This window comes from Hypomesus nipponensis, chromosome 6, assembly GCF_054491055.1.
Source record: "Hypomesus nipponensis isolate SF chromosome 6, ASM5449105v1, whole genome shotgun sequence".
In the NCBI taxonomy this organism is placed as follows: Eukaryota; Metazoa; Chordata; class Actinopteri; order Osmeriformes; family Osmeridae; genus Hypomesus; species Hypomesus nipponensis.
The window spans coordinates 15,253,067-15,382,733 of record NC_140366.1 but is presented as its reverse complement, the minus strand read 5'-3'; the positions used below and the strand labels follow the sequence as shown (position 1 = coordinate 15,382,733).

At 46.5% G+C, this 129,667-nt stretch overlaps 5 protein-coding genes across 7 annotated transcripts; 1 reads left to right on the top strand and 4 right to left on the bottom strand.

The window, feature by feature from the left end:
* Positions 1-24,688: 24,688 nt before the first annotated feature.
* On the bottom strand, positions 24,689-36,656 carry papola (poly(A) polymerase alpha). Its single transcript, XM_084700090.1, has 22 exons — positions 36,479-36,656; positions 35,380-35,550; positions 35,061-35,127; positions 34,874-34,955; positions 34,647-34,756; positions 34,461-34,514; positions 34,179-34,290; positions 33,801-33,890; positions 32,741-32,879; positions 32,541-32,613; positions 32,254-32,374; positions 31,772-31,856; positions 29,757-29,810; positions 29,445-29,564; positions 29,106-29,215; positions 28,856-28,977; positions 28,541-28,680; positions 28,024-28,210; positions 27,700-27,873; positions 27,282-27,344; positions 27,134-27,184; positions 24,689-27,035 (listed from the first exon to the last, which is right to left on the bottom strand). Exons 1-22 carry the CDS (start codon positions 36,484-36,486, stop codon positions 26,940-26,942), a joined length of 2,229 nt encoding a protein of 742 aa, XP_084556216.1. The 5' UTR covers positions 36,487-36,656; the 3' UTR covers positions 24,689-26,939.
* Positions 36,657-36,862: 206 nt separating this feature from the next.
* Positions 36,863-42,058, bottom strand: LOC146287269 (adenylate kinase 7-like). 2 transcript variants are annotated; one of them, XM_084699879.1, is made up of 18 exons: positions 41,903-42,058; positions 41,635-41,808; positions 41,389-41,503; positions 41,196-41,281; positions 40,992-41,102; positions 40,820-40,903; positions 40,634-40,722; positions 40,460-40,550; positions 40,304-40,381; positions 40,036-40,185; positions 39,710-39,838; positions 39,001-39,103; positions 38,643-38,771; positions 38,484-38,552; positions 38,068-38,265; positions 37,600-37,820; positions 37,166-37,324; positions 36,863-37,036 (listed from the first exon to the last, which is right to left on the bottom strand). In XM_084699879.1, exons 1-18 carry the CDS (start codon positions 41,987-41,989, stop codon positions 37,001-37,003), a joined length of 2,109 nt encoding a protein of 702 aa, XP_084556005.1. In that variant the 5' UTR covers positions 41,990-42,058; the 3' UTR covers positions 36,863-37,000. The 2 variants fall into 2 exon arrangements, with proteins under 2 accessions (XP_084556005.1, XP_084556006.1); XM_084699880.1 differs by having other exon boundaries at positions 41,635-41,789; positions 41,903-42,031.
* Positions 42,059-43,380: 1,322 nt separating this feature from the next.
* Positions 43,381-45,875, bottom strand: chrm5b (cholinergic receptor, muscarinic 5b). The gene is made up of 2 exons (XM_084699404.1): positions 45,776-45,875; positions 43,381-45,246 (listed from the first exon to the last, which is right to left on the bottom strand). The coding sequence occupies exon 2, from the start codon at positions 45,163-45,165 to the stop codon at positions 43,597-43,599; it is 1,569 nt and encodes a 522-aa protein (XP_084555530.1). The 5' UTR covers positions 45,166-45,246; positions 45,776-45,875; the 3' UTR covers positions 43,381-43,596.
* Positions 45,483-61,524, top strand: aven (apoptosis, caspase activation inhibitor). Its single transcript, XM_084699405.1, has 6 exons — positions 45,483-45,683; positions 45,851-46,028; positions 59,477-59,547; positions 59,919-60,014; positions 60,225-60,525; positions 60,782-61,524. The coding sequence occupies exons 1-6, from the start codon at positions 45,498-45,500 to the stop codon at positions 60,904-60,906; spliced, it is 957 nt and encodes a 318-aa protein (XP_084555531.1). The 5' UTR covers positions 45,483-45,497; the 3' UTR covers positions 60,907-61,524.
* Positions 61,154-112,302, bottom strand: ryr3 (ryanodine receptor 3). Of its 2 annotated transcripts, XM_084699407.1 has the most exons (93): positions 112,123-112,302; positions 111,639-111,774; positions 110,349-110,444; positions 110,072-110,190; positions 109,026-109,159; positions 108,537-108,778; positions 107,675-107,867; positions 107,124-107,340; positions 106,799-106,903; positions 105,383-105,486; positions 104,733-104,816; positions 104,278-104,437; positions 103,958-104,102; positions 103,579-103,784; positions 103,265-103,439; positions 102,645-102,853; positions 101,937-102,100; positions 101,733-101,781; positions 101,384-101,544; positions 100,729-100,885; positions 99,729-99,815; positions 99,296-99,522; positions 98,833-99,045; positions 98,089-98,695; positions 97,761-97,961; positions 96,017-96,119; positions 95,705-95,836; positions 93,426-93,699; positions 93,133-93,247; positions 92,154-92,286; positions 90,740-90,843; positions 90,439-90,574; positions 90,138-90,321; positions 89,911-90,013; positions 89,381-89,501; positions 87,856-88,025; positions 87,243-87,463; positions 86,566-86,656; positions 86,205-86,345; positions 85,365-85,528; positions 85,068-85,146; positions 84,857-84,946; positions 84,551-84,667; positions 84,361-84,423; positions 84,122-84,197; positions 83,785-83,908; positions 83,443-83,558; positions 83,080-83,269; positions 82,467-82,516; positions 82,293-82,353; positions 81,859-82,097; positions 81,243-81,324; positions 80,933-81,063; positions 80,563-80,681; positions 80,004-80,202; positions 79,732-79,826; positions 79,503-79,648; positions 79,250-79,337; positions 79,049-79,141; positions 77,817-77,984; positions 77,542-77,601; positions 77,291-77,425; positions 77,032-77,144; positions 75,746-75,842; positions 74,295-74,407; positions 74,087-74,138; positions 73,893-73,949; positions 73,457-73,556; positions 73,129-73,208; positions 72,877-72,953; positions 72,387-72,460; positions 71,170-71,184; positions 70,243-70,323; positions 69,973-70,061; positions 69,768-69,896; positions 69,322-69,426; positions 69,064-69,145; positions 67,156-68,438; positions 67,014-67,054; positions 66,764-66,926; positions 66,389-66,475; positions 65,960-66,154; positions 65,465-65,595; positions 65,219-65,261; positions 64,980-65,107; positions 64,637-64,697; positions 64,402-64,548; positions 64,165-64,299; positions 63,662-63,818; positions 62,938-63,002; positions 62,734-62,834; positions 62,544-62,595; positions 61,154-62,353 (listed from the first exon to the last, which is right to left on the bottom strand). In XM_084699407.1, exons 1-93 carry the CDS (start codon positions 112,168-112,170, stop codon positions 62,258-62,260), a joined length of 13,101 nt encoding a protein of 4,366 aa, XP_084555533.1. In that variant the 5' UTR covers positions 112,171-112,302; the 3' UTR covers positions 61,154-62,257. The 2 variants fall into 2 exon arrangements, with proteins under 2 accessions (XP_084555533.1, XP_084555532.1); XM_084699406.1 differs by lacking the exon at positions 71,170-71,184 and having other exon boundaries at positions 112,123-112,291.
* Positions 112,303-129,667: the final 17,365 nt, after the last annotated feature.

Sequence of the window (129,667 nt, the reverse complement as noted above, 5' to 3'; positions counted from 1 at the left end):
AGCTCATCTGGTAGAAAGACAGGGGATAAAAGACATTATGCATATGAAAATGTCCTGAAAGAGGTGTGATTTATGTATGCATTAGATGCAGATTCCATTACGGCCAGTGGGCTCAAGTGAGATTTCTCCTAGAACACTGAGGCGACCTGACCACACTCACTCTCATTACCGTCCACATGGACCAGGGGAGGGAGGGAGGGAGGGAGGGAGGGAGGGAGGGAGGGAGGGAGGGAGGGAGGGAGGGAGGGAGGGAGGGAGGGAGGGAGGGAGGGAGGGAGGGAGGGAGGGAGGGAGGGAGGGAGGGAGGGAGGGAGGGACATATTTACAACCTGAACACACACCTCACCCACAGGGAAAGAGTAAATTGCAATCTGCCCTCCAAGCCCATGAACGCAGACAGACGCTCAGCACTTTCAGGAGACAGGACTAGGAGAGGAAGAGAGTCTGAGAAGTCCCGTGTGTTTGACAATCTTCCCATCTACCTGTCTCGCTGTCCTTCCACACGTTCTGTGTGTGTATGTCTGTTTACATGTCTGTGTGACGTGTGCAAGCACTTTCCTGCACACCTACGTAAATGACGCAAATGTATGCCAGTGCACGCGTGTTTCCGGTGCTTGTTTGGCTTGATAATCTCGTGTCTGGCGAGATAAGAAAAAGTGTTTTGTAAAAGAAAACATCCCCAGCAGTGCTCCCTCCCAGCTGAGCTCAGCGCTGCAGCCCTGGTGATTGGGGTCAGCCTGCAGACTCCTCTCTGGCCAGCTAATGTGATTGCATCAGAGCAATCCCCTTAAACGGCATCAGCTCTGATCTGCATAGTAATTGGCTCGTCTATCCTTGGACGTGACCTTGGGGAGGGGCTCCATCGGTGTATCCAACCGGGCAGGGGGAGCCCGAGCCGATCACACCCAAAGACCTGCACCCTGACTTGGGGAGGGCAGAGACGGAGGCCCGGCTCCTCATTTGGACAAAGAGCCAGGGGTGCCAACATCTCCTGAACTGGTGAAGGAGGTGGTGTGGATGAACTGGTGAAGGAGGTGGTGTTGATGAACTGGTGAAGGAGGTGGTGTGGATGAACTGGTGAAGGAGGTGGTGTTGATGAACTGGTGAAGGAGGTGGTGTGGATGAACTGGTGAAGGAGGTGGTGTTGATGAACTGGTGAAGGGGGTGGTGTGGATGAACTGGTGAAGGAGGTGGTGTTGATGAACTGGTGAAGGAGGTGGTGTTGATGAACTGGTGAAGGAGGTGGTGTTGATGAACTGGTGAAGGGGGTGGTGTTGATGAACTGGTGAAGGAGGTGGTGTGGATGAACTGGTGAAGGAGGTGGTGTTGATGAACTGGTGAAGGAGGTGGTGTTGATGAACTTGTCATCTGGTAGGATGTGCAGTCCATCAGTCAGATGATGAGTCAGTGATCATGTGACTTTGGTACACACGCCGCATTTGAAAGGCTTGTTATCTAAGAACGACCCTGGTTCAAACTGTTTCAGACATGCTGAGTCTGTAAAACAGTCACGGAGAGGGGTTCAGGTAAACTGGACTAAAACATGTATTTGAACCTTGGGATCTTTCAGTTGCTTCAGCCAGTGAGACAAGCTGGAAATACAATTTAAAATATTTTTTTAAGACCAGTCCTGACGAGAAACATCTAAATATATTCCTATATCTTTAATTGATCAAATCTGATAAAACAAGGTGAAGTCGTCCTGGTTGAAACAATTCCCGTTTTTCCCGTTTTCATTTTGACACCCGGTAACCTTCCTCTCTTTGTACTTCTTGCATCAGCACTATTTGTTTAAGATCTTAAAGAAAGACAAAGAAGCAGATGTATATTTTATGAATGTGTGCCTCTGGTTTATCTGCCTTTGTGGGGCTTGTGTATACAGCCGAAGTGCACTCTCAAAGAGACAACGAATGTCTTCTCCTGTCCCCTGATGTCAATGACAAGGTAAGTTGTGGCTTTGCCTGGTTTTGATATGCATTTCAAACAGGGAAACTTCACAACCGTGGAGCTAATTTGCAATTGAGATTATTTTTTTTTCTATATTATTATTATCATTCTCTCTTGCTTTGGAGGCAAAACAGAGTGTCAGGCGACTGACAAGTTTGTTTTCCTTGTAATGATTCCTGCAAACTTGAGGTCTGTTCTGTTTTGTTCCTGCGACAGTTTGACCTAGTTGGAAAGAGAGAGCGTCCTCTCTGTCTACCCCGCTCATGCATTGTTAAAGCTCTGGGCCCAGATCATGCTCGCTATAGTCTCCACGAGTCAGAGTTAATATGGCAGCAGCTAATAGAATCGACTGTTGAAGCCCAGAAAGTTTTTCCCCCCTGATTGGAACATGCCTTCCTCCATGTGTAAACAACAGTCATTTGTTTTCATTCATCTGTAGTTTACTGCCTGGATTTGAGATTCATTTTGGCCAGTGTGAATCAACCACATAAATGATGTTATTTTTTATGATCAATACCACAACGAAACAATGGCCTGACAGAAAAAGGGACTATGATCTACAATTCCCTCTTAAAGACCTCTGGGCATCTTCTACTCATGTCTTTGAGAGTCTGACATTAAACCATCAGCTATCTTGACTCCTAAATCAGGCTTCCTTTGGCCACCATGGCATTTGATTATTCATTTGACACATCAGCAATAAAATGGCCTGATGTCTGAGAGAAAGGTTTCAGAGGCATCCTCAAATGGCTGAGAGAGGAGAGAAGCCCCGAGGAGCTGACTGGAGCACACCCTGGCAGCCATATTCAAAAAACGGAGGAATGCTTTGTTAGAAGCGCGAGAGGCATCCCTTGGGCTGTCTCTGTGAATAAGCCAGAAGCACTGATGGCTTTCTCACAGTAAAGCAACCCCCCCCGCCCCCTCCCTCCCTTCTCTTCTCGTCCTCTCACTCACTCTTTCTCTCTCACTCCCCCGTTCTCTTGCTTCAGAGCGACAGAGGTATAATTGTGCCACAGGGCTTTAGGTGGCGTGACATATCTGTCACCTAGAGACATGCCACCTCTCTCTCTCTCTCTCTCCCACTCTCTCTCTCTCTCTTTCTCTTACTCGCTTTCGCCCTCCCTTTCTCTCCCACTCTCTCCCCCTCTCTCTCTCACTCTCTTTCTCTTCCTCACTCTGTTTATTTTCTCTCTCTCCTTCTCTCTCCCGAGAAGCCTTCCTTCCTGTGTGGTGTCTCAAACATTAAGGCTGTTTGTTGACTTTTTGTCAGAGCAGCGACAGTTCATAAACTTTCTCCCCTCGTAAAGTTTTGTCGATCAGGCCTGGAGTGTGTGGTGGCAGCTATATGTGTGTTCCAGCTTTGCTGGGTTAAAAATGCCATGGCCATATGAATAACCCTGTAACTGCCATGAAAGATGTCTGGTAAAGTTCAGTTCAGTTTAATTTAACTTATTTCAAGTTAGTTAAGAAATTACAAAAAGTTAAGAAAGTTAATAGTTAAGAAAAAAAAGAAAAAAACATTATTACAGACATGAATACAAAAATAACGTCAAGAAAATCTATAGCTCTGCACCCACCCAACCATCCCCTCCTCACCCCAACCATCCCCTCCTCAACCCAACCACCCCCTCCTCCACCCAACCACCCCCTCCTTCACCGTCGTTCCTTTCACTACCAAATCAAAAATTCAGCTAGCTTTGAAACATATTGAATTTGACAACTCCAAGAAAGAGTTACTGGAGGATAGCGTTTTATTTTGGGTGACCTAATTGTCTTCTCCTCCCCATGGCTGCTCCTTGTGCAGTATCTCACTCACTCCTGAAACAGCTTCATTTCCACATTCAAATTATTCATCACCACCCCGGTTTATTTCTCTTCTTTCTTCAGTTTTGATACCTTTGGTGTATCTCTGGGGGGATTCGAGAAGAGGAGAGAAAGTGCTTCTTTGTTTTTTTACAAGCTATTGTTGAAACACCTAAAGTCTCTGGTGAGCAGGAGAAGCATCTCTGATCGACAGGCTTGCCCTATTTAGAAGCAGATTAAAGAAAACACTCAGGGAGGTAGTTTTAAATGATGATTGTCTATGACAATTTAACAATTGATTAGAGAAAGATAAGTTTTAGCGGTGGGGGCTTTTTCTCTGTGTGGACTTCTTTATTTGGAGCCAAGTCTACTGAAACAAAAGAAGCAGAAAGCAAAGCCTTTCCAAGAAATTATCGGGAACACGGAACAAACTCAATGATCAAAAATATTTTTCAGTTGAATGGCACTTGAACTTAATTATTATTAAGTTGCATTCCCTCACACTAGCGTTTATTATTGCACCACATTACACAGCCCACACACTGCATGGTTTTCTATTATTCTAGTTTAGAAGCGCTTCGAGACGTCGATCCAGTCGTCATTTTGTTGTGAGACTTCAATTAATCAGACATCCGTCATCTTCCAGCAACTCCTCTACACCAGGGGAACGACAGACACGGAGGCTTAAAGAAAGGAAAACAAAGCGAAAGAACAAGCGAATGAAAAAGAAAGAGGGTTGATCGGTGTGAAGAAGTAGGGACCACCACATCAAAAGTGCGCACACAGACAGATAACAGGAAGACAGACAACTATTATTCTCCGCGTCTGTGCAGCCATCCTTGTTCATCAGTGTGTTAGTCCGCCCATGGTTGCCAGTGTGCCTGCGGTACGCCGCGCTGCCCCATGGGGACGGGCGCACACGCCCCTCCAAGGCCGCTGGCAACAGCTGCCATGCGGCAGGAGGTACCCATCGCCTGCTGATCAAATCTTGTCCGTCACATTTCCTCTAATTAACGGGCATCTGCTTCCCTCGTCTCCCCAACACGGGTACAAACTCGCTCCCTCTCGTTCCGCTGTCGTTCGTCATGACCCCTGACCCTGGGTGCGAGCCCCACGGCCACGGGAAATGAGCGGAGGATTTTTTTTTTACCGAGGAGACCCGCTGAAACGCAGTGCCAAACAATACAGGTTTTTGTGTTTCTCTGGGGACACTGCAGAAACAGCGATGATAAGGGTGAGATAAGCATTATGGCAGTGGATTCTGTTAACCGATCTTCATGCCGTTAGCTATGCCAGCAGAAACAAAGTATCTTGGGCAGAACCAATGATTCGGTCACACTAATTCAGTAGGTGTTATGGTGCCCTAAAATGGGGTCTGTATTAGAAGTAGCCTCAGTGTTGTGCAGTTCCTGTATGTGTGGTGTGTGTTGAGTGTAAATTAGCGTCCTTATGTGCTGTAGAGGAGGAAGCAGTCTCCATGTGCAGACAAGGAGGAAGGGGGAGGTGTGTAAGTGCACCTTGATTCACAACACAAGAGCACCTGAATAGACACCAGCTGGCATTGTGAAATGTGTGCTCTAATTTAAAATGCATCTCATTAAAATACCATATACCACTTTTAACATTATTGGATTTAAATAATAAAACTGCTTGTACGTGTATTTAAAAGTAGAAGTATATATATGTTTTTATTCTTTAATCCCTCTCAGGCAATGTTTCATTGCTTTTTTCAAAAATAAAAATAAAATGTCATTGATGTTTCCTGCTAATACAGTTCTCATCGACATTGTGGTTGATAGTTAACCTTGAATTGTGTGTATTGTATTAGGTGGAGGGGTCTAGATTTGAATAGATCCTTTTTTGTTTATTAGTTACTATTGTTTAAAACCCATTTCCCATTTGCTGTGAGAAATATACTTAAGAGCAGTGTTTATTCATTTGCAGAGATTGCTCCACTGCCAACGAGAGGAGACTTGATGGAAGCTCAGATTCATTAAAACTTAATTAATATGCATCATTATGTAAATGAGGGTGCAGTTAATGAGTTTTTAAAAGAAGCATTCCTTAATTAGTTCACTTTTAATGGCATCATCATTTATCTTTTTCTTCTTTGAAGCAGAATGATGTGGTAGACGCAGGCAGTCCTAAAATGCTAATCTATGTTTTATCATCGTATTTTTCTGATTTCTGTGTGATTGCGATGACATCTCGGATCTTGTCCCTAATGAGAGACGTTTACATGTTTTAATGTCAGTTATTTCAATTTAAGCAGCTGTAAAATATCTGGAGAGGGGGGAGGGTCCACAATGCCACCAAACACTGCATTTTCTCAAAATAAAACAATTAAAAGCATATTGACTACCACGCTGCAGACACAAATCCCTTGCCTCCATGTGAAGCCTTTCTTCCTGTAAAAAGTCATCAACAGATCGACTTCACAGAGACCAACAGTTTGAACGTGTTTGAAGACTTGTCAAACTGTCGGAGTGTTATCATCCTACAACACGTAGGCAATCGAAACAATGTCACTTCCTGTGAGGTATTCTTTTTTTTTTGGGGGGTGGGGGGGTGGGGGGTCCCGACAACACCAATATCCCACAGATGTTTGACTTTTTCTTTACAATCTATTGATTGTTACTGTACATCAGTCATGTATGTGTTTTCTGTTTACTTTGTCTCAATAGTAGTTCTGCTGTTCATGAGTATGTTAGGCCTATTGTATACAGCAGTATTTTAGTATTGTGGTTTTGTGTACACCATGTTAGTTGTACAAACACGTCATACATTATGCCACTGATGTAAGTTTATGAGCATGGCTGTCTGTGTGCCTATGTCTATGTGTACATGTGTTTGCATGCATGTTGGTGTGTCTGTGTGTGTGTGTGTCTGAGTATGATTGTGTGTGTGAGAGTGTGCATATGTGTGTGCATGCATGTATGTTTGTTTGTGTACGTGTGTGTGACAAAGAGAGTACATTTATATTTATTCATTTAGCAGACGCTTTTATCCAAATCGACTTCCAAGAGAGAGCTTTACAAAAAAGTGCACAGGTTTATGATCATAAACAACGAGAACATTGCAGGTAGCCAAAACATGAAGCATACATTGTGATAAGCAAATAAGTGCCAATGGGAAGAAACACAAGAGCAAGTAGATAAACAAATTACAAATTAAACAACTTGACCTGTGTGTATGCGTGCGTGTGTGTGTGAGAGAGAGAGACAGAGAGAGAGAGAGAGTGTGTGTAAGAGAGAGTGTGTGTGTGAGAGAGAGCGTGTGTGTGTGTGTGTGAGAGAGAGAGATAGAGTTTGTGTGTGTGTGTCTCTCCTGCTTTGTGGCATGTGAACTCCAGACCAGGGTCTGTATTGTGTCCATTTTCCCCCTATCGTCTCTCCTGATGAGCGTTCTGATTGGATCGTCTCAGAAGGAGGCCCTGGCATCACTCCTCAGAATACATTAGCAGGGGGCGCTACACGGCTTTTACATTAACAATAAACATGTCATGCATGACCGTGCCCTCCCAGGAGAACTGATAAGTGGATATGAACAGGCAGATGTATATTGTTGCACAACCGGGATATGAGTAGAGCTGTGAAAATATACCTCAAACAGCATAGTATCTGAGTCCGCCTATATATTGTAACTAACCTTTGATTGAAAAGTTGTAAGCAAATATTTACTTCACTGATATGTTTTGTATGCACTCTGATACAGTATCACATTTCTAGCATCCTAGCAATTTTAATTACCACAAGTTTGTAGTTTGTTTACTGTAAAAATTTATAAAGTGAGGTATACAATGGCATTTTACAGGTACTGCTATAGATGGCAAAAATATTTAAAACAACCACAAATATTGTTAATAATTATTGTAATTATAATAATAACATGAATAATTCTTGGTAAAATAATAATTATTATTATTGTTATAAAATCATAATAGTATTATTATTGTTTGTAGTACTATTAGCAATTATGTCAGTAACACAGTTGTTGCCATGACTATTATTGCGATTATCATGTCCTTCCTGCTCTGTCCCTCAGCTGAAACAGAAATTCCTCTCATTATTTAGACATGCATTCCTGTGGAATCAATTCTCATAGACACATATAAATTATTGTTTAACGAGAAGCTGTATCCCATAAATTATTCAAAACACCTGGGATTACAATACGAGATCAAATGATAGGAAAGAAAGAGCACTCTGCTGGAGGCAGACCGCACACAAGCCTTCACATCCCCGGTTTGATGTTCACCACAATCTGCTTATGCAGGAATAATTGGGGAGTAACAGTCAGTGTGAGCAGTGAGGTTCAGGCCAGCTCTTTGTAGACCATATTTAGACAGGAGTAATTGGTCGGCTGGACATGGTCACCAATGTCACCCAAGATGTACATGTTCGTCCTCTGCTGAAGGATAGTTGCCTCGTTTCAGATGCAAAACAAAGGCAGTTATTTTTTCTTTTTTTTTAGTTGTGAAATGGCATTGTTACAGACTGGATGTTTTAGCATGTCTCACTTTTGTTTGTGTCATGTCACCTGTATAACAGAAACACAAGCAGGAACAAACAATAATCTTTTGATGGCCACTTTTCTTCTCCTTGTGTTAAATCAAGGGCTGGCTAGGTAACACTGCCAAACAGAAGTATTTATTGTGGTGTTACTATACCATGATGTGCTGTAAAACACTCTCTGCTAGATAAGAGAAAATTCCCTTTGTGTGGCGTGTGACTGATGGAGAAGAGGAATTCCAATTGAGTCTTCAGTCACAAAATAAATAAAATGTATGCTGAGAGGAGAGAGCAAGCGAGAGAGACAGAGAGAATGAGAGAAAGAGAATAAAAGAGAAAGAGAGAGAGAACCAGACAGACAATGAACACAGGCCTGGATGACACTTGTGGTCTGTCCCAGGAGTTAGTGGGCTGTAGCCAGTCAGAGGGCATGTGGGAGGGTTAGAAGATGAGGGATGCAGGTGCGCTGAGGGGTGAGTGTGGTTGAGAGAGTGTGGGTGCACTGGGAAATGGGGCAACAGGGAGGGGTGGGTACAAGGCTGCTGTTGCCCCCACAGATGGTGCCAGAGCAGTTGTGTGAGGATTTGTGTGTGTGTGGATGTGTGTGTCTGTGTAGATGCGGGTGTGTGTTTTTGGATGTGTGTGTGTGTGTGTAGATATGTATGTATGTGAATGTGTGTTTGTGTGTATGCGTTTGTGTTCGTGCAGATGCGTCTCTGTGCGTGTGGATGTGCGTTTGTGCGCATGGACATGTGTTTGTGTGTGTAACTCCCCCCTCCCCCGTTCACCCATACACACACACCTCACGGAAATAGACATAAGAGTTTGAGAGAGTCAGAGACAGAGTGAGAACAGACACTAAAAGACGTCCCATGGTCTTAACTTTCCAAACAGGAAAGAACAAGAAGACTGCAGAGACTGGGTGATAAAGATAGAGCAGGAGAGAGAAGAAGTCATGGAGGAAGCGGTTAAATAGCAACAGAGAGAGAGAGAGAGAGAGAGAGAGAGAGAGAGAGAAGGAAAGAGAGAGAAGGAAAGAGAGAGAAGGAAAGAGAGTGTGAGAGAGAGAAAGTGAAAGACCGTGGGGGACTGTCCCCATTCCTCCGCCCCACGCTGAGCGCTCATCTCCCCGACCGTGCCACCTCCGATCAGGCCCACAGACACAGCCCAGCCCCCTGACAGAGCCTGGTGGTGCCTGCTAAAGGCTGGCTCCCATCTGAATACACCACGGCAGACAGAGATGGAGATGAAGAGAGAAAGCGAGAGGGAGAGAGAGAGAGAGAGAGAGAGAGAGAGAGAGAGAGAGAGAAAGGATGGATGGAAGGAAGGAAGGAAGGAAGGAAGGAAGGAAGGAAGGAAGGAAGGAAGGAAGGAAGGAAGGAAGGAAGGAAGGAAGGAAGGAAGGAAGGAAGGAAAGAAAGAAAGAAAGAAAGAAAAAAAGAAAGAAAGAAAGAAAGAAAGAGAGGGGTTGAAAAAGGGAAAGAGAGGGAAGGAGAGAGGGGATGTTTGGGCTCTCAATGGGGATGTTCTTCCCGTTCTTTTTCATTTCAATTACAAGGCCTCTTATTCCTGCAGGGCGCCGAGGTGTCATGTGATCCGCTGTGATGCAGAGAGAGAGACGCAGGGTACACACCCAGATGGTCCATTATCTGCATATTATATAGGCCCTGCTTGCATTAGCTACAGATCGAGACACTGACTCCACTGGCACTGCAGAGGTAAGAGGGAACAGTACGAAGCTACACACACGATCATACGCACACACGCCCCCTCACACGCACACACACACGCACACAGATATGGCTGTTTACAATTACATGTATATACGTATAGGCATTCACAGACACACACACACACCACACACTGCATGTGTGAGTTCACACTGCGAGCATAGAGCCAAGGTAGAGTCCAAAGGTATTCTGCCAAATTCTGATAATGAGATGCCATAGGTTCCATTTCTCATCTGTTCATGAGCTGAGGATGGTTGTTAGTCTTAAGTGTGTGTGAGTGTGTGTGTGTGTGTGTGTGTGTGTGTATGTCAAAGCATGCCCAACAGTGCCACCTAGCCTCCTGAAGCTGACAGTCACCAACTCAGTCTCTCTGTTCTCTTTCATTCACTGTCCTCTCTCCCTCTCTTCTCTGTTAGCCTCCACACTTCACCAAATACCTGACGTCATAGCATTTTGAGACAGCATCCATATTTGTCTGTGACAGTGTCCTTGTCTTACAGCCTGTCCTACAGGCATTACTATGTTGACTGGTATTTGGTTGTCCATGTTCAACATTCTACGCAAAGTTCAGTGTTCACGTTGAACGGCAAATATTCAGGAAAATTCCATGGCTGCATTTACATCGCACCTTGTCAAAGGGAGGCTACAAAATAATACCTCACTGCATGCAAGTGTGTAATTTTTCGCTGTATGAGTTGGGGCTGAGCAGGAGAGTTATTTTATGCCTGATAACTGCCAAAATAACAGCAGATAATTAGGCCCTTTAGTGCGCTGGGTGTCTCTTAACAAAGGCACCTGCGTTTCCTGTGGCGTACCCAGAGTGATTGTCATTTTTAATCTAGCGCTCCCGCAGAGACTTCCTCTACACTGGCCCAGACTGCAGGGTGCCAAAGGTAGGAACGTACGTGTGTGTGTGTGTGTGTAAGAGAGAGAAGGAGAGAAAGAGAGAAAGAGAGAAATACATAGACAGTGCTATGTGTTTACACTTTGACATCCCTTTTATGAATTTCCTCATAATTGTTGGGAGAGACTGCAGTTTGACATGGAACTCCTGACAGAGACGGATGATATCGGCCGCTGCAAAATAAATCTCATATAAACTCAAACGTCTACTGATTTGACAAAATCCCAGCGACCTAACACAGACATTGAGTGGCTAATTCATATGATGTACATGTGAAGGGCTGCAGCAGACTCCCGTAAATGAAACGATCATTTGTTTTCGACATCTTCCATCGCCCCTGACGCCAGCTCCAACCGGAGCTGCGGGGACAGTCAAACCCCCCAAATGCCTCCACACTCTCCCCCATTAAAGACAGGAACATAGAGCCAAATATGCACGCTGCAAACCTCCAGTGCAGTCATCCTCATCCTGCCCTGTGCCAGGTTAGGGAAATCATTGAAATGCCCCCTTTCCCTCCTCCCTCTCCTCCCCCCTCTCCTCTTCTCTCCTTCCTCTCCTCCCCCTCTCCCCTTACTTCTTCCCTACAGAATGAGATGCCCGTGTCTGATCGTCTGAGCCAATTTGCAGACCCATGTGGCACTCCTCCCATCAGACCTGGGCATTGTGCCTCCCTTTCCCTGGCAAAGAGGCGAGGAATTATTTTTATCCCCCCAAACGCACGGATATGCACCAATGATTTCAAATGCCTGCCGCGTACATTGTCAGGGATGATTTGGGCTGGGTGCCAAACCTATTATATTGATCTCTCTTTCTCTGTATTTCAATAGCCACAGACAATGCAGATTTACAGCAGAACATATTAGGCAAATAAAAATCATCCTCTCGCACCAAACTCACTGAGACTGATGCTGTGTGTGTGTATGTGTGTGTGTGTATGTGTGTGTGTGAGGTTGTTGTAGGAGCAGCTTGAATGCTCGCAGGCGATCACATTCTTTCACTCACTTGCATAATGACGTTCAATGTATCAGTTTTCGTGTGCCTTAGCTAATTTGTAGCTCCTTTATGTCTGCTGGTGAAGATCTAAGTGAATGTATAATTACATTCCTCCATATTCTCCTGTCATGTTCTCGGCGTCATAACAGCAGAGCCAGCTTCCTTCAGCAGCTTATTGCTTGGCATGGCGGGCCCTCTCTTTGGAGTGCTTTGCTGGCATGGTGGCGCTGGCATCGTTGAAACGATCAGACCTTCGATGTTTGCCGAGGCCGACACGGGAATATTCAAATGTTGAAACTGGCAGCGAGCGGCCTGTCAGTTAATGAGTGTGTCTATGAGAAAATGATTTGGTTGTTTCCTGAGAGGGGAATCATAGAGAATGTCTAAATGGAGACTCTCAGAGGAAACGTGGCTGTGTGCTGTGTAGGGAGGCCAGTGGCTCTCAGACACAACTCTGTCTTGTCTGCCTCTCTGCCAGGGTCATTAGGACAACATGAGAGTGCCGGGAACAACTGGGTCTGTTTGACTGCTGTTGGAGAAAGACTCACTGGAGGCTGGCCCTGGACTTGGACCGGAGGCGAGCGCCATCACACGGGACTGTAGATGATAGCCACGGTCATTTAGCAGACAGCTTTATCCTCGGTGACACAACAGGGGCAATATTAGCTTCAGTTTGGGAATCCGACCCATAATGATGGCGTTTTAAAGAAGCAGGTTTTCTGCTGCTGGTCATGTCGGTCTCTAGGGATGTTGGAGGAGGTCGTTCTCGTCCCAGAGAGCGCTACCGTCAGCGTGGGTTTACAGGAAGACCCCGCTGTGGTCTCCTGACTGGGGAGACGTCACAGAGAAGAGAGGAAAACGTGGATGGAGCTCCACAAATGACACCTGATACAACTTGTTGGTCAATGGTCGATTCATTTGGGATTTAAGTGTTGTTTTACATTTACTCCGGATGCCTACTCCATCAGGATAGAGACACAGAATGAGAGAGAGGGAGACAGAGAAGAGAAGGTGCAATCAGCACCAGGCTTTGTTGTCCATCATCTAAACTGCTCAGCTAGCCTAGCCACAACAGAAGAAAAGTCAATTTGTTGATTTCACCGAGTTACAGTCATTCAAAGTCTATTATGATCGTGTTACAATCATTAACGCAACTAATTCTAATTAGATCAACTGCACGAACCAAACACTAGACAACACCAGCGTTCATAACCGATTACAAATGGGGTTGATTGGGTCAATCAGAGCAGTCGTTGATTATCCATCCAACTCAATCTCCTCGCTGTGGGCTTGTTTACACGTCTGCTGACGTGTCTGTCTTTCTCCCGGGTCACTGTCCTGTGCTTCCTCCCTGCACACAGACATCTAAAATGGAGGGCGGCGTTGAGGTTCCAATTCAGAACTCATTTGTGGAGCTGCCGGCCCCCTGCTCGCTCCGCAGTCGCCAAGGGGACCCAGGGGAGCCCTATCACAGCTCTATATGCAAATGTCCTTGCACCTGGGCAACAGCACGGGCATGCCGGGACTGGCTGGGAGCTTATTTATGTAAATCTTACAGAGCACAACACAGAGCCAGCCACACACACAAGCACACACACACACAGACTCACATAAACAGACACGCGCAGACTCACACAGACCGACACACGCACACGCAAACTCAAACACACACACACACACCTAAGGCTATATCTAACAGCCAACACCAGCCAGCTTTCCTATCCTGAGGAAAACACGAGAGTCAGAGAAGGACTTAAGATGAGCTGGAGAAAGTAAAGTGAAAAGAAGAGAGAGGAAATAGCGGTTTGGGTGATGAGTCTACTCCTGGACTGGGTTTGTTTACATGAAGGTCATAACGCAGGTCTGAAGAGTAGTGATGCCCCACCTTGGGTGTGTGTGTGTTTATGAGTGTGTGTTAGTGTATGTGTGTGAGTTCTGCAAGGTTGGTAAATACTGGTTCAATGTTCTCCGCGTTTCGAAGGTCACAACACCAGCTTCGTACTTCATCATCAACACATACACACCTAACACATAAGACGTAGGTGTTTGTCGACTATGAGAACACCGCTGATGATAGAGTCACCAACACTGAATGTGTTAAATCTCTCCGTTGCAAACAAGAACAAAAACCAATCATCATGTCTCTCAGCTGGCCCTGCCTTCCAACTGGGCCGAAACCACTGTGAGAGATATCACACAGGAAAACACTCCCTGCCTCTCACAAAGGGTCCCATTAATGTGTAAATGTATGCAAGAAATATAAAAAAAAACTGCTTAAATTACACAGCCAAATGAGGTAGCTTCACTCCAATTGTTGGGATTATGAATAATTACACCACATTTTCAGGAACTTTTTTTTCCGCTTTCTGAAACAGTGGCTTGATGGAGTATGCCAAACAGCTACAGTTGCTTACTTTCCAGTAGGCCAGTCGGATTGCATCGCACATTCTTCTGCACAAAATAAGCCCGGAATAAACCTCAGATTTTAGCTATCTGTTCATACCAACCCTAAATTCATCCAACAGTCAAGTGAACACCCCACAATACACTGTTGTGTTGTAAACTGTGGCCTGGTGGTCTCACCCCCCACCCCCCTATCACACTCCTCTGGGACATGAAAGGCTTGAGTTTCATCACTCCATCAGCTGAGGCACATGCATCTGTGAACAGCAGTGCTGCTGCAGCAGGTAATAGCAGGGTGTTTTCACAGTAATTAGACCTAAGACTGCTGCCTGTTTAGCTGGTGGGGTCCAAAGGTAATGGGGGGCAGGAGGGGCATGGGGGGGGGGGGGTGCTTCTCGCCTTGCTCCCCCCCAGTACAGTGTCTCAGCCTGGGGGCTGACTGGCAGCTTTGATGCTGTGATCACCCAGACCCAGCTTCTCACCTCCGGTGAGAGAGGAGAGGAGGAGGGAGGAGGAGAAGGAGGAGGAGGGAGGAGAAGAACAGACGAGGAGGAGAGGAGGAGAGGAGGAGGAGAAGGAGGAGAAGGAGGAGAAGAACAGACGAGGAGGAGAGGAATAGGAGGAGGAGAACAGGCAAGGAGGAGAGGGGGAGGAGAGGAGGAGGAGGGAGGAGAAGAACAGACGAGGAGGAGAGGAGGAGGAGAAGGAGGAGAAGAACAGACAAGGAGGAGAGGAGGAGAAGAACAGACGAGGAGGAGAGGAATAGGAGGAGGAGAGGAGGAGAAGGAGGAGAAGGAGGAGAGGAACAGACAAGGAGGAGAGGAGGAGAAGGAGGAGAAGGAGGAGAAGGAGGAGAAGAACAGACAAGGAGGAGAGGAGGAGGAGAAGGAGGAGAAGGAGGAGAAGGAGGAGAAGGAGGAGAAGAACAGACAAGGAGGAGAGGAGGAGGAGAGGAGGAGAAGGAGGAGAAGAACAGACGAGGAGGAGAGGAATAGGAGGAGGAGAACAGGCAAGGATGCCAAACAGAGAAGGCGATGCCATGACTACTTGTCGTTTGATTCAGAGCGCTGGGGAACGTTGATGGGATGTAAGCTGTGTTTGGAGACGAGGAGTGAGAGGACGGTGCTGAGAGAACACTGTCTGTGGTGAAGCTGTCAACGAAAGGAAGAGGTGTCAGGTAAGGAAGGAAATGTCTGAAGGAGAGATAGAGGGTGGGAGAGAGAGAGAGAGAGAGAGAGAGAGAGAGAGAGAGAGAGAGAGAGGGAGAGAGAGAGAGAGAGAGAGAGAGAGAGAGAGAGAGAGAGAGAGAGAGAGAGAGAGAGAGAGAGAGAGAGAGAGAGGAGGCCATGTCGGCTGTTGTTATTGTCTTTGACGAGGTGCTTGACGGTCGGTGAGGGTTCAGGAGTCCTTGTGTGGCTCTAGGTGTGGTGGCGGAGAAGGTTCATTTAAATGCGGGCTCACTCAGAGTCCTGCTGGAGAGGGTCTCCGGGGAGGAGTCATGGTGGTGGTGCAGAGCCCGAACCGGCTTCTCACACCGCACAGGGTAGCGCAGTCACGTCCCCCTCTCCAGGCAAGATTGCTTTGTGGACACTTGTTATGTAGCACCATACAAATCAAAAGGGTGAACACAACTACTGTCTCTCCCGTAAGCACAGAATGTCTTGTGAAACAGAGATGGTGTCACGTTCGTAGGCTCGGGTCAGTCGCACCTTCCCTCATGGAAGATTCAAGTGGTTCTGCGCTGGTGCATATGAGCAGGCCCCAATCCACCAGATCAATACTCTGCCCAGAACAGCACTCCTTCTGACCTACAGATCACAGTCTCACATCAGAACAGTGACATTGTAAGTCGTGTCGTCTACCATCTGACAGGGGTTCCTGCAGACAGAGATGGGAAGTTATCTATTCCCACAGATGTAAAATGTAACCAAGGGCACAATCACATAAAACACCTACATTCCACAGCCAATCGCTCAGCTTTGAGAACAAATTAACACACACATGCAAAGGCAAACAGCCAGAAGAACAATGGCGGAAAATGGTAAGTGGTGTGTGTATGCTTGTGTTTGTGTCTTTGGATGTATGGGGGGGGGTGCATGTGTGTGTGTCAGCGTGTGTGTCTGTGTGTCGTTTGCAACTTACAATTCATGAATGAATGGATTCATAAGGTTATGATGTAACATTTACATTACATTTCACATTTAGTCATTTAGCAGACGCTCTTATCCAGAGCGACTAACAGTAAGTACAGGGACATTCCCACGAGGCAAGTACGGGTGAAGTGCCTTGCCCAAGGATACAACATCATTAGGCACGGCCGGGAATCGATCCAGCAACCTTCTGATTACTTGCCCGATTCCCTAACCGCTCAGCCACCTGACTTCCCTAACAGCCATGGCACACACTACATGACAACGTGCTTAAGAGGTTAGCTTTGTAATAACAAGGCTACAGCAGAGAGTGAGAGCAGAGGACAGTACAGCACAGTACTGACAGCACATTCAGGTGTGCATTTAAATGTACATTTCTTTCATTAGACGCTTTTATTCGAGGTGACATACAAAGTACAAATTGAAGATCAGAAGGGCTAACAGTTCTAACAGTATGTTGGTGGTCAAAGGCTAGAAATGGGTCTGTAGTCACCAAACACATCGCAATAGAACCACACCTCAGTTACCGGGCACGGTGAACAAAAAGGTAGGTGGACTGAATCATCTTCAAGACCATCTACCTCTCCCAGGTCCATGCCCACCAGCACGCTGCTCATTTTGGCACATCCTTTAAACACCAATCAATCTGAATTAATCACAAATGAATATCCATCTGCTTCCACTCCATCTCACTGGTAAAGTTTGTCTGAGAGAAACAAACCATGGATGTGCTGATGGGATCTGAGTGGAAACTTTTGGAGGGGAGATGGTGCTCTGCTGGGGTGGTGAAGTAGGTAGCAATTAGCGCAGTGCTAATGAACTCCCTCTCATTATGAGTGAATCAACAGGCCTGCGCTAATTACGGCTAGCAGGACAGACTGGGCACTCCCACCGCACCGGGCTTCAAGGTCCCTTCAGAGCCAGAACACACTACACAGGCTGCCAGCAGCCACAGGTGCTTCTCACACACTGCCAATGTTAAAACAGAATAGCACACACACAGACAGATACAAACACATACACACATGGAGATACACTCAGACGCACACACTCTCTCTGTCTCCCTCTCTTTCTCACTTTATCTCTACCTCTGCATCGGTTTATCAATCTATCACCAGCTAGTCCCAGATGCCCTCTTTTATTGAAATAAAATTATCACTTGCAATCCGCCGACACAGAAGTCCACAGGGGAGGGAAGTATTCAAGTGTTCAGTGTTGTTCCTGGCACATTCACCAGGACCTTGTCAGCTACAATGTCTGTTTAAATAGCTCACGCTCTTTCTGGTCCAAACGTTCCTCCAACGGCATGTTGCATGTTCAGCAGGGGTATCATCCCCTGTGCCTGAGTTTTAATTTTAACCCTGACCCTCCGCAGGTTTCAACGGTTTCCGCCCGATGTCGCTAAGTGTTTAACAACAGGCATAAAAAGAGACATGACCGTGATGCCAGCTTTAGACAGCAATGGGACATCGCACATCAAACACAGCTAAAGGGGCACTTTCTGAAAGCGGTTACTGTTTCATTGATAGAGCCGATCAGACAAAGCCTTTTTTAAGAAGTCATTGAAGCGGAGACGCACCAAAAAACGAACCACAGCTTGCTTTCCAGCTCGGCAGGAACCATACGAAGCTTGTAGGATATTCCTCCATAACTTAAGCAGAGATCAGTGACTAACACTCTTAATCCCAAGGGGGTGCTTTCTGAGCTGTAATTTAAAAATAGCGTTTTAATAACACACCACTGCTACAGTACATTAATCTCAGAATTAATTATCTTCCCCATCCCCCGCCTGTTTGCTTGAAAGAGACTCCTTGCTGTATTTCTTCTCCTTTATTTCAGTTTTTCAATGAGACAAAAACTGGGCTGGGTTTTTATTTGTTTTGTGTTTTAACCAGTCCTGTAGTAGGCCTACTAACTAGTACTGAGTCCTGTATGACACTTAGCCTACTAGTCACCCTCACACGTTCAACTCATGGCAAGCACCTTAAATCACTAAAGTATTTAATAACACCATGCATGAGACTACGTTGAACATATTGTAACAAACATCTGGTATATTAAGTAATAACTGTACATTCTTTCTGCATGTTTCATGAAACAAAATCATAATCAAATGTCACTCAAAGCAATAAAAAATCTATTCCAAAGAGTAATGAAATAGTTGAATGTGACTGGAATCCAACCCCTACAGGCACCCCAACCATCCAGAAAACAATATCAAATACTTCTAAATAAAATATGAACCTTCTCTGGTGATATAGCGTTCAATTGTCAAGGGGACGCGAGCATTTTTAAATATAAGTTAATGAAACACAAAAATCTGGTTTGTATTTAAAGGCAGAACAATTACAAGGGCGTCTGGAAGGTGTAAAGCCTCTGGCGGGAATCCCTCACTGACAGAGGATCAAGTTGAACACTGACGCTGATTAGCTGAGCTGCAGATGATGATAAAGAAGGAGAGCGCTCTCTCCGGTATCCCTGCTGACCTCCGTTGTCACGGCTGCAGAAATGACAGTGATCTCCGTGCGTCCATCTATCCACCCATACATCACTGCATGGATGTTCTCCTGCGAACAGCGGAGGAGACGTGTGTGAACTCTGTATGAGATGTTAGCTGAGCATGCCCCCAGGTCTGTGTCTCCCAGATAACCTTTAGAAGGAGGTGTAGTTCACGCCTCCCAGCCCTCGCTCTCCTGTATCTGAGGGAAGGATCTGGATGTGGTTAAATTCGCAGGCAGGGGAGACAGGCAGGCTTGGCATGCATGATTGATGTGGGGGTTTTTGTATTAGGCATCATAAGGTGTAGTGTAGGGAGGTGGGGTGAGTCTAATATTCCTGTAAGGCTTCTCTTGGCTGTGGCAAAGCTTTATGATGTGTTTTCCTGGTTCAATACTTCTGGGGTTTTGATGATGGTCCAGCTGCCCTTTTCCTGATGCGACTGTGAACATTGCTTGAGAAACAAAGAGCGGGAACTTGTTTACGTTATGTAACTGACCTCTTCTTCTTCTACAGAAGGAAATACATCAGTGATTTAGCACATTCAGTGTGTACACACAAACACACACACACACACTCCTACCAGACGGTTGCATTTCAATTAACTTTTGATTGATTTATACAAGTCTGGAGACCAAACCATGACAAAATGACATACATTTTCTTGTTTGTGACATCAGTCTGCTTAGATTCCTGTGCATTCAACATGACGTCTCATTAATTCAGTTTACAGCCAGACAAGTGATTGTCAGTAAAAGTCATTTTGTCAATCAATTTTTTCGGACTCCCTCTATTTTTCAAACGCAAAATAAGTTGCTAATTTTGTCAGTGCTCTTTCTAGACACTGCAGGTTTAATTGCTAATTGTTAACTGGGAATGAATACATTTGCATATTAATTAGTTAGTCCATTTGCATTTTTAATTTGCTGCCTTCAAAGGGGGTGAGATAAAAGGTCGCACAATTCTGAATAATTTAAATAATTTATGCTCCATTGGTGAAAAGAAGCTGAACAGAAGTGTTCAGCGAATGTTAACCCCTGAGAGCTTTTACCGAATAAAGCACTCCAAAAATTGTTTTAACAAATCTAATTAAACGGAATAAGGTCTGAACACACAACCAGCCAGAGCACTAGGAGTTAGAGTGTGTCTCTAGGAGCAGCAATACTCCGGAGTGAGGGAGTGTGGAATAGGAGGACAGCAAGACTTGCAGCCCTCCATCTTTTCCTCTCATTCTTTTTATCATTCAGATGGATCACACGGCCCTACAGGAGCACTGATGGAGTCACTACTTGCTTGAATATTAATTCTCTCTGAAGTCAAGTTGCTATTTGCTTAATGTCACATGCCATAACTCTGAATCAAAGAGAGAGCTTGTTCTGTGTTGGATCTCTGAAGGAGATTCTAGAGTCTGCACTATTTTACAGAGAGATCCAGACCAAAGCACGAGGAATCCCTGAGTCACCATCCTGTTCTGTATCATCACCACCATCATAACACAGACACACATCAGATCACCGTCAGATATGTCAACCTATCTCCTGAAGCCTTGGAAATGAAGTATTTCCTCCGATGGGCTTCAAGTAGCCTCCAAGTCTTCCAACTAAAACCCTTTATACCTCCTTTATTCTACCACTCAAGTGTCCATACAAATCTCCCATTCCATTTTGGGTACCAGGGGCTGATATTTGCTCTCCCCTAGCCATCCCCAGGTCTTCCAGGCATTGTGAGACTGTCTCCTCTCCTTTGTCCCTCCGATCTTAATTACAGGCCCAGGGCCCTGAGCACCACGGCCCATTCAAATCAGAGCACATCCAGCCTCCATTATGGGCTTCTTGGCATTCGCTCTTTGTGCCCATGCTTTTAAATTACATCCTGCCAATCGAAGTGGGCACGGGTGAGACACAACGCACGAAGTGTGAGCGATGAGGTGAGAGGGGAGGAAGAGAGAGGGGGAGAGAGAGAGAGGGCACGGTCTTCCCCCTACCCCGTCCTTATCACCAGATAACTTATGTAAAGCAGCAGATGAAATCCATGCACATTCACGTCGACTGATTGTCAGCATAAGCTTGCATTCCTTTGAAAAGTGATTGACCGTTTGAAAGGGTACAAATTAGGGGCCTGTTCCGTCTTTTCTTCTCCGGTCGCGGGGCTTATTTGCGGCAGATTCACCCAGGCCCAAAATTAAGTGAACTCAGGCAGGGCTGAATAGGAGAGCTCTGATTGAATAATTGATTTTCTTTGTGAGGCCTGTGTTTAAGAGGGATAACTAGACATCCTTTGGAGTGTAATGATTGTAATTACTGCGATGACTGGTCATGTCAAATATGACACAGGAAAGGACTGTTATTAACCTTTATTATCCACATGGAGGGAAAAAAATCGAACCCAATATCCTCTTGTCTCTCCCGCATGTGCGTTAGTTTCACCTCTCCTGAGGTTCTGCTCCCTGCATGGATGAACTCGTTCCCTGTGTTCCTCTCCTGCCCCATGAAAGATAGCTGGGTAATTGACTGTGCAATCAGAGTCAGTGGTGTGTCAATGACTCACAGCAAGCCCTGGGTAACTCAAGAAGGACACAGGCTTCACAAATTTAAGTGCGAGTTATATCCGTGGCATCAGTGGAATCTCTTTAGGGCAAAGCCTTGAACCCACGTGGGTGAGAGGCCATGGTGGGCAGAGTGGAAGAAGAGGATGACTCTGACACAGACCAGGCTGTAAACTGATCATGCTTGATGTGCCTAGATCCCTCCAGCTTTCAGCCTCTAACCCCCAGCCTCTATCCTTCAGCCCCAGCCTCTAGTCTACTGCTCAATCTCCACCCCCCAGCTCCGGTTTTCCACCTCCACCCTCTATCCTCCACTGCAGCCTTCAACGTCCATCCACCATCCCCCAGCACCATCCCCACCTCTCCACCCCCAGACAGAGCCTCGTCAGAAGACATCCAGAGTCTCGCTGCCCTCATGACGAACCTCCAGAGGCGGAGCTGCCAGAGTGCCAGCTGTGGAGACTGCCACGCTCATTTGCATATGAAGGCCTTAATTAGGCGCCATGAGCATCCATGAAGGGAGAGTGTGACCAGCGGGCGTGAGGTGGCATACGACTGGGGGTGGAGGATGTGGTTCTAGGGGATGGGGGAGGTAAAACGAGGTGTTTGGGGGTGGTATGATGGTGGCATGAGAAGAAGAAATGGAAGAAAAAAACACAGCCTTGCACATGGGGTTTGGCAGGTTACTGTACGAAATCAACAATATCAATTTGTGCATTTCAAGTCTGTGCACATTCTTGAACGTACTTATCAACTCAAGTTTTTCATTTTTAATTTTTTTTACTCTCATTATAATATTCTGCCGAGGCCCCCCACCCGTCTTACAGTAGTACGGTTCAGAACCCACCATCCTGCTATTTATGTTCCTTAATGACTTTCTAATTCCTCAACAGCAGGGTTCTGGCCCCTGTGCCAGGCAGACAGGCCGGGGTCGTGGCCTTGGCAGCGGGCCTCCCTGGGCAGCAGCTTCTGGCACAGGTGCTCCTCCATGCCACGCTTCTGGTGTCTGAAACGGGCCCCAATTAAGCCCTTTTATGCCTCTTTTATCTCAGGGACGTTTCAATAGTCTGAAGTGGTTTCCTCCACATCTCCTCATCTCCTCTCCTTTTTGTGGGGTGGAGATGATTGAAGCGGGAGCGATGAGTCTGAGGAGATTCTGATAGGGAACAAGTTGTGTTTACGTCTCAGCGCAGTCAAAGGAAATGACAAGGAGAGGAAGCCAATGCAGATCAGTGAGGCTGACTCTTGCGGTGAACCGTTTACATCCTAGCCTACAAGAGATATGAAGTCAAAAAGAGTACTTACTGTAAGTCGCTCTGGATATGAGCGTCTGCTAAATGACTAAATGTAAGTTTAAGCTAGCACTCTTCGCCACCTCCCCCCCCCCCCCCCCCCCCAAATATGACTACCAATGACTTGTGACATGAAAGTGATCAAATATAGAAAACCTCTGCCCAAAGTATCTTTGTTTCCTCTTTGCAACAAAGCATTTCCACTAACCTGTCGATCAAGATGCCTAGCTTGTCTGATAACAGCACTGGTCAGATCAAGTCATCTCAACAACACAGCATGCATCTCACCACATCCCCTCAGCTTCTCTGATCTCCCTGGGCATGTAGACAGGGCTTTCATTTCCTGGCCCACTGTCTCACATTACAGCATTTTCCCTTTGAAGGTACACCAGCATTGTCTCTGCTCTCACATGTGAAGGCTCCTGCTTTTATCACCAGTTTTTCCCCAGACGTTCTATAGAGAAGAAATTGGAGGGAGATTTCTTTTTAACTAGGACCCACAGACGTGTGTTAAGGTTGTTGACAGGCATCGTGGTGGAGGGTTAGCATTGGGTTAACTGGGGAAACTTCAGCTGTTAGACCCGACAGTTTAGCAGCCCTCACATCAGGGGAGAAACAAAGGCACTTCCTGTCAGGCACTTCCTGTCAGTGTTGACAGCACCCGAGGCTGCTGGTTGGAGCGTGAACCTCACCTAATCCCACATGACGACACTTAAGCACGAGACCTTTTAGGGCTACTGTGAGTGAGGGACATTGCACAGCCTGTCACAAAACCACTCAACGGGAAAAAAAGAAAAGCCTTAAACTACAATTCCCAGCCTGCACAGGACCATTGCTCCCCTCAGCTTTGGCACGATGCCCATTATGACTGTAGGTCGAGGCAGTAGGGGTGCAGGGGGAGGGGGGTTACAAGACCCCCTGTCACTCACGGGGACGAGCGTCACAATCTCACCGCCTCACCATCAATCTGGGCTCTAACAGCTCCACAGCAGATGGAGCCCCAGCAGGACGACAGGGGGCCATGCCCTGGGCCTCTGCCCCATACAGAGAGCCCTCTGCTGGGGTAACAGGGGCCACAGCACTGGGAGAGGCCCATGGCCCAGACTGGGTCCCCCATAGTTAAACCTCTGGATGAGGGCCTAATGTTGAGGAAGATAAATGACGGGGGTGACGCAACTGCTGAAAAGGACTGGGTGGATTATGATTGAACTTCGTTTTTTTTTGTAATCTACCTTGAACACGTGTATGAAACTGTGCAGATGATACCAGGGCAGAATCCAACAAAGTCAGACAAGTTCAATTCCCGAGCTCTATATTGCTTAGAACGTACCGATCCCACATCCTCTCTATCACAGAGGATTACAGAGTGGAAGCTTGGTCTGCAAAGCTGCCGTCTGCCGCAAACATAAAGGACCTCAAGTCAAAGTCAGAGTAGATATGAATGTAAACACCCTCTTACCATATTTAAGGGAAAAAGAGAGTGATAAACATGGTCTGGAAGGCAAAAAGGTGACTTGTCTTCCCTGAGTGAGGATCCATAATGATATTCATAAGAAGACCACCTACTGTGGCTGTTCCTTAGCAACAACATACAAGCCACGTCTTGGGAAATTTTCACCGGATTGGGGAGCAGATAGCAAAACAACCAAAACAACCTTTAACTAGGCCACATCATAAGCCCCGCTCTGGGTTCAAATCTCTAGGTGTCTCCACTGACAACCGATCCTCATAACGGGCATATGGCAGAGAACACAAGGCTTTGATAAGAATTCATAATCTGATAAATAGCAGTTTCCTTTTTCAACTCCTGAACAAGCTCAACATATATTAACTTTCTGGCACAGTTTAGAAAGGTGAAATCTCTTTTTATAACAATGAACATACAATTTATAAAAACAAAACAAAACATTTTCTTTGCAACGTAGACCTTTATTTAAGAAAAAGTACAATAACTTGCTCTTACAAATAAGCCTAAGAAAAGAAATGAAATGAAAAGTTGAAATGAAAAACATTTTGTCATTGTTGAAATGATTTTTTTACATGGAGATATACGCACCGAAGGATGACAGTGGTCTTTTATTCTGCTTCATCGTTAACATACTCCACGCGATTTACACAAACAATTGAGGCAAAGCAAGTTGTTAATAAATCAACGTAAAATATTGAAAGTGAAAATTCAGTTCACCTCTAACTTTGAAATCGGTCGAACAAAAAATAACTTTGTACTGCTAACCTACCCTAAGACTTCAACCCACTTACTATTTGTATTATTTCTTCCAATTATGATAATGTTACCAAAGCAAAAACTAAAATAAATCGCCAAATAAGGAGAATTGTGATGTTAATTGTCTTTTTTGACTCACATAGCATTGTCTTTATGCTACAATTAAACATCCATCAAGGCTAAAACTCCATCCTTATTGTCCACACAAAATTGTATAATTTGTATTAATTTTCTGTAGTTGTACAAGACAGACACTAACAGTTACTGTACAGTGCATGTATTTGAAATGAATAAAGTAACTAAAACTATCTATCCTTCCATGATAGCGTTCCTCTGCCTAGTGACCATTGACCAGAGCGTTAGAGAGAAGGTGGAGGGCTGTCTTGGTGACTTGAGGAAGCAGTTTCCTCCCTTTGACTAGACCAGAGAGCACTCTGTCCCCACAGACAGACCACTCTGTCCACCACAGACAGACCACTCTGTCCCCACAGACAGACCACTCTGTCCCCACAGACAGACCACTCTGTCCCCACAGACAGACCACTCTGTCCACCACAGACAGACCACTCTGTCCCCACAGACAGACCACTCTGTCCCCACAGACAGACCACTCTGTCCCCACAGACAGACCACTCTGTCCACCACAGACAGACCACTCTGTCCCCACAGACAGACCACTCTGTCCCCACAGACAGACCACTCTGTCCACCACAGACAGACCACTCTGTCCACCACAGACAGACCACTCTGTCCACCACAGACAGACCACTCTGTCCACCACAGACAGACCACTCTGTCCACCACAGACAGACCACTCTGTCCCCACAGACAGACCACTCTGTCCACCACAGACAGACCACTCTGTCCCCACAGACAGACCACTCTGTCCCCACAGACAGAGACCACTCTGTCCCCACAGACAGAGACCACTCTGTCCCCACAGACAGAGGATTTTTGGTCAGTTCTATACTCAACCCCTGAGCTACATCCATTCGTACTTCTGAACAGTAAATGTGTGCGAGTGTGTGTTTGGTTCCCCCCAAAACCTGAACAATCTTGCCCCCCTACACCCTGAAGGCCACAGTACTGTTAATATTGAGTACTTGGTGATTGTGACTTATCTCTCAACTGGTCCATGATCTGGGATGAAATGAACAAAACCTTTATATGAGGAAGAATAATGAGAGCCCACATAGTGGCCAACTGACAAACAGTAATTTGAAGGTAACATCAGGTTTCAGGAAACTCACCACTTAACTGTAACAAACACCTGAAGCAACTTATTTACCTTTCTTTACCACCCCCCCCCCCCTAAAAGGTAACACAGATACAACTTGCGACACCATCAATCACTTTTGACAAAGAAAGCACCACATTATCAAATAGACATTTGTCATCGTTGTCTTTTCTCTTAACAAACACGATGAGAGAGACAGAAAGAGAGGCAGAAAGAGAGGCAGAGCGAGGGAGAGGAATTGAAACAGCATATGTGTGCACCCCGAAAAAAAACAAAAAGAGAAAGCACAGACGTGCACGTGTCATGGGAGTGCGACATCAGATTTGTGCATCATCGTTTACCTGGGAAAAGCAAAGCGTTGGCTGAAGATGCCCTGTTCTTCCTGGAAGGTTTCCCCAGGTAGAGAGTTTGTTACTGCCGTCCACTTCTCCTGAGGGCTCATGGGAGGTGGCGACTTGAGAGAATCCAGCAGAAGGGCATTATCGCCCCCTAGAGGGTGAAACTGTGTCCTGCAGCGGTCAGATAAATCTCACCAGTGAGCAGCAGGACATCTGTTCCTGTGGCTCCATGTCTGTCTGTCTGTCTCTCTGTACCGCAGTGTAGGCATCTCCTGGCTGTGGGGACACGTACCACTGGAGGGGCACTGGTAGAGGGGCGGTAGCAGGGACTGGGGGGGGTGGGGGTGGGGGTCTGGTGGTCTGCTTCTACCTGCTCAGGCGAAGCTTGATGGAGTTCTTCACCACAGGGATGGGGTTAGAGGGGAGCAGAGGGACGTCTGAGAGATCTGCCGCCGCCATTTTCTGGGAGGGCAGACATCCGAGATTTTGTGAGGTTAAAGAACACATGTTTTGCCGTTTAGGTGTGGTTGATTTTGCTCAAGTACTCAAAAAGGAGATACCTTCATTTGAGCCTCCATATTCACTTCGCCTTGAGACACTTCCTCGGTTATCTGTCAAAACAAGCACCCACGAGAGATAACTAAGATGACTTTTGCCATCCACAAAACTTTGCAGTTATCACCTGGTCCTAATGAGCATGCGGTTCACCTCGGGGTTGACAGCAGAGATGTCCACACTCTCCTCTTCTGGTTTACCCTCTGAGATCAGACCCTGTCAGGAGAAAAGCCCAGACACAACCACATTACTGAAGATGGTCTACCCAGAGTGTCTCCACCCTGGTCCTAGGGACCCTCTGCCCTGCATGTTCTAGATGCTTTTTATTTTAAAAACAACAACAACACTTGAAGTGAAAGGAGATGTCCCGAGTTACATGTAGTCATTTAGCAGACGCTCTTATCCAGAGCGAATTACAGTAAGTACAGGGACATTCCCCCAAGGCAAGTAGGGTGAAGTGCCTTGCCCCACATCATTCGGAATAGCCAAGAATCAAACCGGTAACCTTCTGATTACTAGCCCGAATTCCTAACCGCTCAGCCACTCCCTAGTCCTATCCACCTGGGCATACCTCGTCTACGCTGAGTTCATCTGCTGCAGGCTCCTCCAGCTGAGGAGAGCTGGAACCTGTTCCGGCCGGGAGGCCCAGGGGAGGAGAGGGGGTCTGGCTGGGCGTTGGGGCCTTCACTGGGCTGGCGGTGACGTCAGCAAGCTCTCCGGAGGTCTCCATCTCAGTGGCTGCTTCCTAAAGAGAAGAATAAAAGGTACAGTGAGATCCAGATTCAACCAGAGAACTAAGCAGTCCCAACTGTTAGAGGAGACCCGTTTCCTAACTGAAGGGGACGCGACATCCCGGAGTGATTCACTTGAGACTAAGCTGGAATGATGTTTGTACCTCGTCCACTTTGAATTTCTTGGCAGTGGTCTCCTCCAGTAGGGGGGAGCCTGGTCTTTTGGCGGCTGGGGGGCCCATGGTGGGAGGGGGCGTCTGGCTGGGTGGGAGGGAGGAGGAGAGGGAGCGCTGGCGGGTCATGGTGGGCCTGGTCCCCTCTGCCTCTCTGGTGAGCTCTGAGACTGGAACACTGGGAGGGTTTGAAGGCGACCAAATCAGATTAAGAGCAGCTAGGTATTGCACAACAATGTACCTGTAGTTGATACAAATGGCAAAGAAGCCTGAAACTTGAACATGGACAAATTATTCCCCAAGCTTGCATTCTCCATTTACAAGCCTTGTTTTAGACATAAACGCTTCAGGCCATGGTAAAAAAAAACACACACAATAGTATTGTCTTTTGTAAAAACCCAGAATTAGCTTTCCATGTAAACATAGACGGAAAGGGACTTGCGCCATACGGTGTGTTAATGCAGACCAGCCAGGATCTCCTGTCTGTGGAGGCTGGCTGGAGACTCACCCTGGGTGGGGAGGAGGGCCCAGTGGGCCTCCCTTGGTCGGAGTGACCGAGGTGGGGGAGGGAACTGACATGCTGTTGTCGCTGTCCAGCGATAGGTCCATACTACTGTCATTCAGCTGACGGAGCCCCTCTGTCGAATGCTGGGGGCATGACACAGGGGACCAAGTGGAAGAGGTTACGACATACAATAACAACTCAGAGGTCAGACTAGACTTGGAGGACAGAAACGAGGGAGGAGAGCTTCAAGCTTCACCAAACAATGAGAACAATTTTTGTACGGGTAAAACATTGAGGAGAAAACAAAGGCGAACTGACCTTTCTACGTTTCTGGATGGTCAGGTTAGGCAGCAGCTGGTGGAGCTGTCTCCTCTTCACGTGCATGGCTGAAATCTTCATGTCCTGCTCAAACATCTTGCTGCTAATCGCCTGTCTGTACACTGCAACACAAACAACGAAATGCCCGCCAAAATATAAAGCGCTGTGTCATCACATTCTAAATACTTGAATCCATGTGGTGCGTGGAGCCAGTTGTGTTTAACTCCGAAACAGGACTGAGGGGACAGACCCGTGTCAGTGAAGGACTGGATGTCGAATGTTAAGTCCACATTCAGGTTCTCTGATCCCTCCATTTTCTTAAAGACGATCCCGATGACCCACATGGTGCTGAACTCCTCCCTAGTAAAAGAAAAAGGTTTGTATATAAATTTAAAAAACAGGAACTTTGGTTTATCACTGCTCCTTAAGCAACACAACCTGTTGGTTATGCATTTGCATCCATTTAGATTTAATTCATTTAGAAGATGCTTTTATCCAAAGTGACATAAAACATAGTGCATGCACATATTAGATGCATTACAAACAGTGTAACCAAGCTGCAACTTAGGAGTCAGTTTGGGTTACTCACTTGTCTGCTCCTTCCTTGGGTCCAGGGAAGGACTGGGGGTTGACATGGGCCAGAGTGATGAACTCATTCTTCTCCAGATTGCCCACCAAGATCCGGATCTTTGACTCCACCAGACCCACCCTGAGGTAAAAACAAACACACTCTTAACAGAGACAAACACCGCTGGCCAGTCACAACACCCTCCATGCTTTCAGAGCCCCATTCCTAACACTTAGTAAAAACAAGTCTCAATCACACGCAAGATCAAATGAAAGCCAACCTCCAACTTCATTCAAACCAGACAGCAGTAATGTCTCTGTTCCCAGGACTTACCACTCAAGGTGCTGCTTCTCTGTGGGTGCGCTTGCTAGCAACACAATATAATGCCTTTGGAAATAAGAGACAGAACAATGCCATTACACCCTAAAATCAAGAGGGTAAACCAGACAACCAGCACACCTGAGACCTGGGGGGGTTTCTGACAGGATGAGAAGCCATACCCAACCTGGCCCAAACTAGCTCCTAAACTATCCTAGTCAGATTTCAAAGCAAGCGAAAGTCACATTCACTATGGCATATTGAGTATCCAGAAATAAACATCTGATGAAAACGTCTATAGACAACTAATCAACATAACAATAAGCAGTTATCTACATAAGAGGAAAAAGACTATTCAACCACAGTACAAATTACAAACATTACTGTAGGTTGAGACAGGGATAGACTGGATATTACATATAAAGATGAGGTACTTCCCCAGTCTTGATAAAGTAACCAACATAGGAGATCTAATGAAGCTTTTACACATCACAACAATGTTGGAACCTCAAAATGATTAAACTTTCTGAAAATCTGTGTAGTTAGTAGATAATGGACATACCATACAAATCTGCAAGAAATAGTTTGTCATCCTAGACCATGCAATACAACTCTTCATTCTAGTGTACTAGTGTTAAAAAGCTTTCAAATGTTGTCTGCTCTAATGAGTCCATGAGTGGATAGAGGATGGCATGTCCATGGAAAAGGATCAAATTAGATTTTCAGGCCACTTTGAAAATGAAAGGTCTGAGCCCAGAACACATGATTGATTTATTAAAACAAGACATTACAAGAAAACAAAAACAAAATCTGCTATCATATTCTAAAATATGATCTTATCTGAATCAGAAACGTTAAAAAAGAAAAGAAAATGAGAGCCCAGGTTAAATATCCACAACCAAGCACTTGTAGAGGCATACGCTCAATAGGGTGTAAAAACAAAACACATACGGTGTGTCACCAAGGTTACGCTGACAATCCAGTGCAAGTACAATATGTCTTCCTCTGCCAGTCATCCAGTGGGAACAGGCGACTACTTGAATGAAGGGATTGTGAAGAGGCCAGCCAGGTTATGCTTAAGGCAGCAAGGCAACATCTTCTCTCAAACTTCACCTCAGATCCTTAGAGGGTGGGCCAAAACTGAAACTTCACTTTGTGCTCCTGTTCTGTATTTCGGCTCTCAGCCAATATCAACAAACAGCCAATATCAAACAAACCATTGATAAACTAATTACCTACAAATGAATCTGCGATAAGACTAATTAACTACTGGTGATTTGTTGGAAATTTACTGAGGCCAAATGCATTCTGGTTAGTTATTGGGTAACATTTTTCAAGTTGGGTGGAACAAGGAAAGAGTAATTTCTACATTAATCAATTTAAGAAAAAGATCTGGGACATTACATTGTGATCTCATTCTTAATACATTCTTTATTCTTTGTGCCTGATTGATGTTACCTCTAGATGATGGTACACTACACCAAACAAATATTAATTAATTAGCTGTCAAATACATAACGAAGTCTGAAAAGGACTAACAAGAAATACATAGTGCAAATTGTGAACTAAAACAGTTTATTTGGAATTGGATACAATATAATAAGGCACAGTGGAAACCAGAAGAATTAAATATTTAATTGAAAAATCATACAACTGATGTACCTACCTTTAGCAAGAAAAATACAAACATCAAATATCTAATTTGTTCTTACATTCAAGGAAGTCAGTCTATATGTACTTTCCATGTTAAAAGGCTTTCAGGCACTATAAACTTAACATTGCATAGCAGTAATGATTCTTTGTGAACCAATTCTAAGGCAAAAAATTATGCTTTAGTCTTATCTGAAATATAGAGGTATTTATTTAGAACTTCAAATTGAAGAGGATTACATAACGTGGAGAAAGATAACTTTATAAATACTAAGAAAAGGTGTGTGTCGTGTTTCTGGGTGTTTTGGAAGTAGGAATCTTTATTGAAATAGTCGAGTCTCACCATGTGTGTCCGACAGGATAAGCAGCTTAATACATACTTGTATCTCTGAAAGAAGTTTGGTGCTTCAAATAGTTTGGACCACTCTGCTTTATTCTGCAATATTTCGTCTGTGATGGCAAGGCCTGGAGGAAGGAAAGAACACTTTGTTAACTAAAGAAGTAAAACTTGTGCGACTGTGAACACCATGCTGCAGTGTATTCAAACCAAGGCTGCAAAACTCCTCCTCTCAACATCCACTGTCCTGCTGACTGACATGAGGGCAGTGTCACAAGAGAAAGTGCCCCAAACTCAGGTTGAATCACAATACATATACTTTGTATTTGTTTCGCATTGGCGCTTTGATCCAACGCAACGTACGAACAGCGCGTAAAAGAATCAACCTGATCGAGCACTTGTGTAAATCAGTTCCTAGAACCAACCAATAAGGGGAGGGGGGGGGGGGGGGGTTCTAGGCCACCAGCAGGAGAGTGGAGAGTGGAGGAGCCAGAGAGACAGCCCTGGAACGCCAGAGGAACAGACCCTGCTTGAACTCGTCCACCATGACGGCGCGAGTGGAAGCTGACACATTGTAGGTGGAGTTCTGCTGGGGGTAGGCCGGGGTGATGATGGGCATGAGGTGATACCTGTCACTCGGAGTCACCTGCAACAAAAACACACAACAACGTCAAGTCAGCCAGCCAGCCAGCCAGCCAGCCAGCCAGCCAGTCAGGGAGAAACACTGCACAGGTCCCCAGACATTACATTGTGCTTGGTAAAAATGAGGTCAATAGGTCAACCCATCCCCAGGATGGAAGCCATGGGCCTACCCTGGGGTCCCACACTGGAAGGTTCAGGTTGCAGTCCTCTGGTTGCTTCAGCAGGACAGGGTTGGGCCACTCCCTGCAACATAGAAATCCATACATGAAATAAATCACTGGGACAAGAAAACACAACCCCATTCAGTCGCTGGCTTATCGTATTTCAAAAAGAAAAGCTGTGTTCTTGGTCTAATGTTAGAGCAACCCACCATTTGGAGAAGACCAGGAAGAACTTGTGCACCAGAGTGGAGGCCACAGCGTTGGGGTAGAGCTGGCAGGTCCTGGCCACCAGCATGGCCCACGAGACCCCGCCCAGGAAGCCAAGGATGTTAGAGTAGATGTTGTGTCCTGAGGAACACAAATGAAACAGTGTCTTCTAAATGTGAATTTGCCAGAAGAAAAAAAAAAAAAAAAAATGATGCTGCATTTGAACTAAGTGAGCAATAATATTTAGCTTATTTCCATTATGTTCATAATTTAAATCACTTCATTACAGTCTAAATGTCTATTTTGTGGTGACCCTGCCGTCTTCAGACTAGTCATATGCATAACAGACGGGATGGATTTCCTATTGTCTCATACTGTACACCAGAAGGAAGGTCACTCTGTAACCTACCAACACCATTCATTCGACCACCATGCACGAGGCTATGATGAACCAATAATCCAGGCATTGTACTAATTAACATCTGTAATCAATCCTTTAAGCAAGCATCGAAATGATTCCTCCATTACCAGTTATTTCTTACTGGATCTCATCACAACAATAATACAAATGCAACACCAACACAACCAAACACTTTTCTTTCCCCCTGAGACAAATCTGATTGGACAGAGGTTGCTAGGCATTCAATGCAAGCAAAACAAAGTCACATAGAAACACTGGCCCCTCTAGCCTGGTGAAACTGCAACGACAAACATTTTCTTTTGCCCTGGCTAATCCCGTTCAGGCACTGAGGACCGCAGCAGGGCATATTGGGCCTTGCTTACATATCATTACGCTGATCGTGTGAAAAAACAAGTTGAACGTGAAATAATCCCTCCAAAACCACAATCGTCTTTATCAGGGTATAAACCCACACACAGACTGACAGACCCACACAGGAGGCCGAGTATAGACACACAATAAATGCCCAATTTCAAAATGATTCTCACAGTACACCCGAATGTTGGGGGAACTTGACACGTAGTACCATCATTCTGGATATGTTCACCTCAGAGAACTTACCTGGTCGATCAAAAGGAAACGTATGACCAGATCTAACTCACGTTTGGCCCATAGCTTGATAGTTCTCAAAGTCAGTCTGAAGTTCTCGATGTTGGGCACAAGATGGAGGATCTCATCTGTAACTCTGCAACCTAAAAAACAACGCAGAGTCATCATCTCTGACAAAATAAGTCACAGGAGACCCCAAACCACCACGTTATAACACTCACAAAACCCACAGCATATCAGTTGCTCTCAACTAGGTGTAATGTGTAGTGTAGTGGAGGGGGGGGGGAAGACTACAGACAGTTAGACCATGGGCATGTACAGGCCAAACAAAGGCATTCATGTGAAAGCAAAAAGGCCTTGTCTGTGCAAATAAACCCCTTTCTGATTCTGATTCTGATACTGATTGGTAAGATGAGGAAGCTGTAGTCTACCATTGAGACTCCTGATACAGCGAATGTCCAGGTTTTTCAGGAGTCCATCATCTCGGAGATCCAAATTCTCAGGGATGGTTTGCAAAGCTAACCGGGCAAACAGGATGTCAATCTACAAATAGAAAAAAATAATTAGTGCAACTGTCATGCATTTAGAGGAAAATAACCACTGTCAAACACTATCAGAAATCATCTTGATTAGAACGTGGAAGCAAAAGAGTGACTTGGGATTTGTCCTTCTGGCCTTAATCAATGTATTTTCAAAATAAATAAATGCAGTACCTCAATGCCATCAAAGGATAATTTTATAACTGGAACAAACGCCTCTTCCACAGCCTTCAACAGAACAGAGACATTTTTCATTAGCAGACAAAGAACAGCAAATAACTTTTTTTAAGTGCAAAACTCAGTAATGGGTGGATGCCCTAGCCTACTACACCTGCAGCAACACAAAGTAGTACAACTCACCCTTAAATCTTTAACTTCTTCTTGCTCTTTGAGCTTCTCATAGAAGGAGGTGAAAAAGTCTGTTCTCTCCACGTGACGAGGAGAGACACACAGAGCGTCAATGTCAGCACCTGGCCACAGGAAAAACACCGATATCATTTCCTTGTCAACAAGCACAGCATCCTCTCTCTCAAAACACTTTTTATACAGTCCATATAATGACAACATCTATGATAAACTAAACGTACCTTTAGTATGAACTCCCAACCTGTAGGAGCCAAACGTGAAGATCTTTCCTCCAACTGTTTCAATCAACGATGCAGGCAAGTTCTGGGGAAGAATACACACATTTCAGCTCCAAGCTCTCCATAACGTTGCCCTTTGTTGGGGTTGTTTAGACTTGGGAAATGTGGATGTGAAATACTATTATCTCACCTTTAATTCACTGATGTCCCTGATCCACTCTTTTACTAGAGTGTTGAGCTTCCCCAGCACAAGGATCCTGAGGGAGGGGGTAGAACAACCAAGCACAACAAGAATTAATTTGAACCATCAACCAAAACTACATACATGGATGGACCCACACTCGCATCACAAAATGCATGCATAAAACTTTACATCTGACCGACCTCATACACCATACAAGGAAGACCATACAGGACGTAGTGCATAGGGAAGTGTATAGAAATACGGTAGTATACAGGAAAGTTGTTATAGGATATGTAAATGTGTATAGGAACAAATATATTCCTACCTCCGCTGTAGCTCAAGTTCCTCCTCAAACACGCCATAGGGATTCAGGGTCTCTGTCAGCTTGTGTGTCTGTACCAGGTCAGCCTCCTTGGGCAGAGTCAAACTGATTGGAGAAGTGATCCCATAGTGCTTAAGGGTTTGCTGTGCCGCTAGTGCCTGGTTTGCAGTCGGACTGTAACGAAAGAAACAGTGTTTTAAATGTACACGCAATCATCACTTTCATTTACGTTTGTCACTCAGCGCATTTATTTATTTCCGTACTTATAGAAAAGGTGGACGGCCTAATGGATATTCCAAAACTTCCCAGAAGTGTACCAATTTTACTGTATGGCACTTTAATATAGTACAAGCAATTGAGCCATGAGTAACGACTAACGGCCCCGCAACAGTAGCACAAGAGGCCACAACTAGAAAAACATGGTCAGCAAAGTTAATTATAAAAGCCTTTTGTCCTCTTGTAAACTACAACTCACTGGGAGAGGAAAAGGAACTTCTTACATCCCAAGAGTGGACAGCTGTAACCAAGTGGCTCAACAAACTAGTCACAGACCGGCAACATGTCATGTTTTGTGTACTGTAGCACTGCACAGAACAGACTAGGTAACTAAGGTGACTACTTCAACAATACAACCAACTGTCTTGTGTGTGCTAAATAAATTATGATCGACTGAATTCCATTTACGAATTAGATAGTGCCACCACTTTTCCTTACTTGCAAGAAATGTACGTAGTACATACATTGTTGTTAGCTATTTAGAGGTGGTAGCTTGTTCTTAATAGCCAGTTAGCTAGCCAGTTAGCGTTAGTTAGGTTAGTTAGCTAACTTCAGTTAGCTAGCCAGACAGAAAATTGTCAGCTAACCTTGATAGTTAGTAACTTGACAGTCAACAATAACACTATCTTCCGAGCACGATTAACTTAATGGCAAACACTCCATTCCAATCGATTAGCTAGATTAAAAATAGGTGAATTATTGTCCATTTCGATTCCTCTCCAAATACTCGCTAGCTGCTAAGGTTAGCTGCCTTTTTGCAAGGTAGGCCCACTTCTGTCCCCTTCACCCACGAACAAATTGTCGGTGCAGCGACTAAAATACTCACAAGGGCATTTTAGCAACCTCCAGAAAGTACTGTCAGCCACTCCAAATTTCCTTTCTCATACTCGTTTTTTTCTTTTTCTTTGCGCGTATACAATTTGTTATTATGAACATTCAGCAATGGAATTTTCACCTTTTGTTTTCTCTAGCTAAACATGGCGCATGTGTGTGTAGCTGAGTTGTCACGGTGAAAACGTCATGACGTCATTGTGTATCGCCCCTAAAAATGGAACGGCGGTAAAAAAAAATAATTAAAAAAATAAAAGGGCGATACGAAACGTAATTGGCTACTCAAAGAATTGTGAACCAACAACACATAATTATATTCTTGAAAATAACATTTATAAAAGGAAATAATGAACAGTATATACATATGACTATATTTTATTATTAAGAGAACACTCAATTTTATGTTATTTTAATGTTTTAATGTTTCAATTTTAATGTTAATACAGAATTATAATACCTTTGTTGAAATACTAAAAACCAAACCAAGTATTTAGTAAAGTTGACAACTTATTATGCTTTAATCTTGTGAAGTGTCCCGAAGAAGATATTCAGCCTGAAAAAGAGATCTCAGTAAACAAAATATCTTGAAAAATCAACACCTGTACAGAAAAACATTTAGAGCGTTCAATAACAAGTTTAAAAAAAAATATATATATATATATCAAAAACAACTACACATTACCAAAAAGTCAATGGGATCATCTGGTTTAACTTTGCTGCACTCTACCATGCCCTTGGTGAGAGTCGGCATCACATACTGCATCAGGTAGTTCCTGAGTGGGACGGATCGGGCCTCCTGCAGCTCGTATTCCTGCCTCTTAACCTCAGCCACGTGCCGGTTCTACAGACACACGCAGAACACGCAACACACTGTGAAACCCAGCAGACACACGACTGTTCAGTTGGATGAGCATTAGTGAATGAGTGCAGAGGCATAGGTTTTTCAAATGTGGGTGTTTTATTGTTTGTTTTTTTATAACTGAGGATTTGTCAAAAAGTGGGGTGGACATGGTAATGAAACCTACACCCCCAAAAGGCTGGACTATCATATGACCGAAACATTTACAGTCTTTACCCACCTTGAACTGAATCCCAACAACTTATCCACAACCTTACCCACTCGTCCAGCTGAGCAGTCATTTTAGCAGCTATGGCCGCCTTTCTGCGCTTGTTCTCTGCTGCTTCCAGAGCCGTCGTGTGCTTCCTCTCCTGTGCCATCCTCCTGTCCTGCGCCTCCTTCTCCTCCGGGGTGGGCCCATAGTTCCTGGGTGGCCCCACCACCTTCCTGATCTTTTCAACGACTGCGGCGTACTCAACGTCTTGTGAATCTTTGACCTCTGAAACATGACATCATTCACTGTATGCATCTGGGACTTTCTCTCTGGTCTTTATACGGTTGAAGATCCCAAGTTATCACTTATTTGACATTGTTACAGGGGTTGACAAGTAGGCCAAGTGAGACTGATTTTTTACTTGTCAAACAGCAAAATGTACAAAAACATTTGTTTGCACAGGTTTCAGCGCATCAAGAAACATCTTCTCACTGAACTTCCACTCTAAACTCCACTCTAAACCAGTCGTTACCTATATGCTCTGGGTGAATCTCCAGCTCATCAAAGTAGTTCAGCACAGTTTCGTCCTCCACGTTCATCTCTCTATACTTCTCCAGACGCTGCAGGAACTCATCCCGTCTGTAACGCATGTTCTCCACCAAACTTTCTGGAAGGTTCTGTACTCTGTCTGTCAGAAAGTTGTCTGATGCCTCCAAGGAGAAAACAAACTCTGAAAAACACAGAGGTTCATAACTGAAACGACACACTTGTAACTGATGTAAGTTGGTTAAACTCACTCCTCTTGTGAAAACACAGTCCACCTGCACCAGCAAACTAAGCCCAGAGTTTCTTCCCTGATCCAAGCTTTGCTCTGTGTGTGCATTGTAACTGCTTTTACGAAACAGCATCTTGTGACATCTCAGTGTTTTCCAGTAGATGTTGACTGACCTGGAATTATCTTTTTGTTGTACATGGGAATTTTACTACTGGGACTGTACATTGATTCCATGTCTTGTTCTGAGAAAAAATAAAATATATTACATCTTATCAGGCAAAGCCGGAGGGCGTCAGATTTGAAGACTCATCGCATTCCGATTTGGTTCTTACCATAGAACAAATCCTTGGCTTGGATATAGGTTTTCGGGTAGCCATCAAGAACATACCCTTGATTTCGGCATTGCTTTGAGTTCAGCTTGTCCCGCAGAATGCGGTTCACATATAGATCATCCAGACGGCCTAGGAGATGGTAAAACCATAGACAATTAATCATAGGGATAGCTCAAAGTATATGACTGCAAACCAAGAGTTTGCAGGATCAAATCCCCCCTGTGTATTGCTTTGGATAACACATAAATATTATATTTAAAGGAATTCTACAGTCTAAAAAGTGGAGACAATTACACACAATCATAATAATGGAAGTAAAACTCAAATCAAAGGTCGTTCTCTGTGTCAGATATCACACCGTCATTTTGAGTCATGTTGTCTTTCAAGGCATTAAGCAGGTCCTGAGTAGAGCTGACAGAGTCTTCAGCCTCACTCTCCAGTCCCACATTCACTCCGTCTTCCTGGATTAAACCAACATTCGAAATCAGCATCAACACATCTTTATCAGGACATTACTTTTGTTATACTATCCCTCAATAAGGTAGCCTGGCTGCCAGCCCAACTTCTCCCCGCCCACAAAAAGATTTGGTCGGGAAGTTGGGTCTGGAGGGTCTCGTATTGGGGAACAACTACAGAAAACCAGAATCTGGGCGTACCAATGAAATTGCCAGGGCGGGCTTTATATGATGATGGACAGATTATCATCAGTAACGTAATCACCCACGTCACAAAACAGCGCTTAAGTTGAATTTGTTTTGAACAAACAACATATTACGTTGCTCTGATAGGTTGTAGGTCTATCCAATTGAGCGAAGAGGCATTTGTTTTCCAGGCTCGTTTGAAACACGCCCCGTAGTCAAAGCGCAACGGAGAGTTCTCAGACTCATATTCTGACTAGAATTATGAGTATGACAACGTCAGGCTATCAATAAGGAATTTCAATGTGATAAAATTGCACGGCACAACAGTTATTTACATTTGCCAGAAGAGGGCGTGCTTTTGTGTTTGAAAACCAAGACTAAAAAGATGGGATGATATGGGGAGGAGAGTTCTCAGTAAGGACTGACCAGAAAAGCTAGTTTCTCATCGATGGTGTCTTTGATCTTAATGTGGTGCAGTTTGTAATGCTTGCACAGTTTCTCTGCAACTGTACTTTTCCCCACTGCTGGTGGCCCCATTAGGCAGATTGTCACTGGCTATAGGGGAAAAAAGTTAAGAATGATAATGAATGAAACCAAATAGTACTATTAAATAATGCCATTCAACTAACTGTGTCATATATGTATACACGTGGAAAACATATCCACGCCACAATTTAAAACTATATGGCACACCTTACTATATCGTAGTTAAGTATATAGTTTTATATTAATTTAACCAGGAATCCACTCACAAGCAGATGTCTTAGTTTTTTGTATTCTTCCACGACAGCATTAATGTTTTCAACTACTCCTGCCTCTGACACCCAGCGGAGGTTGAAACTCTCTTTAATTAAGGCCGGTTCTATCCGTAGGTTAACACTGAAGTAATCCAGATCTGACGACTGAAAAGTAAGTAGGAAACCCCTTATTCAAAACATTTGACACGCAGTTAGCAAGTGCTGGACATTGTGGTTTGTATTGACATTATTTTTCTTTCGTCAAATTGACAAACACACTTACAGTCAAAGCCTTGGTGAGGTAAGCCTCTTCTTTGAGGACTGTGTTGATTTTGCCAGGTCCCAGTGCATGACTTATAGCCTAATGCAGGGAAAAGTCCACATGTGTTTAACTGACATGGCAACAGACCCAAGCACAACAGAGGAGTCAAAACTATACCTTCACAATATCTTCATATGTGTTGTTGGAGTCATCTACAGCAAGGAAATAGTGCATCTTCGGCTTGTGGTCAATAACATTCTGGATCACCCTTCAGAAATAGACCATTTCAATATAAGGTTTTGTATTGTAACACTGAGAAGAAGCAATCAGCTAATACAGGACACGACGAACCCGGCGAGATCGTTGACATGGACAGTTGGGATAACATTTGTGCCTCGACCAAAAATGGGAATTTTTGCAAACTCTCCTTGCCATGACGCCTTAAGGACAGGAGCAAAACAAAAGCAGGAGGTGAACTTGTGACCACAGAACTGTCTCGATAGCACCAAATCTATCAGGCGGATAACTAAGATTTACCTTGAAGAAGAAGTGAAACATGTTTTCTCCCATGCCGTACTGAAGACCTGCAGCTACCACATAACAGGTCAACTTGGACTTTTTCTAAACGCAAGAAGAAAAACAGTGATATGAACAATCACCACTTCTTTTGTTGGGTCTGGGTTCTGTTTCTATCATTGCTGTTGGTTACCACTTTTCCCAGTTTGAGCAACAGTTTCTCCAAATTGGTGTGCTCCTTGAAGTTCGGGTGAGGCTTCTTCTTACGGTAGTCGTCCTCTGTGAAAGGTAATTCTGGGTCATCCTGGGGAAGAAAAAAAAATACATTTTGACAGGTAAGTCAGTTGTCTTGCCCTGGCAATCTCTAATGGTTGACGTAACTTCAGAGGAGACTAACCGAAGTGCTCAACGCCCATGTCATCACAGATGACACCAGGATAAACATCTTCTGAGAAGTCCATCCGTCCATCTGTGCATGAATTGCTGTTTGTTTACACAAGTAAACGATATGGTGAGATGCTGCATGTACAACATGTCAAATGTACTAGTGAGTTGTTGAGTTGATAGGGGCAAACAGGTTAATCCTTTACCAGTCAAAGCCCATGTCGCCTCATCAATTAACTCTGGCGTTGCATTTTCTGAGATGTTGTAAACCACTACATCACATTCCAAAAGGCGCAACAACAGCTCTTCACGACTCGATGACTGCAGATAACAGAATATACATTTTCAGTCTGTTCTTTTTTTTTGTAAAGTAGAAATGATATTTGCTTTTGACCGTGCAGTTAGGCTAGAAACTACATGTACGGTCATAAAATAGGTACAACTTAACTCACTGAATACTGTTCCAGGGCAAAAGTGTCCTCGTTTCCCTCTTTGGTTGCAACGGTTCCAACGACTTGAAATGTTCCATCTCTAAGTGAAGGCTCCTGAATGGGTTTGTCTTCGTCATCTACGTCAGCAGCGTCCATCTCTTCCAGGGACTGTCCAGCTATGCAGGTTGACAAAAACTATAGCAAGTGTTCAGCTAATCAGTAGAATTAGAACTAATATCGAGTGCTAACAATCGACAAAGTACTACCATCAAGAACATTTTTATTTTACCTTGGCAATATACTTTGATGAATAAGTATCGATATTGTTGACGAAAATACGTTTAGTCCGATGAACTTCTTTCTTCTCTTCAGCCATGTTTCTAGAGCTAATACTGTTACTAGGGCAAGAGAGAGGACGCCTTCCAGTTGCTAACGTCGATTCAACCAATAAAATGCTTGAAATTGGACATCTTGTATGGCCATTTAGCAACCGCTTGAGGGCAGCATATTTCAGTGAATTAGATACATTGTACTGGCGTGTAGACGCATTTATCATTGAGAAATGTCTGTGTCTGTGACTCCTAAATATAAGCATGCTAAATAGTTTTCATCTTGTTTTCACCCCATCTTATTTTTTATCATAATTGTTTTCAGTGAGCTAGCTGTGAACTGTATGCTACTGTACAATGACCTGAGTTTTCTGCCCACCGGGTTACTCACATTTAATAAGGCGCTAAGTGTTTTGTTCAATATGAAAATGCTTCTATGATAAATTGTCTCATTAAGAGGCAAGTCATTGATAAATCACACTTATGGTAGCAAAGGACACTGATGATGAATAACTCTATTAAGGAAGCAATTTTACCCGGCAGAAATTGTTTTGTAACACAGGGCAGTTACATTAGGAAAGACCACGAGCACCAATGGTAAATTAAGTCACCTCAACCAGAAGTCCCAAAAAACAAACCAATCTCCAAAACCAGCATACTATTCATGTTTGGATGTTTATATTCAACAGGTACGCTCATAAATATAGATGAACATGCACATTACTATACGCAAGATCAAGGTCACCAACACAAATGAATGGACAATGCAGTCTGTCTTCTGAGCAAAACAAAGGCACCAGGACAAAAGGGGTTAATACCGGTACGTGGCAATACCGGCACTGTGTCAAGCTTGTAAGCTTCACCTTAAAAACGTATGTCAGAGATGGGTAGTACAGTATCATATGTCAACCAATCACCATTGTGATATAAATAGACCAGCTCCAATCAATTACATCAATTACAATTAGTTCAGAAAACTGTACAGATTGTATTTTCTCTTCACTAAACGACTGTTGCCTAATCTTATTGATGGTTATCCTGTTTATTCCCTGTGGGTTGCATACAGGATTGTCACTTACTCAGTGTAATCAAACCACCACTGTAAACATCATTGGGTAGCCCTTAAATACAATTTTACTTTGTTTCTTATAAATTAAATAGCAAGTCTAAATGTTATCTTTAAAACTGATATTTCAGTACAATATTCATAAAATGTCTAAAATTACAATGGCCGAAATAGACGGAACAGCTATGTCTAGTATAAAAATACATTAGCAACACTGACCAACAAACAGCACACTCTCTGAATAGTATATACTGTACTCTACCTAAATGTTTGTTTTCTACACAAAACAGTTGTTTTGAGACCTTTCTGTGAGGTTCGTAAATTGACATTGAAGGTGCAATCTACAAAAATTTCATGAAAGCACATAATGGATGCATTCACAAGTCATTTGTAATTTCCATTTACAAGTGCATGTTGACATTGACCCCTTGGCTGGCACGTAGTACTAGCAAACAACATCATTGACGTCATACCCACATTATCCAAATACTGTCCTCTGTTGAGACACAAATGCTAAAATCTGAAAACTTAGGAGTCACTTTGAAAGGAGATCTGCTGAACAATCTTACATGTTATATGGATAACCCATCATGTTATTTTGCTGTTGCTGATGACTGGGTTTTGTCCACACCAGTAGAGCTTGTCCTCCCCTCTCTTCCTCCTCCACTGGCATAGTAGCAGCATGCGGAAAGTCTTCTGGAAGGTCTTGTTGCAGAGCGCATAGCACATGGGGTTGATGGTGCTGTTGACGTAGCACAGCCAGTAGCCCAAGTGCCACAGGGAGATGGGGATGCAGTCGGAACAGAAGGTGGAGATCAGCACCATGATGTTGTAGGGCGTCCACGTCAGGATGAAGGTGAGGAGAATGGCACTGAGAGTCTGCGCAGCCTTCTTCTCCTTGATCAGCACCATCCTCTTCCTCTTCGTGATTTGGCTTTTCAGGGTGGGGTCCATGGGTTTGGAGGTGGTTGAGAGGGATTTGGGGGCTGGCTGATCAGGTTCCGATGCACAAGGCGGTGGAGTTTTGGTGTCCCTCTTTAATTCTTTTGCCAGGCTGCTCCCTTGTGCTTTAGGTTTGAACTTGTAAGAGATTCCCTTCTTGGTGCTTCCCTTCTTTTCAGGGCTGATGAAATACCCTTTCTCGTTGTAACCTGCTACCGGCCCCTCCTCTGCCGGCCCTTGCCCTCGACTCGGACCTTTGAACGACCCCTGCGAGGTTGCCGTGGAAACCGGCTGCTCCTCCTCTTCCTCCTCCTCCCCCGACGAGGAATAGCTGTTGAAGGAGGTGATCTGGTCCATTTTGACCCAGGCGTCGTCGGAGCGCGTGGTGGTCTTGGTGGCATTGCTCTGGTTGGAGGAAGACCAGGAGGCTTGGTTCCTGTCTCTGCGCTCGCTGGTGAAGCTAAAGCAGGAGCGGATGGTTGTTTTCGGAGGCTTGTTACCTTCGGGGTTCTCGGAGGACGTGAGGCCCTGGAGTTCTGCCAGATCCTTGGTGCGCCTCTCTGTTTCTTTATAGATCCGACAGTAAAGAATAGTCATCACCGACACAGGGATGTAGAAAGCGGCAATGGCTGTGCCAAATGTGATCACCGGCACAGAGAAAAACTGAATCTGGCACTGGTTTGCCGGAACTGTCCTTTTACCTATTACATACTGCCAGCACAAGATGGGCGGTGCCCATAGAATGAATGACACCAGCCATGCCAGACCAATCATGATGGCGGCACGTCTTGGGGTCCTTTTGGCCCTGTACGTCAGGGGCCTTGTGATAGAGAAGTACCTGTCGAAGCTGATGACCAACAGATTCATGACAGATGCATTGCTGGCCACATAATCCAATGCTAACCAAAGATCACATGCTAGGTTCCCCAGGGCCCAATAACCCATTAGTATGTAAGATGTATACAAGTTCATAGAAAACACCCCGATGATGAGGTCAGCAAAGGCCAGGCTCAGAAGGTAGTAGTTGTTCACAGTCTTCAGCTGGCTGTTCACCTTAAACGACAACATCACAAGCACATTTCCCACCACAGTTATGAGACTCACAATGGCTGAAACTGTTGCTATGGTGATGACCTCCCAGAGACTGTGTGTGATGGGCTGGGAGTACGAAGTGTTGCCTTCAAATGTGGAGTTCTGAAGGCCCTTGATATCCATATTGCTACAGTTTTAGTCCATTACAGTGAGTAATGTTTTAATAGGTATATTTGTGGCCCCATTATGACTGATCAAGGATTCCTAAAAAGAAAAAGAAAAATAGATTAGTAATTAAAGATCTGCATTATTAAAATACGTTGTTTTATATGTATTTAATTTATTTTATATATAAATGATTTATTGTTGGACGCAAACACCATATGAAACCGGCACATTGAAAGAGAGCTAGCGCTACCAGAGCGCTACACTTTGTTTTCCAGGGGACACTGATAAGTGTAACACCAGTACTTCTCGCTGTTACATTCCAAAACGTCCGACAAGACATATGAGTCATGGAGGGAAAGCAGAGCAGGGGCCGTGGAGGGAGTTGGAGAAGAGGGGGCGGAGATGGTGGGGGAAATGAAGCTGGAAGTTCAGGTGAACACAGGGGCCGAGGAAGAGGTGGATACCGTGGACGAGGCAAAAGAGGTCATTATCGCGGCCGCGGAGGTCCACTGGCTGCCTCGGCTATCCACGGGGTGAGTGGTCAATGGAACGGTGCTAGCTAGCCAACGGTGCTGTTGCGTGCTGCAATACTCATGTGCAGTTAGCGTGAAGGGAACTCTATTACCTGGGTCAAGTCCGTTTGTATTGGCACACAGAGCTGGTTAGGTCTAAGTTGACCTGTGTTACTGTTTCCCTGTAGGATTTGGAGCAGCATGACGATAGTAAGAATTTGGAAGAGGAGGAAATAGAGGTGTTCTCTCGGAGAAAGTTAGAATCTAACTGGGATCGATACGAGGAGTCAGAAAAGGAGGCGCTAAATGAAGATGACACGCCTACACAGAGAGGCACGGACTTTCACATCCTCCTGGAATCTGCAGGTACATTCAGACAAATCTCAATCTATCAATGAAGCACAAAGTAGAATATAGGATATTAAATCGTTTTTTTTTTTTGTGGGTGAAGATCTGCTAACCCACGTTTACTGAATGAGCTACCTCCTAAATCCTGCTCCCAAATCTTTAGACAGCCCACTACAAAAATAAATTTGCAAATGTAAAACTTCCCTTAGTAATTGCATCTAATTCTCTTATCTATGTCTCTAGTTTTGAATAGTTATGAGAGATGTTTTCCTAGCACAAGTTCACCCTGCTACAGTATTCCCAGAGTGGGCTAAACTGGATTCAGCCCTAATTTTCATAAACTGGCTCCTTAACAGGACTATTGATATTCATGAGCTTTATTTGTGTCATCTATTTCTGAGTACATGAGTGCCACAGCCCATTGGTTAGAATGAGAAATTAAAGTCACTATTTCTTACATAAAATTCTAAACTCAATTCTAAACTGACAGAGCAGGTTTTCGGTCTGGTGGTTCAGACAGACAGACAGCCTGAAGTACTTATCCTGCATTCTTACTGTCATTGAGACTAGATAACCAACTTTTTTATGTATGTTGACTAGTGCAACTATTTTGACTTGATATTACAAGTGTTATAGGCGACATGACATGCAGACTATTTCATTGCGTGATAATCACCAGCTGTTGACATGCAATACTGACTGTCAGGCTGAAATAGTGCTTCACTGATTAGCCTGTAGCATCTTTGCTGATGACTAAGACAAACCTGTAACGGTTGAGGCCTCCAGAATGCAGTGTTGGAAAACCTTGATAAGTCAGGGAATGTAAAGTAAAATCCTGATATCCAGGACTAAATGTATTGAAATAAATGAAATCCTAAAGGTATAACTCGTGTAGTCATGGGAATTTGTGAAACAATAGACTATGTCATGTAATTACATATTAATTACATATGCCTACCCACAGGCACTCTAAAGCAAGACCTGTTTTGAGGCCAGCTGTGCGTTACATTTTAAGCTCATTTTTTAAATGTGCATGCTGAGAAAAAAAACAACTAAACATGGACATTTAGATTCATGGTCATAGAAAAAACTGTCAAGTCATGTAAATGTTTATGTCAGATGGTGTGGAAACTCGCATCCCAGACATGATAATATTACCAGATGCCTGGTGCCACTGCTGATGCTAAGGCTATCCTGGGACAATGAGCCCCAGCTCAGAGGTTTTATAACAGGACTCGGTCTAGCCTGTACATACAAAACAGCCTCTCTCCCAGAGCCAGGCAGGTGTCAGAGGTGTTGTTGTGATTTGTTTGACTCTTCTCTCGTCTCTCTGTTTTTGCCCACGTTGTCAGCTTAGTCATGCTGGGAAGCGAGAGCCTTCGGTCCTTCACTGGCCACTTAATTGAACGTGGGAGGAGATGTGCTCTGTTGGAGGCATTTTTCTGGGCAATTATGGTATCTATGAAATCAGGAATTGTCCACTGTGCCCCCCCCCCCCATTCCCTCCTCGTCCAGCCCTCCTCACCCAGCAGCCAGCCAGCCAGCCCTCCCTTCTCCCCCCCCTCCCTTTCCCTTCTAGACCACTGCTTGTACAAGCTCTTTGGTTTTTCAGGTGTCACCAAGGGGTTCAAGTGTTTAAGTAGCTCTTGTGTTTGTTTTGTCGAGAGTACAGGGTCAGATCGTGTTGCTTTACTGACTAGAGGGTCAGACACCCAAAACTTGTTTTGCTGCCTTTCTATCCGAGCCTCCCTTTTTTAGTATGCTAATTGTGTTTTACTGAGGTTAAACAAAAGGGCCAGACAAGGCTGCATTTCTGGGCGGATCTCCGCTTACCTGACTGTCTGCTCTCAGCGTGTTGTAGCCTAGCTCAGTGAGCCTATGTCTCCTGAGTAGTCTCCTGACTGGGCTATGAGGAAGTGTTGGAGAGGCTCTGACTGCCTTGAGGAAATGAATGGGCTTCTTGTAGTTTTCTCTTGGTAATCAACATCAAAGGACTGCCCAGTCGGTGGCCAAGAGGTAGGGCATACTACAGGACAACCTACCAATGTCGCGTCTGCTGCAATCACAACCTACATTAATGATTATCTTTAGATTGGTTCAACATATTGAACATTGAATATTTATGATCAGAAATCCTGATGTGTGGGGAGAACCCCGAGGACAAACACCACATACTATAGGAGCAAAACGGTTGAATCTAGGTTTTTATTTGTCCTCGTGTTTGCGGTCTCTCGCATTTAGAAAATCTGAAAAGATTTTAAAAATCTTTTAGTGTGTACCCAGCACAAATGGTTCAAACGAATGAGTCGTTATCTAGCTTTGAAGAAACCTGATAACGACCGTTCATTTGAATCAGGTGTGTTAGAACAGGTGAACATGTAAAGCATACAGGACTATGAGCCCTGAAGACCAGGGTTGAAGACCACTGGTCTACAGTATAATTTGTATACATGTTTTACTTGTGCAGTGTTACCTATCAACTTGAATTTCTTTTGGAATCAATTGTGATTTTATTGAAAAAGACACTCTTTCAATGCAGATGCTTTTCTATGCCACTCTGCCTACTGCACATCTCAGTCCTATTATTCACTACCACTAGCTTCCACTCTGATGCAGGTTGTAATTGGCAACTCAGACGAAACAGTGGGTCTGTGTGTGCCATGGTAAATGCCATTCCTGAGATTCTCGCCCCTACACAGTCAAAGTTTTCTAGTTGTAGAAACTTCAGAGCCGACGCCCTCAAAAATGTGTGCGCACATTTCTTTTCAAGCAATGTTGAATTGTTGACACTGATATGGCGTAGGTCAACAATGCTTGCATACTGAGACGAAATAAAGCAATTTAACCAAGCAACATTTCTCTTTTTTATCAGAAGGCCTCTGCACCATCTGTTCGCCAATCCTCCATTCATGCACCCTTTTTAAAGAGCTTATGCAATGCCAGTTATCAGCGGGGAACTTTTATAATATGGAAAACAGAACTTGATTTGAATCCTTTTAGTATAGCTATCTGAGAGGCCAGGTTACTGCTCCCATCAGTTTGCACAAGGCTGACTGAGGACATTAATTAGACATAACATCGGAAAGTCTACCATCTACCAAGACGGACACTTCTATAGTGAAAAGAGTGTTTTCGATTGTGCCATGTTACCAACTGTTTGTCAAAGTAGTCTTGGCATATTAAAGGTGTAGTTGATTTGAGTGAATCTCCACTGAGCCACAGCTCGTCCCTGTGTCTAATTAAGGCAGGGAATGGAGGTATGGTGGTGTCAAAGGCTCCATTATTTGTTGGGGTTTGATTGTGGTGTTGCCAGGGGTAACGCACACACCAGACTCCTCTTGTCCTGCCCTGTTTAGCCTACTGCCTCCCCATCTATCTACGTGTTTAACACAGGATCAATAGACACCCCCGCGGTCAGGGCTTAGCTGCAGCGCTAATGGCCATCTATCAGCACTCAATCAGAATGAGTCAAAAGGAAATTATATTAGGCTTTCAAAGAATTGGATAACTAAGATTGACAATTGCTAGGACATTATTAACTAAGACGAACGACAATTTCGGTAGCTCGCGATGGTAGTTTCCACGGTATTGTTAATGCTTGAGTAGTGAACAACCCTCAGGGTCGACAACTAGCCAAATAGATTGTTAATTCATTAGAGAAATAGAAAGGGCCGCAATCGCAAGTAGCCTATTCCGCCAACTGTAGACCTCCGCAAGTGAACATTGCTGAACACCAGCCTGATATTATCAACCTTTATCGGTCGGTCTTCAGCCCTCCCCTGGAATAAAAAGGGTTTGGATACAGATCCTAAATCCACAAAAGTGCTACATATTACACTTTGATGTGGCAAAATAAACACAAATAATTTAATGTGCTGTGCTAGTTTCTCCACAATGTGTAAAGCCACTTGTAATCCTGTCGGTGCTTCCTAACCCCTGGGTAAGCCCGTCAGGAAGGGTTCTTCCATTTTTTCTCCTGCAGTGAGTTTTTCTGGGAGTTTTTCCTTGTTTTCCCTGAGGGTTTAGGTTGGTTGAGGGGCAGTTCTATGGGCGTATGTGAAGCCCTCTGTGACATGCTTGCGTGTAAAAAGGGCTATACAAATGAATGTTGATTTGAAGGGCAAACGTCATTTTCTTTATCTCTGATCATTTAACAAGTGTATGGAAGAGAGTGCCGTTATGATAGAGATGTGATCCCTGGACAGTAGATAGATTTGATAACTCATGACACCAGATTAAACACATACTCACGGCTCCAGCGTCTCACAGCCCGTGTTCCCTGGGATCAGAGGGGCTGTCACAGCCTCCAGAAGCCCGTAGTCTCTACTCCCACAGTCCAGACGGACTCCTTCTCTCCAGCCTCGTTCTCTTCTCTTTTGAATGCTTCTCTCTTTCTCTCTCTCGTGCGCTGTCTCTTTCCCCCTGTCGCTCCCTCTCTCCTCTCCCCTAACCCTCTCCAGTCAGGTACAGGTATGTCTCCTCAGCGTCCTTCATCACACACACGTATTACAGGAGTCTGTCTATGAGGCTGCTCGTCCACCTGTATTGCGGTCCTGAGTCAGGAGAGCAGAGAGAATCAGGCTGGTCTCTCTTAAACTCCTCCCAAGTTTCCAGATGAACAGCTTTCCCCATTCAGAGCTGTGACCTCCTGCTGAGAAGACCAGAGCCGGTCCTCCTGCCTGATGTCTTGTGCCCGGAGCTGGATCGCACGCCCCAACTATGGAGAGTCCTGAGTCACTGGCATCCTGCAGAAGGAGAGCTGTGAAGTCCTCTCCCTAGCCTGTGTGTAGGGGACTGAGAAGTGTGTCACTGTGGATCACCCTCCCTGCTTATCTTCCGCCCGCCCGCCCCTCCCTCTCACCCTCCCTCTCTCTTTCCCTCCCTCCCTCTCCCTCCATTCCCTCCCTCTCACCTTCCCTCGCTCCCTCTCTCCCTCCCTCGCTCTCTATTGAAGTTTGAGCAGTGTCTGGTTGGCTGAGAAGGACAAGGAGAACAGGCAGGAATAGCTGATGTTCCGCTATACTGGGGTAGTTACTGGAGCGCCTGGCTGGACGTGTGTCTTGCTACGACGGTGACTTTGCGGTTGCTTCTGTGGCTGGAAAGCTCAGCAGGGCCAGAGTGGGTCTGCTGGGGTTGACTTCTTCAGAGACTGGCTGGCTGATTCTCCCGTGACCGACTGACTGTTGTAGTAGCTGCCAGTGCTGCAGCCGTCACTGACAGATGGAGATGTGACTGGATAGAAACTCCCACAGGGCGCAATGGCTGGACGCAGAGAGCGTTTTGGAGGGGGAAGAAGAGGTGGGAGTAGAGGAGGAGTTTGTGCATTGCAGTTGCTTATGATAGTGTTGGTGGACACACATTTACGATGTGAAGGCCTACATCTCTCCATGCCTGTGTGTTTCAGAACAAGTGTGCATGTGTTGGTATTGCACCTATTTGTTTATGATGATTGGTTGCCCTACTGGAGTAGGGTGTGTTGTTCCGACAGCCTTACTGGTGATAACGAATAAGGAGTTCATTACCTCCCCCCCCCCCCCACCTGCACCTAGACGTAGGGCGGCCCGATGCATGACAGCATCCTGACAAACAGGGGGCGTGTCCACAGGAACGGTCGTTTGTGATGGTGCTTGGTGTGTTGAGTGCTTGAACTCTGCTGCTGCTCTGAGACTCTAAACAGTGTGTGGTGTTCCGGTGTCTGTTGAACTCTCATGAACTCCTTCATACCCAGTCAGGCCTCACACCAACCTGAGGCTCATACGATGCATACAGCAGGTATCTATACAGTACGTCAGGAGACGGGCTACATTTATTTTTGGGACGTAATGTGAGTTTTTATAGCCTCGTTTGGGACTTAATGGGAGTGTATATAGCCTAGTTTGCGGAACAATAGGCCTATTGGGTAGCGGAAAAATGTGCAGGTTTTATAAGGTGTTTTTGTTGTTGCTCACATCAACCTGTTGAGGCCAAGTTGTCAACAATATGGTGATTTTCTGGTGTGAGGGTGGCTGGATGGATCAATCTGACATGAAAGTAAGAGAACCATTATTGACAAGATCCACATCGATTTGACCAAAGATGGACACATTGTTTGAAGTGCCATGTTAGTTCCTGTGTCTAGGAAGGTAGCTTCTATTTAAGCCTCTTCTGGATGACAGCCAAACCTTCTGCTTTGACCCTTATCGCATCAGTCTGTTGTTTCATCTTGACTGGTTTGTTTTGAGATGCACCTCTTCATACTCCACGTGGACTAAGCACTTATTACAACCTAGAACACCCTAAATATCCTGTAAAGTGGAATTGAAAATGAGTTTTTAAGTTCAGAAAAATGTGTGGTTTACTACCCATCCAAATTCAAAAAAAAAAAAAAAAAACACAGACAAGTATGTAAAATTAAGCTCTGAAATTTAGCAGCAACACTAGCTAAATCAATTGGAGATATCAGAACAGCCATACCTGCAGTGTCTGAGTGTTTTATGTGTGAATGACTTTGTCTTTGCATCGTACCAGCTGAGTAACCGAGTGCAACCGTCTGTGATCTGACATAGATCGGTCGCTGTAACGTACATCGGTCGGGTTTTGGCTCCGCCTACAAAACCTGAGCAGAGAACAGAAGAGAGACTGTTCAATGGTCTAACTCCACATTTCAGTGCCACAGAATTTTTGCGCTTTGCACATGCTTTCAGGAACTCATTTCACACCTATATAATGTACTGAGAAGCAAATCATGAAATTTGCTTTACAGGATCTTTAACCTTTAGCTTGTCTTTGCTTATGATATTACCTGCAAAACTGACCTTGTCAGCGTATTGTATTTCAGATCCTGTTTTAGCACTGTTAATCTGTCGGCACCTATTTTTTTTACCACGTTGCACTAGTCTATCATCAGATTTATGTAATTTTGTCGTTAAGCTGATGTTATTGTTACACTTTGTCGGATGTGAGTACAGACTGTTCCCTGGTACTAACCACTGAAATGCTGCGAGACCTATACACTTGGTCCTTGATTACCTGGTGTGCATACACAGGTGACCTGTTTGAGCAGGTCTGCGGGCCTCCTTCTCTAGCAGAGGACCCCAGGTGTTTGATGCCATATCAGACCCCATACCTAGCAACATCCTCTCAGGCTGAACACTGCCTGGGAAACCATGTTGACACAGTGAGCCTATTATAGAATTGCATAACACTGTCACAATGACTTTGAAAAGGGCCATAAGCAGTGATGATGGCTTACGTCAGTTCTTTTGACCAGACTCAGCAACGCAACTCAAACCTTGATTGAGATTCCCTTTGGGACTTATTTGGTCTTCACTATTTATGCTTCATGTTTGGTTACCCACAATGTTTGAGGCTATCTCGTTGTTATGTTCAGTGACCTATGCAATTTTGTAAAGCTCTCTCTTGGAACTCGCTTTGGATAAAAGTGTCTGCTAATTGCATAAATGAAATAAAATGATTGGTGGTTGAAACATTTGGCATTTGAAACGGTCATTTTGAAACGTTTCAAAACGGCCAAGATGCTTTAAACGACTGTTGGTGTAAAAACCTGTATTACTGAAAGTGACTTGTCACTTGTCAACCCTCATTGTGGGTATAGCTGTTATATCCTGACAGCCTAATGTAAGATGTCTGAGGGGGGATTTGAAACGTCTCTACCCCTCACTGACCTCCCCAGAACATTATGGCTCCCTTTAGTCTGGTACTTTCAGAGTCTGGCCATTGGAGCTAATAAGAGTACTCCATGTTCACTGTGAGACGGTCTCTGAATGTCTTCCTGTGTGTTCCTCTGGTGGGATGCGAGAGGCAGACAGACATGTTCTACTGTCGGTCCAGGAGCCACGGGGCTTGGCTGATTATCATGAGAATGTAATGGAGGATATGAGGGTCATTAGGACTCCCTGGGGGAGGGGATGTAATGAGGGAACCAGGCAGGACTATAGGGCCACTGCTTCTTTGAAGCAGGCTAACACGCCGTCTTCTGTCGCTGGCCTCTGTGACAATGCAAAGACTTCTAAACTACACACTGGGATGCCTTCTATAATTTAACTCTTCTGAGAGGGAACTAAAGCATTGAGATCGTATGCCTTTAAGCACTACAGTATAAGCAGCGTTCAGTGGTATTGTAATGCATGTGGTGTTGTCATCTTAACAGCATGTGAGCTGTTTGATTACACTAGGCTAGTTGATATTCCACACAATAGTAGACCTTCCGTTTCCTTACAGGAAGACTGGTTTCCTTTGCTTGATGTGATAATTATGGGTTTAAATTTGAGCTGTTCTGGTTTTAGCATCAACTTGCTGTCTTGAGGCTGGTGTCAGACTGAAATCACGTCTCCCTCCACACAGTGAGAGAGACTCCTGCCCTGTCACTTTAGATACCCTTGGCAGCAAGATGGCTGCCAGGGTAGGAAAAAGCTTGTTGTTGATGATTTCATGTCCCGGAGGAGGGATCTGGTACATTAGATAGTACCCTAACTGGTGGGGAATAATCCGTCCTGACAAGAATACACCTGGAAGGAGACGACTGCTTCTCGCTTCTTTTCATGTCTTAACCTAGGCCTTGGGGTTTGGCCCCAGTTCAGTTCTGACACCTTCCACAGCTGGGTTCTTCATTGCGTCTTGTTGCTTAGTTTCAGTTGGGACCTGTTAAGAAGGCCAGCGAATCTGAGGCACAATTAGCAAACATGTTTTCTTAGTAGTCGCACAATTACCTTGCCTTTCTTCTGGTGGCCTTGGGTAAACTGCTGGTTACATGCTTGTCTTGATTTGCGGTGGCCGTGTGGTCATGATGGCACCAATCCAAAAGCGTCTTTTTGTTTTTTCATGCTTCATTTGACAGTTTGTAAGTGTGACAGGCTGCGGTAAGCATACATGGTACGCACACTTGCTGTAGCTGTTTTGTTTGTGTTGGAATGGTGGAACGTACAACCCTTGAGACAACACCACCGTCAAGCTACATAGCACACACACACACACACAGACACAGACACACACACACACACACACTCAGCTGAAGCATCGGAAAAGATAGTTAAATGTGCTACTTTATAATATATGCTTGGGAGTGGAAATAATTAGGACACGGGTGACCGACTGTGCAGCCACACAGCATCTCTCCCCTAGTTATAAATAACAGTAGTTGCGCTGCTGATAATGGTCCATTAAGCTCTTTGACAGACACAGGTCTCCTAGCATCCCATGGGGCCTGTCACAGTAGCACCCACACCCATTCACAGCAATCTACAGATACACAACTCACACTGCTCATTAGCCGGAGCTACCCAAATGTGACGTTTTATTAATCAAATTGGCAATTTGAGGAAACGTGTCACAGTCGGTGAAGGCGTTGTGGAGGCTCTCTCAGTAAACAGCAGAGTTAACGCTAATGGACATTCACAATCTGCCAGCACATTTAGGAGTCTGTATTAAAACTTTCTGCCACTGTGTTTCCGGTAAACATTGTAACCCTTAATATTAATGCTCCGTAATTTATGATTGCGGATCAATAATATCTTGTTGATCAAAGGTTTTGTATCTTGTTTGGCCCAATTAATCTGTTTTTGCATTAAATGTCCTATCTCTCACAAACCTGTATGGATCTGGAATTGGAAGTTTGTCTGCTGCAGGACTAGAAACAGATTGGTTGATGGGGGATTGAGAGTCTGCAGTGAAGTGAAACCCGGACAAGTTGGGCAGCCTGATCCCGGTGTAGAAGCTCTCCTGTAGAGAACAGGTTCTAGAATGTTTTTACCTGTGGCCGTTGGCCTGAAGGCATCAAAGGTTCCCCCACACCACAACAAGCCGAGGTTGTCATGGATAGAACAAGGAAGTTGTTAAAAGTAAGAAGGACCTGGAAACATCTGTTCAGCTTGTCATTCCATTCTTTGACCAAGAGAATTTGTGACCTTGTTTTGACCTTATTTTTGTTCCTTCAAGCAAACACATTTATCACCTCCTCTGTGAAGGAGCAGTTGCCTTGACCTATATTACCACTTGTACAGGGAGTCTGGTTCAACATGTCTGCCACCAAGGCTATGTATTTTTGTTGACGTCAGACATGCTCAATGCTGTTCTTTTTTCTAAGAATGGTTATTGTCGAAGCACTAGTTTATTTATTTTTATGTAATCAATTATTTCTAACCTTGCAGTTTCAGCCTTATGCTTGAATGAAAAAGGCACTTAAGTGCTGTACTCTGTATTAACCACTGTGCCTGGTACATGTAGGTTCTTTAGGTAAATAGTATTTTCTTGTGGTTTCTATTGAATTGACTGTAGGTAGTCAAGCAGGTCTTAAGAGTGACCCACTGGGTTTTCTCAATGTTCTCCCTAAAGCTCCTACACAAAAACAAATGCCAAAAAACCACTTAATCTGAAACCCTGTGGTCTTTTTTAATTCATGTCACTGTTTTTCAATATAGTATTTTAACCAACATCTATGACATAATCACACACAAGGATGTGGCAAACAAACTATAATTGACACACAGTAGGTACTACATAACCCAATAATGATCAGTGTTTTTCTACCACACGTATTAGGCTTCAACTATTGACTGCTTTTGTCCAAGATCAATGCTAGGCTAGTGATTATTAATCTAGCTAGCTAATGTCTACTGCTGTCTGCTTCTTGTTAATGGGGACCTCAGCTGTCCCGGCGTGTTCAGGTGATGTCCAATCCGACCAGAGGGCTCAGAGATCGGGAACCACAGCTGAGGCTAGACCACTCTCATTCTGTCCTGATGAGTTTCTCTTAGCGATGCTCCCTATAGGACATGCTGAGTTAGGCCCTTAGCGCTGAGGGGAAGGTGACTAATGGGTCTGTGCTACAGGACAACAGTTGGTAAAAACACCTTGTGTAACTCGACACTGTGAAGCAGTTCACCTGTTCAGTTTTTTTTATTTAGGTTTTCTACCATATGTTTGGATACGCCTCCACACATTTTCCGTAACACTCACACAAAAAGTGATCTTATTTCTCGAACAACCTTTTGGTGTGTAGATTAGCCGAAGTGTTCGTAGCTCGGTCGGAATATGCTTGAAAGCGCTTGTAGGCAGTATCCGGCGGTTTATGACCCCAATCTAGGTGAGGCGACGCAACTACACATCTGTGATTAGTGGGGGGTGGAGGACGTTGTAGCCACTGTACACTCAACTGGGATGTAGGCCGATAAAAATAGTTCATTTAGTAAAGCACACAACTGGTTTCCTCTCAAATTGACTGGTTCTTCTCCATGACGGTACACTTGTACTTACCGCCTATCGCTCCCACAAGACATAGCTCTAGGCCTACTTCTCTAGTTAGACTGAGGGATGTGTTCCTGTTTATTCATAGTTTACTAATATCAACATTCCTAACCAATTAAAAAAAGTACAATTGTTTAAATATTTGACTTTTTTAAATTGGTTAGGAATGTTGATATTAGTAAATACATTATATATATATATAGATATATATATATAAATAAAAAGAAAATTCAGGATACAGGACAATTTCACAAAAATCTGTCTTCAGTGTAAACTTGTTTGAAACCTGGTAATTTGATGCAAACAGCCTCATACTGAACGAATACAGTAGCTGCTCTTAATTGTCTCGCATCACCGACTGCCCATTTTAATTGCAATTAGCACATAGCGATTTATCGTTGGCACGGTCTGAAAGTCTTCAAGTTGTAGTGTTAATTGGTTTGGTTACAAGGCGTGACAGAAAACATGTTAGCGATCTACTCTGGGCATAGCTTTAGCAGCCTCACCACCAGTCCATGATAACAATGACCCAGTAGGCTAACAGGGTGACTGTCATGGCCACATTGGGATCCAGGGATGGAAAGAGGGTGGGAAAAAAAGAGCAGTCATGCAGCTCAGACATCACATTAAACACACATTAGAACTAGCGTCAGGTTAGACATCTATACCACATGTCAACATGAGTGAATTGAAACGCTTAGTTTACAGTTAAACGCACATGGCATTGCTCTGACGCCACCCATCTCACACGTCAGACACCCCTTTGAAAAGCTAGGCTTCACACTTGAGATGACCAATCCTTTTGTAGATGTCTGCTAAATGCATAAATGTAAATGTTAAGCTACCCCTCTGCAGTCCCAGTCTAATATTTGGAGGGGGGGTTTAAGGCAATTCAAAGTCCGTTTTTGATGACTCCTCGTGAAGGAATCTTCAAAGCTGAATGCTTTGGAACACTGACAGAGCCTTCTCCCATCACCCTGGCAGCGGTTGCCATGGTTCTGTCCATTCCAGGGAATTACCTGTATGGTATGTCCTGTCACACATGTCAGGGTGACACGAGTCAGCAGATCTCCTACTGCTGTCCTTTAAGGTTCAGATTGACTGTGGATGGGGGAGTAAAGGGGGTTGGATGGGAGTGGGTGTGGGGTGTGGGTGGAGAGGGGTTGGAGGAGGGCGGTGAGGTGGAGAGGGATGAAGGGCCTGGAGAGGGGGGGGGGGGTGGAAGGGACTCGACAAGGGATGGAGAGACAGGAAAACAGGATGTCCATAGGCTTTGTCAGTCTGTCGGTTGTGCCTCCCCCCACCCAAGAGACAGCAGGCTGAGCCCAGGAGCAGCGACACCCAGACAGGACTGGTAAAGGCCAAGCCCTGGAGGATCAGACTTATCTGACCACCCAGCACACCCCTCCTATCTGACTGCCATTCAGGCATTGTCTGTTTGACACAAGCCTTTTAAAGGCTGAATCGTTCATGGTTGACAGGGAAGGCATGGCCACAGATAGACGCCTCATAGTGCCTGTCTTCTGGAGTGTGTTGCTGTGGAGCGGGGGAGGTCACGTTGACGTCCGCTTCTCCTGGCTTGGAAAATGGATCACATGTCTGTCCCTCTGTTGGTTCCTGCCTGTCTATCTTTCTGTCTCTCTGACTGTTCCTGTCTGTCTCTCTGACTGTTCCTGTCTGTTCCTGTCTGTCTCTCTGTCTGTTCCTGTCTGTCTCTCTGTCTGTTCCTGTCTGTCTCTGACTGTTCCTGCCTGTCTCTCTGACAGTTCCTGTCTGTCTCTGACTGTTCCTGTCTGTCTCTCTGACAGTTCCTGTCTGTCTCTCTGACTGTTCCTGTCTGTCTCTGACTGTTACTGTCTGTCTCTCTGACTGTTCCTGTCTGTCTCTCTGACAGTTCCTGTCTGTCTCTGACTGTTCCTGTCTGTCTCTGACTGTTACTGTCTGTCTCTCTGACTGTTCCTGTCTCTCTCTGTCTGTCCATCGGTGTGGGGTACAGGAGAGTGAGGAGCTGGGACTGCCTGGACTGCAGTCTGGTCTATTCACTGCTTGCCTTATCTATCATCGGGTTTTTGCTCAAGGACTGAAACATTTCAAATCATATAATCAAAATAAATACATCTAAATTGGTTATATTAGACAGGGATATTCAATGGGCTTGTGAATATCGTATTATGATCTGTTGGGCAGGAATGTCTGATTGTCAAATTTTTCTCTGTATTTCTAAGGGGACTCTTACTCTCAGTTCCGCTTTACTGAGGAGAAGGAGTGGGAGATAGATGCCTTGGCTGTCAATCAGGTAAATCTGCTGTTCTGTAAATGTCAAGGCCTCCATGTGCTCAGTGTGGCTATCACCCTCCAGTCAGAACATTCCATCCAACAATCGCTATTTTTTCAGGTTCATATTGTCCTTGTGAAGTTGGCAGCCTGTCTTTGATCTTAAAACAGCATCAGAGCTCCTGTATTCTCTGTTTTTAGATGGACAGAATTGTCAAGAGACAAAATGGGAATGACTGCACTTAAAATCAAGTTAAAATGTATTTAAAATGGGATTATTCCAATCCATTTGACTTAGATCTTAGTACCTGAGTAGGGGTGTGTCGGGTGTGTCTGAGGGGGACAGGAGATCTCCTTCCCCCCTCACTAGTATCTCCTCTCCTACCTGTTCAGATCGCTTCCATGTTCTTGGACCTCCCTGCATTGGTCCAGTCTCTCCAGGAACTGCCCCTGCACCAGAGACTGAATCTGGATGCAGATCTGGTCCAGGTACGCACCTTAGCTTTTACTCTCCCTGATGTCTGCAGCTGCTAACCTGCCATCGACCAAGGATAGTTCAATTCTGGTTCAATAGCTAGAACAATTTGGAAAATCAGTAGTACATGTCATTTTTTTTTAATTTATGTTGTGTTCAGGAGTTAAATAGATGTTGAATAGTTGTTGGCAGTTAAAGACAGTGATGTTTTTGTGGCATTTCAGGTATCAACACCAGTGGAGCTGCCCAATATGAGCATGGTAGCCAAGCAGGACCTGGGAGTGTCAGGGGTGCTCAAGCCTCAAACCCCCACTCCCAAAGGCCCTGGCACAAGCCTGGGACTTTCCTCAGCGAAAAGCCCAGCTTCCGGCAATGTTTCCCAAGGTTCGTCCAACACAGTCGAGCCTCAGGCAGAAGATATTGATGAAGAGTTGGACAGACTACTCAGTTTACAAACCCCGGTCTCCGAACCGTTAAAAGCTTTACCTGTCCATGCAGAGGAGACGGATACCATCCAAGACCAACGTGAGTGCTCAGATGTTCAGGTCAATCAAAGTAAACTAGTGGCTATTGTTATCTCAGTCTTTCAAATGAATAGGTTGTTATCAGGCTTCTACTGAGATTGATAACGACCCATTCATTTGATTCAGGTGTGTTGGAAGAGGGAAACATCTAAAACATGCACAGTATGTTACTGTGTATCTTGTGGGGCAATATCTTTACAGTGAAGACAACAGTATTGTGTATGGTCATGGCATTGAGTGTTTCTTTGTTTCTTTAGCCATACTTGAAAAGGAGGAGGAGCCTATTGTAGAGGAGGCGTCTGCTTCTTCTAAGCCTGAGCCTGTCAAACAGGAAGTGACAGAGGAGGATCTGGAGGACTGGCTGGACAGCATGATCTCCTAACCTTCAACTACCATCTCGTCAGCTCACAGGCTCTGGACCTGGACTAGTCCCTCCCACCCAAGTTTTGGGGTTTGTGAGGTATAATGGAGTGGGCAGTGTGAGGACCCAGGTGACTGGGGACAAAGATGGGACTTGGAGTTCCAGTTCAGAACACTGAGATAATGTTGGATTCTTCTGGTGAATGACTGGATACAGTGTTTCTGTCCTTGTGAAGAACCGCACTTACCTAAAAGCGGAACAGCAGGCGTTTGAGAATAGAGCTGGTTTATTGCATCGGTTACTTTTATTAATTTCCTCCTGCTTGTTTAAAAGAAACAGTTCATCAAAGCTACTACATACATACAAATGGCCATAGACTAGCATTTACTATCTCACTATTTTAAATGTTCAATAAATAAACCGTAGATTTTGATGTTGTGGGCTCTCTATTTTCAGGTGCAGGCAGGCAGGACACTGCAGCTTGGGAACACAACCAAACTCACAGCAACATTGACACAACGATCTTCTACAATTCCTTTTTTTGTTGTATATTCTTTTCTTTTTTTCTTTTTTTACATCAAATGTTTATATATATATTTTTTTCTTGTTTGTTTTTGTTAAATAAAGCCACAAAACTAAGTCTAGATAATTTAGCTTGTACCGAATCCGCGACTAGAGCATTACTGTGTGTCTGGAGGGACAAAAGGGTTTGCATAGTTTCTCGTAAGGCACATGGGCACTTGATAAAATAGTTACGTCTGGATCAGTCTGGACATTTTGTTAATCTCTCCATCAGAATCACACCAAGTAATAAGGTACATTAGATCATGTCTCATTCATTTCTCTAACTCCAGCATCATCACTATCATAACAGTACCACCACCACCACACACTAGTTGGTACTACTTTGGTAATCAATCACAGTAATATAATGGCAATCGTCTTTGTGCATATTCAGACGTTAGCAAGACATTCACTCATCATGCTGTAACCTTCCACATCAACATCACCACATGTAGTGCAGCTGGTTTTGGGGTTAAGCAAGTGACAAAGGCAATGTGAAGTAGAATCAAAAGATCAGTTTTGCATCCAAAAACGGACAGACGAGGTGTCGGTTCATGTTCGGTGACGAGGACTGGGTGCGGATGGACGTGTCCAGCCCGTCATCCATGTTCAGTGTCTCGGCTCTCAGTAACAGCTGACGGTGCATATTAATGGTAAGATCACACACACAGTCAACGACAGCAGGGTAAAGGTCCCGCTAGTGATTCAGGCTCTATTGGACATTGTGTGAGTTGGGAGTCAGTCTTTTTTAGATGGTAGGTAGGTAGGGATGGTAGGGTGTTGGCGAGGGGAAGTGGTGGTGTCCTCTCTAGCCAAGCTGGTCCTCGTATTGCTTGCGGAAACAGTCTCCGGCAGGGAAGAAGTCCCAGCATCTCTCCTGGTACATCTTCCACACAAACGACTCCTGAGAGGGACGACAGTACGAAGGAGGGGATGTTACAAGCCGCCACGCTCGCTCACATCCGCTTCCTCCAGTAAACCATCTTTTGACCCCACAGTCAACTCTCGGGTTATAAGATCCCTATTTGTAAAGACGTTTTACGAGCAGCGTCAAAAAGGGCTGCACATCAGTCCATAGATGAAATGTTACTTACCTGACCGGTGTGTTCTGTCTCGTCTTTGTTGATGATGTACATGAGGAAGAACCTAGAGGGAGAAACACACGTGACTATTAAGTTAAAGAGACAACAAGACAGCCCTTGGAATGTGGAATGTTTCTAGAACACGTGGAAAGGATGTTCTATCACATTCTGGGTGTTCTGGGACCAGGCTGACTTGACTCACAGGTAGTTGGCCAGGTTGTGCTCTTGTAAGGTGTGGGTCTCAAAGCCGTGGGGTATTCTGTCAAAGTAGTCATTCCCAATGCCACAGATGAAGCACTTGGTCTAAAAAGAGAACAAATGTCAGTATTTCAAACTTTTATATGTATTCTGTATAACAGTTTTTACGTATATTGCATAACATACAAAATAGGAAACATGTAATTACCTCCATGTCCTCCTTCACCTGCTCCTGCTGGTCTCTCAACTCTCCGAATGCGTCGATGATCAGACCTGGAGAACGACATCATCAGGGGATGTCAGCAGTGTTGAAGAACACACATCCTCTACGTCAGTGGTTCCCAACCCTGGTCCTCAGGGACCCCCTGTTCTGCATGTTTTAGATGTTTCCCTCCTCCAACACACCTGATTCAAATAAAAGTGTCGTTATCTAGCTCTGCAGAAGCCTGGTAACGAACGTGCATTTGAATCAGGTGTGTTGGAGCAAGGAAACATCTAAAACAAGCAGGGCAGGGGGTCCCTGAGGACAGGGTTGAGAACAACTGGTTTAGATGTTTCCCTGCTCCAACACACCTGATTCAAATGAATGGATCGTTATCCAGCTCAGCAGAAGCTTGTTAACGACCATTCATTTGAATGAGGTGTGTTGGAGCAGGGAAACATCTAAAACATGCAGGACAGGGGGTCCCGAGGACCCGGGTTGGGAACCACTGCTCTACGTAACACCAGGGAAACACAAGCTGCCTTGAAGGGCCCTCTCTCAGTCCTATGACATGACACAAAAATAACTATAGAATCAAATGTAAGAAACCAACTACCTAACTATAGTTTGAAGAAATATGTACTAAACACTAAAACTGAGATTTCCATCCAGGTCCTGTACAGTTCACAGTGCCCTCTCCAGTCAGACTGGCAGGTCAGAGGTCACCCACCCTGGATGATCGCCAACAAGATGACGATGACAAAGAAGAAGAAGGTGATGTCGAAAATGATGCGCCACAGTTCGTAGGGGTCTCCTGCAGGGTCGACGAGTTCATCCCCGATGCCTCCACCTGCTCTCACTCCAACATACATGTGGAAGAGATAGCACTGCGGAAGACAGAGGAATGTTTGGGTCGGTTTCATTATTATTATTTTTCGATGGCAAAATAATAATACAAATAAAATTAAGAAATACCACAAAAGAGGGAGTGTCTTTCCATACTTATACACTAAGACTTATAACAATACAAATGTAACAATACAGAGAATAGAGGTTTTTGAATACAGGTTTTTGTATTTGTATAGATTTTCTTTATAGTTATTGTATAAATGTGGTTTTTTTATAGTTATTGTATAGATGTGAGTTTTTTTTATAGTTATTTATACTTCACAACTGTAAGGTGTTTTTAAAAAGGAAATGTTAAACACAGTAAAAGGAGTTTTTGGAACGTACAGTCATCATGTCGTTACACTTCATATCCGGCTCGTCCTCGTCCTCGCTCTTGTTGTAGAACTTGCGGAAGAAGTTGAAGGCCACCACAGTGTAGAGGTAGACCACCACGGCCAGCAGGCCTACAGTCAGAATCAGCTACAGAGACACATGAGACAACAATCTGAATGGTGTACCAACACAACTGGCGTGGATAGTATTAACCACATTGCCCTCTACAGGCAGGAGCTGAAAACATGCCTGTTTCCCGTTGTGGGTGACTGAAGACAGAATGGTGCGGAGGGTCTTGACGCCCATGGCGATGTCCAGGAGATGAACGGCAAAGAAGAAGTTGTTGAAGTGGCCCAAGATAGACATGACGGTGTACCAGATCAGATAGAGGAAGGACTGAAGGAACAGGCAGAGAACAGTGTGAGGCGACGGTCTTGATGTCATGATGAAGCTCAGGACCTAGGCAGCGTGGAGTCACACTTACATTGTCGGTCAGCACTACTCCCATCTTCCAGATGTGGTACTTGGTATCGATGGAGCTCAACCTGAATGTGGCAGAACAGAGGGCGAGATCACACTGACCATCTGTGGATGACGCATCCTGTCCCTCTAGTGCAGACACGTCAAACCTGTGGCCGTGAGAAGCTTTCACGCAAAGAATGCCAATCGGATTTTAAGATAATATGTTTTCTTTTAAATCCCAGCAACATGATTCACGGCCACATCGGGTTTCTATTGCTTAGTGGTGTAGCCGTCAGAGATGGCCACCAAGGTGCTGTCAGAGACTAACAGACTGTTCTAGAGCTCCGTGGAGGACAGTGACTCACCAGGACACGAGCGAAGCCTCCCTTACCACCGTCTCCTCCGTGGGGTCGAAGTCCAGAGCGCTCTTATCCAGTCCCAGCAGCTCTGCGATCCTCTCGGCTCCGTACAGATCACCATACTTGTTAATCACCTACGCAGAGGAGAAGGATATGGTTGGGTGGTTATGTCGATTCCTGTTGGCACAGCTCTCTGCCTGATGTTTGGCGCAGTGCAGAGATTCTCACGAGATCGGTCCACCTACCTTACGTTTCACGAACTTGTCCCAGTAGTTGTTGGGGAAAGATCTACAGAATAGAAAGTGTACAATAAGTAACCTCAGAAAAATGCATGAATAGAGTTCTACAAGTACACAGTTTGTTGTTGTTTCTGTAGTATAGATGCGTTTGAGGGCTCAAGGTTGGTTCACAATAAGTTCTTCCAGTGTGAGTCGGTGCTCTCCTGGCAGGAGGCAGGAGGAGGGGTCTGGGTTGTGTGATTGGAGGCTTACGGGGTGTTGATGACCATGCGGTCCCACTGGCCCTTGATGTCTTCATCAGACGGTTGCTCGGTGATGTAGAGCCCATCAAACTCCAGCTTCCTGGCGATCTCCTTCTCTCTTTTAAACACCACCAGGGGCACCTGGGATCGAGGGATGGATGGATGGTGGGTGGGTGGACGCGCTCAAGTGTGAACGCAATCGAGACAAAGTGTAGTTTGCTGGCTATTGGATAGCAGACTAGGGAGGTTGTGACTGTCTGTGGAAGGTGTGATGTTTCAGTGTAGTGAGATGGCGGAGGGGATCCCTCACTGAATTGCTCCTCCCAAAGTTCTCCTGCAAATTTATTCTCTAAGGATTTCTCTGAGAGTTCTTCCTTGAGGGTTTTAGACTGGTTGAGACTGGTTTAGACGCAGTCCTATGGGCCTGTGTGAAGCCCTCGGTGACACTGCTTGTAAAGAGGGCCATAAGGATAACATTTGCTGGATTGATGTGTAGTGTGTTCACCTTCAGGTAGTAGTAGCCCAGCACACACAGAGCAGCGATGAGCGTGTGGAATATGGACAGGAAGGTGAGAGTGGGAGCCATGTAGCCACTACTCTCCTGGAGGACAAACCCGTCCATGTCCAAACCGCCATCGTCCTCCTCCTCTTCAGTGATCGTCCAGGGATCATCGTCCACTTCAGCCTCATCCCCGGTCACCTAGAGGCATAGTGAAGACTTTTGTTGACGTTTTTTCCAACTCATTTGCTATCGTGTTCATGTTTTTGAATTCATTATGATTTCATTTAAGTGTGCTGGATGAGAATGAAAATACTTCTCAGTCAAAATGTCTAATATTATATAATGCCATGATACTTAGTCTGATCTGAGACTAATAGCAGTCAAATAAAAAACCCTCTTCATCAGCTGTTGCTAATCTTTACACTCTTTTACCTTGTAGAACAGAAGGATGAAGTTGATGGCGAAAGACATAAAGAGAGCCAGGAAACGCATATTGTAGAAGTTGCGAGCCAGGTAGTTCTACACACACACACGGAACATTAAATCAGACAGTTACCAAGAAAGTCCTTTCAGGACTCATTTACGTAGGTACATGAATTAAACAAAGTCAGTAATGATTTAGTGGAACGCATTCATCTGGAGAGCAGCTTGGACTCGTCAGTTCCATTACTTTCATTCCAGGCAATTTAATCAGTATGTATTTAGGCTTACGGGGGGAAACTGAACTTCTTGATCTTCAGGAAAGGCTCTACCACTGGGTTAAACTCACCTAACAAGTGTTCACAGCAGTGTGGGGTTGTTGCTTACCAACATCTTGGTCTTGTAGACCTCCAGTACAACCACAACGCTGCTCATGAAAGCAGTCTCCTTTGATTGGCTGGATTTGACTTTGGGGGCGGGCTTCTCTTCAACGACAGGCTCCTTTGACTCTACTTCCTTTGGCTTGTCCTCCTTCTCCTTCTTCTCAGCGCTGAAACAATACAGTTGTTTTTATCATTTTGTATTTATTTCCCATCTTCTATTTCAGTTATAAAAGGCCAATGGGATTGGGACTCACTCTCCTTTCTCTGGTTCAGACTCTGGAGGCTCTGCAACCTGCTGCAGTGAACACGAAACCAAAAGGTCAATTTACCAACAAAAATGAGAAATCCCATGCTTTAAAGAGGGACATTAAATAGTCAAACACGTGTTTTGCTGACCTTCTTCTGCTTCACTGCGGCGGTCTCCACTTTCAGCTCGGCCACGTCTCCCAAGCCCAGCTCTGCCGCGTGCTTCCCTCCTTCCTTTTTCGATGGGTTCAACAAATCCATGACCATGTCCACCTCAGCCTTGTCTGTCGGCACCGCCATGGCCATATCCGTATTGCCCGACAACTCCGCCTCTGCCTTCTCCCCTTCCAGCACGTCGCCGTGGATACCGAACTGGGTGGGGTCGGGCATGTTGCCCAAGATGTCAGTCACTTTCATGTTCTTGGCACCTTCAACGAGACCCCCGCCGAACATGGAGGACCAGATGAGGTGGAAGAACCCGAAGACCACGCTGTAGATGCCCTTGAAGAAGCCGGTGAAGAGCATCCAGAAGAAGGAGAAGAAGCCCTGGATCATCTCCTTGATGCTCAGTTTCTTACACCTCTTCAGCTGCTTCTTCACGTTCTTGAAGGTCAAGGCCTTGCGGAAGTTGCCGATCTTCTTCTTGACGGAGTGGCAGGCCAGTGTGAAGGCCGAGGCCGACTCCATGGCGTTTTCCTCGTCCTCCCCCAGTTCCTCCAGGAGGCTGTGAACCTCCTCCTCCTCGTCTTCAGGGCGCTCCACTACGTCCGGCTCCGAGATCTGAGAAGCCAGCTGCATCTCAAAGATGGTGTCCTCGCAGAAGTTGACAAACATCTCCATCTTCTCGCTCTCCCCGCCCATGTTCACCACGTCGAAGATGAACTGCCTCTTGGACTCCTTCACCTGGGGCTTCTCCCACTGGGTCCTGCTGGACTCGCTGATCACAAAGTAGACCCTCTCGATGCGCTTGCCGCTGCCCATGATCTCAATGCGGCCCAGGTAGGGCTCAAAGTAGTGGAGCACGCTCTCCGCCAGGTCCAGGAAGGTGGCCAGGCGAGTGTCGTGGGGCATGTGCTCCGACAGGTTGGTCAGCAGGACGGCCACGTTGAAGCCGATGTCCTTGGCAGGCTCGTGGAAACGCTCCACAAACTCCTCGTAGTTGAACATGTCGTTCTCGTCGGCCTCGGCGCAGCAGAGGAGGAACTCAATCTCCGACTGGTTGTACTGCTTCTGGGACTCCATGGACTTCTGGAACTCCTTCTTGGAGATAAAGCCCTTGTGGTCAGGGTCGTACTCCTTGAAGTTGTCGGAGGTGGTCATGTCCTTCAGCTTGAGGAACATGTCGAAGAACTTGAGGATCATCTCCACGTTGCTGGAGGATTCCACCAGGGTGTCCACCATCTGCTTCCCTATGGTCCCATTCACAACGTTGCCTAAGAAGAAACACAAATGGAAAACAAAAGTTTAAACTAACGTACATTACACACTTTTTTACTTCATCACCTCTGTAACATTTTCCAGCATTTTTTGTCTTACATTCCTTCATCAAATTAAGCAATAAGCCACAAGAGGGTGCGTTTTTGCACTGATTTTAGAACAGGTAAGGGGAGTTGTTAGGCACAACGCAAAGCGGAGTGCCGAAAACCTCCTTACCTGTTCTAAAATTGGAGCAGAACACGGCCTTGCGGGGCTTATTGCTTTTCTAAAACTGTTACTACAAATATTTGATATGGTTTCATAAATAAAAACAATTAGAAAACAAAATAGTTTAATAATAAACCGTCATTCTTATGCCACTACAAAGTAGAGTTCCCACATAATTCGTTGCCACGCAACAGCCAGATGGACACCTTTGCAGTGTTTTTTATTTATTTATATTTGATGCGCAGTAATATGGAATGTTAAAGAATGTGATGAGTACAACCTGTAAGGTTATGCTGGATTTTACAATGGCATGGAACGCAATATAGCCAATCACAGTCAAGGATGGGAACAACCAGTTTTAGAATGGCCTGTTTAGCACGTGTCATGGTGTCTGTGTGAGTGCTAAATTCCTACCCTCCAACAGTGACAGCATCATGACGATCATGTCCTGCTGAAGATCCATCAGCTCCTTCAACAGCTCAATCTGGCTCGAGTCCTGCACAAACACCACCAATCACCAGCCTCATCTCAGTATACAGCTACACATTAAATCATGACTCAATTCATTATTTCATTGTCGTTTCTAGCTCTGTATTTATCTGCGCTCTACAGAAGGTTTGGTCTGATGTGGCCCTTTCCATGAGAGGAAGATGAAGAGTGCCAGTGTTTCACCTGGGAGAGCTTCATCTGCATGTTGGCAAACACATGCAGGAAGCCAACCACTGCATCCCACAGTCTGCTGTGGGCCAGGCTCTGCTGGTTCCCAATACACGGACCCTGGAGAGAGAGATAGAGGTAGAGTGATAGAGAGAGAGAGAGAGAGAGAGAGAGAGAGAGAGAGAGAGAGAGAGAGAGGGGTGGGGAGTGGAGTGGATGATGGATATGGGGGGAGGAAGGAGGGTTAGTATGAGGAGGGGGGAGGAGCAGTGAACAGGTCGATGAGAGGAAAGAGATTTTCTGTTACTTCTTTAGAAGTATTAACTGCAGAAAGTGTTAGAGCACTTAATCCACTGGGGGAAATTGGTAGTATGGCAGACTCGCCCATAACCTGTGCTGCCATTCTGTGTGCAGCTGGGTTAGCCTGCATTCTAACAACAAACAGAGGGCCTGGGCCTTACCTGGATGTACTCAGTGAGGGAGTTGAAGATCTGCTTGGCCACAGCCAGGGCTTTGGAGAAGTTGATCTGTCCTGGCTCATCAATCACGTCTTTCCCAGAGTAATACCAGTAGAAATCACTGATTGATTCCTGTGAAAGAGATCTCATATAAGTATTTCAATTTCATGCTCAGACAGTGATGATGGTGAGTGTTTGTGTGTTTCACCTGAAGGCGCAGGAGGTAGTCCACGGTGCTGATGATGATGTTGACCGTGGTAGTATTTCCTGTCTGAGTTCTCAGGAAGTCCTGGAAATCTAGCATGAACACATCACACACAGAGTGCTGTATTTTGACTTGATACGAGTCAGCTGCTTAACAGCCGATTCCTATTTTACTATAGGAAGGCTATATATTTTAACAATACTATAAATTACTATACAATGCATATTAAAAAAACAAGAATTGTGGTTCCATTTGACGATTTCATGATCTTACCTCCATTGTGACCCTCACAGAGAAGTTGCAAAAACCTAAAAAGATCCTTTGTGAACTCATCGTTCTGTAGCACTTTGGAACCTTGGGGCGGAGGAGATGAAAGTGAGGGCCACGTTCAGACCAGGTCACAGCATACAGGGTCATTTAATATGTCATCATTAACATGTCATCAACATGTAATCAACATATGAAACTCTCCCTTGGCACCAGGCACTCTGAACAGGCCTGCTAGCACAGAGACTGGCTGCTGTGCTGGGGGGGAGGCCTGGTGCTCACCACACTTTGGAAGCCCAGGGACTTCAAACACTGACCTGACTGAAAATGCTTCAAAAGTGATCTAATGAATACTATGAGACACCAGGACATTTCAGTAAGCTGGGGTTAGCCAAGTAACTTTCACATTCACCAGTCTTTTATATATATATATAGATATATCTATATATAGATGGTTTATGAATTCTTTTTTTTACAGGATATTCCATCAAACCTTCCACCAGCACTGAAGGAAGTACTGCTGTCGAGAGTGACTTGACTTCACTATACAAAGTGTTTTTGTGTGAGAGTTAATCGCTTGAAACCAGCTGTGTGGAATAAGCCCAAATCATTCCAAAGCAGGTCAAAGCGAGTCCACCAAACTCTGGTTAAACGTCAGAAGAGGAGCGCTTTTGCCCACCACAGTAGTACAATTTCAGTTAGTCATGTTACCGGAAAGAAAAATATGACCTACAAACACACAAGCAATGCTTCTAGAAAGCCTTAGACTAGCATGCAAGTCTCCCTACAGATAGAGCCATGAGGTGAAGCATTCCCCAGAAAGGAAGGGGTGGGGGGGGGGTCAAATGAGGCAGGGATGGCGTACGCATGGAGGTGACATACAAGATGGCGCATGGCGGAATGAGCACGATCTAAATAGGCTACAGTATTTACCCTTCTCAGAGTTGTCTGCCATCGATGGGTTTTTTTTTTTAATGGGAGGAGACAAACAAAAAAAAGCAGACATAAGCAGAAGAGAAGACATTGAGTATCAATAGAGAAAAAGAGGAAGATAGAAATGTGTAGACATCAGTTACTGTAGGAGGGATGAGACAATGAACATGCTGTTAAAAGAAAGTTTAAGAAGGAGGGGGCTTCTAGGCACATGAGACTTGAGATACCTACGGTACGGAACCTTTTCACAGAACCTTACAAAAACCAAACGTATTTACTGGAATTTAGAGGTATACAGGTAGAACTGTAGTCAGGGAGAGTATGTGAAGTGGGGTGGATGTTTCTTGTGTGTGTTTATGTGTGAGCTAGTTGTGTTAGTGTATGGGTGTATTTGGGTAGGAGTGTGTTGTTCGGTTGAGTGTACTGTGTGTTTGCGTATGAGAGTGTTTGTGAAGTGTTGTATTGTGCGTTTGTGGTGTTATTACATTTACATTACATTTAGTCATTTAGCAGATACTCTTATCCAGAGCGACTTACAGTAAGTACAGGGAGTGTAGCCAGAGCAGTCCCAGTTCTCTGATACCTCTAACTAGACATTGATATTTGAAGGAAGGTCCATGTTTGGGCTCTTTTTCTCAAATTAGAGTTTCAAATATCCCTAGAAGCTTTTAGTGCTTGTGCTACAGTCACTCCATCACAGCTGTCTGTCCTGCTATTTCAGTACACACAACAAAACATAACTGCCATAAATTACTATATGATTCTATTCATTCACAGTGAATTAAATTCAAATGGGACATTTAATTCTCGGAAGCCTGCTGTCAACTTTAGCAGGCTATAGATTTACACCCCATATGTGCTTTATCTGATCCAAGACAAGCTTCATAAAAGATAGTTTGTAGCACAGGGTCATTAACTCTTACTCACACTCGTTGACTGGTCACCAGACATTCAGCTGGTAGCGACGTCTCAAGGACTACTGACTCTCAGACTGTAGCACAACCAGTAAGAGCGTGCATCATCAAACGCATGTCGGGTTGAATGCTATTTGGTTTAAGATCAGGGCTATTTGGAAGATGGTGTGACACCAACGTGTGACCAACAGCTTGGCTCGAACCAACATGGAGATTTGGAGGAAAGATAGACAGACACAGAGAGAGTCATGGTTTGGCTGAACAGGTAACGTTTACTGAATGCTGATGTTTCTGTTCACTTACTCGACCCTTCCTCTGTCACCATCCCGAGACAATCTGCTTTGTTTTGCCTCTCAAATGCGTTCAAGTCCAGGACACTGGGAAACAAACACGGTTATCATCAGCAAGGCACAGACATCAGATCAGATATGGAATGACTCACTGAGTTGTCAATCAGTTTAATACCCTTTAATGTTCCGTTCACAACAAACGCGAAGCAAATTATTTACGCGAATGAAGCGAATTTCCGTTACGCATTAATTTGTGTTTATTCACGTTTTTTTTTCTTCGTCAACCATTTCCGAAATGACTACTATAAACGAATACAGAGTAGTGTTGTTAGCAGAGGATGACCACAAACAGCTACAACACGTTTGCCCTCCATTTCTTCAAAAACGTCTGTTACGCACATTTTACATCTAATCTCGCTGCACCAAAATTTCGCTTCGCGTTCCGTGTAAACACAGCATAATGATCTTGAAGGAAATTCAAAAGTGAAGTTGTCTGTCAATACCTGCATGACTGCATGAGTCCCGATAAGCTCTTGAAAAATCCAGCATCTCTTTTGTCTTTCAGGTAGCTCAACATTTTCTTCAATAAGAAAGGAAATAATGTTTAACAAGGCTCCTTTTTGTGTCAATAGTGGAGGCATATTTGTGTTCAAGATGGGTGTGTGCTATCACCAGTTGTATATCTTGAGATAATGTGGTAAAATATTAGTGTTTGTGTATATTAGTGTGTGTGAGGATATGTGTGTGTGTCTGACCTTCTGGACCAGCACGTTGCCTCCATTCAGGATGGAAATCCCAAGCTTGAGGGTGCAGGTCACCATGGGACCCAGTTTCCCTGGAAACAATACAAGAACTTTGTCAAAACACACTGTATCCCGTGCTGGTTTGTGTCTGTAGTAAAAAGTCATCATCATCATGATCATGATCATCATCATCGTCATCATCGTTATCATCTTCCACCATCCATCTTCCTTCTTTTCATCATCCTCATCCCCGTCATTCTCCACATCAACATCCTCCTCATAATAATCTTCATCATCATCACCCCCATCGTTCTCCACCATCCTCTATCCTCCTCCTCACCTTTACTGGCGCTGATCATCTGGAGCACCATCTCAGCAGCGCCACGAGCGTGCAGCCTGGCCTGCTGGTACAGGATCTTCTGCTTCTCCATCTCTTTTTCCTGTAGGTGCACACACACACACACACACACACGTCACATTAAAAGTCAGATCAAAGTCAAACACTGTGTTGAAATAACAACCTAAGTTTCTCTGAAATGTCAGTGCCATCAGTCACTGATACGATGGTGTGAATAGGAGGAGAATAGGACCTATCAGCATGCAAGACTGTGATGATATGACCAGCCCTGTGAGGTCAGGGAACAGACACAGACTGTGATGGAATGACCTGCCCTGTGAGGTCAGGGTACAGACACAGACTGTGATGGAATGACCTGCCCTGTGAGGTCAGGGTACAGACACAGCTGTAGGGAGGCCACACAGGGACTAACACTCACCTCAAACGTCTTCTCTTTACCTTCTTCTTCCTCCTCTTCCTCGTCCTCTGCACAACTCTGAAGAGAACAGAGATATGACAATAAATCCATCGACACTCTACTATGTATCTACCATGAACAGTATTTACTTGTCACTGTAACATGTCGATGTCATCTCGAAACCCTATTCTATTGATCTTAGCTACAAGAAGCACCTTTGCCATCATGTCCGCGTACGCAATATACAAAGGATCTTCTTCCAGGTAACTGGGGGAAAGAAAGAACACGACAGTTGTCAAGGTAACACAGAAAGGTTGCAAGTTCACTAACGACCAACACTCGAGGAGCAGTGGAGAAACCCTGTGTTTTTATAAACAGATAGTGTGCAGAAACGTTTGCTCGTCATGGCAGCTGTCTCCTCACCTCCTCTCTGTGAGGGCGTTGTGACTAAAATGAAGGATGAGCTGATGAAGAGGGTCGGGCTGCACTTCGGCCTCCTCCTCTTCCTCCTCCTCCACGATCTTCATCGGGGTCTTCTACAGGAACCCACAGGGGTCAGCAGTTAGCTCGGAATCTCCTCTTTCTTAATCCTGGTCCATGTTTTAGACGTTTCCCTCCTCCCAACGCGCCTGCCTCAAACTCATGGGACGTTAGGTAGCTCTGCCGAAGCCTGATAACGACCCTTCATTTGAATCAGGTGTGTTGGAGCAGGGAAACGTCTAAAACATGCAGGACAGGTGGTTCCGAGGACCAGGATTGAGAAAGGCTGATCTAGCTCATCACGTCAGTCACTCGCATGAGAACTACCACATTGATACTAAGGCCACGACTTCAAGCAATCACCGTCACGTTTTAAGTCTGCTTTAGAAAGAAAACAACGACACCGAAACCAAGCATTGACCGTTAACATTAACATGACTACCAACGTGCAAGCAGATGAGCATCACTCTCGATGGATAGGGCAGCGGGGGGGTTGTTGAATGTCGGATGGGATGTGTTCCATATCAGTTGTCCATGCACGTTGCTACTGGGATGCAGCTGATGGGATGCAGTGTGTGGACAGCTGGCAGGATTTATGACCCCAGTTAGTGGTGACACATCGTTACTCCAGATGAATCAAAACTAGCCAATCGCCAAAACAAAACCAGCAAACGCAGGTACAGTAAAAAGCAGTATTTTTCTATTCTTTTTTCAGCTAGGGTTAATCTACCCTTCTACCAATAACGTCCCTGGTGATCCTACTGAGAAACTGAATGTATATTACATCATGATAGATGACATATCATTCTATGTATACTAACAGTATAATTACGAGTATTTTTGAATCAAAGGTAAAGAAAAAGCGAACGTACAGTGGATGCCGTTTCAAAATGGCGGATTTGTCGACTGTGGCACACTGTCAGACACACTAAGTAAAAACAGCTGAATCATGATCTCCACACGAAGCCAGCATGCCACCCGACGTCACTGTCACGGTCACGTCACAGACTTACAGAGACGGTACGACACCTAATGGGGGTCCAGCTCTGACATCAAAACAGCTATAGACCGAGGGCTGGGCCCCCTCTTACCCCGCTCGGGAGAGAGCCTGTGTTTCTAGAGGCGTGGGGGGCGGCGGGGCTGACATTGAGTCTCCTGTGTCTGGCATGCAGACCCCGGCCCCTGAGGGGCCTCTGTCTGGAGGCTCTGGCACAGCTAGCATGGGGGCCCAGGGGGGCCCGGGCTGGGGGGCCCTCACTGACGTGCTCCAAGGGCTCGACAGGCACGGGGCTCAAGAAGCATTCGCCGGAGAGGACTGGCAGAGCGGCGCCAACACAGGGCATACAGGGCAAGGCTGAGGCCAAGGCTGGCAGAGACACGAGCCTGGTACTTACTGCCATGTCCTGCACTAGCTTCTCCTCAAAGAAGTACTCCTCTGTCTCTATCCAAAGCCTCTGATAGCCAGTCATGAAGAGGTTAATAGAGCGATGCCTGGGGGAGGAGGGGGAGAGTGGTGGAATGGAAAAGGGGAGGAGAGGGAGGAAGGGAGGGAGGGAGGAAAGAGGAGGAATGAGAGTGATATTAGGGTGGCTTTCGGTAAGTCGGAGGGGCGGGGGATGAGAAGGAGGGAAAAGTAACAGGAAGTGCATTCCAGGCAGGGTTGTGATTGGTCGATGTGGAACCCACTGGCTCTTCTGACTGGTCACCTCTGACAGCTTCATGAAGGAACAGAATCGGCCCAACCTGCTTGATGACTTGGTTGAATACTCAAAATCTAAATAGCAGGAAGGACAGTTATACACTACAGAAACATTTACAAGTAAGAACATTAAATATATAAGTTCCCATAACACAGTCATAATTTTGACAATCACACCCTATAACACCGCATAGCAGCTGCTCATGATACGTTAACGCATAATACTTCAAAAGACACCATTGGTTGTTTTGTTGAGGTTGACCAATCAGAATCAACAGTGCAGACTGGAGGCTGAGTGAGTCACCATAGGCTGGGAGGATGGGGGAAGAGGAGAGATGACACATTCGCCCCGAGGTCTTACATTACCGTTAGCATGGAAAACAGGCGGTCAAAACTAGAGCCTTGGAATGCCTTCTCCAGCCAAACGTACCGATAGCCACTCAGGAAGTAATTGTTATTTTTGTATCTGAGGGAGAGTATCGCATTATGCAGGAAACAACAGGAAGTAGGATGAGGTTAGAGTAGAGGGCTGGGAGGAACACAGATCTGAGAGACAGAAACAGCTGATACCTGTACCTGATACCTAGCTCCATAAATAGATGGGATGTTATCTTTTATATCAACCTAGACAGTATCGGTGGAAGTATGTCTGATGTCTGATTTGACCCAAATCCAGAGAGTAATCCAAATACTTATTCTTCATACCCTGACTGAGAATCAAAAGCATTGTCTTTTCTCCTGGTGGTGGGAGTTTACATTTAGCGGACGCTCATATCCAGAGCGACTTACAGTAAGTACAGGGACATTCCCCCAAGGCAAGTAGGGTGAAGTGCCTTGCCCAAGGACACAACGTCATTTGGCACAGCAGGGAATTGATCCGGCAACCTTCTGATTACTAGCCCGACTCCCTCACCGCTCAGCCATCTGACTTTGTTTGGGTTTTGCTGTGGTTGTGTGTGAGGGGGGTGGGAGCTGCCGTACCTGGGCAGGTTGTAGAGAGGAGCCATGCGGAAGCAGGCCACCACAGCACGCTTGCGCTGCTTGGACAGCAATTTCTGCGGCACCAACTTCTTGTTCCTCAGAGGCAGCTCCACCTGAAGAAGAAGCAGTACATTATAGTGTGTGTGTGTCTCTGTGTGTGTGTGTGTGTGTGTATAGGTGTGCATGTGCGTCTCTGTGTGTGTCTATGTGTGTGTGTGTGTATAGGTGTGCATGTGTGTCTCTGTGTGTGTGTGGTCACCTGCTCCAGGTTGTAGACTGCAGCGGTGATGCTCTGGACTCTGTCCACAGTGAACTCTGGATCAGTCTGCTCCTCGGTCTTCACCACCACATCCCTGTACAGGTTCATCTGCCACTGGACTGCTGGGTCTTCAGACTGGACATACACACACACACACACACACACATACACACACACGTAAAACAGTCATGTTTAAAAATAAGTTGGTCTAACACAAAAAGCTAGTCACACAGTCCTTTTATCCAGCCTACCTTGTCTTGAAGATGGAAGTTCTGGCGCAAGTAATCCTTCACCTCATCATCACTGTCTTTCTGTTCGGGAAAAAATGTGATTGTGAAAAACACCTGAGACATGATCTGACCGCAGATCAAGAGGTCATAGGTTCAAATCCCCCCCTTATACAGTACATCACTTTGAATAAAGGCATCTAACTTATTATTATCATTTTTAATACAAGTCCCTTCCTATGGTTTCTCCGGTTGTGAACACAGAGTGGGGGTTGGGGTGGGGTTAGGCTTTAGCTCACCAAGCTATAACGTGTCTTGGCCAGGGAGATGAGCTCCTGGTCTCCAGGGGTGCACATGTTGAGGCCGATGGGCAGCATCTTCTTCAGCGCCGCCACGATCAGGGAGGTCTGAACGGAGTAGAGCTCTCCTCGTCTCTGCTTGTGTTTCCGCTCCTGGTCTCCGTCCGACTGCAGAGAGCAGAGGAGATCATCAGCAACACTGGGAGCTATACGCTCAGTACGTTACGCAAAGAACGTTTAGGGTGTGGAACTGAAGTAATGTGAACAGAACCCTGTTGCCTTTTCCTGTTGTATTGAACTCATATCAAACCCCAAACCACGATACGTACCAAACCGTGACTTCTGTGTACTGTTACACCCCTTCTATATAGCTGTGCTCTTGACAGGCTAAACTGAGAACATACAATCTTTAATCCCATTGCATCAGAAGCATCGGGGAGAATTTAAACTAGGGGGATTTTTAGGGGAATGCTGCCAAGCACTTGTGTCTGAATATCCAGTGAGTTCAAAAGAACGGTGGCCCTGTCGGAATGAATCAAACACCAAATTTTACTGTGACAGTCAAAGTAGTTGCTTTTGGAACCAAATTGTGTATTATGAATTTCCAACTCACATTTACTACTGAAAAATGTCAACGTGAAACATTACCGTTGTAAAATAACATGTAGAGAGTTCAATTAAAATAGCGTGGACAAGTCACATTGATGTATAGCCCTTCTGCTAGCATAGCACATTTGCTCAGCAGATGAAAACTTAATCAAACTAATTGCAGGGCAAAGCAAATGTGCCGATAAACTCTGAAGAAGCCTGAGGAAGGCCTAGTGTTTGTGAGTCTTTCCAAAGCTGCTGACAGAGGAAGGAACAGAGAGAGGGAGGAGATTATCTCTGTGGAGCCCAGGGGAGAGCCTCTCCTCCTCTCAACTCAGAAGCCCTCGCTTCATCATCTCAGGCCTGCCGGCCTGCAGGAGTGATAAAGAAAAGCTTTTCTCCAGAGGGCGAGAGCCTCAGGCCATCATGACTCACTTCCTGTGACTCGCAGCTGGGAATGAGTCAGCTAAAGACACAGACATGGAAGCCAGTTTATAAAGGTGACAGACCTCCTCTCTTGCTTGGCTATACCTTTAATAATATTTATAATGCATCTCATTTATAGTTAATTGTTGAGGCAATCTCTGGGCGGACGTATCTATATTTTTTAAGCAATCATCCAATGTATAAAAAACAATAAAAACCTTTGACATCTTGGTTTTGCTGACTCCCGTTAAGAAGGCCAGGTTGTTGATTTCATTCTGAACCACAAAGTTCTGCTCCTCTCTTTTGAAGTTCTGTAAGGTCAAAGGACAGACAGCACTCAAAGACAGCACCTCCATCAGACAAGTCCTTTAAACCCAAACCAACGACGTGGGACTTTCACAAAAAGAGGACAGACTCACGTGGGATTTGCACCAGAGGTTGAAGATCTCAGCCACCATCCTGAAGAGCTCGGTGGAGTCTGCGTCTGGCTTCTTCAACCATCTGGACCTGAAGGAGCAGCAGGCACACTGGTGTTTAGTTCTTTAAACTGAATGAATGTACCTATCCTGTCTTTTAATGTCATCACATGAATCTTGTTTATGAGCTAAGATAAGTCACTTGCAGATGAGACTTCAGCTTCAGTGTCTGGCAGTAAGGAAGTCGCTAGCCTACCTGTTGTTGTCTATGTAGCGGATGAGCATGGGGTAGAAGGCGTAGAGGTCTCTGCAGAGCACAGCAAACTCGTCCAGGACAAGGAGCTCTGCTTCCTGCGTGTCGCACCTCCCCTCGGCCTTCAACAGCTCCTCCTCTGACACCACCTGGACGCACGGTGATGATGTCATCACACCAGTCTGGCACGGGTCTATTGGACGCAATGTGAGACAAGGCCGTTTCCTCTTACCTTCACCGTCTTTTTCTTCAGCTTTTCCAGCGTCGGCAGGAAGTGACTGCTCAGGAGGTCTGCAGCAGCCTTGCTGATGATTGGCTGAGAGTAAACTGCAGTGATAACAAAGTGTCATGATTACTTTCTATTTCCATTTGTATTCATGTCGCAGACGTGGGCATTTTACCCACAGCGACACACAACAAATAGCACACAGTGCAAACATTCTACAAAGGACTTTTCCGGAAAAAGAAGAGAGCTCCGTCCAGAGGAGGTCCGGCCAGCCTGACCTGCAAGCCTCTTCATCCAGGAGGCATCGTCCATCCCCAGGTTGTTGTTGAGGATCTTCAGGATGTTCCCCAGGATGATGCTGAGGTGGTCCGAGGTCACCCTAGTGCAGGTCAGGGTGTCAGGGTCAGAGTTCTCCGGACCTTTCTCCCACCAGTTGGACAGGTAGTTACACACCATGGGGAGGATCACCTCAATCACCTGCAAGAAGGAGCTTTTCAGTTCAGCTGGCTCTGGTAATAACATTCAAGATCCCAAAGGAAATTCCAGAGAAGAATATCAACAATACTATGATCATTTCTACATCAGCTTCTTCATCACAAAGAATATTCAAGATTCTATCTGACATTCAAGATTCCAAAGGAAATTCCAGAGAAGAAGATCAACAATGCTATGATCATTTCTACATCAGCTAACAAATGTGATTCGGCTGAACCAGATCCGCATGGTTCCTGTGTTTTCCACTACCAACACATTCGCTTTGAGAAAGGTGCCTGCTCCGAAAAGGCTCAAACAAGCTCTCCTGGGTGAACTGACTTCCTGCCCCCCCGCCCTGCAGACCTGAGGCATCTCTGTGTAGCGAGCACCAGACTCTGAGATGTCGTGGACCTCCTTCAGCAGGCCCTCCAGGTCGGGCAGGTCTGGACACATCTCCTCCACCGTGTCGGGCATGCTCAGAACTGGGTGCAGAGCAACAAGGAATCACTCACCGCTGACCACACCAGTGACGGATATAAGCTATCAGCTATAAGCTACTCAGACATGAGTTAATTACATATGAAAATAAAATCGCTACGCTTAGAATTTCTTATAGACAAGGTTTCTGTGGATGGCTAAGTTTGTGGTGGTTTAATAGTTTATGGTGGTTGTTTTCTGTGTTGTGTAGTTGTGTAGATGGTGTGGTTGTGTTGTAATGTAGAGCAGGACTCACTGGCCCTCTCCCTGGGGGTCTTGGTGTTGAACACAGACAGGGGGTTGTGGGCGTTAAGCTCCGCCTCCAGGAAGGCCACGGGCATGGCTCCCACTAGGACGGACAAACACTCGCCCAGAGCAGGCAGATGCCTGCACAGAACACACAAACAAACACCATACACACATGCATGGCGCACATACAAACACACACATATACATACACCACACACACATATATACAGACACACAGAGAGAAAGAGTCAGCGCTAGCCCTCATATGAGGTTCTCAGTGTGAGCTTGTCACCAGGAAGTGACCTCTCCACGCTCACCTCTCCACGTAGATGTTCTTCCCCGTGCCCAGGAAGTACAGGCTTGTCAGGATGCGATAGCAGTACAGCTGGACATCATTCACTGAAACACACATCTGTCACTAACTACAGCTCTGAAACACACCTCTGTCACTAACTACAGCTCTGAACCACACCACTGTCACTAACTACAGCTCTGAAACACACCTCTGTCACTAACTACAGCTCTGAAACACACCTCTGTCACTAACTACAGCTCTGAACCACACCACTGTCACTAACTACAGCTCTGAAACACACAGCTGTCACTAACTACAGCTCTGAAACACACCTCTGTCACTAACTACAGCTCTGAAACACACCACTATCACTAACTACAGCTCTGAACCACACAGCTGTCAGTAACTATAGCTAGGTGGGAATCCATTCAGTGACCTGACGGTTACCAGGAGACAGCTCAATGGTTAGAGCGTTTGACTGCTGATTAAGAGGTAACAGGTTTAAATTCCCACATCTGTATGTCAATTTATATTGAAGTGTCAGATAAATGAATACACTTCATTGTTCTCGTTGTTATTATTACTACTGTTCTGTGTACTGAATCGTTAGGTTCACGGTCGTAAGCAAGAGGACTCACGGAGCAGGTCCTCCTCAAAGTGGTGCAGTGTGACGTGTTCAAACAGGGCGGTGAGGATGGGCAGCAGAGCCACCGTGGCGTAGTTCAGGCTCTGGGTCATGGCCTTGATCTGGGCCCGGGAGTGGGCAAACTTCCCCAGCTTCAGCATCTCCACCGTCTTCTCCAGGTCCTCCGCCGCGTTCTCGAAGAACGTGCGCACGCCCGCCTTCACCAGCTCCGAGCCGGACTTCATCACCGTTCTACAGTAAGGACGGAGGTTGGGTTAACGACAAGAAGAAAATATCCTTCACCTGTTACTGTTTTTTTAATTGCTCTACTACAGTATCAAACTGACAAACTTTGAACATTTAAAAAAATTGTTAACCAATCAAATGTTCAATCAAAAATTGAATATTTTGTAAAAACAGTTAAACTGTCTGGTTGAGGTCCTTCACCTTGCGTCCAGTGAGTGAGCTAGGATGTGCAGACAGCTGACCGTGATGGCAGAATCACTCCCTTTAGGAAGAACACATCCAGAGATTACAGGAGCTTCTTCACACACACACACTCACATGCACACACACCAGCACACAGACACACAGGGAGAAGGCCCATAAGACCTGGCTTACCAAAGAGGGAAATCCTGTGTCTGACAAGAGCTGCTAGCTTGCAGAACAAGCTAGAAGACAGGGGGCAGGGAGGATATGAATAGAGACAGGTAGAACAGAGAACGTAAAGCAGAGACCAAGCAGGAAACCAAAGACAGTGTTGGCAGAGATCAACTTTAAGAATGAACGTCAATTATCCAGTGTTGAATTGACCCGTGTCCTTTTTTGTGACATGGAAAACCTTTTACACCAAGATGGTTGAGGAATGCAGGGAATGAGCAGGAGCCTACATAATGATGTTAGGACTGTGATACCAAGTTTTCATAGTCTGGTATGTGGGAACATGTCTACCATCAACAAGGTGTTATTTGAGTCTTGGGGCTCCAGATTCTCATATTCGAATAGAGAACACCCAGATTCAGTGCCCATTTCAGATGTACGTTGAACAACACAGCATGAGAGCATATTGAGTTCCTGTCCATGTGGTCATTTATGCAGCCTATGCTTACAATACTCACAGCAAACATCTGATGAACCAAGCTTGTGAATAAACTACATCTTTGACCTGCATGTCTATGTTCTTATCTTCTACAGAGTTTTGGATCTCTCCAGACTGAGAGTCTTTTCCTGGTACCTGGTGATCATCTCCTTCTCCTTGTTGGAGGCATAGCCGCTGCTGCTCAGGTTCTTGCTGGGTGTGGACAGGAAGTAGAGGAAGTGGTTCTTCAGGTACTGGTCGATCAGCGGGAGAAGCACTTTGGCGAAGAACTTGATCTCCTGGTCGTGAGGAGACTTGTCCGTCTTCCCGCTGGTTGCCATGGCCTCTGCGTCGCCCCCGGACCCAGAGAGTGCAAGAGTCAACAGGGGGAACTCAGGAACTCACCGGCGTGTTCAATCACACCAAAACCATGAGAGCACTACTCTTTCAGTTCACTTAAATTCAGTTTAAATGACTCTGTGTTATTTCTGAGGGAATGTGAGCCTGCGCTCTACTGACCCAGGTGGGCGATGAACTCCTGGGCTGAGTCCAGATACTTCAGCAGCCTCTTCAGGAACTTGTAGCCAAACCTCTTCTCCATCAAGGACGAGTCCTCCTCCATCTCCTTCAGGCCCCTGGAAAAACCAGGGAAGAAGAAGCTTGGTGACTGCTTTGCCATGGTTAGCTGCTTTGAAGGGCTGCAACTCTGCCCCTCATACAACAAGTTCAACTAAACCCTTCTTCACCCAACCACATCTCTTGATATGACTGATATCTGAAGCTTGGCATGTTTGAGTATAGAGTTATACTGCCGGTGAAACAGAAGAAGGAGCTGGGAAGAGCCCGTGTGAACATCCTGACCTGCTGATGGCGTAGCCATTCATCTGCAGGAACTTGAAGAGCTCCTGGGCCTTCTCCCGGTCCCTGGACTTCTCCTTGGCGGTCAGAGTGTCGTAGGGCACCAGCAGGGGGTGGGTTCCTCCTCCTGACAGGGGAGAGACAGAGAACAGGAACCCGGGGAAGAAGAAATACAGAATCAGTCTCTGTTTATGTATCTATCTATGTGTGTGACCATCGATCCATCAATCCACGAGAGGATTTGGTCTGCATGACCAGATCTGTAATAACCAACTTAGGAAGGAAGGCAGAATGGGTGCAACCAGGAGCCAAATAAAGAGCCAGTGTGATGACAGAGTACCTTTGCTGCTGAGCTCAGCTTTCTTCTTCTTGGCCCAGATGTTGTGGTAGTTCTCCGCCACCACCTCCACCATCCCCTGGAGCCACAGTAGATACACAGTAGGTAGGGATTCTCTCAACACGACCTCGCTACACAACCTCGCTACACAACCTCTGCTGGGCTCTACGGCAGGTGTGATCATCCAATCAGAGATAAAAGGCAGGAAGTGACCAGGAAATGGAGGTCATGTGACCACCCACCTGTAGATCCCTGGTCAGAGTCACGTTGTGCAGGTCCACAGGTGCTGGGATGAATTCACCGTCCTGCAGAGGGGAGGTGACAATACTTTGTTGTAGTCAGAGACCATGGGGGGAGCTCAGTGGTTAGAGCATCTCCAGCCCAGTCGATATGATAAGCAGTGAATGCAGAGTGAAGCCAGTGTGTCCTTACTGCAGCTGTTTCGGAGGTCTTCTTCTTCTCCGCCTCCCTGCTGCTCTCCAGGCTCCAGCCCAGAGCCAGCATGCTCTTCAGAGACTCCTTCACTGGCCAGCTGTACACCTCTCTCTCCTGCACACAAACAGACACATAGACAAGCACACACACACACACAGAAAAGCATTGATTGATGTCATCAATAATGAGCCAGGTGAAGCTCTTGTCATTCCTGTCCTGTGCAGTGCCCTGGCGCTGGCCGTGTGCAGTGCCCTGGTGCTGGGCAGCAGCCACCCCTGCTTCTGCAGCTGTGCAGTGGAGTACCTTCTCATTCAGAGCTTTGTAAGGCTTCAGCAGAGGATGCGTTTTGGCCTCTTCGTCCACAGCCTCCCCCAGCTTCCATCCTGCCGCCAGCTGACGACACAACACACACAGTTCATCCAGTCTGTCCCAGGAACAGGCTGCTGTGTACAGTGTGTTCCACGTTTGACAAGATAGATTTCGAGACGTTGCATTAAGGACATGAAACACCAACCTTCTCTGAAGACCACTTGTCGTGAGAGTGCTCGGCGTATTTGTTGGCGATATACTCCAGCTTCTCTGGGAGAGAGATGCTGGACACAAACAGGATTCTTACATTCTTACCCCTGAATGCTATTTAACACGTGACATTTGTCACTACTTCTTCAACAGAAATGACAGTGATAAACAGTGGAGCAGAGACCTGCACAGACTGCTCTTTCACACAAAGGCAGAGGCCTACACATTCCTAATCTGGTCATCACTCCCGCCCCAGCATTCCTGGCCAGACGATACAGGCCTGGTCACTCACTTGGCAGTGTTGACGGTTTTGGGGTCAAAGTTGCCCTGAGCGTCTACCGACGACTGCTTGACCAGGGTGGCTCCTGGGCTGGCGTCCACGAAGTCTGGGGGCAGAGCACCACTGATGGCGCTCAGGCACGACATGGCCATCTTAAAGAGCTCAGGCTCGTACTTCTGCAGAGGACGGACGGACACAGAGCAGGACAGACGGACTCAGGAGAGGGAAGGGGAGGGAGAACTCAGGTAGCCTGGGAGATCGCTCTCTCTGTATTTAGGAATCGTTCTCCTGCCTTTAGTCTTTTCATCTTTTTTCTCTTTCATTTTTAAATATACTGTATATGTGTCCTCTTTTCTACCCAGAGAGAGAGAGAGAGAGAGAGAGAGAGAGAGAGAGAGAGAGAGAGAGAGAGAGAGAGAGAGAGAGGAAACACTCTGCAGAAAGCGATGATCTGTCACAGACTGCTAAAAGATTCATCTCTCAGTTTCGCCTCAGCGACGATGATCACAGGGCTTTCACCATGCCTTCAAGTCTCTCATAACAACTGCTGCAAGAGCCTCTCCTTGTAGGAGAGCACTCTGGGACAGAGAGGAACTGACAGATACTGCCAGCGATGAGTGGGAGCAGATCGACCCCCAAATCATCAAAATAACCACGTTAGTTTTTTTCCCAAAAATCTCAGAAACACTCTGACAAACAAACTGACCAAGACTGACCAGGAAAGAGACCATACATACTGTACACACACAAGGACCAAACTAGACTTCAAATTAAACTCAATCTCAACTCAATCACGCCACTCACCTCTATTAAAATTAAGTCAACTCAGACTGATCCAACTCGAGGCAGTACCTTCTGAGAGAGAGAGTCGAAGATTCCCCAGAAGAGCTTCTTGGTGAGCAGCAGCTCCTCCTCAGACGCCATGCCGTAGCTTCCCAGCCCCGAGGGCAGGCAGTAGTACTTCCAGCTCTGCTCGTAGTGGTTGGTCAACAGCTGTACACACAGCAACAACACCAGTTAGGATGTGCTGCCTTTCCCAACCCTCACTGCAGCGGCCCGGGTTCGAATCTGACCCAGGGCCCCATTTCTGGACACTTTTCCTGCTGTCTCTCTCCTGCTTTTTCCTGTCACACATAACTACCACCGTCTGATACTACATGACAGTGACAGAATCATCTTAAAAGAGGAAGAAGCAGAGTGTTTGGTGTCTCACCCTGATGGGCATCTGGCAGTACTCGGTAAGTAAGGGCACGTCAAACACCAGACGTCTCAACAGCTGCTGCATCATGGAGGGCCTCAGGTGTCTGGGGAGCAGAGCTGCTACTGTTAGTACACACACTGTTACTGTTAGTACACACACTGCTACTGTTAGTACACACACTGCTACTGTTAGTACACACACTGTTACTGTTAGTACACACACTGCTACTGTTAGTACACACACTGCTACTGTTAGTACACACACTGTTACTGTTAGTACACACACTGTTACTGTTAGTACACACACTGCTACTGTTAGTACACACACTGCTGCTGTTAGTACACACACTGTTACTGTTAGGTTACACACTGCTGCTGTTAGTACACACACTGCTACTGTTAGTACACACACTGTTACTGTTAGTACACACACTGTTACTGTTAGTACACACACACACACACACACAGACACTTACTGGTATTGTTAAGACATACACACATTCACTGGTATTGTTAATACACACACACACACAGGTACTGTGAGTACACACACAGTTCCTGGAAAAATGTATTGCATGCCAAGGGCACGAGAGAGCGAGCGGTAGATCCAAGGTCGCCCTTCCGGACGGATGACGACAGGTCACCTGCTCGGTCCAATCAGAGGACAGAGTCCGGAGCGGCAGGACTTACGAGCAGATGGCCAGCAGACACTCCTCGATGGAGTCTCGCTGGGCCTTGGTGAGCGAGCGGCCCTTGGACAGCCGGTAGATGGTGTGCAGGGTGGAGTCCACCAGCGCCGCAAAGTGCTCCGTGCCGGCGAACAGGGAAGCACACCTGGTCAGCAGGGGCAGCATGGCCGAGCCAATGTAGCGGTTCATGGCCAGGGCGGTCTCCGTGGTGCTCAGCACCTCCTGGTGGACGGAGGGCAGAACAGCGGGGCGGCGTCAGGGGCGGCTGACGGAACGTGGGTCATGCGTTGACGTGCACGGTGACATGTATGTGTTGGGAGGAGTTTAAGAACCCAATAAGGAATCAAATGTGAAAAATTACATAAACTAAAATAAAGAAAATTATGAAATGACTAAGACAATTCCGAAAATGTCAAACGTAATGTGACGTCATGTGCAGGGCAGTGTCTGAAGCACCGTTAAGACAGCGTTACAACACTGTTATGACAGCGTTATGACAGCGTTATGACACTGTTATGACAGCGTTATGACGGCGTTATGACGGCGTTACGACGGCGTTATGACAGCATGGGGTCGTGCTGTGTGGAGCTGGGGAGTCTCTCCCGGTCACTCACCGTGTCCAGCGATGCAGACGCCCTCAGGTCAGGCAGGAAGCCCACCTCCAGCAGGTGCAGCAGGAAGGCCTGGTCCTCGATGCCGTACACACGGTCCAGGAACAGCACCATGGGGGCCTTGTGGTCCGGGCAGAAGCTGGCCGACATGTCTGGTTCTGTCACTGTACCATCTGACAGGAGGAGGAGGCCAAGCAGAAGAAGAGATAAACTTACTTGAAATTTGATTTCATTCCTACTTGAATGTTTTGCACAACCATCACCAGTCCTTTCTCATCGTCCACGTCCACATGAAAAAAAGACCGTCTGGAAGGACCATCTCAAACCAGGAACATTTTATTACCTTCAGAAGTTAATTTATTTTGAAGCAATAGATTAAAGGGGGAGAGTGTGTTCTAAAAAGTCTATTAAGTTCTCTCATGTAAAGAAACGTGAGTTTTCTCATTAAAGTATGTCAAGAGGAAAATCAAACCAGAAAGCTTAATTGGATTTGGATTGGACCCTGAAAAGTTCATTTTTGATCATTTTGGGAGTCACTCCACTGACGGTATGTGTAGTTGATTTTATATCTAAACATCCATTTCTACATTAATATTACCCCCCTCCTCATGTCCCTTCACGGCCCCTCAGATTCAAGACCCTGGTACTGACCTTCCGAGCGGTGAACAGGACTGCACCCGACTACATCAAGTCTCTCCTGCAGCCTTACACCCCCACCCGCCACCTAGGGTCTTCTTCTGACAACCGCCTGGTGGTCCCACCGCTCAAGAGTGCCCGGTCCCAGCACAAGCTCTTCTCCTGTCTGACCCCCCAATTGTGGAATCAACTCCCCACCTCCATCAGGGACACAGACTGTCTCTCTACCTTCAAGAAAAGGCTCAAGACGTACTTGTTCCGGGAGTACAACGGTACTGTATTTGCTGGACCTGATGCTAGTTTCCTCCAGGATCACAAAGACTCTTATTGAGAGACTTGTTGCTCTTGTTGGTTAGTTGTAACTGATAACATTATTGTACTCGCTGTGAAATATTTTACTGTTGCTTGCTTTTCTACAGGAACACTCTTTGAGGTTCATGTTGTTTAATTGTAACTTGTTTAACTACATGCTCTTATGGTTCTTCCCTTTGGCACTTATTTGTTTTTTCACTTTGGATAAAAGCGTCGGCTAAATGAATAAATGCAAATGTACATTAGGCATAAACTGAAACAGGGAAGACCTTATCCATGGCTGAAATGTTTTTTCTTCTTCTATGGTATCATAGAAAGAATAATGAGCAGAAATCTACTTCACGAGGCCACAAGCTGTGAGTACAATGGTGTTATTTAGCTCCTCTAAGCTTAAACACATCAAGCATCTCTGCCCAAGGATGACTTGCAGAAGAGCAAACCTCCAACACAAAAAACCCCATCATCTATCAATATAATTTACCCAGCCCTCTCTACGCTGTTTCACCCTGGGTGGATAAGCAGTCGTATGTGGGTCTACTGAGGGCTGGTTCTCAAGCCGGCCGGCAGAGGCAATCCACACCTTTGTTGACCACGGGCATCTTGAGGGGAATGCTGATGATCCCCACCAGGTCGGAGGTGGGCACCAGGGAGCGCAGGATGGCCCGGATACGCAGGGCCTCCCCTTTCCCCTTGTTGATGAGCTGGGAGGGGGAGAGACACAGAGTTAGTGAGAACAAGAGTAAGACAGTAAGAGACAGAGAGAGAGGAAGAGAGAGAGAATGCAAGGAAGAGAGTGCTACAGAGAGAGGGGGAGGGAGGGAGGGAGGGAGGGAGGGAGGGAGGGAGGGAGGGAGGGAGGGAGGGAGGGAGGGAGGGAGGGAGGGAGGGAGGGAGGGAGGGAGGGAGGGAGGGAGGGAGGGAGGGAGGGAGGGAAAGAGGGAGAGAAAGAGGGAGGGAGGGAAAGAGGGAGGGAGGGAAAGAGGGAGGGAGGGAAAGAGGGAGGGAGGGAAAGAGGGAGGGAGGGAAAGAGGGAGGGAGAGAGGGAGGGAAAGCGGGAGGGAAAGAGGTAGGGAAAGAGGGAGGGAGAGAGGTGAAGAGATGTGGACTCACATGCATCTCTGGGGCGCAGCGTCCCAGCAGGTCAATCAGAGCAGAGTAGAAGGACATGATGGCATTGCCCATGTGAGCCACCTCCTCCTCCTCCTCACCCGGCCTGGGGAGGAGACAGGGATGAAGGTCCAGGTAGAAACACATGGCTGACTGGCTTCTTTGGTGTCTCACTGTCATTTATCATATGTATATGTATCATATACATATGTATATGGGGGGGGGATTACCCAGAGACGAGTCCTGAGTCAGTGCTGGGAAGGTCCAGGGTTGGGTCCTCAGAGATGGTGATGGCTTCCTGCATGGCAGCCAATAGGCCGTTACCTCCCTCTCCTCTAAGGGCGGGGCCAAAACACTCCGGCCGACGAATCAGCAGCTTCACCACCACGTTTGAGTTCTCCTCAACACTCTCACCTAGACGCACACATCATAAATCAATAACCTGCCCTAACTCGAACCATCCTAAATCAATCTAATGTAAATGTAACCTTGTCATGCCAGGTCTTTATAACCCCCTGCAACCAGGCCTACCATTGGAGAAGACAGCGAACCGCAGGAAGGACAGATAACGCTCTCCTTCTATAGGGTTCCAGCCGATGTCAGGGTAGCCCTTAGCAACCAGCATGGCACAGCTCTGCAGCCCACAGCCTGCCAGGTACATCACCACCTACACACACACACACACACACACACATACACACGTACGATACACACATACCCACTCCTGTTATAAATCCTCCCCCAGCCTTGCCACGGCTTGAGAGCACCCTCTAGCTAGCGTGTTCCTGGAGTGTCCACCAGGTGGTGCTGAAGCGGGGTGGGACCTTCCTACCTTCTCCAGGTCAGGCTCCTCCAGTTCCAGGGCCAGGCCATTGTTGTCCATCACTGAGGACGCAGCCACGTCCAGAGGAGTGGAGCCCCTCATGGCTGGGGAGGCTGCAAGCCCACACACACACACACACAATTAACAGATTAGAACATTTAGTCACAATTCCTCTACCCAGTTTCCCCCTGCTCCCAGCAGATGGCAGTCTCTCTCCAGGAACTACACCCTCCTAAACCATCCTGCCAACATCCACGGGCCCGCGGATCAATCCTGATTCACTTCCAGATCCAGGATCATCGACCCAGTCCCTCTCTATCAGACATGGGAGTTGATGGGTAAAAGTATGCAGGAGGCGAGCATTAACCTAATGAAAAAGTCGGGCCAACGTCTGCAAGCTGACACGGCATCGTTTGACCATGTTAAATCTGCAGCAGCGGAACATTGGGGCTGATCAGGAGAGCATATAGGTTTGGCATTGATAGGGTCTAGGCTTCATTATATGTGGGTCCCCCTCTGGGGGTCCTGGGTGGGAGGTGTGCTGTGGGTGAGCGAGGTGTGCTTTGGGTGAGCGAGGTGTGCTGTGGGTGAGCGAGGTGTGCTGTGGGTGAGCGAGGTGTGCTGTGGGTGAGCAAGGTGTGCTGTGGGTGAGCGAGGTGTGCTGTGGGTGAGCGAGGTGTGCTGTGGGTGAGCAAGGTGTGCTGTGGGTGAGCAAGGTGTGCTGTGGGTGAGCGAAGTGTGCTGTGGGTGAGCGAGGTGTGCTGTGGGTGAGCGAGGTGTGCTGTGGGTGAGCGAGGTGTGCTGTGGGTGAGCAAGGTGTGCTGTGGGTGAGCGAGGTGTGCTGTGGGTGAGCGAGGTGTGCTGTGGGTGAGCGAGGTTTGCTGTGGGTGAGCGAGGTGTGCTGTGGGTGAGCAAGGTGTGCTGTGGGTGGGAAATCTCCTCGTTCACTCTGCTGTGCCTCACAGTCCTAATCCCAGTGACTCATCGATCCATGCCCTGAATTCTAAAAGAACATCAGAATCTCCCTCTCTTGGTCTCTCCTTCATCCCCTCCCACCACTGAGAGGGGGGGTGTGTGTCACCCTCCAGTCTGTCCACCCTCTTCTCATTCAGCTTTAACTTCCCTCCTTTCACAGCTCCCTCTCCCTCCCTCTCTCTCTGTCTCTCTCTCTGTCTCTCTGTCTCTCTCTGTGTCTCTCTCTGTCTCTCTCTCTCTTTGTGTCTCTCTGTGTCTCTCTCTCTGTCTCTCTTTCTTTTTGTGTCTCTCTGTGTCTCTCTCTCTATTGTGCTGGAAACAATACATCCCTAACATGGATGGTTGATGACCTGCAACTGAAACACAACTATCCTCGATCTGACCTGACTTAGCCAAGACCCTGGTGAGCGGTGACCCGTGACGCCTCCACCACATCTCTGTGACCCACCCAGGCCGACGCTGCTGTTCTCCAGCAGGTAGCTGAGGTGGTCGAACATGGCCTTCTGGTTCTGACGGCTGATCCGACAGAAGTAGCACAGGAAGCGACAGCAGCTGGCCACCATCTTGGGGAAGGCTATTTCCTGCGGAGGGCGGAGGAGAGACCACAGTCAGGTGTCACCTACGTTTGTTCACTGCGTTTGAGCAGCAGGTTCAATGCAGCGTTGAAGGACCGCACGGCGGATGGCCCGCCAGTGAAACTATTAGGATATTAAGCTAAAATTGCATCTTAAGTTGAGCAACATCATGAGATATTCTGACATAACCCGTGACTGTAAATATTACCAGTCACTCAGTAAGGACAGAAAACCTGACTCTTACACACATACAGGCCATGCTGACAAAGCTTCTATCAGGCCCTGTAAGGAGAACCGGACAGATCACATAGCAGCCAACAAGGCAGGAATTTCTGTAACTGACTACGTGGTGAGATTGCTGCAGGCTGGAGGGCCAGCGTCCAGTCCGTCAGACTGGCTGGGGTTCCCCCGACATGGGTCCAGTTCAGGGTTGGCACGGAGACTGGTGCTAAATCACACCCCCCTCTCAGAGGATAGCCCAAAAAGGCCTGGCATGGGAGCCCTCGCCCCATCCCCCGTCCCCCCCCCCAGTTCTCTCTTACCACCTCCTGCCCTCTCATTACCTCTCGTACACACACACGCCTCACACACACACCTCTCTCCCCCATCACTCACCACGCCCCCTCATAAACAGGGCCATATGGCACAATAATAAAGGCTAATAAGCTTTTTTTTCTGCTGCCCACTTTTTTTTCAGATGTCCTATAAATAAAGGATTCATTGGATGCTGGAAACGCCAGCCTTATATGACTCACACCTGGGTCTAACTCAGTGGTATAGAATTTCACAGACTAAGAGATTGCGGGTTCAAATCCCCCGTGTGCATGCTTTTGGATAAAACTGTATACATACCTGAGACTTGTCTCCCCCCAGAACATTGACCATAACCTCCATGACCGTCTCGTGCATGCCCAGCACACGCATCAGGTTAGGGTGCTGGTAGAACACCTTGTTGTTCATAATATCCCTACGAACAACCAAGATTCACATCAAGTTAGGGTGCTGCTTGAACATAACACATGAACACAGATGAACAGAATTCCGATTGCAACTGTGCTCGTTACAAAAGCGAAATAAACTTGGCAATCCTTGAAAGAAATATGCTCCGTCCGAACTGAACGCGACACAAACACGTTCTCTCTCACCCCAGGCCGTCGATCATGAGCTTCTCCTCCACCTTGCCCATGCGCACCGACAGCAGAGAGCGGATCTGGCCCAGGGACGCCAGCAGGTTGATGGCGTCCTGGATGGACGCTGCAGAGATGGTGTAGCTCTTCCTGAGCGCTCGGAGCAGCTCCCCGATGCCGTCGTACTGGCGCCGCAGCAGGCTGAACATCTTCCTGACCAGCTGCGGATCCTGGATCATGCACTCCTGCGCCCAGCTGGCCATGGTCTGGGAGATCAGCTCCTTCAGGTTGGCTGCACGCACACACACACACACACACACACACACACACACACACACAAGGTTCTGGGTTTTGCGCTGACTCGTCCACAGGGATGTAACTGTGAGATTAGCAAGGTTAGTGGTGTTGCTTGTTGTAGCGAGGGGCTTAAGACTGGTGAAAAGTCATGCAAGACAGTTGGGCTACTTTCATTCCAGGTGTTCTACTGTATTCTCTTCTATTCTTTTCTGTTGCGTTGTATTGCACAGTTCTGCATGCATGCCAGTAGACCTGCAGTCGGCTAGTGATGAACGACCACAAACACGATCGATAAACCGTCTGTCCGTGATAACGACGGCCTCAAGGCACAACGGAACGGAGCACAACCCTTCAACAGAAATGTTTTTGTAGAAGCAAGTCTTTTCTGACAAGAGGTGTAACTGCACCTGTTGTCTCTATCTCCTGCACTGAACAAGACAATATCGTAACACGGTAAGGGAATTTACCGGGACACGAGTGACGAGGAAAAAGAGATGTTGTTTTGCCTCCAGAGTCAGGAGAGTGATGGGGTTGTGTTTGCAGTCAGCTGACTAAGCAGTTTGTCGGTTTTATATTACAGTATGTCCTCAGGAAAAATCAATACACACACATGTTCTCTCTCACTCACACACACACACACACTCACACACTGTGACCCGTTTATTGCTTATGTAGTTGTAGCTTATAATGTGATTTAATTTGATCTCACATGTCAAAGTTGACATATACAACACAACCCATTGAGCTCCCTTGAGCTCCTAAGCACACTACAAACAGCACACACACACACACACTCACACAACACATTTACAGAGACTAAGATGGACGAGGAGACATTATGTGGCATTAGATTACGGTTATACTAGTGCTGAAAATGAAGACCTATTACAATGCAGCCCTCTTAAGTGAAGCATATTTAAAGGGTAGCTCTATTAAATATGTCAAATGCAAACTATAATGCATTCTCATTACTGTGCGTGTGTGTGTGTAGGCATGTGGGTATGTGCATATATACAAGAGTTTAGCTTGAATGCACATTTGTGTTTATGTGCGTGTACTGTAGTGTGTGTGTGTGTGTGCTTGCGCTTAGTAGATTTACGAGCAGTGGACAGACTCCATCACGGCTGCGTTCAGTTGTTTTTTCCTCCCTCCTCTTCCTCCCTCCTCCTCCTCTGCAGTAAATAATAGCTGCCTGTTGCAGAACTCTCTACAGACACATCAGCCAGGCCTCTCTGTGGTCTAACAGACAGACTACCTAGAGGGACAGGACTCCTTCATTCTCATCTCCAACTTCTCGTTAGGGTCCTCATTAGGCAGCGGAGCAGGTGCCTGATCAGAATCTTAAGTGTTTCCCATTAATGACTCTTCTTGAGTAGGTATCAAGACGCTTTTAATTTCCTTCTAAAAGTGGACCGATAGATCGTCCCAGTGTGGGTTACAGAGTACATGTCACTTTTAATTGCCCTTCAAACTCACACTGAAGTTGGAGAACAAACAGCAACCTCAGGGAAAACTGGCCAATCTGTTCCTTCACCATCAGCAGATGTGGGTACATTACTGCTCTCCCCTGAGGGCTCGCCACTTAGTTTTGGTCCGCTAGCAAGTCAATACTGAATGCTAAACTTGTAAGACGAGGAAACAAGGTCTGCGCACGTTAGATAACATCCTGGGGTTCTCTGAGAGTTTTTATTGGGGAACTTTACGTACGTACGGGTCAAGATCGGCTTCGACGTCCACCGCAGCACTGGCTGGGTGATGTGAGACGTCTTGAGCTCACTGCCCGATCTGTGAGTTAACGAGTATCCATTCACTGAGGAGGACAATACCTGTAGCTAGAGCAGTATAATTGCGTAACACCTGTAGCTAGAGCAGTATTGTGTGACAGTTGTAGCTAAGCTGTCGCAGGTTCGACCCCCACTCCCCCGTTATCTTTGTCTCCTTGGTAATGCATGATTGTGATTGGCCGGGTTATCAGGCAGTGGTGCGAGCGTGAGTCGTACTGGGAGGGGCTTCCTCCTCTGGGTGATCCTCCTCTGCCTTCTGAGGCCGGCCTTTGATCTTGTACAGCAGGGCCAGCAGGCGGCCCTTGATAGACGTGTCCTGCTCCTCCTCTTCCTCCTCCATTGGGATGCCTGCACACACACACACACACACGCGTTCAAGTAGACACACAACAATGTTTTTTTTCAGAGGCCAAGCAGACATGAGCTGTGGGAATAGGTCTGGGTGGAGGCAGGGAGTGTGTGTGTGTAGCATGTGTGTGGATAGTGTGTGAGTAGTGTGTGTGTGGAGTGTGCGGAGTGTGTGTGTACCGCAGTGCAGACGCAGCTCGTTGTGGAAGGAGGAGAGTTCTTCTTGGATGTCCTCAGGACAGGGGCAGTCCTCCCCAGCACTGAAGTTCAACAGGATGTTGATCTGCACCGGAGGGAGGGAGGGAGGGAGGGAGGGAGGGAGGGAGGGAGGGAGGGAGGGAGGGAGGGAGGGAGGGAGGGAGGGAGGGAGGGAGGGAGGGAGGGAGGGAGGGAGGGAGGGAGGGAGGGAGGGAGGGAGGGAGGGAGGGAGGGAGGGAGGGAGGGAGGGAGGTGGTTAGATGGATGGGGAGGAGGGGGGGAGGTGGGGAGGTGGAAGGAGGGAGTTGGGGAGGTGGATGGGGATGGAGAGAGGGAGGGTAAGGAGATGGATGGGAAGGAGAGAGATCTTAAATCAGACAGAGGCACAGAGAGCAAGAGAGAGTAAGTGTGTGTGATGGAGAGACAGAGAGTGAGAGAGAGTACATGAGAATCAAAACCGTCAGTTGAGGCCTTCGGGCTTGGCAGCATCATTATTCTGCGTTGCCCCCACCAGCAGATCCACTTTAGATGTCTGTGGTGCTGGAGGGTACACCCGTGTGCTGCTCAGATAGCGTGTTTGATCACTGCTGATGAGGGTGTTCTGGATACTTCCATTTCCCTCCCTCTGGACTGTTATAAAGATGCTGTTATAGGAGGAGATAACTCACCACCAACAGGCTGGAGGCTTTCCCAAACACGGTGTTTAGGATGAACACCAACACAAGCTGATGTAGACTGAGCACAAAACAGGGCTGAGCGTGAAAGTGGACTGTTCCATGAGCGTAAACGTGTTCCAGCTAGGCAGATAAGCAGCCCACTGCTGCCCAGTTCTGAGTGGGCTTCTTGAGGAAGTCTGATGAAACGCAGGGGTTTGGGGAGAAGTGTAGTGGGAATACACCAAGGCCAGGCAACACAGAGCAGCACAGGGCAGCGCTGATCTCTGAGAAGAGGAAGTGGATGCTGCACTTCCTGTTCTCTGTCGATGCCCTGCGTCAAGCCCTCTGCCTAACGAACAAAGCATCCAGTGTAAATACTCATGTCTACTTCCATATATGTAAAGGTTTCCTAAGGTCAGCAGCGTTACTGTGGACCAACCCGCACCCAGTAAGGACTGAGGGTGAATCAGAGAGGACAGGGTTGACCCTGGGGGCAACCGGGGGGAGGGGGGTGGGGTTGTTTGCAAGAGATTAGTCCAACATATGCTGTGAGAAAGAGAACCTGCTCAGAGGGATATTTTGGTCAGAGGGGTGAAAAGACGCCACAGGCATCTGTCTGACCATGTGATTTAGGAGTGCACCAGACGGCTTCACACTCCCACAGAACCCTGGTATTTTGGGAGATCACACCAGTCAGGAACTTTGGATCTTGTTTATTCCAGGGACTGCAGTTGTTGCATGGCTTATTTTGTAAGTTACACAGGATTGTGCTTCATTAGGGTGCATACAGAACACCACCTTACCATGACGATGGGGTGTTTTAATACTAGGGCTCCTCAGTATACACAACACCTACCCACGCCATCGAATGTCTAGTTTTAGATTTTATTATTAGTATATTATTATTTGTGTGAAGAAACTGACCTGGACTTTTCATTTCTATTTTACAGGCAGTGTGTATGAAAGGTGGTGGTGGTGTGCGGGAGTCAGAGGAGCTCAGGTTCTGCCCCCGGAGAGGGCAATCGAGACGAGCCCCACAGACGAGCCCCGTGTCCCAGCATGCACCGCACCTGTTCCTGTGGAGGCGAGCGGAACTCCTTGGTCTTCTTGGCGGTGACGGCGGCCGACATGTTGAGGGCCAGCATCAGCTCGTTGTAGCGGAACTTCTGGTTGAACTGCAGCTTGGAGACAAAGTGGTCGGAGAAGGAGACGATGGCCTCGATCCGCTGCTTCAGCTCGCAGTCGCAGAAGTAGTGCAGCAGGTCGCACATCTGCAGGGCGCACGGGACGCACACAGAGGTCACGTGTGAGGCGCGTGTCTGTGTGTATACACGTGTGCGTGTGTATACTATTCATGTGTGAGCGTGTGAATGTGTGTTTCTCTTTCTCTCCCCCTACCTGTCGTTTCACCGACTCTGGCAGCGTCTTCCCCAGCAGTCCGTTCATGGGGGGCTTGGCCTCCTTCACCTCCTCCTCCCCCGCCTCCACGGCCTTCTCCTCGTTACTGCTCACCTCCTCCTTGGCCACGCCCGCGGCCCCCTCCTCCGCCGCCGCCACCTCCTCCGCCGGCTCCCCGAACACCACGGGGTCGATCAGCAGGAGGATGCGGCCCACCTCCTCGCTGGTCAGGACCCCCATGATCAGCAGGGTCCCGATGAGCTTCAGGATGGGGACGAACTGGTACTCCACGCTGCCCCCTACAGGGTCTCTGATGTGGGGGCCCCCGCCCTGCACGGCCTCCGTCAGCATGCTGATGGCCTTCTCCTTGAGCGCGCCCAGCGGGATCTGGGGGCTGTGGAGGAGCTGCTGGCGCTTGATGGTGATGAAGCAGGGCGGGGTGAAGTTCAGCCGGGGTTTGAGGGAGGTGCTGAGGCCCACGCCGGGGAGAGAGTGACGCTTGGACTCGTCCGGGAAGAGCTTGATGGAGCGGGTCTCGTCCGTGACGGGGATGATGAACTCGTTGTTCATCATGAGGCGCGAGTCCTTGGCCGTCTCCAGGTGGATGCTGCAAGACGGGAAGAGATACGATGGTCACTGTGTGCCGTGCTCGGGAGAAGGAGCTGTTACTGTTGTACTGTGCTCTCAGCATCATCATCATCATCATCATCATCACCACATCTCGGTGTGTCATGTAACACTCACCTGATGAGCACGTCATAGAAGCCTTCTCGCAGCATGCCAGACAGGTATTGGTTGTCGATGGTGTAGAGGAGCTGTGATTGGTCCAGGTGGCTGCAGAGGGCGTGTGCCACGCGGGTGTTGCCCAGGGCGCAGAGGGCACAGTACAGCTTCAGGGTGTGGTGGTGGAACGTCCTCAGGTCCTCCAGTTCAGACAGCTCCATAATATCCAGACATCTGAGAGAGAGAGAGAGAGAGAGAGAGAGAGAGAGAGAGAGAGAGAGAGAGAGAGAGAGAGAGAGAGAGAGAGAGAGAGAGAGAGAGAGAGAGAGAGAGAGAGAGAGAGAGAAAGAGAGGAAGAGAGAGAGAGAGGGGAAGAGAGAGAGGGGAAGAAAGAGATATAGAATGGACAAGTTGGGAATCTGTTCTCGTCTGGGATGTGAACAGTACCCCTCATACACACACACAAACAGACACACACACACACCTGTTCTCCTCCGGGATGTGGACGGCCAGCATCTGCAGGGGCTCCAGACACTGGACCACCCAGCCGTGTCGCTCGCTGACCCGGGCCGTGTCCACCGTGAGGAAGGTGTTGGGCATGCGGCTCCACAGCACCGCCACGATGGTCTGGACGTCCAGCCGAGGGGGGCACTGGGGCACCGGGTTCCTAAGCTCGCTCTTAAAGATGGCCGACGACAAGGGCATGGCGTCCTGGACACAGACAGAGGCACGGGGCACAGCTCAGATGAGGTCATCGCGGAACTAGCTTGGTTTACTAACTCATCAGGGTTGAGGTGAAAATGTTGGGGATTTAGAAGCTGCGCCGATTGCGACAGTTACCCTTTGGTAGGATGGTACATAACTTGTTTTCGTTGTATCAGCACTGCAAATAGATGAAGAGTGGTTAAACAACGAACCTTGATTTTGACGAACTCAAACTGGAAGAGGTTGGCACTGGTGGGTCTGACAAACACAGCTGGGAAGAGCTTGGTATTCGGCTCCACCTGGACACAGAAACGCACAACGTCAACAACGCCAGCCCTGCCGCTGACTCTACAAACATTACCTGGTCAATAAAATGAGTTTGCAGTGAGAGAGCTGCTAGAGAAAGTTGGTGATTTCTCAGAGGGGCAGCAGGCCAGACACGACCAATCAATCATCACTCTCTATGCAGCTCAGGCACCGAGACAGCCAGCACATCTCCCTGTCCATGTGGCTCTGAGCAAATGACAGCAGTCAGGGTGCTACGAGGTCCGGTCTGCAGTCAGACAGAATGGATTGTGAGGTGTTTTAAATGCCTCTCTGATGCCTGTCAGCTTGTGCATCAATGCCAGCCAGGGAGAGGCAGGGCCAGGGTTCTGACGCAGGGAGGAGTAAAAATCTTTTCATCAGGGTAAGAGCCCTCAGAGGGACTATCCTTTAAGAGGCCAATACACTTCAGAGGCAGAGAGAGAGAGAGAGAGACAGAGAGAGAGAGAGGCAGAGAGAGAGAGACAGAGACAGAGAGACAGAGAGAGAGACAGAGAGACAGAGAGACAGAGAGACAGAGAGAGAGACAGAGAGAGAGAGAGAGAGAGAGAGACAGAGAGAGAGAGAGAGAGAGAGAGAGAGAGACAGAGAGAGAGAGAGAGAGAGAGAGAGAGAGAGAGAGAGAGAGAGAGAGAGGGGCTGGGCCCCCTTCTTAGGGAGAACTCGCACCAGTTCCACCCGTAGCTGTGGAAGATGTCTGAGATGAGTCGAGGGCTGATCTAAGCTCTGGAGACCATATTGATTTATCCATTCTGCCTGCATCTCAATTAGCAACACTGGATTCTCCAAACCAGATCCGGCATTGTGAGTTCCAACTTGGTATGGCTTCTAAAGAGAGTTAGCAGGGGGAAAAGGATGGTCTGGTGATGCGTCAAGTTAAGAGTGTACCTGGTAGACGGTCTCTAGCTCCACGCCATTGGCTGTAAACGAGACTAAACCGGTTGATAGGTCGATCAGACAGCCAATCTCCAGGTCCTGGCTGGAGCGTCCAGAGGTGCCGGTGAGGTCGCCGCCACACACCATGTAGCAGTTACTCCGCTGGATGCTGGAGAGGAGAGGAACAAGATAGCTTTTAGACAAGACACATATGCCTGCCTGTCAAGATGTCAATGTTACAGTGACTTCAAGTCAAGTTTGTACGAAACAAGCCCAATCAGTTATAAAATAACATTCATCAATTTGCTATCTGTCTATACTTTTTCTACATGAGCAAATTGTTTTTGTTTTGGACAAGTACATTCAGGTTTTGTGTAAAAAATATGTCTAACTTGCCCGAAGGACAAGTGGCCCAAAAGATGAATGTCAACACCCTGTATATATAGTTATTTTTAACATGATTTACACATTTCATTTAGTTAGCAGATGCTTTTGTCTAAAGCGACAAATTAACAGTATAAGGATGATTCAGATAATACGAACGTATCAAATAGTCTAACACTATTTCCCCATTGAGCTCATGATTCACTGCTGCTCTTATAGACAGTGTTGTGTTTGTTGTAAAGCTGCCAATAGCTATCCATCAGGACAAAACAGGGGAACTCGCCTCTCGTGGACCCTCCCCCTCTCGTCTCCCAGGGTAACGGTGACTGTGCGGGTCTTGTTGAGGTTGAAGTGTTTGCTATGGTAATGGTAGTCAGGGGTAACCCAGCCGACCCACACTGACGCAGGATCCTGGCCAGCAAACACTCTCACCAAGTGGTAGTACTGTAATAAACAACATTCCACACAAGTTCCATACAAGTCCTGTAACGATACTGTAAATATCTACACATACACACACAGGATACTATAAACATATCCAAAAATATAACCACACAACCAGACCAAACGTATTTACAGGAGGTGCATCAATTTGATGAATACAGGGGCATTTGTTCAAATATTTCTCTTACCTTTGTGATGCTTCCATAGTTAACCGGTTCATCTTCTTTTGGAGGTTGACTGTGTGACATTTAGGAAATTCAGCCAATGTAAGAGGACACCTTTACCCCAAAACAATATCTACACATATTTCATGATGTGTGGCTCAAAGCACTAAAATATGGAACACCAACACACTAACACTCATTTCAATGTGACACAGCAGAGATTCACACCTGAGTTTCTGGGACTCGTCGAGGGGCACATTGATGGCACGGAAGTCCACGGGCATGCTCAGCCTGCAGTATATCATGTCATTGTTGCTGTTCTGGGTCCCAAACGTCTTGTGGGTCACCTTGAGACATGGGGGGCTGTCCACTGTCCCGTCAATCCTCGTCACCTGGAGGGTCACAAGCAGCCGGGGAATAAAACCAGTAGGGGTGGGGAAAAAAAACGGAAAAAATGATTTTTTTTTTTGTAATGTAATTACATTTTATTAATTGTATTGTCATTAATTGGAGGGAAATAATTCATGAATCAATTTTTTTTATCGATTCGTGACCCCAAGAATTGATTTGAATGGTATTGTGAGGTACCAAAAGATTACCACCCGAAAAACTAGCTCTCATAACCTGACATCTAAATCATCCCTACCTGCACCTAGCAACTCCCAACAAACCAACTGTCCACCATGTATGACCCTTTGTATTCAGATAGCAACCATACTGGCTTTTTGTATACATTTATTTTATCCAATCGAGGAGACTTGGTGAGGATTTGAATGACCTTATGAATAGCCATGTCTTTGACCTTATGAATAGCCATGTAAGACTTTGTTTATCTAGGTTAATTATAACTTTATCTTCAAATATGTTCATTAAGTAACCCAAATACTTTCCGGGTCTCGAGAAGGCTGACCTAGCTAGCTGCAGAGCTGGCCTCACCTCGATATGGTTGTGGTCCACGGGGATGTTAACGAAGGTGGGCAGACGCTTGCTGAACCACATGGTGACATCGCGCTTCATGTTGACAGCGAACGGTTCGAATCCCTCCTGCAGTCCCCACATAGTGTAGTACTTGAGGGTGCTGGCGTCTTTCCCCAAGTTCATGCGGCCGATCTGTGCCATGGCCATACTGCACACTGGTATAAACCCTAAGGGGAGGGGGGGAGGGTCACAGGTTGCAAGTTAGAGATCGTAGATGTCAAAGATCACCAGGTATGGAAGCAATGACCCAGATCGGACAATCTGGACCGAGGCTCAGCTAACACTTAATGTATCTCTGTGACTGGCAGCTCGGCATATACACTGTCACGGAGTAACCTCTACCATAGGACACCTGGCAGGGGAGAAGCCTGGTGTATAACTGACCAAAGCCAACATACTAGCCATTCAGATCAATTCACTTTTTTATTATGTTTCATTTTTATTTTCATATATTTTTTTATATATTTTTTATTTTTTCTCTGAAAAATCGTTAATCGATTTTTTTATTGAATCGTGACCCAAGAATCGATTCAAATCGAATCGTCACGTACCAAAAGATTCCAACCCCTAAAACATACCGTCCTCTGTCTCGAAGTCGGTGAAGCAGAGCTCGGAGCCCGTGTTGGTGATGAGCAGCTCTCCGTTGAGGGTGAAGATCATGGACTTGTCCTCCATGTTGATCATGCAGCCCACCACATCGCCTTGGTTCCAGCTCATGCCGAAGAACCCACTCCCTGCATGCATGCGACGACCCTGAGGGAACCACCGACATTACTACAGAACCCCGAACCATCAACACAGTTACAACAGAAGAGATTGTGATTCACAGCAGTTCACAGTGCATTCAAACCCACGACGACACTAAAATACAAGCGGCGGGAGCTTTTTTTACCCTGTATCCATCGAAGACGTATGCCTGGTCGTCGATTCCCAGCTCCACGTCGGGTCTGCAGCCGGGCCGGGCCCAGCCCACACGCATGTCTCCTCCCGTCAGGGCCTCAAACTCAAAGTACCACTTCCCCGTCTTCACGGCGTACGTCTGCTCCACGCGGAAAAAGCGGACCGTCTCCACGCTGTACTGGTCCAGCGTGTGACAGGCTGGGGGGGGAAACAACATCAACACGTGAACTGCATGTGTGTGTGTGTGTGTGTGTGAATGTCGGTCGGTGACTTGACCCGCACCCCACCAGTATCTGTGTGTGGATATATAGTATGAGTGTGTGGATGTCTGTGTGTACTGTACAGTGTGTGTGTGTGTGTGTGTGTCTCACCCTCCTGGTCCGGGGGGTCGATGTCGTACCCGTACCCCACCAGGGTTCGGATGGCCTCCCTCAGACTGTCTCTGTTGGACTTCTTTGTCCGCTCGTCCAGCAGAGCGTAGGGCACCAGGCGAGGGTTACGCCTGCTCTTCACGTCCTGCACACACCACACAGAACCGGCCAGTTCACACACCTCAATAGCCACCGTCTCATTAGGAGGGATTGTTCTTATGAACACAGATCTCATGATCAACAGTTGAATCCACTCTCTTATAGAATAAAACCATGTTACTGTACATTCGGTAGGGGTGTGTTCGAAGGTGACTGGTTACCTGCTGGATACCGTAGGTCCATCCTTGTTTGATTCTATCCTTGGCCCACACGTTGTGAGCGTTCTCGGCCAGCTTGTCTACCAGAACCTCCTGTCCGGCGGTCAGCTTCACGTCAGAAAGCTCCAAAGGCGTTGGCTTGTAACCGTTTGACATTACGTAGCTGCAACAAACAGGACAGCAACTGTCGTAGTGAGAACAGCTAGCTAGTGTCATACAGACTACTAATTGTGATTTTCCACACTGCATTTTACCGGCTCAACTCGACTTGATAGGTTTGTTTATTATTGCAGATATTACTAGTATTACTAGTAGACTAGCAAATTTGCGCAACGTAAGAGAAAAAAAAAGGCGATTTGAATCGGTACCATACAGTGGAAAAGCTCCAAAAGAGAAATGTCTCAGGTACTGTATGTATGGCTAAAGTGATGGAGGAACTTTAAGCTGAAGAGGCTCACTCTTTGGGAAGTTTGATTTTCTTTAAATCCTCTTCTGCGTTAACGTTCACCTGGGCGACATGGCACCCTAGTGCTAACAGGGTTCTGAGGAGGAGGAGGGGGAAGAGGAGGGGGGAGACAGACAGAGAGAGGGAAAGGAAAGAGAGGGAGAGGGAGAGTAGGAAATTAAGTCATGGATCAGTGCCCAGGCCTAGACTATGACATGAATCCTACATGTTCCACCACACTGCCAGTCATTTTACTGTTCATGTGATGTGAGTGCTGCTTTCTGAACTGAGCCTTCTTCACATCACAGTAAATCAATACAATTACACAAAACACAGCAGCCAGTGTCCATCATGTATCTTCCTGCTGTCTAGCCTCTACAGTAATAGAGAGATGTTAAGTATTAATTTAGACAGGTGGATGAAATTGGCTTTGAAAGTGAGAAGCCCTAAGGTGGAAGAGAAACATGCAGGCTGAAACGGTCTCACAGGCTCACGACGGCGTAAATCAATATTCGGTGGGATTCTCTCGAGAAATCGAACTCATTAGAAATGCTGCTTTAGTCTCAGCCCAAACTGGACTTGTGTAATCTCCAGACAGGGATCCTGCTGCTTGTAATGAATGAGTAATGAGGGTGCCTGGTGAGGAGGTAACCGCCGGCTCACTTCAGAGTTTCGCTGGACATCTGCAGGTTGTAGTTGCGCTCGGTCTCTGGTAGCTTGGTGAAGTCCACCAGGCACGGGTGCTGCCTCTTGTTGTCATCCCGAACCTGCAGTCAGACGAGCCCAAAAGAAAAAGATCCTCCTTAAAGTCTAATTTCATAAATTTAGTATATGTACAAAAGGTGCTTACATTAATGTGGTCAATAAAGGTGTGAATGAACAAAATCCGTACATTTTAAGTACACTTCTAATTGTGTAGCGATAGGTAAATATTATGAAAATGATAAACGATGTTTAAATTAGATTTGAGAATACTTTTTTCTTCTTTTTCACGGTTTCTCACTTGGAAGAAGTGGTGTGTTAGAATGCAGCAACTGTCACCAGGACATAGATCACTGTCTTAAAACGTACGGCCCCTTCCCAAAACACATCCATCACAAACAGGGTGGGAAATTAAGTGATTCAGCTTAGGATGACAGGTATTGGCTGAAAACATATTTTCTGCATTAATGAAATGTATTTTTCAAACCGTGTAGCTGTTTTATTGAAATGTTGCTGATAATCTTTCCCAGAATAAATTGTCTAAGGGGTATAAAAAACAAAGCCAAGATTTACTGGGTGTGCTCAGTCCTACTGGCATAGCCGGTAGCTAAGTGTGTGAATGTCTAAACGCAGATAATGGCCGAAGCTTACAACCAAGCTTTTGTGATAGGGAGTTGTTTGTTTTTAACAAAGCAGAGTAGTAGACCTACAGGTTACAGTGGAGACACAGAAGACACATAGAGCAAGACCTTATGGATGATAAATGTAAGCATATCCCTGCCAAGTAGCTGGCACCTGCATCAAGTCTCATCCCAGGTTAGGCCCAATGTCACTTTGAGCTAATGAGGTCTCGTTATAACAAAATTAAATATTGTCCTTAATGAATGATAAGCTCTGAGCCTCCTGAGTAATAGGGCTTCTCACACCCGTAATTAATTTGTCTGTCATGCTCTTGGAAGGCGAGCTGCTCGTTAAGTTTGTCAAACGACGTTTGTGTTTCGGCGGGCTCTCTGGAAAATGAATGTGTGATAACAGCTACAGTACAGAGAGCTGCATGTGCTCTGCATCCTAACTGCCTGGTCTGGACCGCAGTGCTGAGCGGTGGAGAGAAAGAGAGACGGGGAGAGAGAGGGGGGGAGCGATAGAGACAGAGAAAGAAAGAAAAGGGAGAGGCAGAGAGAAATAGAGAGAGAGAGTAAGGGGAGAGAAAAAGAGAGAGAGGAGCCAGAGAGAGGGGGGGGGAGGGAGCAAGAGAAGGAAGGAGAATGAGTGAGGTGGAGGGAGGGGCAGAGAAAGAGACGGAAATACCACTAACACCTCTATGATGTACAGTACATAAGCACCGTGTACTTTACTGGGTGAAGCAACTGAGCCCACCTTGCCATAGGCCCAGCCCAGCTCGATCTTGTTCATCCCCCACAGCTCATGGATGTTCTCAGCCAGCTTGTCCCGGACATGGTCCAGGTGAGGAGGGAGGGCAGTCTGCAGGGAGAGAGACAGGACAGGTGGTTCTGGACAGGCAGCACAGGAACACGTGCCAGGAGAATAGGCTGTGACAGACGCCATCTCCACAACAACAGTGGGAAATCAGCTTCTGGGTTTACACGTTTTAGACAACCGCCCAATTGTGTGAGTGAAGTAGTGAGCGAGTGAGTGAGTGAGTGAGGGAGGGAGGGAGGGAGGGGTCTCCAGCTGTCCTCACCTGTGTGGTGTCCACAGGCGTGGGGATGTAGGAGGCCTGGGAGAGGAGCATGGTGGTGCCCAGCAGGTCTCGCACGCCCTCATGGTCCCTCTTGTACTCCTTCACAGGCTCCACACGCATCTTCTCCTTGGGCAGCAGAGCCTCGTAGCATGGGGAGTAGCCCGCGGGAGGCAGGAACTTGAAATCTCCATGACGACCACCCAACAGGAAACGGACCCTGGGAGGAACCAGGAAGCAAGAGAATCAGGTACAAAGTACTTTTAGTGATTACAGACTTTTTGTGACTCCTATAAATGCAGTACGCCCACTTGATGAGATTCTCAGAGTCCCTTTATTAATCTTTGAAACATCATTACACTGAAAATCGAAAACTACTTACCGTACATGTCAAATTGTCTGTATCCTATTTTGTAAAACAGTAAAAACGCTTTTCCATGAATACATTAGCAGCTAAAAAACGAGGCCACATAAATCAAATTTCAGCTCAATTAATTCCCGTAATATCCAACACCGCTGCAAGGGCCACCAGACCATCAACAACAGTTACTCACTTGACCCCTGCAGAGAAGCTGACCACAGGGAAGAAGAAGCCGTCCGTGTTGAAGTCCTCGAACATGCCCTGGACGGGCTGACCGTTGATCCTGAAGGACATGCTGGGGGCGCCCAGATCCAGACAGCAGCTCACTACATCATCTGAGTTCAGCAGGTGCTGGTTAATGGAGGCCACAGCCCTGTAGATACGGCCTGGGAGGAGGAGAGGGGAGGAGGAGAGGGGAGGAGAGGGAGGAAGGGTGGGTGGGAGGGGGGGAGAGGGGAAGGGGGGAGAAGAGGAAGAGAGGATAAGGGGAGTGGGTGGAGAGGAGAAATGGCAAGGGAGGAGAGGAGAGTACAGAGGGTGAACAGTGGAGAGAGGGAGGAGGGGAGAGTAGAGAGGGTTAACAGAGGGGAGAGGAGAGAGGGTTAACAGAGGAGAGAGAGGAGGGGAGAGTAGAGAGGGTTAACAGAGGAGAGAGGGAGGAGGGGAGAGTAGAGAGGGTGAACAGAGGAGAGAGAGAGGAGGAAAGGGCATACAGAATAAACAGCTTTTGCAGGCTGCTCAAAGTCACAAGGGATGTCTAGAAATGTGGGGCAATGTGACTGTGAGGAAGGGAGGGAGGAGGGAGTTGACAAGGACAGAAAAGGCTGTGAAGGGACAGAGGCTGATAGGGTGAGGCTGCAGGGGAAGTCATCTGTGATGTTTTTGTAATGATATATAACTTATCTTTCAGTGTGCAACCATTCCCCAAATGTTTCCAGGCAAAGCCCTTCAGATCTTTTAAAAACCTCCCCAGAAATCATGAAAAAAACACACTTACACGACAAATTCTACAAGACAGGTGAGGTGATCTGACTGAACCACAAATCCTAGCGTACCTGACCAGAGGTGGAGTCCATCAAAGCTGTAGGAGTAGAGGTCATCCCCGACCCCGTTCCCTCCCCAGCCCTCGCCTCCTCCAGGGTAGGGGGCGTAGCCCTTGGTGCTGGCCCAGCCCACACGCAGGTGGGACGGCTCGTTGGTCACAAAGTGGTCCACCTGGTCGATCATCAGCTCGTAGTACCACTTCTTATACTGGGCCGAGCCCTCGGCCACCCCCAGGAAGATGTTTGGCCTCATACTGCAGACAGGGAACAGATGTACAGGTGAGAGCTGGAGGTAGACTGAACACAGGACCCTTTTTTCTATTGTGGGTTGTTATATAATACATGCATGAAAGCAATCATATTTGTATTTTCGCCCCCCCCCCCATAACAACATCAAAGAGGCGTCAAAAAAGAACGTAACATTAAGAATCGCGTACAAGTTACGCTGTTATGATGTAACCCTGTGATTACAGATATCAAAGCGCAAGGCAAAACTGTTACCTCTGGACGTCATTGATCAATCGTGTTTGGAGGAGCAGGTCCCTTTTAGGAAGCAGGTGGTCACAGATGAGGTTCTGATTGGCTCTCACTGCCACTCCGTTACAGACACACAGTGAACACAGGACGTCCAAGATCTGTTGGAGACGGAGAGACAGAGAGAAACATTTGATACTATATTGAGACATTCTCATGTTAAAAACACGATTATTTTCTGTTATAAATCCCCCCCCCCCCAGACACAAAGAGAATGTGTGAGAGAAACAATAGAGTAATTATTCATATTTGTATTATTATTATTATTAGAATGAGAAAGAGGGGGATGGAAGGAGGGAGAAAGAGAGAATCAGAGAGAGAGAGAGAGAGAGAGAGAGAGAGAGAGAGAGAAAGAGATGAGTGAGAGGCTTGTGATTCTCATTAGCAGCAGCAGGAAGAGACAAGCACAGGGAGCCACACAGCAGCATGCGGGCCTACAGTTTACAAGGCCCAAGGAATCCTCCCCCACGCATGGCTCAACACCTGCTGTTTACGAGAGTGGCCCTGCATGACCCACCAGCCCCCAGACGCAAATATTGTCCGAGTCTGACACGATACAGTGCATGTAAAACACGTACGCAATGCCTCAAACCCTTCACGTCCTCAGAGAGCAACCTGCGGCTTGTTGTCATTGCTGGAGGGTGCTGACAGGCCAGACTCCAACAGATTCACATTTATTGTTGTGGTGTTGAATTGTTTATGAAGCTAACTAGGGGGAGATACTTGCCAGCTTGACCTTGGTGTTGCAGTGGTGGCGGATTTAAGCATTGGTGTCAGGCAAACAATGGCAATCCCCCTGCCAGGCCTGTGTATGAATAGCTTCCATGTTCCAGAGGGAAGACTAGGCTCAGACACACACTTCTGGATACTGCAGTAGCCATGTCACTGACAGGGTTTGGAATGTTTAGAATGTGTTGTTCAGAATGGAGAGTGGGTTTAGAATGGTCTGCATGGAGTTTGTGTTTGTAGTGGTAAGAAGGGTGACATTAACATCACCAGATATTCTTCTTTACCTTGTGGTTGCGTCCGTGTTTGTACAGCAGGGAGATGATGGACTTGATGTGTGCCTTCTGGATGATGTTCAGGGCTTCAGGGCTTTCAATCAGGATGCAGTGGAGCACCTCCAAAATTCCTGCCGACATTACGACGCCACATCAAGTTAATGGAATTGGTATACTGGTTATTGGTATATATTGCTGTATATTGCTATATGGTTTTGGTTATTGGTATATATTGCTGTATATTGGTATATGTTGGTGTTCACTGACGTATATGAGTTGCAGGGTTTACCTGAGGAGGATTCCAGCCTCTCTAGCTTGCTGACCAGCCAGTCCAGATTACGAGAGAACTGGGTGCAGTTGTTCCTGTTTCCACAGATCAGAGAAGCTGGAGGGGGAATGAACAGACAGAAAGAAGGCGTTTACCAATGTCCTTTAGTACATTTTTTATTCCAATCAACTGCAATTGACAGCAAATCAAGGGGTCAAAGGTTCAAATGCCGGTCGCTTTGGGTGAGAGCGTCTGCTAAATGACCACATCATTATTGAAAGGCTGAGAGGTATCAGGCAGAGAGATGGAGAGGAGGGGAGTGTGTTTTCTGAGGCTGTGTCATGTCTGTCACTGACTGGTGTGACATTGTGTTGCCCTCTCATCACCTCAGCCAATCACTCTTCACCATTAGTGTCAGGGACCACAAGACTGATTAATCCCTTTGAAGTCGTTTAACAGCGCTTCAGGCCCAGAGGAATACTGATGCCGTCTAATCTCTCTGCTAATACAAACCTCTCAGCAGATCCATCCATCAACAGCCACACTTACAGAGTGCATGTGCTCTTTGAAACTAAGACACGAGTGTTCCCCCGTCTGAATGTGAAACTGACCGGACGAGAGAGGAGGGGCCTGAGAGGGGGAACCTGGGATAGAGACATCCCTCGAAGGATGAGAATGAGAGTGGTTAACAGGCTGGTGGGTTTGCAACTAACCAACTTGAGGTCAGACGGAAAATTACCTGCCAGACTCATTCTGTTCTCTTGCCAGACTGCCTTGGCATTCTGCAGGGTGACCTACTGTGTTGGGTTAGAAGGGCAGGAGTCTGGGGTGTACTCAGTAGGGTGTAGGTGTGTGTGTGTTGAGCCATGAGGAATATGTTGGAAGTCAAGGTCAGCTGAGGCAAAGTTCTTAAAATGAGCCAGAGAAGTGAAACAGAATGACAAACACTGAGAGGTCATGTCTTTCCCTGCTGAGAGTCTGGAGGGACCACAAAAGACAGGCCAATGTCACTGCTTGTGATCACATCTGGTTCTCTGCTAGTGACATTTCTATGGGTTGAACATGAATCTGGCTGTTTATAGCTCCTTAGAAGAAGAAGGGCCACATACATAACACATACACACATACAGGAGGTCACTTCATGTTCCTGTGGTAACCCCCTGCCCCTGCCCCCCATCGCCACCTTCACACCCACTCCCCCGTGGAGAAAGGCAGATGCTGTTTGTGTGTGCCTCCATTTCAGTGAGAGACTATATGAATGAATGAATGAATGATTGAATGAATGAATGAAGACGTTTTGAAGGATGTTACCCAGTAGTTTGTAAAGCAGGTTGAGAATCTCCTTCCACACCGCCCCGCCCTCCTCCCCAGCCACCTCGCCGAATTCGGCGGCGCTGTTGTACAGGTTGAGACGGTCAATGCACTTCAACAGGAGGGCCAGCATGCCCTGGAACAGACACAACCAACATATTCATTACAAAAACACGTTTTTAAATACCCTATACACTCACTTTTTCATTAATTCAGTCATTTTGTACTATCAACCTTCCAGAGAATGTGGAATGAAAATTAGCCAGTAAACATGAATTCATGGTTTCCAGTAGGAGCCTCTGGCAGGCTTGCTGCTGTAACAAATGAGTAGCAACCGTTCCAATAGGGGACAAGACGTTTCTTCGATCTCTCGTTTAAGTAACAGAGCTTCGCCGGAGGTATCTCTCCTGCTCTACAAAGCGCCTCAGATCCCTGTTCCCGTGACTACAGAGCGCCGTGTCCGTCAGTCCCTCCGGCACCTCACCTCATCTTTGAACAGGTTCTGTCGCTTGATCAGCGAGCGCAGCTGCATCTGCTTCTCCTCGTGCTCCAGCTCAGCGTGGGGCTGCTGGAAGTACTCGATCAGGTCCTTCAGCGTCTGCACCACCTCCTCAAACGGCAGGGCCACCTCGGTGTTCCTGTCCCCCCCAGGCTGTCCAGACCCCTGGTGAAGGACACCAGAAGAGGAAGAGCACAGGAAGTCAGCCAAGACTGGAATGTTCACGTGTCAGTCTTAATCTGTGTCATCTTAAACGGGTCCTTCAAGCTCCGCCTGTCCTTGAGATTGGATGTGATCAGTGCTACATACTTTAGCAGCTCTGACCGTTAGCAAGCCGTTATTCACTCATATTACGAAAGTTTACGTGTTGAAGTCATTCAATATAATAAACTCTCATGTTGTGTGCGACTATTCCTGAAGTTGACCCCCGTTGCGCTCAGTGGTGGCCTCAAGGTGTACAGGTGTAGCGTGGGCAGGTGATACTGGTGCACCTGATGAAATTCTTGAAGAGGAATGTGGTGTTGCGGATGATGCGCGCCGCTCGCGACTCCTCGTGCTGACAGCGCTGCAGGCTGAGTCCATCATCCATGTGCCCTTCAGAGTGCAGGCAGGCCTGGACACACAACATGCACATGAATACACAACACACACACAAAGCCAACACAATAACGCATACCCACAACACAAGAACACGCTCAAACACACGCACAAACACAAGAATGTCAGCTCACATCGGATTAGGAATATTTCTGTTCACGTTAAGATGTTTCCTCGAACCCTGTACTAGATGATGAGCAGCAGAGGGCTTCCTGGCAGAGGTGTGAGGGAGGGGTCAGGACAAGCCTGCTCAGGGAAAACCGAGCCGCCATGACACGACGCCTTAATCGGAGCTGGCCCCCAGGGATTAAAAGGTAGTTTGATCGTTTCCCCGTAGGAGTACGCTGGCACGCTGTCAAGGTGCTGGCTTGGCTTCACTGCAGAGGTGGCGTTTGTTGTTGCTGGAGGCGTGCCCGGAGACAAGCAGCGAGCCTCACACCACAGACAGATTGAGAGGGAGAGAGATGGGATCCCTCCTAATCCCTCCTCCTCTCCTAAAAACTAACTGTCGCCATCCCTCTCTCATTATCACGTCTGAATGAACGGCTCGCGTGGAGGACTTGAAGAGGGAAGAGGAGGGGATGGCTGTAGCCAACTCTCTCTGGACGGCCAGCTAACAGCTTTCTGGGTTGGATATGGGGCACCCTGGTAGCCCACAGGGTAAGTGTGTGTTCCATTAAAGGAAACGCAGGGGCTTGGGTTTGAATCCAACTTAGGTCATTTCCTGCATGCACCCCCCACCCCTCTTGCTTCCAGTCTCTCCGTCTGTCCCATCAATAACACACTTGAAGACTCACCCTTCGTTTGAGGGGTCCTAGCCGGGAGGATTTAGCATCAGGCGCCTGGTAGGACAGCCACAGCCCAGAAGCCACGTGCATGACGAAACACATGGAGTCTCCATACTTGATCTCCGACACGCCCATGCCCTCGATGTCCCGCTTAGGCCCCGCCTCCACCTTCTCCTGCAGGACACAGACGCAACAAGATGAAGATCTCACAGTGATGTCACAGAGACAGTTAGGCCTCTGTACAGGCCCAACTGCAGCTGGGCCCTGTCAACGCCTCATCAATGGCCCAACTGCTGTTAGGTCTGTACAGAGACAGTCTGTATAAGAAAGTAAAAGGAAGAGATAGAATGTGTAAATGGAGGAGTAGAGGAGTACATATGCAGATGCAAGAATGAGCCGTACAGGCCAGTGAAGCACAGTGGGCCTAGCTTCACTGACATGACTCATGATAGATGTTCAGTCAGCGCTAATTAAAAACAGCTGTAACATGGCTGCAATTAGACCCGTGGAAATATTTAAAGGCTAACAGTAATATTACCCGGTTATCAGGCTTGCAGAGAAGGTCAGTATATAAGGCTCGGAGCTGAGCTCATCCATTATAGATTATGCGACTCAGAGGAGTCTTTTAATCATACGGAGTAACTACTGCAGGGAGACTGGAGTTAACAGGTCACACACATTCTGACCCAGTGACCTGCAGATTAAAAACCACTAAACTGTGTTAACCCCTTCAGAACCACGGAGGGTTAAATCTCAGAGGAGCACTGAGGACTCCATGACTGGTCATTTATCTAGGAGGTGGATTTCTGATGTGTCCTTTGAATGGCTGGTCATGGGGACGTCCGGTGCTCTGACCAGGCTCAGTATGTCACCCCTTGCAGTGTGTGAGTGACAAGATCTCTAGATCTCCAGCCCGGCACTACGAACCTTGGAGGGTCTGAAACAGAAAGCCGTGGCCTTGGTGTTGGACTTCTCCCGGTCCTGCAGAACCAGGTTTCCGTCGTCCGTCAGGGCCAGGTAGTATCCGGTGGACAGGTGACGTAGGCGGAAAGACTGGCCCCAGCGGATGTGGCTACCACTCCAGCTGGCCAATCACAGCGGACGACACAAATAACAAGTGAGTGCAATATTCTTCTTGGCATGATTATAACATGACGTCAATACAGCTTTTTCTGCAACTAACTTCAATTGTTACCATCCTATTGGAGTCGGGTGAGAGAGACCAGGCAGAAAGACCATCAAAAGAGACAAGAGAAACCAGGAAGACCAAGAGAGAGAGACCAGGCAGAGAGATCAGGAAGAGAGAAAACAGAAACCAGGAAGAGAGATCAAGAGAGAGAGAGAGACCAGGCAGAGAGATCAGGAAGAGAGACAAAAGAAACCAGGAAAAGATATCAAGAAGAGAAACTTCTAGAGAGCATGTGAACACAGACTTGGCCGCCTGCCTTGGAGGACCTGCTACCTGATTGGTTGTGACAGCTCTAGGCTGGAGATGAGAAGGTTATATATAACCCCACAGTGACGTCAAAGACTGTCATACAAAATTCACTAACTATCTTTCTATCTCCCAGGGAGCAATGTGTCTGTATCTGTGACATTTAACCTGCAAGGAAGGATGGTCTGAGGTGTAAGCGAAGGAGAAAGTTTATAAACACATTTTGAAAGATTGGGAAAAAACGTTTAGGAAAAAACATTAGCAATGTCGACATGATTGAGAATAGATACATGATCCTGATCACCCATAGCCATATATATGTGTGTGTGTGTGTTGAGGGGGGTTGACAAAGGCTCCTACCTGATCCTGAGGGGCTCCAGTCTCCAGAGAGAGCGGGCTTTGGAAGCGCCTGACTCCGCCTCATAGTTCACTATCCTGGGTACACAGGAGCACACAGAGGCCTATACAACCATGCCAAGACTGTCTACCGTGAACAATATGTCAATATGAAATGACACCGCAAAAAGCACACTGTTGAGTTAATATTCGAGTCAGGACCCAGACTCAAGCCCATTTCCCCTCTAGATGATGCTAATGGTATGAAATGACATTTGATGAAAGGCCCTTTGAACAGTAATGAGACCTAAGAGACAGAGTGGCGTTGACCTATAGACTGACAGAGTATCCTTACAGGCCAGCCCTCCTTCATACCTCAGAGAGAGACTTTGCTACTATCACTGTGTGTCTGAACTAGTCATTTACTCATCAAGGTGTGTGTTCACTCTCTCTGATCAGCTGGCTTTCTGACACTTAGAAGCAGAACCTGGACTGATGGTCACACCCTTCTAGTGGAGACGGATGACAGCTCCTTCCACAAGCCCAGCTCACCTCTGCTCCTCGTCGCTACGGTCGGCTCCGGGGATGGTGAGGCTCTCGTCATGGCCGTGGCAAAGGCGCATCACGTGACCCCCAATCAGGAAGCCGACCGCCACGTTGCTGCCGGAGCAGGTGGGCTGGACGTTCCACAGCGTCTGCATGAAGGAAGCGTCCACGTTGATACCGCCGCTGGAGATGGACAGGTGCTGCAGGAGCAGAGGTCAAAGTCTGTTAGTATGCACGTGTCGGAACACGAGGAAGTCCCAGATAGAGAGAGAGAGAGACATAGAGAGAGAGAGGAAGAGAGAAAGAGAAAAGAGAGTGCAGGGGGTGGGGATGGAGGGAGTTGAAAGATTCAAGCAGGAATTTAATAACTATCACCAGGCTACCAGCTTCCACACTGCTGGCTACAGTTTTTATCAACATTTGGAGAACTCTATTCAGACAGCCTTCATGCTAATACTTTAATTCCTCCTTACAGAAAGGGGCTGGATGCTGTTCACGATCGGACACAACAGAGTGGACCATTTTACAGGGCTCATATAGCAGCCCATCGCCTGCCCTGTCAAGGCTATTAAGCCTGCTTTGACCAGAAACATCCACAACATTACAACAATAGTTAATTGGCACAATTTTATCTTTAAAATCTTCAAAAAACGTCCCTGTCAAAAGAACATCAAGTACGATCATGGGAACTCTTTGTTTTAGGGAAAGGATTTTCTGTTATGGGGTGAAAATGTCCCTCTGGAGGAAGAAGAATCTCGGTCAGGTCCAGTTTTGCTTTAATTGCATATTTCCTTCCTTCAAGGCTTGTGTGAACTCACCACTCTCATTCAATGTTATGCTCTGCAAACCTCCCTCCCCCCCCCCTCCTCTCTGTCTCAAGATAATTTAAGGTGACAACATCCTTCTGCATAGCGGACAGCACATTAACTGTTAGCTCATCAGCCAGTAAAGTGCCCTCAATACAAATGATGGGAAAATAGTTGAAGAAGGGAAGAAGGAATCTCCTACGTGCTCAACTTAACTGCCTTGTCACTCAAAGCTGACCTTAACATGGGCCATATTCAGAGACTAGAAACCGTTTAGAGGGAAAATGAGAAGTGCAGTGTGAACCCTAGTGATAAAGACTGTGATTTGATGATGACTGTGATCTGATGATGACTGTGATCTGATGACGACTGTGATCTGATGATGACTGTGATCTGATGATGACTGTGATCTCATGATGACTGTGATCTGATGATGACTGTGATATCATGACGACTGTGATATCATGACGACTCTGGATGTGCTACACACAGTGCAAAGTGATTAGCATGGCATTCAACTTCCACAAATACACAACCCATTCTGTCCTCTCCTTCTCCCTCCATCCTCATCATTCATTTTGCTGACATTTTCATCCAACGCAGCGTACAGGCGGTATTTGACCCTGCAATCTATTGATCTGCACTCAGATTCACTAACCACGGAGCTATACCCACCTCAAGGTCTATAGTAACATGGTCCAGTACTAGTGCTTACCAGGTATCTCTCAGTGGACACACTGACCAGGATGAGGTCATCTCCAATACGAACTTTCTCTCCCTCAGACCTCTGCTTGGAGGCAGGGTGGATGGTCCACCAGCAGGCCTCTCCTGCAGACACATGTAACCAGGGTTACAGACATCCACAGACACATCTCCAGGGACTTCCTGTACACACACACACACACTTCTGTAAATGTTTGGTTTGGAAAAGCAATTGCCCCTAATTGTCCCAACCGTCACAGATAGCGGGTTTATTCTTTGTTGTAAGATTGGCATGTTTCATATCTGAAACATTCTGCATTTTGTTAATAACAACAACATTAGCATGTTGTTTGAAAGGAGGTCATCGCGTAGACTGGGAGGTGCCATTTTGTATGGTCTTCATATTGAGATGGGTCTTGATATCTGTCCTTGTGATGAAGTGCCTCTATTCTAGGTAGGACCAGGCATAAAAATAGCGACGTCTGTGGAAGTCAATCTGGATGCGTTGGAGCGTGGCTGGAAGTTTTGCATCCGCTTGACAAATGGCTCTGGTGTTTTTGGTGGTTCAAATGTCAAATACAGACGAGCCCTCGTACCGTGGTTCCACGAAACAGACTCATAACTCCTCGAATTAAACAATTCAAGGTCAAAGGAGGGTCATTACAACCGCGTGCTAGTCCATACTGCTAAATGTAGGCCAAGGTCCTGCTGTGCGTAGTGTTGCAGGTACCTATTGAGTCCTCCTGTAGTCCAACGTCAAAAGACAGCTTGTCTGTCAGGGATTTGGATGTCTTCAAACAGGTCAGGTACTGTTAGGCAGACAGAGTGAGAGAACACCAAGGAGAGGATACACATTAGAACCGTGCAATACTGTTCAGAAACACCTGAGACCGTTCTTAAGATATGACACTGATAACAGGACAAGGTATGAATTTATGTTGAATATTTTTGAATAATAATACATACAGATAGCCTAATTGAACTGCTAAATGCTAACAGAACAGATGTAACAAATATAGAAACAACATGCCAGCTGTTTGTTACACAGTTGTAATGTTATGTGTGTACACTCGTTGTTTATCTGTGCTCTGCTGCAAACCAGGTGTCCCACAGTGGGATGAAACAGAACTGAACAGAACAAGCAAGGCGGACTGAGAAAGATCTGAGTTCCTACCATTCCACTGAAGGAGTGTCGCAGGAGGATGGCGTGACCGTAGAGGAGGGTGCGATGCCCGCCCCCCTGAGCAGCCTGTGGCCGGCACAGAAAACACACGGAGATTAAGGAGGTATGGGTGCATCTCCATAGTTTAACACAGTCTCCTTCCCATCCTACTTCTTCCTTGTGTTGTTATATCCCACCCAGAAAACACACCACAGACAAACAAACGTTCAAACTAACAGACAAACAGAGGACTGAGAAAAACTAAGAGTTCCCTGAAAAGGGAACCCTCCAAGTGTGGCGGTTGAGTGTGAGGGAAAAAATTTGAAAACCACCAATGTGGTGGGGGGGGGGGAGAGGCAAAAAGTATGATCAAAATAGACTCTCCATTTATATATTTGATATCAAGATGTTCTCAATGCAGGCTTGCAGTCTCCAAAAAGAATGATTGAAAACACCAAGTCAACTTACCCTTCTCATCAACTTCTGGATGCATGAAAAGAAGAGATAGTATAACATGACTGGATGCTGGGAACCTTGAATCTATGGGATTCATTACTAGATACAGGGGAATGAGGGTGATACATGATTCAGGATCAGAATCTATGTCTGTAACCGTGCATGTCTTCAGGGTTCAGGATTTGAGTTGTAAAGCTTATATTAAGCTGGAGGGAACATCTCCCCACCCCTTCTAAACATTGACTGCCTATCCAGGGGAGCATAATAAGTAGGGGGTCAGATGGCTGAGCGGTTAGGGTGTCGGGCTATTAATCAGAAGGTTATTGGTTCGATTCCCGGCCGTGCCCGGCCCCTACTTGCCTCTGGGAGAATGTCCCTGTACTTACTGTAAGTCACTCTGGATAAGAGCGTCTGCTAAATGACTACATGTAAATAATAACACTGGACAAAAAAAGAGGTTTGATGAGAAGAAAAAAAGGAACGAAAAGATTGTTTTGCAGCTCAGCTGTTGCTGAGTAGGGGTCAGAAGAGGGAACAAAATAGAGAGAGGGACTGAGGGGTGGGTGGGGGAGAAGAGAGAGTAAGAGGGAGAGGGGGAGGGAGGGGGAGAGAGTGTGCAGCGGCTGGCCTGTCGGTATTTCAGGCCTGCTGTCATGCTGACACATCATCGCCAAGAACTGTGACCTTTGGTTAGACGGCAACGCCCCTTCCACTCTAATCATGCTGTATCCCAGTGTGTGTGTGTGTGTGTGTGAGAGTGAATTGTTTCTCTTGCCAGATTGGCTTCGCAAGAATGTAGTGCCACCTACATTCTCTGCCAGAGATGCATAGCATATAGGCCAATCTGTGACTAAGTAATTCACTTCTAATGTTCACTTCATATCTGGCCCTAATCTCACAGAGATCGGCCGGAGTACAGGAAAATTGTTGCGTAATCATTTTTCAAGGCCACAAAGAAGACAGGGATGTTAGCGCCAGACTCGCTTGTTAAGCATTGGCTGAGGTAAGGTAAGAGGTAAGGCCTCCCGTGTGCATGTAAGATCTAACCTGCCCTCAGTATCATCTGCATTAAGAGGGAGAGCATGACCCATTGGCTTTCTGCATGCTCAGTAACACCTGCCAAAAATAGTGAGGTATGGACAAACTCAAAACAAAAGAAATAGATGGAAAAAGGTAAGTGGAAAAAGACAAAAAAACGTAGAATCCAATCTTCCTTCAGGATGACAGAAAGGGGAGGATAATCCTGTCAGTGGGATCAGCCTCTGCCAGTTCTGTGAGCTTTGTTCTACAGAATGGTGAACATTCCAGAATCAAGGCCGGTTCCTCGGACAAAACACACGTGAAACGTGCTAAGTTAGAAGTCAAACTCGGAGAGGAGGAGACAAAGCACCACAAACTCAAACAACAACAACACTTTCAGTCAACAAGGTGTGCATACAGTACGATGTTTATTCACATTGATGAAAGATTGAAGTTTTACTTTCTGAAAGTAAAAGATTAGCACAAACAAGTATTCTGCACAGTCCCTGAATAACGTGTTGTTAACTAACTAGCTCTGTGCTACAAGGAACTTGGTCAACAGTAAATAGGGGAGAAAACAGTTTGATGCAGACGTGACAGTGTTTGCACAACGTAGAGTCTTGTGTGGAGAGAGGGAGGCCAGGCAAAAGCGTTCAAATCATGAGAAACGGGTGATGGAACCCATGGATGTCTATTTCAAGATCGCCATAAATCCTCAGAGTTCAGGAGCAGAGTTCACTGTATCCGTGACAACTTCATCAATCCTGCCTGGACCTATCTCGGAAACTCCATTTGCTTCTCACAAGCAGACAGGCGTGGAATTACTGGAAAGGGCTTTTCTACTAAATGCCAGTAATTAAAATAAAACTACCAAAACAAACTGCATTTTACATGCATATCTAATACAGGAGGTGTGTGTCAGAAATGATGGTTTATAAACTGTAAACTGTAGCAATGTAAGTTAAAATAAAAAATGTAATAAAAAATGTACACAGCTACACCTTAGATAAGGAATGTGATTCCAATGGCAATCCCAAAATAGACAACACTTTGAAGCGAAAGTGTCGAAAGTGAGATGTTTTGCTGCGGGTCAGTAGAGACATCATGCAGACGAGGAGAACATGTTAACCTACCCATTGCTCATGGTCAGGACTCTAGCAACATTAAACACAGATACAGATGGAAAGAGAAATAAATGGATGAATAAAAGAATAAAGAACATTTGTTCTGGGGGGTTGGGGAAGGTGGGTTGGAGTGGGTTTGGGTTGCTAGCTTGGCACCAGACTGGATTTGAGTCAACATAGCCTTTTTCAAACAAGACCAGAAAACAATCCCACTCTGTTGAATACAAAAACAGTCTGGTTACCATGCTTGAATGACTCTCCTCTCTTATAAATGTTTTCTTTATGAATCTGAGGAGGGTGTGTTTGCTTGAGCCAGCCCGCTCATCTCTGATCCTGGGATGCCCTACAGAACCATCAGATCTCCACACATCTCCAAGTGAACACAGTCTCATGTAAATACTGGTCAGGAAATACAATTCATCAGATGCTACAGGGAACCACAGGACCAGAGATGACCTCATCTACACACAACTATAAACAAGCAATTCTGGTGTGCTCATCTTAAAATAAACATTGAGTTTGTTGGTTTAAAAGGTTACAGGTGATGAGACTCATGCAGCTAGGTGGAGAGGATGGTAGCAGTCAGAAACACCACCAGGGTTAGGGTCTGACTGTGTGTTTATTGGATCTAACTACTCAGTTATGACGACTTACCTAGACTGATAAACAGCATTGACAAAATACATTTCACTCTCACTCGCTCTCACACTCTTATATGTCTATCTCACTCTCTCTTCCCCCCCTCTCTCTCTCTCTCTCTCTCTCTCTCTCATTCTCTGTGCATATTACTAATGGTAAATCAAATGGGCAGAGGAGGGAGGTTGTGGATGAACTCACAGGAAGGCAATCACAGACCACCTCTCTCTCTCTGTCCCAGTCATGAAGAGGGCCTTCATTTACCAGAGAGCTCTCAGGGTTGTGTGGGTGGTCAGAGTATTACGACAAGATGACAGGAAAACCCTGCAATATTTCACCCGCTGGTCTGACAAGTCCAGCCTTCCATTTAAAATGTCTACTTTCATTTGATTATAGCTAAGCCTGGCTAATAATAATAATACAAATATGTCAATAGCTTAAAAAAAATACCAACATCAGTATACTGTCAGTTGAAGGACAGACAGAGAGGCTTGCTACAAACGGTTCTCCTAGTTCTAAGGACCCAGCAGAGACAGGTGTGGTCTAGCGGCACTGTGCCCCACAGGGAGTACAGGAGGGGAGTGGACCCAAGACACAGGGGCTCCTGCAGGGTACTCACCCCTTCGCTGTCCGGTCCAGTGTGGGCCAGCATCTCCTGCAGGGCCCGTACGGACAGGGACTGCTCCAGCACAAAGTTACAGATGCATAGGTCTGGAGGCACATACTGCGGGAGGGAGGGAGGGAGGGAGGGAGGGAGGGAGGGAGGGAGGGAGGGAGGGAGGGAGGGAGGGAGGGAGGGAGGGAGGGAGGGAGGGAGGGAGGGAGGGAGGGAGGGAGGGAGGGAGGGAGGGAGGGAGGGAGGGAGGGAGGGAGGGAGGGAGGGAGGGAGGGAGGGAGGGAGGGAGGGAGGGAGGGAGGGAGGGAGAAGGGGGAGAGTGAGAGGGAGGGAGGCAGACAGAGACTCATACAGCAGTGATTCAAATCATTGAAATATGCAAAGCCTTCCCATCCCTACACACAAACACACACCCACAGTTAGAAATCTCAGACATAAAACCAATTCATCCAAAACCCCGCCAATCATCGAAAGGGAGAAATCGACAAGTTTAAAAAGCCCTTATAAGAATGGTGTTGAATCCTACTGCTGATTCTGCAGTTTTTCTTCAGTCTCCCTAAATGAACAGCAGCTGTAGGAGCAGGGAGAAGCTAACTCAGAGCGTCTAGCCTCTGAGAGGTGGAAACCCGGGGTGGGGATGCCCGGGTGCTAATTAGGGTTTGGTTCATCCTTCCTCGTTGCCCACCCCGTGACAGAGCTACAGCCCTCCTCTAACTGTCCACGTCTCTCTGTCCACGTCTCTCTGTCCACGTCTCTCTGTCCACGTCTCTCTGTCCATGTCTCTGTCCATGTCTCTCTGTCCACGTCTCTCTGTCCACGTCTCTCTGTCCACATCTCTCTGTCCACATCTCTCTGTCCACGTCTCTCTGTCCACATCTCTCTGTCCATGTCTCTGTCCATGTCTCTCTGTCCATGTCTCTCTGTCCACGTCTCTCCGTCCACGTCTCTCCGTCCACGTCTCTCTGTCCACATCTCTCTGTCCACGTCTCTCTGTCCACATCTCTCTGTCCATGTCTCTGTCCATGTCTCTCTGTCCATGTCTCTCTGTCCATGTCTCTCTGTCCACGTCTTTCTGTCCATGTCTCTCTGTCCACGTCTCTCTGTCCACGTCTCTCTGTCCACGTCTCTCTGTCCACATCTCTCTGTCCATGTCTCTGTCCATGTCTCTCTGTCCATGTCTCTCTGTCCACGTCTTTCTGTCCATGTCTCTCTGTCGTTGTCTCTCTGTCCACGTCTCTCTGTCCACGTCTCTACCTCTGGTCTTTTTTTATTCAAAGATGTTCAGTTTACTGAACAACGACAGACAGAGTAGAAACCACCACCATCCCCACCCCGACACCTCCGTGGAGGAAAGAAGGGTACCTATTATGTGCTTCTATACATGTACATTGTTCAGCAGTGTTTATAATAGGAGCACTATATAATATGATGTATCATTGGATCCAGCTTTCCGTGTCCCGCACACACACACTCACACTCTCTGTTGGTGGCCTAAACTCAGTCTCTAGAGGCCCCCTGGTAACAGTGTGTCCGTGGGGGAGGTCAGAGAGTGCACAGGGCTCTCTCCTGTTGGTCTTTGTGCCGTCTCCTGTGTCTCCCACGTCCATTCCTGAGCCTAGGACAGGCATGCATGTTTGTCCTGGCATGCGGCGCCCCCCATGCGAGGCCCCTTGTACCGTTTAACAGTATAGCGCGTCCTGGTCTAACGTACAACGAAACGGACGGGGGAGGATTTAGGTTCAAGCGGTGTAACACACCCAGTTGACCCTTGACCCCAGCAGTGAGGTGTGAAATGTGAGGACCAGAGAGTGCTGGAGGTGATAATGTACTTTGTAACTCAGCGCAAACATGGTAGTGAGTGTGTGTGTGTGTGGGTGTGTGTGTACATACAGTGTATACTGTACAGTATGAGAGTGTGTGTGTGTGTGTGTGTGTGTGTGTGTGTGTGTGTGTGTGTGTGTGTGTGCGATCAGAGGTAGCATGGATTACACTGCTTTATCTTGTGGGAACACTGCTTTTGTTTCATTACCATAAAGGTCTGGAAATAAAGACATGGCATGGAGAGTGAGGGAGAACAGCAGTGAGACGGTGAAGGACAAGCCCCTGAGCTAGAGCGCATCTTCAGCTGTCCTTTCTCAGCTCCGGACATGAGACCAAACCAGACACTCACTGAAACGATGGGATATTTCAGTTGAATTATCCCAACCATAACCATAACCTTCGTAGTGACATCACATGGCACCTCTGTGCCAATCAGATAACTCCTAGCTACAACCTTCACTACATGAATTATGAATTCTCATCTACCAATTATTGAACGACAACTAAAATGTTCAAATCCCCTGTAGAATATTTAGCAGTTTTACACCACATAACACTGATCCTACAGGTAAATCTAAAGAGATATTACATGTAACGCTCAATCTTAACTAGGCTTGACTAAGCTGTTACTCAATTGCCAGTTCATGACAGAACCACACGCCTCTCTTTCCCACCTCAGAGACATGAATTTTTTACTTTATGAGGCCCGGAGCCAAGATTTATCCTCAAGCAGGGAAACGAGGTGTCAACACCTGGGCTCAGCTGCAGACTGCCTGGTTACACTGCAGAGGCCCTCAACTCACAGCCCGCATGACGACCACAACAAACACAGTCCAACTGCTGACTCCCTACCCTTACCCAGCACTCTGGGTTCTAGAACCGTCCCCCATCAAGAGGATCAACAAAGACTTATCTCTTTTCTTAATACTCTACACTGCCTGGTCAGTGAAGGCATGCAGCTCCCTGCTGACAGACTGTGGACAGCTCCTATAGTTTGTTCTGTAATTCATTCAGGTTATTTGGATGGAAAGCCCATCGCTCAGCCAGAGATGGATTCAGGGAGGAGATGGAGGGGGGGGGCACAAAGAGACAGGACAGGAAGGACAAACAGATGGCTGATAATACAATAAATCCCAACTGCCACTTAGGTTGCTCTCCTTAAAGAGATTTACAGTTGAATCATGGGTGAAAGGAGAAGGGGCTTGATGAAAGTATGATTCCTCTCTCTGGGCCACTGAGTACTAGTGTCATTTGGAAATTGTATTTGTTTGTGCGTGAAGGTTTATTCCACCAAATGGCAGTGGATTTAGATGTAATTGCACATAGTGGAAATAGTCCAATTACAGGGTAGGGTAATACTGAAAAGTGTGTTTCTGGAAGAGAATAAGCCAACTAAGTAGAGAAGACAGGGCAATGATGCATGCTGACTGCTAAAGTCTTATCATGTATTATCATGCCTTTCAATATAATTCCTTGTTTTTCTCAGTAGCTCATTTGCAGCCTAACTTGCTCATTTTAAAAACACTAGCGAAGAGAAACAATGCATCAAATTAATTCAAAGGCTACAGGGTCCATACTTCTGTGAAACAGTGACACTGATTAACTCCCAATAAGTTAATTGCCAAATGGGAAGGTCTCTATTGAGTTATTTTAACCTTGTTCTAACCCTGCAGAAGCGCTGCACTCATGATAGAACAGTACATATTCTGCAGTCACTATCGCTTATAAAGAAATATTAGACTTCTATTAGTATTGTAATGCCTTTTCCCGGCACATGAATATTTATCTCTCTGACCCAGCCTCTGAGCAATCCCTCCCGTGATGGACAAAGGGTCAGCTGTTTTGTAACCCGTAGCTGTTGCCATGGCGCTAAAGCCTGCAGAAGAATTCTGTTCCCATCTATCTATCTCATCAAACGTATCTGATAAAGTAAATGTAAATAGGATTCTCCGTTGCCTTGCTGAGTTATGTAAGCGTGACTGACACCAACACCGGGTAGCTCTCTCATGAAGGCTGAATCCTCCTCACTCACCTTAGCCTCCGAAGTGGGCTCCAAGTAGCACAGTCGATTACCAAGACCCTCTGCAGCGAGACAGAACTTCCGGTTCTCTTTCTGGATGGCGGCAACACACTGGAGAACCACCTCGTCATCCTGGGAGAGGAGGGAGAGGAGGGAGAGGAGGGATGAAGAGGAGGTTTTGAGGATCACTGTCACATGTATTGAAACAGCTCATTATACAACACTGACTGGACTCATACTCATATGTCCAAAAGTAGTGTTTCTTTAATAAAATGGACTAATAGGAAATCATTATTTTCCTTTCACCATACGGATCATACCTACAGTACAGGTTCATTATTTAGATCCTAATAGCACTGGACATAGATTTATCTCCATCATCAAATGGAGGCGGAAGGTTGTTGAGGAGACCAGGTACAGTACACCAGCCAAGCATTCAGCAAAGAACAATGTGTTTTTTACTCAAAAGTAGGTCTGAAATGAATAATAAATTAATGGATGATAATTAGTTTGAATTATCTCGACTATGGAATCACCTCCTCTCTGAAAAGCCATTAATGAATGTATTACAGGGTTTAGCAGATGTAAAAACCCAGAACGATTACATTTGGCACAACTTCTTAACATGAGTTGCTTTAAAGAACACCCGGTTATTTCAGTATGAAAAGCAGCCACCATTAGTCTTGGCAACAAATGCAAAACGTTTCTAAGTAGCTGTGCCCACGGTTGCCAAAATCAATAAGAGAAGCACAAACTACTTAAAGCAATCTAATTTCAAACATAGGTTGAAGTCGGCTGTGGTTCAGGACAAATGTTTTATTAAAGGAGGAAGCTGTGATGGGATGTGGGTCAGTAGAAACACAGATCCAACTGTCGTTCTGGAGGAACTCCTGATGGACTCCTTGGCATCTCCCCACAAGGTCCGAGTACTGATGTGTCTCAGTCTTAAACCACCCCCCGATCGGCCCCACTCTTCCCTCCCTGTCCTGCCAGCTCAAGTCCTACGTTTACCCAAGGCCAACGTTGCCATGGTTGCGGCTCCCACAATCAGAGGAGTATCAATCCATTAGACAAAAGCCCACAGCTGGAGCCGTGAGGTTTAAAAGTAGCTCCCACTGTATGCAGGATCACGCACAGCCCGGTATGACTGTGGGACTAGACCTGCTATGCTGTATGTACACTACTGTTAGACTTGCTATGCTGTACATACACTACTGTGTGTTACTGCTGTGTGGACCTCATACTGGCTCCACAGTCACACCTGTTCAGATAGATGTGCGCTGGTCAGTACGCCTGGTCACACTTCATCTTAGGTAGGCCCTGCCGGGTGACTGTCGTCATCAGGGCTGAAACAGCCCTCTTCTGAGCTCATCTTTCAAAGCACATCTATACAGATTTGATGTAATTCAACCCTTCGCAAGTATTCTGAACACCAAAATGGTTCCAAACTGTGTACAAGTGTGCACATCTACTTAAAGGCTTGGGTTTTGAATTGATGTCTGACTAAAATGTCAAACTGCTCTAAAATAGATTCTGGCCAGGGCGTCCAGAACGAATGAGGAAACAACAAAGTCTTAATTAACCCACAGATACTCTTGAGACTTGCATTTACATTTACATTTAGCAGACACTCTTATCCAGAGCGACTTACAGTAAGTACAAGGACATTCGCCCCTAGGCAAATAGGGTGAAGAGCCTTGCCCAAGGACACAACTTCATTTGGCACTGCAGGAAATCGTTCCGCCAACCTACGAACTGATTACTAGCCCGACTCCCTCACCGCTCAGCCATCTGAATCCCACTTGCAACTTCTCTACTACAAATGGAGCTGAACACATGACAGTTGGCCAGGAGCCAAGACCATGACACAGGTGGTGGTCATTCATGTTTGGACAGGGAAGTTTACTGTGACATGACACAGACTTCTTTCCTTTCTTACACCAGCAGGTTTGGATTCCCGTAGCTTGACAAATCAACTCCTGGCAATATAACTGGAATGTGGTGTTTGGTGGAAGTGTGGTGGTTGGTGTGTTTGTGTGTGTACGTGCGTGTGTGTGTCAGTGTATACTTGATGTGTGTGTGTATGTGTGTGTGTGTGTGTGTGTAAATATACATGTCAGTGTGTAAATATGCATGTCAGTGTGTACATATACAGTCTTTGTGAAGAATCTACCAGGACTCGCAGGTACAGTAGCTAAAGAAAATTGGATTACAGCGGTCAAGATCCTGTGACTATAACCGTAACCAGCCCCTTATAATAGGGGGGGTGTTGCTCTCTCCTGCCTCAACTTGATCCCGCGCCAAAGAATCTAGTGAATCTATCGCAAAGTGATCCTTGGGAGAGCAGATGGACCATCTGCTAGACAGCTAAAGAGCAACATCACAGACTATGTATAGGGACTTGAGCTGGTGCGTGTATGAGGGTGGGGGTGGCATAGCAGCAACCTGACCCTCTAACCCTTACTCGCTCGTCCCAATTACCCCATGCCCACCTCGCTCTCTGCCACCCCTTTCCATGGTGGTACCAGCATGGCAGTACTTGAATTGTGGATTCCGGTCCACTTCGATTCAACTGCAGCTGTCCTATAGGATGTTGTTGAAACACAGGTGTGTTGATGTTCCTTCGTTCCTTACCCCTCTCCCTCTCTCTCTCCCTCTCTCCCTCTCTCTCTCTCTCTCTCTCTCTCTCTCTCTCTCTCTCTCTCTCTCTCTCTCTCTCTCTCTCTCTCTCCTTCCCTCTATCTCTCTCTCTCATTCTCTCTCTCCACCTCCTTCTCTCTCTCTTACTCCTTCTCTCTTTCCTTCCTTCTCTCACTCCTTTTCTCTCTTTCCTTCCTTCTCTTTCCCCCCTTCTCTCTCCCCTTTCTCTCTTTCCCTCCTTCTCTCTCTTCCCCCTTCTCTCTCCCCTTTTCTCTCTTTCCCTCCTTCTCTCTCTTTCTCCTTCTCTCTCTCTCCCTCCTTGTGTCCCTCTCTCCTTCTCTCTCTTTCCCTCCGGTTCTTTGAGCAGCAGGCCAGGCGTCTTAAAGGACAGGAGCAGGTGTGTGTGTGCTGGCCGATGGGTCCGACCCTTAGGCCGTAACTCGAGAGCTGCTGATGCTCCTATGAGCCAAATAAACTCTCACAAGTCCCCTAGCACCGCCACAGACGTGAACTTGAGAAAAGGGGAATCTGTTCAATCCCTCAGCACTGCTATTTTGACACGCATGCTCTGCACATGCTCAGTGAGTGGAGGGAAAGGGGGAAGGGGGAGGTAGAGACAGGGGGGGGGGGTTGGTAGAAAAAGGGGCAGCTGGATAGACAGATTTGAAAGAATACTAACAAGTTTGACTCCTTGTTCACACTGTCTGAGCCGTACAGCCCATAATAGGCCATCGTTATGGGGTTGGGTTTCACGTAGATATCAGACAAGGTGATAAGTGGGGTTTGAGTTACATGTTTTTAGTCTTGGTAAGATCAGATCGTCAG

What these genes read in the sequence shown, in the direction of transcription:
- papola (XM_084700090.1), bottom strand. An exon ending in GAGAAGCAGCACCTTGAGTG is followed by an intron (nt 29,565 to 29,756) that starts GTAAGTCCTGGG and finishes TTTTTACCTCAG; the next exon opens with GGTGGGTCTGGTGGAGTCAA. An exon ending in AGAAATTCAAAGTGGACGAG is followed by an intron (nt 27,874 to 28,023) that starts GTACAAACATCA and finishes TCTTCTCTTTAG; the next exon opens with GAAGCAGCCACTGAGATGGA.
- chrm5b (XM_084699404.1), bottom strand. Translation starts at nt 45,165, where the DNA reads ATGGATATCAAGGGCCTTCAGAACTCCACATTTGAAGGCAACACTTCG.
- LOC146287269 (XM_084699879.1), bottom strand. Translation starts at nt 41,989, where the DNA reads ATGGCTGAAGAGAAGAAAGAAGTTCATCGGACTAAACGTATTTTCGTC. An exon ending in CAACATGACTCAAAATGACG is followed by an intron (nt 38,772 to 39,000) that starts GTGTGATATCTG and finishes ACCATCTCCTAG; the next exon opens with GCCGTCTGGATGATCTATAT. An exon ending in CTGCTCAGCTGGACGAGTGG is followed by an intron (nt 37,325 to 37,599) that starts GTAAGGTTGTGG and finishes GTGTGTCTGTAG; the next exon opens with AACCGGCACGTGGCTGAGGT.
- ryr3 (XM_084699407.1), bottom strand. Translation starts at nt 112,170, where the DNA reads ATGCAGCTGCGCTCGCTGATCAAGCGACAGAACCTGTTCAAAGATGAG. An exon ending in TGTCTGCTGGCCATCTGCTC is followed by an intron (nt 86,657 to 87,242) that starts GTAAGTCCTGCC and finishes TCTGCTCCCCAG; the next exon opens with ACACCTGAGGCCCTCCATGA. An exon ending in GCTACACAGAGATGCCTCAG is followed by an intron (nt 80,203 to 80,562) that starts GTCTGCAGGGCG and finishes TCCTTCTTGCAG; the next exon opens with GTGATTGAGGTGATCCTCCC.
- aven (XM_084699405.1), top strand. Translation starts at nt 45,498, where the DNA reads ATGGAGGGAAAGCAGAGCAGGGGCCGTGGAGGGAGTTGGAGAAGAGGG. An exon ending in CATCCTCCTGGAATCTGCAG is followed by an intron (nt 46,029 to 59,476) that starts GTACATTCAGAC and finishes TGTATTTCTAAG; the next exon opens with GGGACTCTTACTCTCAGTTC. An exon ending in GGATACCATCCAAGACCAAC is followed by an intron (nt 60,526 to 60,781) that starts GTGAGTGCTCAG and finishes TTGTTTCTTTAG; the next exon opens with CCATACTTGAAAAGGAGGAG.